At 36.2% G+C, this 119,169-nt stretch overlaps 2 protein-coding genes and 2 pseudogenes across 6 annotated transcripts; 3 read left to right on the top strand and 1 right to left on the bottom strand.

Moving 5' to 3' along the window:
- The first annotated feature begins 2,583 nt into the window (after positions 1–2,583).
- Positions 2,584–41,969, top strand: LOC148623185 (advillin-like). Of its 5 annotated transcripts, none has more exons than XM_088573776.1 (28): positions 2,584–2,894; positions 17,844–18,184; positions 19,154–19,231; positions 20,540–20,596; positions 21,932–22,009; positions 23,145–23,197; positions 23,469–23,568; positions 24,262–24,372; positions 24,573–24,639; positions 25,932–26,061; positions 26,609–26,687; positions 28,607–28,708; positions 29,210–29,366; positions 32,880–32,977; positions 33,214–33,351; positions 33,683–33,769; positions 33,957–34,022; positions 34,298–34,387; positions 36,425–36,508; positions 36,733–36,794; positions 37,424–37,523; positions 37,783–37,869; positions 38,000–38,044; positions 38,198–38,263; positions 38,497–38,622; positions 39,384–39,455; positions 40,401–40,496; positions 41,466–41,969. In XM_088573776.1, the coding sequence occupies exons 1-28, from the start codon at positions 2,765–2,767 to the stop codon at positions 41,625–41,627; spliced, it is 2,862 nt and encodes a 953-aa protein (XP_088429902.1). In that variant the 5' UTR covers positions 2,584–2,764; the 3' UTR covers positions 41,628–41,969. The 5 variants fall into 5 exon arrangements, with proteins under 5 accessions (XP_088429902.1, XP_088429904.1, XP_088429906.1 ...); XM_088573778.1 differs by lacking the exon at positions 2,584–2,894 and adding an exon at positions 7,839–8,074; XM_088573780.1 differs by lacking the exon at positions 2,584–2,894 and adding an exon at positions 9,052–9,211.
- Positions 41,970–69,141: 27,172 nt separating this feature from the next.
- Positions 69,142–71,551, top strand: LOC148623184 (uncharacterized; annotated as a pseudogene).
- Positions 71,552–74,963: 3,412 nt separating this feature from the next.
- Positions 74,964–77,875, top strand: LOC148623183 (uncharacterized; annotated as a pseudogene).
- A 3,099-nt stretch (positions 77,876–80,974) lies between these two features.
- On the bottom strand, positions 80,975–81,487 carry LOC148623182 (uncharacterized). The gene has a single exon (XM_088574166.1). The coding sequence runs from the start codon at positions 81,485–81,487 to the stop codon at positions 80,975–80,977; it is 513 nt and encodes a 170-aa protein (XP_088430292.1).
- Positions 81,488–119,169: the final 37,682 nt, after the last annotated feature.

Genomic DNA, 119,169 nt, shown 5'->3' with positions numbered 1-119,169 from the left:
TGATCACATTTAATAAACTGGACAGTTTTCTATTCGTGTTTGAAAATGGACGAATTTTATGTTGGCCAGACACAGAACAAGTCACAGTAGTTATGATGTCTGGTGTCAAAGTCGATGCAAATTCTTGACCAGATGTTTCAAAGATTTGTAATAAAATCATGGACGAAAATGTGAATATCACACCTGTTGAAAAGTACGAACTACTTTAGTGCTTACACATGGAATGTTCTAAAAAAATTTAGTTTTTAAAAAGAAGAACCAGTGTGAATGGACATGTTTCACATGTAAGGCCGGAAATTGCCTGACCAAGACTCACTAGCTTGTGACTGCTGTCTGGAATGGCAGCGTTATGAGTTAAAATGTGCCAGACAGAATCATGTACCGAAATAATCTTTCTGGATGTGCAAACTTCGGGCTGACATTTTCATCTTTTCTCGTTGTATTTGTTTTAAATTTTCCTTCAAGTTCGTTGAATGTGTATTTTGTCTTAATTCTGAATGATTTTAAATCGATATTTGTTACATCAGATACGATTTAATAACTTTTATTGTATTGTATTATTTTGTATTTATATAAACCTGCTTTAGTGGTCACTGATAAAGAAGGCAAATTGTTGGTTGAAATGTATCCTTTTTACGCGGGGTACATTGGAACGTTGTTCTTTTATTTCTTTTTTAAAACATTATTATTATTTTTTTATTTTTTTTACTTTTTCTCCAAATAATATTTACATAAACAAAAACATGATTATTTAGGCACCCTGCACAGGCAACTACGAACTCCCACAAGAAATGGGAGTGACATCAGATGCTCCAGAAGGATAACCACTTCCTGTTCCCCAGCGGCACCCAGCTCATTTCGAGTGAGTTAAATCTAAAATCTAGCTCCATAATATGTTGACAACCGTACAACTTCTGTAGTGCTGATATAAAGAGAGGCTGAACATACCCCTTACTTGTATGATTATTTGACAGTATCCTGGCTCTACAAAGAAAGTCTGTGTATAGTTCACAGCCCCAACAGCAATTTTATCAGAACAACTTTTAATAGCATTGTGTGTGTACGTAAAAATAACATTTTGAGATGGTCCCCAATGATAGCTATCAACCTAACTGGAATACGTTCGGTAGTCAGCAGAAACAGCCTTAAAATGGAAATTCCCTATCAAGAAAATAAGAAATTTACACTCACTGGGACCAACAATCGGAACTACTCGGCCATTTCCGCTACCCTAAAATATAACCTCGGATGCAGAATTTCTTGTAAAATATGCCGGAGTAGGAGAGTTCTTGGTGATGTAATCACTTACCTGTGATTTGGTTTTTGTTGGCAAAAAAATCACTGTCTGGCATGGGCATCAACTTTAAATCATCATAACTTTTTCATTTTTTAAAATAATTGAAAAAAATCTTTTGGTTCCCTACACTGCCAATAAAGCTCTTTTTTATGCATGGAATTTTTAAATAGATATTCAGTAATTAGACTATATGAGCATAAAAGATAGTTTTATATGAAAATGGAGGTTTACATATAAATATCACTTCAATTTATTTTTTAAGTGAAAGAGTTATAAATTCATATACAAAATATGTATTATTTTATCTAAGAACCAAAACTGTATATAAAATCAAGTTATAATGTTTTGAAAATTAGGATTCTAATCATGAAATTGTCAATTGTTTATTTAGTTGTTTATTTGCTTACCAATTTGACACTTAATAATATTCAAATTAGTGAATGTGACATCACTAATGAGATTGGCGAACTCTCCTATTGTAGTCATACGTGAATCAGAGTAGTCGTATCCATCAGGTGGCGACAAAAAATTGGTTGGATATCACTGGAAATAAAGAGCAACAACACTTCCAAGAATTTTGGCGCGAAGCGAGGAGATAAGAAAAAAAGTAATGGTAAAACATTCAACCAGTTTAACTGTATTTCCAGACAGATCCATCCGCCTAGTGCCTCCGAGGTTTTTCTTTTATGTAACTAGAAAGGCTGAGGTGTTCCGATTGCGGGATCAATACACAAAAAAAAGATCAGCATTATTTTTTATTATTGAAAATATTGTCGTTTTAAGTGCATTTCTTTAAATTTTCCTGCTTCATGAAGTAGAACCAAGTGGAACTACTCGGCCGTTTCCGCTGATATTTCTTTAGTGTAACTAGAAACTCTGAGGAGTGCCGATTGGAAATAGAACGAGACTTACAAACCCCGTTGCGACGTCGCAGGTTATGTGTAAAATATTCCCACCATCCGTGGAAAACTTCTATCATTCTTAACTTTATACACATTCTGAATTGGACCCGCTTTATCTTAAAATGATATAGCCGGAGCTGCCACTGCTTGTGAAGTTGAAAGTGAGGGTTTAGAAGTGTTGAATATCTTAGTGCTTGCTTTTATTGCCAATGTGTATGCTTACACCGTATTATAAATATTCCATATGTTTAAAATATTTGTATATTGCCAATTTTTAAAGAAAGGGGGAGTTAAAATTATGTATAAAACATTCCGCGCATAGCTGTCCGATGTGTATGTCAATCTCCACCATCAGAGCAGATGTGACTTCGTCTTCATACTGGATACGTTAGCAACTCTGTTCGTGTTTCTGGTAAACACAGGACACTTACCCTAGTTCAGTTGGGTTTGGATTGCTTGTTAACCAAGAGTTTTTTTGGTGTTACGTTGAACATGGCTCTGCATAGCGCGCTTCAGACTTCTTGCATTTTATATGACGTATACGGGTGAAAGTTTGACGTCATAGATGGCGTCTCCATTTTTTCACTACTTACTGGAAACTAATAAGTTTTTATTGTCATTGAGTGATGAAGATTCGAACAGAAATTGTGGAGCGACCATAGTGTCATTCGCACGTGACACAAAACATGATATCGGTAAGCCAAATGTCAACTTGTTCATTTCGTACGAACAGAAATAATAAATGTGATGTCAATAGACACCTTACAGCCACGTTATAGTGTTGGTTTGTAATGTATCTTCTATATTGCGTTTGCTTGTTCAGGTCTTTCCCTACATGGTAAAGACCTTATTGTTTTATTTTTAACTCATTTAGCACTTTTACAAGATGACCCGGTCAAGAATTGCATTATCCGTTGTAGAAGTTATCTCCCTTTTATTGGCGTTCTTTTTTTTCAACATGGTCCCCCGAACTCATGTTTCAGGATATCATGACAATATATGTCTCTTTAAAACAATTTCTTTCAATCTTTCATATTTTGAAAACCATAATAGATAGAATCAATCTGGAAACGGTTTCATGTACATAAGCAAACGACCTAATATTAATAAACATGAATTTGTATTTTGTTATCAAACTATACGGGAGTTATATCCCTTGAAGTATCATAATATGATGAAGGTGAAACGTTTTAACGCTGCCGAAGAAACAGTAATTACAAACAACTTTAATAATTTTTGTCAGCTCTGATTTGATATATTATACTTATAACCTTCAAGTATGGTAAATTTTGTAATGATATATATTTGTCCTAAAGCATAATACTAATTGTCATGGTCTGATATGTCCATTGGCCGAAATGTCTGGCATTCATAAGGAATTATTGGTTGTCATGGTCCGTAATGTCTTTAGATCGAATTGTCCGGCACTGGTTAACATAATGTTTCTTATAATTTGCGAAACGTCTTAAAAGATTTCTGTTATTGTATTTAGTTTCGCTTCATTCTGTTTGATTATGTATAGTTTAATTATGTTTATATTACGATTTGATTCGTTTCGATTCTTTTTTTTATGGATTATTTTCGTTTCGTTTAGGTTCGTTACCCCGTTTTGCAATTTTTATGACTCGAGAATTATGGGTAATATTGATTACTACAGATATAAGGCCAACCCTGTCTTGGAAAAGCTATGATTCGATTTGTATTTAATTATTGAAACAAGCAAATATTTTCCGAGACTTGGTTGGCTCTCAATCGCACATATACAAGTATACGCAAATGAAGCTGCCATTATGCTGTTTTTCAGCTCCTGAAAATAAAGGTACAAACCGGATATTGATGCCTTTTCTTGCCATAAGTATACAGAACCAAGTTGATAATACAATCATAAACGCCTTCTTCGGAAGCGTACTAAAGTTTAAAAAATTTGTATTTCGAGAACCGTAAGTTGTAGAGACATGGGACCTTTATCAATGATCGTCCATGTGACCTTTCATTTGCACCCAAGGTCAAAGGTCACAGAGTGGTAGTTTTCTCCCCTTCCAACATTTACTTTTGCACGGCCATGTTTCCTTATCCTTCAAGATATCATTACAAAATTTGGACCATCGATAGAGCTCATTTAGGACTTTTACGGGATAACCCTGTAAATAATTTTATCATCCATTGTAGAAGTTATCTCCCGCTTATTAGCGTCTTGTGAACATGGTGCCCCGAACTCATTTTTAGCTCACCTGGCCGAAGGCCATGTGAGCTATTGCCATCACTTGGCGTTCGTCGTCGTCGTTAACAATTTTTCAAAAATCAAAAGAAACTACTCGACCAATTGGAACCAAGCTTGGTATGAATGTTCCTTGGAGTATCTGCATAGAACAGATGTGGGGATTTTTGATCCGTCAAAAAACATGGCTACCGTTACTAAAAATAGAACCTAGAGGTCAGACAGTATTTTTTCGCATAAATTTCCAAAATCGTTAGGTTTAGCTAAATTCTGACAGGTAAAAGTGTTCAGCATGGTGAGATCTATCTTTGGTCAAATTTTCCTTTCAATCCATTAAGCCATTTTGGAGTTATTGCCTTTTTTCAACGTTTTTTGCTTTTTTTAATATTTTCTTTAAAAAATCTTCTCCTCTGACTCTACTTGACCAATTGGAACCAAACTTGGTATGAATATTTTTAGGGTATCCTGCATAGGACTGATTGATTCGTCGGGAAACATGGCCGCCGTTACTAAAAATTGAACCTAGGAGTCAGACAATAGTTTTTTTTTCACATATATTTCCAAAACCATTAGGTTAAGCTAAAATCTGACATAGGGCAATAGTGTTCAGCATGATGAGATCTATCTGTAGTCAAATTTTCGTTCTAATCTGTTAAGCAATGTTGGAGTTATTGCCCTTTTCAACGTCTTTTGCTATTTTTAATGTTATTTCTTTAAAAAATCTACTCTTCTGACATTATTCCACTAATTGGAACCAAACTTTGTATGAATGTTCCTTGGGGTATCCTGCATAGAATTGATGTAGGGATTTTTGATCCGTCAAAAACGTCAACGTTTTTTTTTTTTTTGTTTTTTTTTTTGTTTTGGCTAGTTTTAATGTTATTTCTTTCAAAAATCTTCTCCTCTGACACTACTTGACCTATTGGAACCAAACTTGGTTAGAATGTTTTTTTAGAGTATCCTGCATAGAACTGATGTTGGGATTATTGGTCCGTCAAATAACATGGCTGCCGTTACTAAAAATAGAACATAGGGGTCAGACAGTAGTTTTTCGCATATTTTATCTTCAAAACCGTTTGGTTTAGCCAAATTCTTTCAATTGCTGAAATGATCCTTATTGTAAGGCCTAAAAAGGTCTCCAAGGTTAAAAGTTGTCAGACGACTCCTTGTAAGAGTTATTACCCTTGAATGGTGAAAAATTGACAGGTGAGCGATTGAGGCTCTTGTTCAGGATATCATAATTATGCTTGGTGAGCATGTAAGATTACATCATGTTCTATTAGAAAATGACCCTGCTAAGTATTTCATTATCATCTTTAAGAGTTATGTCCCCTGAAACATTTCTTTTAATCGCTGATATCTTGAAAATCATAATAGATAGAAGCAATCTAAAAACTGTTTCATGTACACAAAAAGAAGTCGTAGTGAATAAACATAAACATGTATTTTATTATCAAACCATACAGGAGTTATATCCCTTGAAATATCATACTTAAGTTTTTTAAATTTATATTTCGAGAACCGGAAGTTGTAGAGACATGGGACCTTCATCAATGATCTTGGCCTATATGACCTTTCATTTGCATCCAAGGTCAAAGGTCATAGACTGCTAGAAAGCCTTCTCACTGCAAACCACAGGCCTTGATATTAAGAAAACGATCAGAGATAAGTGCTTGCATACAACGTACGAAATGATACTCTCGATAAGCCCTACATTTTGAGACCAAATTTACATCTGTCAGACCGTCTGTTCAAAAGTTATGACAATTTAAATGTTTTGCAGAATCCGGTTTGTGACCTTGACATAAATGTATGACCTTGACCTTGTAAGTTTTTTCAAGGTCAAGTAATCCAATGTTACTGCATCAAATTTTAATAATCATTGGGCTCAAAATGAGCTCTGCGATTGCCAAAATTGTTTTGTAATTTTGTTGAATATGTTATGTAAATTATCTTACAGTTTTCAGATTTGAGATATCTTGTCTAGTTTTGGATCTATTGAATTATTAGTTTTTGAAAGTGGGGGTATATATTTTAAAATCCATAACAGACACACAAATGATCATTCCACAGAATGAAAGATCTGCTAAGTACAACTCTTTGACAAAATTGATAAAATTTTCATTTCCTTTGGTTTTGTATATTTCATAGATTTGATATTGCATCTTTTTTTTTTACTTCGTCGAAGGGGGTCATGTGATCATTTTGAAGGTCTAAATGAGCACATTTCAAAAATCAGTTTCAACCTGGATAAGTCGTATGTGTCCGAAGAGTAGGCTCATAAAGTGCAAAAATTCCAAGTTCTTAGAGGATGAGGTTGTTGCATATCAAATGAAAGGTCTTGAAGCGTACATCCGAATTATCGATATTTTGTCCCGATATAAATGAGTTGGATGAGGTCAATGAGTGTAAAATTTAAGTTTTTTTTTTATATAGTAAGGTTGATGCATATCAAATTAAAGGTCATAACGTGTACATCACAAATATCAACTTTGCTTTACGAAAAAAAACGCAGTTGGGATTAATTAGTACAAAATGCTTAAGTTCACAGAAAGTAGGGTTGTTGTATATAAAAAAAGTCAAGTTTACAATACAAAAATCATGATAGAAACATCAACAACTGCATTTGACTGGGCTACCAAGTGCAGAAAAACAAACTTTTGTGGAAGGCAGCATGTTATAAATCAAACCGAATGTCTTTACGTGTACATTACAAAAAAAAATAGTTTTCAAGGGAACTTTTGTTTCAATTGTTTAACAAACAATTGACATACTAGTTTGTCTTTTTTTTTTTGCAGTTTCGTTTTGTTTCGCTTTTTAGTGTTTTCTGATTCAGGCCTATACTTTTAAGTTATCAAATTTTAAATTTATTTTGTGTCATTAGAACTTTAGTAAAGGCGGGGTCTTTACTTCCTTTTTGTGTTCATAACAAACCTGTGAGCCTTTTCATTATATCAAGGGTTGTAAGGAAAGGGGTAAGAAAAACATGTATCGGTGTTTAACATTGACTTTTTAGTAATACAGACTTGATAACGAGGTTATTTGATAATTATAATTGGTTGATGAATGATAACTGTAGACCCTACTCAAAACAAGATATAGAGTTTCTACTCTCCCCTGAAACCAGAAAAATATTCCAACGTTTAATTTTGAAACCGAATGTCGACATCGAACGATTTAATACTCAGAAACACAAACAGGTCTATAATATCCAAAATACTTTAAATTGAATGTTATCTGCAAGTATTGATAGGTTTCTGTGTATAAACGATAAGTAAGTGCCAAAAGTAGTTCTCCATGTTATCTCTAATGCAGTTCAATAGTCCTTCATACCTCATTCTTTGTCTATCATTAAATAAACCTGACCTATGAACTTAAAAAGATTGATTACCCTAATACTGAAATGTATCGTGTTATTTCGATTTCATGTTTTGTTTTTGTTTATTCTATCCTTCATTAAGCAAGTATATGTTCCAATAACGATAAATTTACCCTTTGTTTTTGAATAATTAATGTGTGAACTTATAACAGTAAAGACGAAAAGCCGGATATTTTTTTTTAAATGAGTTAGCATCCAAGATATAGAGCGAGCTCGTAGGATTGTGTGGACTAAGATGACGAGTATGATGAAATTTCTAAATTTGTTGTTGAATGAAGGTAAGTTTTAAAATATTCTTTCTGTGTCTCGTGTTTAATTAAAAAAAAACAGAGGTCCGTAGTGTTATTATGTCTCTTTTAAATTGAAGTACTAGGGGTCAGGATTTAAAAAAAAACTTTTGGGTCCTTTTCGGTATGAGTGATATCCAAACACGCACTCCTAACTGATATGCTAGTCGTAAGTATTGTAAACTTGTCACAGTCCGAAATCTAATGTTGAGCAGTTGCTATAATTTCCCGATATTATCACAAAAGATGAATCGATAACACGGAAATACCAATGAGTAAAGTGACGAGGACAAACATCAAGAGAGACAAAAAACTAAAATACACAAAGACCAGTGGCACGAACCACAGTGTACAACTGGGTTGAACTCAGGTGCTCCGGGCTTTTTGAAATACACAGGCCTATCTGCTGTACGATGAATGTCAAGTCCGATATAAGACGAAGAAAATGTTGAACAAATGTAGTTCATTGGTTATTTTTGAAACCGATGGGTCATGGTAACGGCCTGTCCGAAACCGCATGTTTATCAATTTTAATTTTTATTTGCTCATTATTCTAGATTTACCCCACATTTGTCCTCCTAGGAACATCTTCTACCCACCCGTCCCATGCACTTCCGAATCTTTGCTTTCCTGTAATGCTGTACAACGAAAAGTCAGTATGTTTACATGTCGGATAACAATTATTCTAGTGGAATAGTTTTCACGCTGTGTTGTTGAAACGTGTATACCACACATGCATTGGTTTCATCAGTGCACGACCTTAGTTAACATAAAGGGTCCATTGTTAATTGTATAAAGTGAAGTAAATACTTGTCATTGATCTCTGTTGTCCATTGAAAGATTAAGTGCAGCATGATAAACGCTCGATTAAATTCATACCTGTCAAGACACTTTACATTATGAAAATATTTTAAAAGGGTCTCAAGACCAATCACATCGAGTTATTAAATTAAGAGATCATATACCTATATCTGAATCCGATGTTTTTCACTTGTATTCAATACTGAAAGCTTAACGTATGTCCCCTTACATAGGAGATCCTGTGTGGTTTTATAAGCTAGTTCAGGTCTTAGTATATCTCGTGTCATTGAGGAGATAACGTATGTACCGTGGTTAATACTTTAATGGGTAAGATTTGTTTTATTCATTTTTATGATATTTAAAGTAAATTTATATGATTACTGTTAAGTAATATTTAAATTGTGATGTAAACTGACTGTTTACGGTTTACTGCATGGTTGTTTGTAGTTGTAGTTGTAAAATTCAAACATATTACAAATTTTACACGCACACATACACACGCCTTTTTTGGGATAGTTTGGCATTGACTGTGTACTGGTCAAGTAACTTTCAGATGTTAACTTGCGAGTGTACAGTTTTTCTGCGTCTTTTCTTACTGGTTCATTGAGAATTGTGATGGTGTTGGTCAGGGTTACCATGACCCTTCTGAAACTAGGACCCTTCTAAAACAAGACTTTTCTAAAAAAAAAAAAAAAATAGAATTTTGTTGGTTTTCTTCTTACGGAGAGTAATGTTGTTAGTGTTAAATGAAGACGGGTACACACAAGTTCAGGAATCTTCGTTTAAATTAAACATATCATTTAAAGATGTAAATTACCAATATATCTACCAAAGTATACAGGTATATAGTTAATTTAAACTAAATGCGACTGAGAATTTACTTTCAATTTAATATAGAATGTGAAAATGAAATAAAACTGTAATAAACTGCGGCGTAGCTGACATCTGAGTTACCAATGTGTGAAATTTCTCGTTGATATCACGGAAAGAGTACGACGCGTACCAAATGAACTAGAAATAAAACGTTTGAAAACTTATTCAAAGCTTTTCATAGGAAAAGTTGAAAAATAAGATTTAAAGCCAAGATTTAAATGCAATTTAATTCAGGAAAACCTTTTAATAAGATTTGTGATTCCATGTCATCTCCTTCCATAGAAGTTAAATAAGCCATCTCACTCGCTTGGCCTAGATTTGTACAAACTCTCAGCTGATAATGGAATTGTATAGAACATAAATACAAGTTTAATAATGAAATGACCTTACATGTGGGTTGGGATTAATCGTTCATCTCAAGTCTATTGATACATATATCTATGTACGTGTTGTTGTGGCGAAGTACTTATATTGTTTACTTGTTATTAGTTGACGCACTCTATAACTGAACTAATATCCATTTCAAAATCCTGACATTTGTAAAATAAGTATTTGTGTCTAAACTACAGTCTAGAGTATGTTTACTTTTGTTGAAGAAATTAGAGCTTGCAACAATCTTATTACTATTGTTGACAATTGTTACTATTTTACCGCTGTACATAGAAACACTCCTGAATGCAATTACGGGTATAAGAAGTAAAGCATGCTTTTGTTCATACTTTTTTGCTTTCCAAACTGTTTACACTAATCCTTTGCAACTTAGGCAAATTATCCCTGACTGTAATGGGGATCCACGTTGGTGCCCGCTAACTCAAATTATATGTAGATAAAACAAAACTACCAATTTCTTATCCATTAATTTGTAATGTATTGAATTCTGCTAGCGGTATTTGGTATACTTCAATTCAACTGTAAACAATGAGAATTTTAAGGTTTCATCTTTGTTTTGTTGATGTTATAGGGTGTTTTATATCTACACATCATTACAAACACCTGTGTCTAGACCAGGATATTTGAGAGGACGTATGAAATATAACTTTTATTTGTAATGAATGCTGTATGTCGTTGCCAGGTTTTCTATACAAACTTTTGAACTTAGTACTATTAGGGCGCATCAAAGTATTGACACTGATAATACATAATATTATTTTTAACATTGAAAAGATATATCATTTTTCAAATGTTTAAAGAATATGTAGATTGTAGGCGTTATTAAAATACAAATATAGACTCGTTTTGTTCACTTTACTTTTAATCATTCTTCAATTTGAAACGAATCACCCAGTTAATAAATAATTAGCACATTACTTGGAATAGTATCACCAAATTACCAAACTTATTGAGAACTTACAGTTGTGTCGTGTATTTTATTAGATTCCAGCAAAAATAACATTTAATTTTGTCTAAATATCGCTGGACTTTTGCTTTTAAACAGTACAATACTGACAAATCATGTTGAAATGCTGGATCGTAAACAACAGTACCCCACAAAAAGTATTAGTCTAACGATATTTGTGATATTCGTATAATAATAATTTGGTTTTAAAATCCATTTTTTTTCTTTTTAATTAGCACTGTTTTCATGTGACTTGATTCGCGATACTTACAGCTCGTGTGCCTATTTGGCGGCTAATTACCTGTTCAATGGTATTGTACCTGAAGTCCAAATCCTACTTTATAATTAAAGTGCAACTTATCAAAACTTTTCGTGCAAATGCATTTTAAAACAAACATGGTTGATGAATTCTGAAACGAGTCCTTGATATTAAATTACACATCGTTTAAGTTTTTCTGGTATGATTTTGTCCTAGTCCAACTAAGATCGATTGATTTGTACCTAGAACACATCCGCCATGTAATGACGTCATAGTATCAAAGCCGGGTTATACAAAATAACCTGGTATGCTCAAGGGAACCAACTAGTCAAGAAAACTTGTAATAAATCAAATTGAATTATTTCATAATGGTTGAAGTTTAATGTAAAGAAAATGGATTTGAAAAATGAATGTTTCCGGATTTTCTGCTAATGGAGATCATCCACACGGAATGGGTATATAATCACCGCAAGTTGAATCCGATTAATCTGGAATTGAGACTACCTTTTCTGTCAATCTCAGCCCCAGACCATTAAGATGTATTCCACGTTTAGTGGTAATGAATGTCTTCATTAAACAATGATACGTGGAATCTTAAGAATCATCACTGAGAGTACGATTCGAGTTAATAAAAACCGAGGCTTTATCGAGTCATTACCGATGCTCCATCGAATTATCTACCGAATTTGTTGTTTGATATTTCATCGGTTGTCAGATTTTTTTCTCAAGGGAATGTTACATGACTGGAAAATTTACTGAATTTGCGATTTAACCCTTACGTCATTTTTATCCTTATCCTTCCGCGAATGGAGTAGGCCTACCCCTCATGTCCTTTATCCATTTAGCGAACATCCGTTATGACGTCGTGAAAACGTAAAAAAGGTGATTTATGACGTTTATATCATTCATATATTAATGTTCAGTACTCAATATCATGTATTAGACTATTCGTATTCTTGACCATAAAAGTTTCTTTAATGGTTCTATGAACTTTTTTTAAATTTGATTATGTATGTAATCTTCTTGAATAACATTTCCTTGGACCGGAGTAACTTCGTCTGAACAGACCATTTAAATGTCATTGAATATTCCCCGATTAAGAGTTAAGCCTTCCCTATAGGTAATTTCACAGCCGTTTTTCCGATAGATTTTAACTATCATTTTTGTTTACCTTCTCCTTGATCACAATACAAAGTATTGAATTCTGTTTTTCTGACTGGCGTTCAGTGTGAATTTCCTAAGCAGCATCAAAGTGTTCCTGTGTAATCAGAGGTCAACAATTAACGCCCGGAATACTGTATCACTGTATCGTTACTAGGATAGAAGTTAACAAAAGGACGGGCTGGGATCTATTAAATACCAACGTGCAGAAACAGTGTCATATTTATAGTGGAACATTAATTGAATATGTCGGGGAATTAAATTGGATATCTAACCATGAAATATTCAGTTTTAACGAACACAAACAAACTCCATCAAGGTAAGGGAACATGAGTTGAACCTAGATTTTTAAGGGTTTTCCCTACATGGGAAAGATCTTATTGTTTTCCTAACGTTTTTTTAAGGGCTTTCCCTACATGGGAAAGACTTTATTGTTTTTCTAATGTGTTTTTATTCTTTCGTTATTTGCAAAATTTTCTTTTATTTATTTATTTTTTTTTTTTTTTTGATACAGAAAAAGAATCCAGTTGGGGTTAATAAGTCCAAAATTCTTAAGTTCACAGAAAGTAGGGTTGTATATCTAACGAAAGGTCGTCGTGTTTACTAGTAAAAGGGTATAGGTGTGCGGCCCCCAAAATTTTTCAAAATGCATTTACGTAACCCATTCATATATATGCATGGTGTTTATCAGTATCTACCTATCACAACAGGATGCTGATCAGAACATTTTACATTGTATCGAAAGACATTATCATGTCCGAGCGAATCCAGTTCGCTCGGACATGATAATGTCTTTCGATACAATGTAAAATTCCTGCTTATCAGTCAAGTGTTAATCGTAATTTACTTTGATAATTTTAAGGAAGATTCAGTTGATGTCAAAATCAATTACCTTGTGTAAATATATAGGCTATAATTTGTAAATTTTAACCCCAATCACATATACTGTATCTAAATTTTTACCCTTTCCGTATATAAATAATCATAAAATTAGACTGATATGGGCCGCACATCTGCACCTATCCATTGTACTTAAGTTACCCCCCCCCCTCCATGACAGAGCCCATCTTTCTACTCGGTGATTCTCCCGACAGCGTTAGCCGCTTTGTGATCTATACCCAACATTGCCTGTCTTGGTAATCTTCATGACCCCCTCCTCGGTTACTTGTGTCTTCACGACCCCCTCCTCGGTTATCTGTGTCTTCACGCCCCCCTCCTCGGTTATCTGTCTTTAAGACCCCCTCCTCGGTTATCTGTGTTCTACCCGATGGTTCATGTTAAATTGATTGTTCTTGGTTCTCAGTTTAATTCTATTTGACTTCTGATATTACTTTCTCTAAAAGTTTTTCATGAGAACTAGACGGTTTGAAACGCTTGTTTTCTGGCCTTTTTGGTCAAAATACAAAATCTAATCTTTTTTATATAATATATTGTGAATATCTAATCGGTCTGCTAAATGTATCGACGGCTCATTATCAGCAGAGTATTCATTGATATAAGAGTCTGACAGGTCAAGTGTTTGAAACTTTACCCCCCCCCCCCCAATACACACACAAAACAACAATCACTTAAAGATACAGCAGCTGACATTTTATCCGTTGCTATTTGGTTGGAAGACTTTTACTCTCTTTTAAAATAGACATATGACCTATCTTTAGCGGTAAAAATCGATTACTCGGAACTCGCTTTATATTTTACTTTAAAGAGACTTTTCAACCCACGAAATTTACAGAACACTTTCTTTTAAGTTTGACTATTTATTTAAAACTGTACCTCGTATTCACAAAATATTTAAAGGACAATTGGCACTCCAAAACTCCCTTGCGTCTATTGTTTGCAAACATTTAAAGCTATATTCATACGTATTTGTATAAATGGTTGCTTAAGTGTTTTATTTTTTCTTCAGAATCGAACATTTATGAATACGAAAAGAAACAATTATGAGTATATTAAAAAGAAAGTCCTCAAATAGAATTTACGACTTGTTTAATATTTAGATTTGATCGGGAATCCTCCAAATTGTCACGCACTCTTCAAACGTAGTTGCCAACTGATAATCAAGTGGGTACAAAATGTGCACCTGCAATATTGACTTTAAAAAAACCTCTATAACAGGGATTCTAACGAATGCGTTTCTGTTGAAGATAGATTGATTTATTGTCGTTTCAAAATGCTGCATGGGCAAGTCAACAACGATATTATCTATTATCAAAATAATGGCTTGAATATTTAGTTTCCACGAAGTTTGGTAGAACACGAATATTCCTTAAAAATATATTCAGTACTTCCATTTTATTAGGTTAACACCCAAACTATCTTCGAGATTCCCCTAGATCAACTTAAAACGAATTCGTGCGCCGGATAATCAAGGGAATGTTTAAATCGAAAGGGAACGTAAATCTGCAAAATCCCACTGATCATCACCATACCTATATTTGACAGGACTTCATAATATTTATAATCATAAAGATCATTGTCGAGACCAATCAGCGTAATTGATGAAATTATTGATTTGCCATTTTGATATTTTATGCTTTGTCCGTTTTTTGATATAAATATGGCATCAGGAAACCACAAGCTGAGAGTGAAACGCTCTGGGACGGTAGTCTAGATCGGCAAATCAGTCTCTCCAAACTAACTATAATTTCCCGGGGAGACCTTGTGACATCGTAAGGGTAGCGATCGAAGGACATGAAAATACCATCTTCATATCTAGCTTAATTTCATTGAATTGTTCTTACACTTTTAATGCAAATATTTCTTATTACATTTCCCCAGAAGCATTGACTACAAACAACATCTGTAATCACTCAGAGCTTAAACTTGGATATAGAATAGATTAATTTGTTCTGAGAATCAAAACCTTATCCAAAGTTGACTTCTAGAGAATCTATCAAACAATATCTGTCTTCCAACATAGAGATATATCTCTGTATATGGTTTGTTTCCCTGTATATGGTTTGTTTCTCTGTATATGGTTTATTTAATTTAATGCTGTTTGTTTTGTGAATGTTGGGTGATCAATAAGTTCAAGTCGGTACATAAAAACGGAGTTTAATAATACAGGGTTATATGATACATATTTTGCCTTGTTTACATAACAGATTACTACTTATCATGTTATATCAACAAATATTGTTTGTTGGTAAAGTGAATCGTTATTTTGTCATCGAAATGTAAGTAAATCAGAGTCATTAACTTTGGCCTGCGGGACATTGTTGAACTTACTCAACAACAGATGCACGAATGATGAGATTTACGCTTGATGTTTAGAATACTTTAGAGCTATCGTCCGAAAAAAGATGGCACCTTTTTTTGCTACTGAAACTGATAAAGGGAAGCCGTCCACGTTGGCATGACTAATCAAGATCTACTCCATCGTTAATATCAACATTTTAGCCTTATCTAAGACGATGTGTATTATATTATTTCTTCAAATAATGCTTTATTCACTCTGCAAGAAAATTAAGCATACAAACTTTCATGTCCATTTAAAATACACCTGTATCTAAATATTACATTGAGAATTGAATTTGATTTAAGAACTTAAGAACAAGTTCATTAGATAAATATTTGGACTCCTTCATAAACTCTAGAGTATTGTATACCACTTCATTGGAAACAATTGTGTAATATCTGTTGGTAGGAAACTTTACAATTATTACAATAGACATCATACTATTGAACTATTGGGGAGATAATTCTTGAAGAGCTTGCCTTACATGGCCTTTTGATAAAGTGGGTTTTCTCCCTGTTATGAAGCAGATTCGGTTTTCAGTAGAAGTAAGCAAGGAGGCTGAACTTGAAGGTATGGCATGCTTGTCTATGTTTTCAAATGTCTCCATTCACCCTATCCAATATCGTGAAAACTTATTTAAGCCTTATTATTCCGATATATATATTTGATAATCCACAACAGAGAAATGACGCACATGCACATGCTATAATTTCTACAAAAGACGTTGATGGCATGATAATAATAGTCTAAACGATACTGATGCTATCGTTCAACAAAATATTGAAAGTTCGTTTTCCCTTTTAAAAACACGTACTGACTGAACTTAGTGATAAATATTAAATCCTAAAACAAACTCTATGTTTTAAACAAAGGCAGTCATTCTTATGTAGTCCTTTACAATATGCCTGATATAGTTCTCCTTTGTCTGGAGAACCCATCGATCTAACTTCAAGACATGGCATTGATTCACTAGAAATCAAGGTTTATATTGAAATGATGTCGACACAGTTGTGACTTCAAAGTGCTGACTTAATTAGCAAGGCATTAGGATCGTAACAACAATGCTAAATACAGGTAAGATCCGAAAGATACATAGATATATGTAAATGTTGATATTGATAACTTAGGAAACTAACACCAAGTTTTTATGTGTATGCATCAGGTAAGAGTTTATAATATACTTTATGGGTCGCTGATACATACAATCTTCCGTACTAAAACAAGTAATGCGTGAGCAATATTTTGGATAGCCAGTTGTTTTTCTTTATTTTCGTCACTTTGTAATGTAGATAAATATATATATATAATGCACTAATAGCTAGACTGTATGAATGTTGTATTTTATGTATAGTGTACTTCTTTCTTGTAAGTGAATTCCATCTGTCTTATTTTAGTTACTTGTCCTTACAGCATACTTTATCCCCTGATATAACTGATCTTATATATCTGGTTTATACAATTTAAGATATCTTCGTACTGAGCAGCAATTTTTTTTTTATTTTTTAAATTTTGTTTGGCTGTTTGTAATTGTCGCGGCACCATTGCTTACGTCAAAATAACCAATACCATTTCTGTGTCTGGGTAACATACCATTGTCGTGGACCTCAGAAACTAGTTACTTTTTTTCAATTCTGAAGAAGATCGTACAGCAGGAAACGTTTCTGTTTCTGTGGTTCTACACACTCTCTATTGATTATCTATTACAAATTATTTATTGCTCTTCATTAGTCCAGATCAAATGGTTCCTCCCTTCGTGTTATCAATGTTCTATTACTAAATGAAGTGGAGAAGTGATTTAATTCTGATAGTCCCAGAACAAATCAATTCACACTTTAAGCCTATTACAACATAACAAAAATTGGCATTTAATTGGAAATTCTCTTTATCACGTACTTGGTACTGATTTCTAATGGCCATTCGGGAATCAAGGTCTGTAATATACAATTATAATTTTAAAAATTGTCAGAACTTAATTTTTATGATTTAGTTTTAAACAAAAGTCACCAATAGATCAAACGAGAAGCAACGTTTTGTATCCAATCTGTAACATATAGGACTAGAAACAATATAATGATATATATAACCTTTACAGCAAATCAACCGCCACCTATCAATACTCCGGTCACAGGTCGATCTGAAAGTCGACCAAAAAGTTGTCGGGTTCCGTCGTCGCTAAAGAACCATGAACCAGATGACAGAAAATTGACCAGAAGTCCAACATTTGTCAGTGAGAGGACGTACACAGCATTAGCTAGAGGTACGAGACCATCTACATCCAGAACTCTGACCAGTATTCAGTCAAGTAAAGATGTAAAAGTAAACCATGGTAGCAATCGGTCTGACAAACACACCATACAGCCGATGCCCGCAATGGAACCAGCGTTCCTAGAAATAACCAAACATTCAGCTGGCCAGTATGTATGGAGATTAGAGGTAAATGTATTATGGTTTTATCTTTCTATATGGATTTTCCATTGGCTTTGATGTTAAACCGAGTGCCATTTTATTTTCAATTAAAATGTTCACTCGATCGCATATTTATATGAACAGAATATATCTACTTTATGGTTAATGCATATTTCAACAATAAAAATAGAAACTGCATTTTAATCTTAGCGAAACCTTTTAAACTAATGAAGGATTTAATATTCACAGAAACATTAAAATCTTAGGTATACTGAACATATTATCATTGTAACGATTGTCAGTACAAAATTATCTTTAAAATGTTCACCGAGTATACAATAATTATAAATGTTCACGAAGTACACAATAATTATACATTTTGTTGTTATGACTACTACTGTAAAACGCACTGTTGATTTCAATATAAAGGACATGATTATGTATGCTTTGTGCTGTAGCTGTAAATACATTTTACGACGATTTTTTTGTCCTGAAAATTGCGACCATTATCCCAGAGAGAGTCCAACGACTTTATATATTAATTATTAGGACAGGGGTATGTTGCACATTGAAGTCGCCATTTCAAAAGTTCTATCATCGTCACCTTGACCTGACGGCCAGATATGGAGTGTTCATAATCAAATATTACCAGCAATCTCAAACTGTCATAAAAATCAGCTGTATGTTGGATGAATTTAATAAAATCAAAAAAGTGTAGAACATGTATGATCTTGAAATGGGTACTATATTGGGCAAGTTCATTATCATATGTATACGGTAAGCACACTCACAGCTTCTTTAGATCTATGGACAGGATTTGACATATAATCGCTCTCTTGGCGTCACCATGAACTATGTCCTTTTCGATTATGAAAAGTGACATCCAACTGCTGTGGATGTCATTTATCTTCACCGGAATTGACCTCTCAACGAATAGCACAACTGGTGTCTTGCAAAAAGCGGAAACTGTTGGTAAAACTGTTCTTTTTTTTTCAGGGAAAATCTCGAATAGTTGAGTTAGACGAAAGAAATCATGGTTTCTTTCACGAGGGATCCGTCTACATTGTACTAAATGTAAGCCTCTTTAAACACAACTTCATAATATTGTCTACATCATGTACTTGTACCAAAAATACAAAGAAGCGACTTTATGTATAAATAAAAAAGCCAAACACCATGACCTTCCATGTTCGATCGTTCTATACAGAGTTGATACCTGATTAAACTAAGTTATTGTTTTCTATTAGGTTTAACCCTTTTCATCCTTCTCTTTTTATGAAATAAACAACAAAACAACAAAAAAACAAAAAACAAAAAACAAAAAAACAGGCGCTTGTTCTTTTAGATTGATCCAAATCAATATGGAGATCAAAAGTTGCATGCTATTAAATGGATGAGTAGGGGTATCAAGTTAGTGAGAATTGCTCACAGTTTTTCTTGTTTTATAATTGCTTTGGTCAAATTTCTACAAAAATCTCGATATATAAACTGACCAACTCGATTGTTGCTTGTTAAGAAAGGTGGAGAGGACAGTGCCCCATGCCTAGTTATTTTTTTCAGTCTGAATATTTATTTTAATTATGAATGTTTTATTTTATTGTTTTGACACTGTATTCGCTCTAAAACCTTTGCGTTTAAATATGGCTAAGAAACCATATTTTGTCATTGAATCCTTTATTGTCATTTGTTAATCTTTTTTGTTTATCGTTACTTTGACGAAAGATAATTACGCAGAAGTATTGTATCATGCTAGACTTCTTCCAATTATGCTTCTGGTACAGTGTTATGTTGCTAGAAGATTAAAATCATCACTACAGAAGTTTTACGGTCGTCATCACGAACTAGGGAATCGTTATGGTGTATCCATCTGCATCATGAGAGTCGGTTTGTTAACCGTGTCATAGATTTCCTTTCCCCTTCCGTCTACTTCTGACGTTACAATTTAAAAGCAAATCGGCGGATGTTTTTACATGCTCCCAGTTTTTAGTGGGGCCCGGGTTGCTAATGTAGTACATGTAACTATATATAGGTAATATATCATCTGTCATGCACGTGATGGTTATGTAACATATTTAAAGATGTGTTCCGGTATGTGTCTATTATTGTTTCAATCATGTTTCATATATGTCATTGCCCCTTGTAGGTCTTTAATCGGAAATAAATATTTTGATTTGATTTGCTGATTCAAAATGTTTATTTCTTTGTGCGTGTTATTTCGTGTTCTTTGTTGTGTGTGTCTGTTTTCCCTGTCTAGTCGTTATCCTTTGAATGTATTCTTTTGGTTTTCGCTCTTAGTGTGGTTCCCTTTATAAATCTTACACTTTATACATTATAAATTTTATTATTTTATTAACCATGATATAATATACTTTTGTTTGATAGATCGATGGTGACGAGAACGTACATCTACATTACTGGTTTGGCAAGCATAGTTCGGAGGTAGGGTTTATCTACATGTACGTTACTGGTTCAGGGGAAGGGTCTTTGAACATGAACGTTACTGATTCAGGGGTAGGGTCTTTGTACATGTACGCTACTGGTTAAAGGGAAGAGTATTTGTACTTGAACGTTACTGGTTCAGGGATAAGGTCTTTTTACATATACGTTACTGATTCAGGGATAGGGATTTTGTACATGAACGTAGCTTGTTCAGGGATAGGGATTTTGTACATGTACATTACTGGTTCAGGGGTAGGGATTTTGTACATGTACATTACTGATTCAGGGATACGGATTTTGTACATGTGCATTACTGATTCAGGGGTAGGGATATTGTACATGTACATAACTGATTTAGGGTAAGGGATTTTCAACTTGTACATTACTGGTTCATGGGTATGGATTTTGTACATGTACATTACTGATTCAGAGATACGGATTTGTACATGTACATTACTGATTTAGGGTAAGGGATTTTTTACATGAACGGTGCTGATTCAGAGATAGGGAATTTGTACATATACATTACTGATTTAGGGTTAGGGATTTTGTACATGAACTTTGATGGTTCAAATGTAGGGTATTTGTACACGTAGATTACTGGTTCATGGGTTTGGTTTTGTGATTGTACGGTACTGGTACAGGGGTAGGGTCTTAGTACATGAACGTTACTGGCTAAAGGGAATGGTATTTGTACATATACGTTACTGGTTGAAAGAGTATTTGTACATATACGTAACTGGTCCAGTTTACATATACATATACTTTATTTGTTCAGGGATATGTTCTTTCTACATATACGTTACTGATTCAGGGATATATTCTTTTTACATACACGTTACTGATTTGGAGGTAGGAATTTTGTATGTGTTCGTTACTGATTTTGGCGTAGGGCCTTTGTTCATGTTTGTTACTTATCCAGAGGTGGTACTTTTGTAAATGAACGTTACTGGTTCTGGAGTTAGGGTATTTGTACTTGCACGTTACTAGTTTATGGGTTGGGGCTTTGTACATATACGTTACCGATTCTTGGGTAGGGATTTTGTACATACACGTTACTTGTTCAGGGGTGGTAAATTTATATTTACATTAAATTTTTGGGGTAACGATTACCCAACATTTGAACAATTTCTAAAAACATATTTCGGGGGAAGTGACGAATGCTTATAATAGAAATCACTTGTTCAGTAGAATTTTAGATTAGACCTTTTTAAAATTTTATATCAGAATTCTGATATTTTGTTTGTTTAAAAGTTCATGAAATACTTTAATTTTTTTTTCTGCGTTATAAGATTTTATAACTTATAGAGCAATCAATAAGTTATTCTATTTTAGAATGATAAGAAAGTGGTAGAAGAGAAAGCACACGAATTGGACAGGATCGTTCATCATGCTCACATCTTTACACGGGAGGTATGTAAATATGTATATAGAGGCGCTGGAGGGCACGGAGTCGTTCAACATATGTAGATGTTAAAAGGCAATTCTTTCATGCAGTTGTATATCATATCGCTATATGAGTTATTAACGACTGAATTCAGCGAAGGGAATAACTCCTATAAGGAATGTGATACAATCTCGACTTAATATTGTAGGTTATGGGGATCATTTAATAGTCAAAGGCCCCATTTCTTTCGTAGTAGCCAAAACATGAAACACTTCCAAATTTGACGTTTTAATTCAAATAACTCATACAAAGAGTTGTCATACATCTTCAACCTAACAGAGAATTTGTAGAGCTGTTGAAGATAAACAATTATGGAGTCAATTTTGCTGTATCCAATATAGTTTTTGAAGACATAATATGACATTATTAACTTTACCCTAATGTTTAGCATAATCGACAAAATTTAGAAGAAAGCATACTTTAATGGCATTTGGAATCACATTTGATTACAATCCACTCAGCGGTTTCAGAAAAGAAACCTTCTCAAAGACAGATAAAAAGAGATGGCAATAGTTTTCGTGGACATCCCTCTGGTCCAGGTTAAACAAAACAAAACAAAAAATAATAAAAGGAAATCTGTTTCTAAGGGAAGGAAATCATAAATTGTCTTGTCTTTCCATTAAAAAATTATCCACTTTGGGAAGTATTTTAATTTGTTTAACGAAAGTTACATGTATGACTCAATAGTAAAGTGATCTGTTCTATATCTGGAGAGATGTTATAACGTCTGTAATGTACGAGGACGTAAATTTACCTTCTGTTAATAGAATAATTATGGATTGGGTTAAGTCGAGAATGGTACTCTGTCGTCGCTTTCTGTAAATTACACGCGATAACCAGTGTCAAAACTGACCTTAATCCTTAAGTTTGGTGGTAAAACTCGATGGAGAGAATCAAAAATATTGAATGGTAAGTCTTTTTGTTAGACATTGAGATTCTCTGTTTTGAATAAGATGCTTTAAAAATTTGGTTTCATAATTGTGTTTTGATAGTTTTTTTTTCCAATTAGAACACGACTCGAGAATAATCGAAAGTTCAGTTCGACAAGAAGAATTTTGATATGAAGATCACTATTATTTATTTTTTTTATATTTTTTTCAGACTCAACACCATGAATCAATATGTTTTCTGAGGAATTTCTGTGAAGGCATTATGTAAGTCAACAATTAAAACCATAGACAGTTTTCATATGACATATTTAAATAGTTTAGTTATGAATAAATGTATTGGTATTTAAAGAGCGATAACTTAAATCAGAAATCATACCCTCTATATAAATCACAAATCATACCCTCTACATAAATCAGAAATCAGACCCTCTATATAAATCAGAAATCAGACCCTCTATATAAATAAACTGACTTTTAATACTTTCCACAAAAAAAAAAAAAAAACAAATTCTGATGAACTTTGTTTTTGTTACAGATACATTGAGGGAAAACCTAAAACAGCACTTTCTCGGGCAACTATCTACGCTAAAAGAATGTATATTGTAGCCGGACGCAAATTTGTCAAAGCATCCTGTGTAAGTGATGTGGCTAAAACTTTTTATTCAAATTTTCTTTGTACAGAAATGCTGCAATTAATCAACCAGCTAATTATAGCATTATTCGTACTTCCCTTATAAAAAAAACATCGTCTGTTCATTCTCTGTGGGCTTCTATTCAACGTTTTATGGTAAAACATCATCTGTTCATTCTCTGTGCACTTCGTTCTGACGTTTTATGATACATCATCATCAGTCCATTTTATGTGGGCTTCTTTCTGACGTTTTATAGTAGAACATCATCTGTTCATTTTATGTGGGCTTTCTGACGTCTTGTGGTGAAACTTTGCCTGTTTTTTATGCTCTTCCAACAGATGTTTTATGGTGAAACGTCTGTTCTTTTAACATGCGATTCTAACAGACGTTTTATGGTGAAACATTTTCTGTTTTATTAACGTTTCAATTAAAAAAAAACGTATTTTCTACTCATTCTCTCTGCGCCTCTGAACGTTCACTAAATAATATAAAAGAGTTAAAGTAAAAAATAAAAGAACAGCGAAATCAAAATCCAAGTACACGGCCTTAACATGAAAACAAGAAACAGAAACGAATTATATTCCTAATGTAGCCAACAGAAAAATACTTTTGCTCTTTTCATCTGTTTGTACCAAGAAGGTTACAATATTCAGTTATGTGTTTTTGTCACATGATAAGTTACTATTTATCTTGTAGGTGGAACCTTCTTCTGACATTCTGGATACCGCTACAGCCTGTATACTGGATGGTTTCCCAAGAGTGTATGTCTGGATTGGTCAACAATGTCCTTACTCTACAAGGTTAAAGGTCAGCATTTATTACTATGTAATATTGACAATCACAAGACTTATCCACAGGGAACGACAGTCCCGACCCATCAAATTCTATCAAAGGTGCATGGTAATTATAGTGCTAACTTCGACAACATATTAATAGTATTCGAGAATAGAAAAAAAATCGACATTTTTAATGGTTAAAAAAGTTTTTTTTCTCTTTTATTTCAACAGGCAATTCAACTAGCAAAACGAATACGCAATCTTCAGAGGAAGGGTATCGCTCATATTGTCATCATAGGTAGGTATTTATAATTTCAATTTCACTATAGAAAACAATTATGGGTTTTAAATAATAGGTAATAACAAAATTAACAAACTCCAAGCATTAGTCAAAAATGATATCAAATCAAAACAAACAAAAAACTGATTTCTCGCGGCGAAGTTGTGGCGTTTTTACGAGGTCATCTCTAAACTTGTTTTTGAAAAGAGTCGAATATAGTGTCGATAATAATGTTTAAGAATTGGTTGATCCCAAGAGATCTTTTTAAAGCAGGATGCCATCTGGAAGTATAAAACGTTTGATAACACAATCAAAATTTTCCAGCCTAAGAAGGTTTGGGCGCCACTCGGATCTCCCAAGATTTCCAAAGTTTGATTTATTCTATTCTATTACCGGTATTATGTTTTAAAATATCAACCAAAAAGAAATTAAGTTTTCCAAGTTTAACAAAAAGAGTACTCGTACACCTTTTCTAGATTTAGATAGAAATTAGAAAATGGCAGCCTTCATACAAAACTTTTTGACAAAAGACACGATTTTGATGTCAATTTTCTATTCCTACAGCACATTCCTACAGCACATTCCTAGAGCACATTCTTACGGTATTTACATTTCACAATTGATCCGTGTTGCTTGCATGTGTAATTAAGTGTCAGATTTTTTAAATAATATTTATGAAATTCCTCACAGAAAATCTTTTACACAAGGGTTACCAATTTCACAAACTTCTAAAAACATTTACTGTTTTTTTTTTCACCGTTACCAAAAAATGATACAAAAATATAATGGCTGTCAGTGACTGCGAGCGTTCTTTAAGTGGATACATATTTTTTCTATATGTTGTATGTTGTGGTATGATAGAGAATTGGATATATTTATTACTGAGCGAATTTTATGGTGTGTTTATTTGTTGTAATATTTCTTTTTTACTTTACATTAAAAGGGGTCGTTAAGGCCTTATAAAACATGTTTAACCCCACAGTAGACACGCGCCTGCCCACAGTCCGAAAATGTTGGTCATTGATGTGTTTACGTGTCATTATTTAACTTTTTAGTTTATTTTAAAGTAGTGTCATTGTTCGGATACCATGGATTTTATTACTTTTTGTTGTCGGGGCCTTTCAGAGCTTACTTCTTATAGGTGTGTTTAAACTTGTTGAAGACCTTTTAGGGATCTCTGTAATTATTTACTACTTTCATAAAGTTTATACACTGGTGCATGTTCTGCGTTTCAGCATATCTGATCTTTTTTTTCTTTTACCACCATTAGTAACACATTCTATTGAGATGAACCATGGATCATTTTTCAGATGAAAATGATGACACCATGAATACAGCTTTCCTTAAAAAGTTACACAATGGAGACCACTTACCACCTAAAGAATCTTTGGATGACAAACATCCTCCTCAAATCGACACCAACCACATTATACTGCATAGGTACTCTTAAAACTTTTAATATTATTTTTTTATACTTACACAACCTTATGTATATGTGTACATGAAAAGGATAATTCTAACTATTTGTACTTTGGTATAGGCGTTGACTTTATTTTAGGATGATTAAAATTTGCAAATAATGTTTAACAACATTGTCTTTTACTTAATGAAGTTAAGTCTACAAATATGAGAGAGTTTTCCTTTAACTATTTCAAAAAAAGCTCATCAAAAACATCTGAAGGGTTTTACAGACACCATAATGTCCTGCGAATAAGTTAAAGTAGCCAGGTTTAACTCTGTTACAATAGTCAGTCTTGGATTATGTAAACATTATTCAATTTTTTTGTCAAACGGATCAAAATCAATTCTGCTAAACCTATATTGAATGTTATTAGAAGGAGATCGAAGAAAACATTTTTATTCTGTATCGAATACAAAATTTCTTTGCCCCTACACTTAAATGTTGAAATACTTCATTTTATAAGAGACATGACAAACTAATATACTTGTATATCTATATCTCAAATAAATTCAACCTTATTTTCAGAGTTGCTGGAGAAAGAGTTATGTATGATATGCCAGAAGCATCAAAAAGACCATTAAATCAGTGTTACCTTGTAAAGAGGGTAGGAGAAGTTATCGTTATTGGTTAACTGGAGATCTTTTCGTCGCAAACACTCCTTTGTTCTTTTTGTTCTTTTTAGAATAATTTGTTTCCTCATTCCACATGATCATCTTTTCACTTTTTGAGCTGGGAATATTTTATAAAGTTAAGTGCTTTTTCATATATTGGCCATGCACATATCATAAGAGTTTTTGTCATTTTTAAACATGTCATGGGTTAGACTAAGTGAACGGAAATATGATCGAACACATGCGTTAGATATTTTGGCAAGGGAATTAAATTTTCTACTATATTAAAATATCATGTTTGTTCATTAATGTATTTGTTAAAAAAATGATGAATATCCAGAACAGAAAGTTTAAGTTATTATCTTTGTTCTAGGATAGCTACCTCTTAGATACAGGGCCGCCATGTCCTGTATATGTTTGTCCTAGGATAGCTACCTCTTAGATACAGGACCGTCATGTTCTAGGATAGCTACCTTTTAGATACAGGGCCGTCATGTTCTGGGATAGCTACCTCTTAGATACAGGGCCGTCATGTTCTAGGATAGCTACCTCTTAGATACAGGGCCGTCATGTCCTCTATATGTTTGTTCTAGGATAGCTACCTTTTAGATACAGGGCCGTCATGTCCTCTATATGTTTGTTCTAGGATAGCTACCTTTTAGATACAGGGCCGTCATGTTCTATGATAGCTACCTTTTAGATACAGGGCCGTCATGTCCTCTATATCTTTGTTCTAGGATAGCTACCTTTTAGATACAGGGCCTTCATGTCCCCTTTATCTTTGTTCTAGGATAGCTACCTTCTAGATACAGGGCCGTCATGTTCTAGGATAGCTACCTTTTAGATACAGGGCCGTCATGTTCTATGATAGCTACCTTTTAGATACAGGGCCGTCATGTCCTCTATATCTTTGTTCTAGGATAGCTACCTTTTAGATACAGGGCCTTCATGTCCCCTTTATCTTTGTTCTAGGATAGCTACCTTCTAGATACAGGGCCGTCATGTTCTAGGATAGCTACCTTTTAGATACAGGGCCGTCATGTTCTAGGATAGCTACCTTTTAGATACAGGGCCGTCATGTCCTCTATATCTTTGTTCTAGGATAGCTACCTTTTAGATACAGGGCCTTCATGTCCTCTTTATCTTTGTTCTAGGATAGCTACCTTCTAGATACAGGGCCGTCATGTTCTAGGATAGCTACCTTTTAGATACAGGGCCGTCATGTCCTCTATATCTTTGTTCTAGGATAGCTACCTTTTAGATACAGGGCCTTCATGTCCTCTTTATCTTTGTTCTAGGATAGCTACCTTCTAGATACAGGGCCGTCATGTTCTAGGATAGCTACCTTTTAGATACAGGGCCGTCATGTCCTCTATATCTTTGTTCTAGGATAGCTACCTTTTAGATACAGTTCTGTCATGTCCTCTATATGTTTGTTCTAGGATAGCTACCTTTTAGATACAGGGCCGTCATGTTCTAGGATAGGTACCTTTTAGATACAGTTCTGTCATGTCCTCTATATGTTTGTTCTAGGATAGCTACCTTTTAGATACAGGGCCGTCATGTCCTCTATATCTTTGTTCTAGGATAGCTACCTTTTAGATACAGTTCTGTCATGTCCTCTATATCTTTGTTCTAGGATAGCTACCTTTTAGATACAGGACCGTCATGTTCTAGGATAGCTACCTTTTAGATACAGGGCCGTCATGTCCTCTATATCTTTGTTCTAGGATAGCTACCTTTTAGATACAGGGCCTTCATGTCCTCTTTATCTTTGTTCTAGGATAGCTACCTTCTAGATACAGGGCCGTCATTTTCTATGATAGCTACCTTTTAGATACAGGGCCGTCATGTTCTAGGATAGCTACCTTTTAGATACAGGGCCGTCATGTCCTCTATATCTTTGTTCTAGGATAGCTACCTTTTAGATACAGGGCCGTCATGTCCTCTATATGTTTGGGTTGGATCACTAGCCAATGAGAATGCAGCGATGAATGGTATTAAACGAGGCAAGGTAAAAAAAAACATATAACTAATTTATTCTGTGATGGTATATAAACAAATGAGAATTGTATTAATTAAAACAAGATCAATTGATTTGTATTAAAGTGAAGAATGATTAATGATAAAATTATTGTAATTTTTTGTGTTAAGTGACAAAATATGTTTTATTATTGACAGTTTAATATACTGAAGATTTATCATCATTCAAAAGTTTGAAGGTTGAAATAATTCGCACAAAGTTTCAATATTTAAATGAAGTTAGCATCTTGTTATGTAATACAAATAACTCCGTGCAAAATTTGATTAAAGATTCCTATACTAAATCAACTATTATTCTGTTCACATACAACAAATTAGAATTAGATTATTTCTTATTCAATGATAAGGGGCGAATAAAGAATTTAGTTATTTTGTCAATTCGTCATAGTTACCAGTTTCAGAGTTGAAGGTGGAAACAATGGGTTTGATTTGTTTCGACACATTTCTATATTAGCCTATATTTTTTTCTCAGGCATTCAATAAACATAATGGATACCCTTCTCACCAGTCAATTTGTCGAATTATGGAAGATCATGAACCTATTACATTCAAGAAAATATTTAACGAATGGAGAGAAAAAGATACAAAACACAGACAATTACTAAAGAAGTACAGTATAGGTAACATAGGTAAGTAACTGGAGAAGTACAGTATAGATAACATAGATAAGTTATTGGAGAAGTACAGTATAGGTGACATACACATATAGGTAAGTTACTGAAAAAGTACAGTAAAGGTAACATATGTAAGTTACTGGAGAACTACAGTATAGGTAACAGGTAAATTATTGGAGAAGTACAGTAAATGTAACGTAGGTAAGTTACTGGAGAAATACAATATATGTAACATAGGTAAGACACTAGAGAAGTACAGTATAGGTAACACAGGTAAATTACTGGAGAAATACAGTATAGGTAACATAGGTAAGTGACTGGAGAAGTTCAGTATAGGCAATATAATAGGTAAGTTACTGGTGAAGTAAAATAAGGTAATACAGGTAAATTACTGGAGAAATACAGTATATGTAACATAGATAAGTGACTAGAGAAATACAGTATATGTAACATAGGTAAGATACTAGAGAAGGACAGTATAGGTAACACAGGTAAGTTGTTGGAGAAGTACATTATAGGTAACATAGGTAAATATTTGGAGAAATACAGTATAGGAAGCATAGGTAAGTTACTGGTGAAGTAAAGTATAGGTAACTTAGGTAAATTACTGGAGAAATACAGTATATGTAACATAGGTAAGATACTAGAGAAATACAATATAGCTAACACAGGAGAGTTACTATAGACGTACAATATATGTAACTTAGGTAAATGACTGGAGAAGTGCAGTATAGGTAACATATGAGATTTACTAAAGACGTACGGTATAGGTAACATAGGTAAATTATTATTGACGCACGGTATAGGTAACGTAGGTATATTACTATTGACGTACAGTATAGGTTACATAGGTAACTTACTTTTTTCAGCAATTATAGGGTTTACAATATTTTATTTTGTTTTTGAAATGATAAGGAAAAATGGTTTATTTTTTTTTTTAAATAATTTGTAGGACTATGCAAGAAAATGGATAAAACGAGAACAAGAAGACATTGATACTCTGGCAGACTGGTTAAAGGCCGTGAGGTCTTTAATTTTCAAACGAATGAAAGTTTTAAGTAGGTCAATGAGTGCCAAGGCTACACCAGTTTTCAAAGACCCCGATGTAGCAAAAACATTGTCTACTATGCATGAAAAATATGTTGTCGTACCAGCAGACAAAGCCCAAAACAACATTGTTTTTGTCTGCAAAACGTTTTACATCCAATGTTTATTATCAGAGGTAGACGTAGAAAATAATAGCAGTGATAAGACCTATACTGCTACCACTCTCTCCAAAGAAGTGATTGTGGAAAACCATAAATCTGTGCTATCCTCTTTTGGTCTCTCTACCAAGGACGATGATTGTGATTTACCATCTATGTACTGGATTCCTAAACTCCACAAGAATCCATACAAACAACGTTTCATAGGTGGAACTGCAAAATGTACCACCAAAACAAAAACTTTCAGAACTTTTAACTTCTATACTCACAACTGTCAAAGAGGGTCTGCACTCCTACCACAACGCTTGTTACTCCCGTAATGATATCAATTTAATGTGGAAAGATCTTTTGGAGACAATCAGTTCAAGACTATTATCTGAATATAATAGCATTAAAACCTATGATTTTTCAACAATATATTTTTCTATTCCCCATACTCAGTTACAATCTCGAGTTAAAAACGTTATACATCGTTGTTTTTCCAAAAAAGATGGTACACCTAGATACAAATATATAGTTCTTGGTAGAGATTCCTCATACTTTGTAAGAAATAATTCCCAATCATCTTCCAAATATACAGAGGAAGATGTTAACAAAATGCTTGAATTTTTAATCGACAACATATTTGTCCAGTGTGGTGGACGTGTTTTTCAACAAACGGTCGGCATTCCAATGGGAACAAATTGTGCTCCTTTACTTGCTGACCTATTCCTTCACTCTTATGAGGCTGACTTTATAGCTGATCTGATCAGAAAGAAAGAATATCGTTTGGCTAGATCCTTCAATCTCAGTTTCCGCTATATAGATGACGTATTATCTTTAAACAATCCTAATTTCGGGGATTTGATACATCGCATCTACCCAAAAGAACTTGAGGTAAAGGATACTACCGACACTGTGAAGTCAGCCTCATATCTTGACCTACAATTAGAAATCGATGGTAAAGGAAAACTATTGACCAAACTTTACGACAAACGTGATGACTTTTCATTCAGAATTGTCAACTTTCCTTTTATCTGTGGCAACACCCCTTCGGCACCTGCGTATGGAGTATTCATATCACAACTCATAAATTATGCCAGAGCTTGTCGAAACTACGCAGACTTTTTGTATCGCGCTAAAACTCTAACAAATAGGCTTCTGGAACAGGGTTATTGTGCTGCAAGATTGATGTTTGTTTGTTTGTTTGTTGGGGTTTAACGTCCGAGCAGCAATATTTCAGCTATATTCAGACGATGAACATGAAATTGATGAGGAAATGAACATGAAATGATAATGAAATGAAAAAGGGATGGGACACAAGGACATTGGGGTCGACAAATTTTGATTGCCACTGGAAATAGGGAGAGGTGGGTAGGGTCGGGCAATTTAGCCTCCTGTGGCGGAGCCCTATGGTTCATACTCCGGGAGAATACCACAGTAGGATTCTTTAACGTGCGAGGAACATGGCATCTTTCCCAACACGGTCAACCAGTATGGTTTGCGGTCAGGTTTTCCGTATTATAGCCTGACAACCCCAGCATGTAACACGCCAGGAGTACCCCATTCCACAACCTGGGGCACACATCCCAGTTGCTCTGTGGGCAGAGCACCCTAGCCCCCGGCTAGGGTTCTGAGCACTATTTAGTCGCCTTTTACGACAAGCTTAGCGCTGCTGCAGGCCTATTCTTTTAACACCCGGACCTGCACGGGGCGTTACAAGATTGAAGTCATCACTACAGAAGTTTTATGGTCGTCATCATGAACTCGTGGATCGTTATGGTGTATCCATCAGCACCATGAAAACTTATTCAACGGGTCATAGTTTTCCTTTCCTCGTTTGTCTACCCCGGACTTGACTTTTTATGAGCAACTCGGCGGGTGTTTCTAGAAAAGCAGAGGACGTTTACCCTACCGGTGCACCTGGTCCATGCTCCCAGTTTTTAGTGGAGTTCGAGTTGCTCATTTGCTTTTGTTACTTTATATGTATGATTTTAGTTCCTTTATGTTCTTTGTTGTGTATGTCTGTTTTCCATGTCTGGTCTTTGTCCCTGGATTACATTCTTTTGATTACCGCTATAACCTTGGTTCCCTTGATTGCTCTTACAACCGATCATACAATGTGTTTTGTTTTACATGTTAATTTACAAATGTTATTTGTATTTAATGGATGAGTGGACTATACATTTTACAATCTATGTTTAGATATTTATCATGAATTCAATTTATGTCATAACGATGAAAAACTTTTGGATATTGAAATGAACAATTGTGTTAATTTAATCTTTAGAAACTTCAGATAAATTCATACAACCAAATAAGTTTGATACATTCTTGTTTTCAGAAAGAGCACTGTTCTCTACTAAAGATAACCGAACTGTGGCAAAATTAGACGAACTCTGGTCTGAAGATCTAATGACAGATATCGTTCCTCAAAATGAGGTAAATAACTAGTATGTGAAGATTTTGACGAGTAGAACAAAAATGAGTATTACTCCAACAAATTTAGCAATCAAATACATTTTAACAGGGCGCATCCAGAAATATAGAAAACCGGGGACCCCTGGATCAGTCACTATTCAAGCTTTGTTTATATCAATTTGACTAAGTAAATTTAGCCATTAAAATGTGCAAATCAATCATGTTAACGTAATGTTCAGTGAATACTTTCCATTTAGATATGGCGAGTTGAGACAGACCAACTGTATGAAATACCCTGGAATGAACATGGCATATTTTGTAATGGTAGTTGTTATATCGTTTTGAATGAAGTCAAACGGAAAACGAGAAGTTTATATGTCTTGTATTATTGGGTGGTAAGTAGATGATTTTTACATTATCTTTTTTCTTCTAGAAACAAATTGATTTCTTTTAAGTTCTGTCGTTTTTTGTAAATTATACAAAAAATAACTTACTATTCAGAATTTACAGTGCATAAAAAAGGTATTACAAAAACGTATTATGTATGAGATATGAGGGTTTCCTTGTCGTTCATTGAAGACACATGTGTGGCCTTGGGCTGACTTTCTTCCCGGTTGAGGGGTTGTTTCTTTGATATATACACCATACCTGTTCTCGATATTTTCTTCTGAAAAGATTGATTTGTCCTAGTATATCTCGGCTGGGTAAAATGTTTTGTTCTTTCAGGGATCAAAATCTTCAAAAGAGGTGCAACAAGAAACAGTAAAACATGTGCTGTCCAAAGATACGGAGTTACATCATCAATGTATTATTGTAAGTCAACCTCCATGTACAAATGTTAGTCATAAACTTTTTTTCTTTGAAGATTCATGTTTTACATATATTTTTTATGACAATTGTTAAAGTTTGGCCAGATAGTTGTTATCATACTTCCATTTGTTTATTTAGTACTATTTCCATCTTCGGGTATTGAATTCATTTTCGCTGGTATATCTAACAGGTGCGGATACTGGACGGAAAAGAACCTACCCACTTCATGAATGTTCTTCAAAACAGTGTCATTGTAGTAAGTCCTGAATTGTCATTAGTATTATCATATTTTTTTTTCCTTTTGTGAGTTTTGTGGGTTTTATTATTGTTGTTAACCAAACCTACAATACAAAAATAATTTCACCATTGACAGTTTCGTTAATACTTCGAATAATAATTCGAAAAAGTCCAACTGCGTATAATTACTTTAAATAAGGTTTTCTGTATGAAATAAAAACTTACAAATTGTTTTAGTTTAATGAAAACAAGTAAAATGAAGCATATATTGACGTTTTAAACTTTCTTTCACAGCATGACCGTGACCTTAAGGATTCTAGTCAGTTTTCTACGCAGATGTTCCGTGTTCGGGAAATTGCAAACGGCAATATGAGAGTTTTACAAGTGAGTTTATGGGATTGGATTGGAAATATACATTGAGAAAAGGTTTATTATTTTTCAATTAACTTACTCCAGTCTGAAGGCGGTTTCTGATTGCTTACGCTTAATTGTTATTTTTGTCCCCCGCCGCTACGGGGAAGGGAACATGGAAATAACGGTGTCCGTCCGGTCACACTTGTGGACGCAACTCCTTGGAAACCGCTTGCATTTGTTCAAATTTTGTAGGATTGTTAGTCGCCATTTGTTGTTGATCACATTGTGCCGCCATTTTTAATTTGACAAATTTTACAGGAGTTAAGGGACTTTTGCACTTCAACTTTTTTTTTGCGACGGCGGGGGGGGCATATGCTTACGAGTTGCTTGTTCTGATATACAAACTAAGGCTTACGTTATGTCACTGTGTTTCCAGTTGTTTTGTCTAATTTGTGTTTCCTTTCTGGTTTCGATGCTTAAGTCTCCTTTTTTGTTTTGTTCCATTCATGGATTTTCGAGATGTTTTTTTAAACTTATGTTTATGTGACAAACCTGTTTTCCATAGGGGGTGATAGAAGTAAACCTTATGTTTATGTCACAACCCTGTTTTCCATAGGGGGTGATAGAAGTAAACTAATTCTAGGATTCCATATGCTTGATCGCCATGTAAATGTTAATGCCTTGTAAAATACAGTTTAATATAATACACAGTAGCATCTTGCAAATCAAGATAACATTAAAAATCAACCATATGCGTGAATGTATTTTTAGTACATTTACCTATCATAGGGAAAATATAACCTTTGAGTAAATTTAATATACGGCTTCATCAATCTGTTTGTGAAGTATAAACCTACTAGCTTAATATATAGTTTGTCTCAGGGGTTTTTACTCCATATTCAAATGTAGCAAATTATAAGAAAACGGTAAATTATCAAATCAAACATATTGGATAGCAGGACAACAGCGTTCGAGGATAGGCGATTGTGTATATACAATAAGCGTAAAAATAGCAAAGCAAATACATATGCAAAGTAAAAAGTCAAGAATACAAAGCACTTATTTTACTTCACATATCATGCAAGAGACACATTTATAAATGGCTTGTGACAGGAATAGTTCCCAGTCTTACTATATTGTACCTGAAGTATCAAAAATCACTTATTGTATTTATAGTTTAAAACAATTACTTTATGACCACAGTATGTGATCGATTTGAATGTTAACACATACTCTCGAGCGGTCCACTCGAATTGTCAAATGAATCAACCATTAATCTCTATTATTTAAGTATAGTCAAATATCCTTACAGTTGTATGCGTTTAGGCAAATGTTCATATAAGTTACACAATCAATCAATCATTCATATCGGACTTTCATACGAGGTAAAAATGATTATTTCTGGACCATTAACATGCACAATTAATCTAGAAATGTTAAAAAAAACTAACTTGAGTAATAGTGAAGTTGAAATCAGATATGAAAATAGTTGAGTTGAAAAGAATACTAATTGTAGATTCGGATGAACATAAAAACCAACATGTCAGTTCAGATATTTAGGTAAAAGTGTTCAAATCAAAAAAGAATAACCCGCGACAATTACCAACCAATCGATGACAAGAAAAGGAATTAACCTGAGGCAATCACCAACCAATGGACATCAAGAAAAGGAATTAACCCGCGACAATAAAAAATCAATGGATGACAAGAGAAGGAATTAATCCGCGACAATTACCAACCAATAGATGACAAGAAAAGAAGTGCGTACTAATCAAGCATGAAAAAGAATATACATTTTTGTAGAAGATTACGACTAGATTGCAATACAATCACCAGTTTTCGAAAGCTCGTCTGTCAATCGGTCCAAGTCAAATAGTAAAACATAATACACATTCATACAAGTCAAATATTTTATTACACAATACATAAAATATTCATATAAAACAATATTGCAGACTATTACGTTTATATATCAAACCATCTACATGTAATATGTTTATTTATTTAATCATCATAAAGTTCCAAGTAATGTTTGACTTAAAGATATTGTTTTTATCTTTTATATAGGTTGTGCCTCGTAGACGTTCATTAAACTCATCAGCGTCATACCTTATAATGACAGATGTTGAATGCTTCCTCTGGTATGGAAAGGTAGGGATGACACAAGCAGTCTTGAGTCTTCAATTAAGATACGATTTCATTCATTTGATTATGAAGTAACACTTAATTTCTTCAAACAACAATGGATAACCATTAAAACTTTTCAATAAAAGATTACAACATTATACTTTTAAATACATACGATTTCATATCCTATTTTATACTATTGTTAACTAATACATCATTTAAATTTTTTCATGTTTTTTTTAACTTAGAAGTCCGGTGGACCCGAAAGAGAATATACAAAGAGTATGTTGGAATTTCTAAATCCTTCAAAGTAAGTTTTAATTATGTCATGTTAAGGGGGTTTATAGAAAGTAAACAACAAAGAGCTAAAGGCAATGAGATGGTTGAAGTAGCACAAAATACTCAAACTTAGACGAACCATTATGTTAAAGAAGTTATATATGATTCTTTATAGATTTTGAATGGACTGCTTAATTTAGGTACTTGAAAATGATCTATTGAAATTCTATACCTGCACATGCAAATTACAAAAAAAAAGATTCCTTCATCTAAAAGTCGATGGTAAGAATTTGATTTAAACACTTGATAGATTTCTTCCATCGGATGATGATTATTGTATTGTGTTGATAATTTATTCAACATTCAGTGCTAGAATGATACAAATATATTGTTGCAAAGACATTCCCATGACGATTGTGTGTACAAAGTTATAGAAAGAACGGTGTAGACATCATTTTACCATCGTAAGATACCGTACTGGTTGTGGAATGATCTCGACAAATGTTTGTCAACAACCTTGTTCATTAATCATTTATTATTATGGAAGTTGAACCAACAAAATTACTTGGAAGACAGGATAGAAATTCATTCTTAACTCCTTTTTAAAAAAAATAAACTGGTTTTATCAGTAATTGAAATCAAATGTATGTTTTATTTTAGAATGTTTAACTTCGAGATAGTACTGGAAGGAAGAGAAAACGACAGACTACAAAATGTACTGGGCTCTGATAGTGATTATCCAGAGGAATTCCCTAAACCGGTGAACACCTTTAATAATATACTCGTACATGTATATAAACATCTATATACATATATATTGCTTTATTCAAAGTTTGAAATTGCTCATGTTCTTATCAAATTTGAAATCGTAAAAATTTCGAGTTAAACAAATCGTAATCGTTTTTACTGAAGCATTCATGTTTTAAATTGGATAACAAGTTAGTTTTGTTTATTAACTTGAATTTGATTGTTTATCATAATACACTAATGTCGTATATTGTATAGATTATTTGTTGCAGAAATTAGAGCGACGTCCACCAAACTTAGTACTATGTCATCATACCAATATTGTCAGCTTTGAAGACATTGTCAACTTTGAAAAAGAGGTAAGTTAGTCAACTTGGGGTGGTTTTAGATAGCAAATATCTCATTAGTTAACAGATATTTATTAATGTCTCATTAGTTAACAGATATTTATTAATGTCTTATTTAGAAACATAAAACTTTATATTTCAGGACCTAACAGATGGTGATATTTCCTTCCTGGACACATGTGATCAGGTAAGAAACTTGTAGATTACAACAAAAAAGAATCCTATGTAAGAACTTATTCCCACATACCAAACAATATTGTATGATTGGCTTACTATTGTCATATTTTTTCCGTCCTGCTACTGTCAAATATAAAGTTAACAGAACGTTTTTATTCCGTAGATTTTTATTTGGATTGGTGATGCTGTTGAAGAGGATGTTCGAGGAAGGTTACTGTCTTTACAGCAGGTTAATGTTTTTTTTTTTAAATATTCATTTGTAAACAGTTGAATTATTTTCTTTATGAAACTTAGCCAACATTTCTCCCTCAACCAACAGTTGTAATGAATACATTGTAAATGTATGAAGTGTAGTAAGACAAAGTGTATTTTATTAGATGAAGCCAATAAATAACATTTCATATGACTGTATGAACTATGAAAAACATCTCTATGTTTTCATGATTTATCATTGATTTGTAGCAATATATAGAACAAGATTCTGCTGCTAGGTGTTTGGATGATGTCAGTATTTGGATTGTATCACAGAATCATGAACCAGAAACATTTATTAAGCATTTCAGGGACTGGTGCAATACCTCTTATGGTGTAAGTATCAACAAATCAATATTAATGTAATCATATTAAACCCATCCTTGATTGTTAACCTAGTTTTTTTTATAGAAATATAATATATAAAACACATTCTTTCAAACAAAACTCCTGTGGTTTTAGCAACTGCCCGTAATAGAAATTTTTCGTAAAGGATACGATGCTCAAATTATTTTCTATTTTTTTTTAACCTTTCTTTCACAAATACAGTTATTTGACCCGTGTGTAGTTTTGATGGTATTATCATTCTTTAGTATATTCTGAGCTAACTTTCAGTAATTGCGAGCGTTCTTTAAGTGGATATCTGATTTTGTCTATATGGTGTATGTTGAGGTATTGGATGTATAATTAAATGGATTTTATGGGATATTTGTTTGTTGTTTTTTCTCCTCTTTTGATAAAAAAGATGTTAATAAGGCCTTATTTAACCCGACCACAGATTGCATTCAGTCAGGAGGCATTAGAGTTTCTTTGTGTCTTCATATATTATTTTTTTGTTTGATTTTGAAGAAGTGTCACCTTTCTGTTACAGCGGGTTTTATTAATTTTATTGCCGGGCCTTCAGAGCTTACATAAACGTGTGTTTTACGTAAGGTTTACAGACGTTTTGGTAATTTATGAAAGTACTTACTATTTTTGATTTAGGTCATACGCTGGTACATTTGTATCGTTCTTTTTTCATGAAAGGTTCATACAGGGATAACAATAGTACAATAACAATTCTAGCCTATTATTATCCAAAGTTATTTTTATTCCAGGGAGACGAGGTCTACAATGCGACTAGAAAAAGAATTCGTCAAGAGAATGCTAAAATTGATGTCGATCAAGAGGCAAGTTCCTATGCCACGTAATTACCTGCTGAGTTAGTGACGTCCTAGATGTAGGGAATCTGAACATGAATGTGCATGGATATGAAATAACACACTCATAATTCAAAATAATTGCAAACTCCACGGCTATGATTGAAGTAAAATAAGCTGTTTCAGAAGGATGTCTCGCACCCCAAATGGGCAATCGCGATCGGAGATCGGCGAAATGTAATGACTGATAATAAACCCAAAAATCTTTTTTTTTTCAATTTCTTATAATATTTCATTGTAAAGTGTCAACCTCTGGTATAGTATTTATGGTCAAGTATCAATTATGAATATTTATCATTGATATAAATTGACAATGTAATAATGTGGTTGGACACCCAGTTGCATGTCTCGGGTCCAACTTTATAATCAACCAAAGACACTCAACTTTGATAACCCGGCATCTAACACAATTTACTATTACTTGTTATAAATTTATTGAAATCAATGTATAATTCATCAACATGAGAATAAATATTTATCCACATTAGGTCCCAATATGTCGTTCAAAAGCTTACCAGAGCTTATGTTTCTTATTCTGTTTTATATGTCGACTCTAAATAAAACTTATTTGTTTATTTATATTTTTTATATGAATAATTGAAATATTCACTTGTTGATAAATTTTATTCACAAATTGATAAATATTTCATCGCACATGTACAGTGACTATCCTGCTAAGAGGTTTGTTAATTCCTTTTTTTGTTCTAGAGTTTTACTATTTATTGTCGATAAGGACTATACAACATACCCAGTAAGTACGACAATCAATTCTTGACAGTCACAAATTTTAAATGGATTCGCTATATTTTATGATCGCCAGTCTCCTCAATTATTCGTGTTATAAATTCAATAATTTTTGTTAAAAAGTTACACATTTTTCTGCTGGATAGATATTATGTAAATTGTATTTTTTAGATTATCGACAGAACCTTCCAAAAATATCCTAAATACGCATACCGAGAACTTATAAGAAAGGATCCCTGTGATGAGATTGATCGATGTCATAAAGAGGTAACAAGTCACATTGCCACCCTGTCATAATGATCATAATGACTGCATTAGTTGTGTCATTTTATGGTGTTATTATTACAGGACGTATTATCAGTCAAAACACAGTGTAATGTATATAAATTGACATAATCACTACACAACTACTGTCATGACAAAGTTGTCTTCCCCAGAAAAACATCAGCTGGTCTCACTGCAGCTAACATGTCCATGGTAATGTCAAACAGCGAACTCACAATTGGTTGATTGATTGATTGTTGGGGTTTAACGCCCGAGCAGCAAAATTTCAGCTATATTCAGGCGTTAAACCCCAAATGAAATGAAGATGAAATGCAAAATAAATATGGGACACAAGGATAATGGGGTCGACAAATTTTGATTGCCACTGGAAATAGGGAGAACAGAATAGGGTCGGGCAATTTAGCCTCCTGTGGCGGAGCCCTATGGTTCCTACTCCGGGAGAATACCACAGTCGGGGTCTTTAACGTGCGAGGAACGTGGCATCTTTCCCAAGACGGTGCACCACTATGGTTTGCGGTCAGGTTTTCCGTATTATAGCCTGACAACCCCAGCATGTAACACGCCAGGGGGTACCCCATTCTACCACCTGGGGCACACATCCCAATTGCTCTGTGGGCAGAGCGCCCTAGCCCCCAGCTAGGGTTCTGAGCACTATTTAGTCGCCTTTTACGACAAGGTTAGCACTGCTGCAGGCCTATTCTTTTGACACCCGGACCTGCACGGGGCCAACTCACAAATGGAGTTGATTCTCATGATACAAATAAATCTTACGAAAGATATTTTTTTTATATTTCTAGTGACTAAACTTTTCTTCCAATTGACTGTTCCACTTCTACGATTGTTTCTTCATAGCAATAAAATGCAGTTCACAATTTTAAAAGTTTTTTTTTTTTGCGAAACAGGAAAGAAATACCATAACCTAAAATAACTTATGAATTTATTCATTTGCAGTTTCACTTAACAGAAAGACATTTTAAGGAAGTTATGAAAATGACCAGATCAGATTTTTATCACTTGCCGTTGTGGAAGCAGGAACAGTGTATAAAATCAGCCAGACTTGGTCATTATCACACAGAAACACCACTTCTAATTCGGTGTCCATCTCCTGAATAATACCCCACATTTGAGTTTAATGATTTTGTGATTTCAAATTTGTTGAATTAGAGTAGAACTTTTGAAAGCGTGTATTTGAAGGGCAAAAAGTCTAGGGTTCAATCGAGTGCATGATTGAAGCGAAAGGGGAAGTGTAAGGTCGGACAGAAACGGACGAGGGTCGAGGAATACACAAACTGAATGGTGCTTCCAGAACTACACATTTACTGTTGATTTATTGGTATAGAAGTGATACAGCTTTCCAAATACATGAACTGAGTAGTGAAGTTTATCATGATTTAGTCTGTAAAAATCACCTTGTACCAAGATTCTTTTGTAATTTAATAAATATCTTCGAAAGCATTTTCATGATTTATGTTTTAATAAAGCACATTTATTCAAATCATCAATATACAAATTAAATTTCAATTTGTATTAAATAACCGTCACTGAAGGTATGAAATACAGTCACATGAACTGCGACTTAATAAACATGACAATGTCTCATTAAAGCTTGAAATTCATCCATGTTTGAAAGGTGATTAATGTCAGTTATACCATCAAAGTGTCAATCAGAGACAACTTTCACCTTTTTGTTATTACTGGGAAAGGACGGAGATGATTGTACAAAGCAATTATATCTTTAAATACCAAATGTATGTTATCAACTGCTAATATATTCGGTGTTGTTTATTATTATATTGTGTGACTTTTGATGGACCGTAGGATATGTTAAAGTTATCAGATAACAAGGGGATATTATAATCATTTTAAGTAGCGACTATTATTTTAGATTTGTTGGGTTTATAGATAGAACAACATTATATCAAAGTGCAACCTACATAACATATTGACAGGTGTACTAGGTTTATGATGCCCTGTTTGAATAATAATATATTACTAGAAATCACGTGGAAATTCCAGGATGAGTTGGTTTTAGAAACACAAAGGACAGGATGAATAATTTATAGTTCACTCAGATCACACATGGCAGAATGACCCCACCTTCTCCTTATTAAATCTAGATAGCTGCTCCCTTAGAATAAAGGGTATGAACAAGATCAACACTGCTTAACTGTAGGCAATAGTCAAAGGGTAAGTTCATATAACAAATGGCAACATAAAGGCAAAAATACGTCGTAAACAAGTCCAATGGTCCTGGCTTGGTACAGCAATGTCTGATGTAAATGACGCGTTCAACCAGGTTTTATAACGCTAAATCTTCCGGTTAATTGGTTTTCTTTCCCGTATTTTGTAATACTAACAGGCAGCACAAAACTGTTAACGAACAAATTTAGTAGACAGCACAGAAGATATTTATGATATGAAAATACACCATCTATTACCTTTTTGTCAGAAAAAGAATATTCTCAATAAGATGTGGATATCGAAAATATATTTTTCAGGCAGCGCATGAGACGTATTTCGTACAACCTTGACCCAAAGGCTCGCATCACAGGCAGCGACGGCACAGTAAATAATGGCTACTAGCTCATACAGGCACTTATCCATAATTTAATCTTGACAGAACATACTCAGAAAACGAAACTTTACATGTGTTGTACTTATTTTATACCTTTCCCTGAAAATATTACTGTCGTTTAGGTTTTAATTATGTCGTCTGTCATGCTTAGGTGCCCTTTTTTTTTCGCCTCATGAAAGTTGGTACAAATGTACATTAGATATGAATATTTTAGAATTGATGGGTTCTGAAAGATTATTTCTTTGGTTGTATTTGGAGCTCTGGTCTCATACATATGATTAGTAGCTGGTTATTTTATGTTAAAAATAAGTCAAAACAAATCATTCATTACAAAAATAACTCTTATGGAGTATAACACACTTTACAAGTTGTCAACACACTACAATATATTGTCCTTGTTATATTATACCCGCTATGTACAGGCGCGACTTACAAGTTCGTCTGCATTAACGCATTGCGTCTAGATCACTTTTACGATAGTCGATAAAGTACGTCAAAACACATCCGTCTGCTATTTTGTACATTGAAGTGAAAAGTGTTTTCATCTGTTGCACAAAGATGTTTTAGCACTGAAATAATCTATATTCCGCATTCGTTACTAATTCATAATAAATGACTTCACTATTGTATGAGAGTTGGCAAGCTAATTTATATACACCATCTTCTGCAATTAGCTCAATTGCCTAAATAAAGCATGTAATATTTAGTAACTCGTTTCTATTTCGACTGAATTTTTTTTCATGTTCCAAGTCTTTGGTAAATAGAAAATGCAATAACACTGACCAAAAACATCGTAATGAAAATAGCTGTTACCAGAAAGTTTTTCAAGCTGTCATCTGCAACCATGTTTTCAATCTCTATAGACATTCTTCGGAACTTTCCCATGTCTCCATTCGGAAGATTGTGGCTTTCGACCATTTCACGATACTCCATAAATTCAGGTTCTTTACAAATAGATGGTCTTCTGGCAGCAGCGGGGTGAACTTTACTTCCACTTGGTCCTAGATAAACCGACGATCGACGACGTCGCTCCATGTCGTTTCTAAATGCAGCAACGTCGTTTGCAACTATACTAGAACGTCGGCGGCTTCCATCAAAGTTTTCTTCAGTGATATCACTGAGAGCAACACTCGACCGTCTTCTCTGTAGAATGTAATTCCTCATCGTTCACACAGAAGTCACTGAAGAATATCTCTGTAAAGAAAATTCTGTTTAAAGTCAACAATCTAATTCCAGGCAGGAAATAATGTAAACATGAGCTCCATAATGAAATGCCATTTGTCAAGACTATGCAGAAGAAATTTCCTGAGTTGATGTAATCTCAGTAATCACTGGAGAATTAGTGATTTCTACAGCTTCACAGATTCTATAGAACATCCTTTTGTTTTAGTACTAGCAGTTTGAAATGCAGATTGGAGTCTATATTTACGCTGTTTTATTTCCTTGTATGGCAATAAAACTTTGCAGAATGTCGATCAGGGACAATTAAATCTTAGAACATAAGTACATGTCTCCACCACTGAGTGACAACCGAACACTAATTGTTCATTAAAGGTCGTTCCGCTTCATTGTTCTCTCTTAAACAATACTGTCGCCTGTGAAAGAGTCAACAATTAAATGATTATTAAAACTGTTAAATTCGAATGAACTGACTAATTGGTGTGCAGCGTTATTTGATTCAGCTTTTTTTAAATACCAACAAACATGCTATTGGTCACTCCGTGTATATCGATATCTCAAAAAAAGTTCACATCTCAGTGTTCCTACTTCTTCTATTTAGTAGAGATATTTAGTGATGAACAGACTGATTTCGTTTTAAATGTATTGACATTCCACAGAGAGACTGACACTAATAGTCGAGATAGCAATTGTAATTTTGAATTGATTTATAGTCGTTTTGTTGATAACCAATGTGTCGTTATGTTACGGTTACCAAGTATATTCGTTCCTGCTACGTCACACCTTTATCAACACATTCAAATATGAGTGGCCGTTCATTTCACAATTGTGTTTTTTTTTTTATTTCCGATACTTTTGATTTGCATTTTAATATATTTCTAAATCAATTTGTTTCATTTTAATGTCTTGGTTCGTCCGAACTATATGTCTGTAAATGGCTCGTCCGAACTATGATTGATTGATTGATTTTCTTTATTTCCACCAAAAGATGACGATTCATAAAACAAGAAAAAAAAATCACAAATATAATACAAAAATCACTTGACAAAATAGAAAACTACACACACATATATACACAAACTGATGCAATACCTTTTATACCATGTAAACAATACTGCATTAAAAAAGAGTAGATAATACACAATTTTAGGTAGCATATATTGAGTATGATACACTTACATGTACAAATGTAATTGAATGTTAAATACTAGTATTGAATCATAACTCAAAAATAACTTTCCTGAAGTTAGTGTACAATTTATTTATGTGACCTGCGATGCATAGCATTAGCTGGTACCATATGTCAGAGTCTAGTTCATTAGCAAATTCGGAAATGCCACCATGGAATGTTATAAGAATGTTATCATCCTTTTGGTTAAATAATTTAACTGAATCGTGTACTGGAGTAAGTCTACAATGCCGTAAAACATTGAGTTTCTATCATTCATAAGCGATTCACAATGAAGTATGGGATATTTGACTATGTCGTCAGTAAATCGGTCACAAACAGCATTGTCCACTTATAATAGGTAGCGACCCTAGATAAGTTAATACCATAAGTTCATTGCGTTTGCAATGGTGCTTGCGACAAAGTCTAATCAATCTGTGTTCTCTTAAAGAATGGTGGATTTTGAAATATCGCCAAAAGGTCAGGTCGTTGTTGTACCAATAATTTCCACTTGTTTTCTTCATAAATAGTTATTATTTGACTTACGACTTTTGACCCAAGTCTCTTGTCCGGAATGAAAGTTTCTTCAATGAAGTGCTCAAGGAATGCTGACATATCATATTTCAATCAAGTTCGAATGAGATCGTAAGTCAAAGATGATTTGTCAGGTTTGCCAGAAATTACATCTGCAAGCCTAAGGTTAAATAACTGTTTATGAGTTGTCGTTACCGACGCTCTACACAACCGACCAAAGAATAACGTTTTAAATTTGTCTATCAACCCCTCTATAGACCACAGTCCTAAGTTATTTACTGAAGAAGCACTTGGTGAACGTTTGTCAAAACACAATATAAAACGAGTAAAGTATCTTTGAGTCTGTTCCAACATAGATGTTTCAGTTTTGTTCAAATGACCCCAATGTTCACATCCGAAAAGAGCTGTAGGTAAAATTACACGTTTCCATACAACGGTATTTGCCACCTGTCACATGCCATTCGAGTTTACACCTACGGTGTGTAGTGAGTGCAAGTTACGTTTCAGTTTTTTACACGCATTATCAGTTCTATCAAACGTTCGGGCATGACAGTCTATGAGAGTTATAGGACGAAGTATCCGATATATAGTTGAATGGAGTCTGTATAACCATGTGATTGTGACTAGGCTTTCTCCAGCCAACTTATGTGGCTTTCTATTGTCAAGAGTGGGTCTCTCTTTTGTCTTTTAGAACAAATAATCTTCATGGTGCCTTTTTTTTTATTATAAAAAGCCAGCCAAATCTGAGCTAACATCTTACTCTTAAACAGGAGCATGGACCAATCGATAGGAAAGCACCCTCTGCGTCTTATAGAAACACCAACCAAATCCCTGTTGATTTCATGTCAGATGAAAATGAAAAAAAAGGCATTTATGATAACAGAAATAGATTTATCCAAATCTAAAAGAAATTCTTTACGGTAATGAAGTAACCAGTTTCACAATACTAAACGGGGCCAAATCAATCGTTTTGTGCTTAACTAATTAATCTACAGTAGAAATTACAGCAGCAGGACCACAGAGGTGGATTCATTACCACAGCGGGACAAAAAAGAAGGATTCATTACCAGAGCAAGGCCACATCGGGACCACAGTGATGTATACAGTACCACAACGAAGCCACAGAGATGGCTTCATTACTGAAATGGATTCATTACCACGACGAGACCACAGAGATAAATTCATAACCACAGCGAGGCTACAGAGATGGATTCATCACTAGAGTGGGCCACAGAGATGGATTCATTACTACAGCGGGGCCACAGAGATGGATTCATTACTACAGCGGGTCACAGTCTGAGATCGATTCATTATCACAGCGGGGCCACAGAGATGGCTTCATTACTGAAATGGATTCATTACCACGACGAGACCACAGAGATAAATTCATAACCACAGCGAGGCTACAGAGATGGATTCATCACTAGAGTGGGGCCACAGAGATGGATTCATTACTACAGCGGGACCACAGAGATGGATTCATTACTACAGCGGGGCCACAGAGATGGATTCATTACTACAGCGGGTCACAGTCTGAGATCGATTCATTATCACAGTGGGGCCTCAGAGATGGCTTCACTACCACAGCGGGGCCACAGAGATGGTTTCATTACCACGGCGGGACTACAGAGATGGATTCATTACAACAGCGGGCCTCAGAAATGGATGCAAAACTACAGAGGGCCACAGAGATTGATTCAATCTCAGTGATATATAAAACATATTCATAAAATGTTAAACACTCAAAAAGCAATGCCTGATTCATATGCAACTAATATGATGATAACAACATAGACATCAAAATATGGAATATCCGTGACGTCCGCGCGGCATGCACAACAAAATAGGAAATATCCCAAGCTCCAGGCAGCGGCAGTCGTCAGTTTCCTTTTGGAATTCTCAGACATTATTAACGTCGTTTGACAATCGAATAACGCCGCCTAAAATCGTTCACTTTATCCTGACTTTGCAATATTCTTGCATTTTCTGAGAGGGCTTGCTGCAACGTCTAGAGTGTTTTGAACGTCAGACGCTATTTCGGAGCTTGGTTTTATCCTCGACGTTATGACAAACACATAAAAAAAGGAAGTATCCTCGACTTACGGAAGTGTCAATAGCAATGATAACTAATTTTATAAACAAAAAATATCATTACTAGAAATTTTGTTTCCGTTTCATCGTTTTGTGTTTCCTTTTTCCGGCCTCTTTTGTTTTTTTTCATTCACATATAAACATTCTTTAAAAAAGTTAAAAATTCTTAGTTTTTGCGTGCTATTAAATCTGGTTTAAGTACCATTTCAACCGGAAATACCTAACCAAGTCAGAACCATTACGGGTGGTTTTTTTTTTTTGCCTTCATAATGCCATTCTATGGACCTTCATTCTTTTGACTATTGCCCAGAATTTGCCTATCAATTCGGTAATTTGTTATTACCCTTCAATGGTAATGTGACTGCTTAGATGAAATTGAGACTGGATGGTGAAATGTGTCCGGGGTACACTGGTCCGTGGGTGAGGGTGATGCTTGACCTTAAAGGAACATATGTCTTCTTTTTAATTGGATACAAGTTGAATCAATATGTTATACTGATTACAGGCAGCGAAATACCGGAAATAATTGGGCATTACCAAATGCTTGATTTTGAGGCGTATTTTTTATTTTGGTTTTATAGATATGGTTTGCTTTTTCGTTTTTGGGTTTTGTATGTTTATTAAAAACTTCTTGTGTATGTCTGATCGTGGTCCTATTAATTGCACTCAGTTTTAAAATCAAACCAATTACAGCCACAGTTTTCAATAATAAAAAGGTATTGCACGAACTCTAACAATGACGTTAAGCCCAGACCACCTTAATGTGTCTGTTCCTCTTCGCCATTCAATTATAGTCCTGCTGGACATGTCTTCACTGGTGATCTAAGTACTGTTGATAATTATTCATTGCAAGATAAACTTGCAAAGGGTCTAAAATAACCACTCCCCCACATAAATGTATCATCCGGAAACAAAACAGCAAAATTGTAATGGACACAGTTGTGGAATATTCCTAAAATGGGCTAAAAGAGAATGAGAAGAAGTCACGACACTGTTTATAATTATTAAAGACTTTTTGGTGATCTGGTAGTATTTACTATTTTTATAAAGGTTATACAGCGGTGCATTTATTGTGTTACACCATGTCTTTTTCTACTTTCTAATTGAATAACGCCTATAAAATTGAAAATGACGCCTTGGAAAACCATGTATATGGTATAAAACCCGTCCTAAGGTTTAATAGATGTCAAATCGCCATGACAAATTCGTCGTCGCACCGGCAGACAAAGCTCTTAACAACATAGTATTTGTGTGCAAACGAAAATAAATTGACAGCTTTATTAAGGAAATGGGTCTTGACAACCCAAAATATTCGTTTAGCAATATGGAGGACATATTTAACAATTACGTTCTTTTGAATTTCTTTTGACATGGCTGTCGTTTCCATTTGTTGGATTACCAGAACTTCAAAAGTGTCGTTACAAACAGGATATATTGCTGGGCACAACTAAACCCCTTTTCAAAGCTTCTACAGACACTGTGAAGTCAGCCTCATATCTTGACCTACACTTAGAGATCGATGGTAAAGGAAAACTATTGACCAAACTTTACGACAAACGTGATCACTTTTCATTCAGAATTGTCAACTTTCCTTTCATCTATGGCAACATCCCTTCAGCACCTGCGTATGGAGTTTTCATATCACAACTCGTTATGCCAGAGCTTGTCGTAACTACGCAGACTTTTTGTATCGCGCTAGACTTCTTACAATTTGGCTTCTGGAACAGGGTAATGTCACTACAAGATTGAAGTCATCACTACAAAAGTTTTATGGTCGTCATCAAGAACTCGTGGATCGTTACGATGTATCCATCTGCGCCATGAAAACTGATTTACTCAACAGCGGGTGTTTCTAGAAAAGCAGAGGACGCTTACCCTACCGGTGCAACTCGTCCATACTCCCAGTTTTTCGTGGAGTCCGAGTTGTTCATTTCCTTTTGTTACTTTGTATGTATTTTTTTAGTTATTTTATATTCTTTGTTTTGTTTGTCTGTTTTCCATGTCTGGTCTTTGTCCCTGGATTAAATTATTTTGATTTCCGCTAGAATTTTGGTTCCGTTGATTACTCTTTCTAACTAATTTACTCATACGCCATAACAGGGAAGGGTGAATTGTAAGAGATACCGTCGAAAAGCCAACTCTACAAGTGGCGTGAATTATGTATGGGTTCTCAAAATTTCAAAATACTTTAGCACATTAAGGAGCATCTCTCGTGTGATAGAATTACCATTTGTAATAGTACAGAAACTTATATTTCAAAATTGTAGACTACACTTCCACAAGACGGCTAAAAGTACTTATTTACCAATGTTTCTTAAAAAAAAGGGAACTAGAAGATATCAAGTATTAGGTAGAGGAAATTAAAGGCTCATAGTGTGAAAAAAAAACTGCAATGATTCTCACTAGAAGCAATCAAGGTCTGTAGTTGCTAAAATGTTCTGATCAACAATACTTAGTCAAGTTGAGAGGAAATGTGTTCCAATTGACCATTGGAAAACCTCTGGGAAAAAACTGTGCACCAAATTCGTATGAAACTGAGTTTTATGATACTACAGAAAAGAAGTGATACGAATTGCCTAATCATTTAATATTCGTTTCCATTACATTGATGATGTATTATCTCTGAGTAAACTTCAAGGATTACTTACATTTGATATACTCGAATAAACTCGAAATTATGAGACAACTAACACTTTCAACTGCTTCACACCTAGATCTTAGCATATACATGCACATTGACGACATCGATAGTTAGAAATCAAAATTATGACAAAAGCGATGTTTTGACATTCCAGTTGTTCATTTGCCCTTCCTTACTGGCAATATACCAAACATCTCCAGCCAATGGAGTATGCATTTCACAGTTGAAGTGTTACTGTCGTGTTTCCTTGAATAACAAATATACTGTTGAATAAGCCTCTAAGAAAGGGTTATGTTCAATCTTGCGACTATCATCATTACTACATAAGTTTTATTGTTGCCATTATAATTTGGTTCGTTTTCACGTCTTACCGGATTGACTACCCACCGAACTTGACGCTCATCGGATATAACTCACTTGCAATGTGAGGGGTGCCGTTAGCCGAGGAGGACATGTATACCCATTCGGGGCACCTGATGTCACTTCCGTTTTTTAAAGGTTCATTATGCCAGGAATTTAGCTTTTGCGTGCTGTCTTTTTGTCGTTTTGCTTTTAATTCTGATGTCTCTAAATTTTTCTTCTGTTTTGAGGCTCTTGCCAGTATTTAACAAAAGATTAATGTATAATTAAGTTGTTATGTCAACGAGGTTTTAAGAAAACGACCATGACTCTCGAGTAGAATTTACAAATAATTTACTCTCAGCTACGCTAAAGCACATGACATTTCTGTTTCCTTCTTTCAGGATTTAAAGTTCATAACTCAAAAATAAATAACACGAAGAAACAACATTTTCATCTCTCATGATGACAAAAATAGTACCAACTAAAATCCGTAAAAAAAATTCGTAAATTTTAAAATGTACAATGTGTGGACGCACTGACGGACAATAGTAAACCACAATCATATTACTGTCGATATAAACAACCTTTCGTTTTGTTTCGGCGGCAATATAAATTATGTGCCTAAATGTCGGTGACATTCTTTATATTTATATCGAAACAATCCAATAGGTACACCACGTGATCTATAAACATCGGTAGAAGCTCCGACGGGATTCTCATATGACAATTTAAACCAAAACAATTAATTTAAAATAAAATAAGTTGAAGAAAAATACAGTTGATAATTCAGTGGTTACCAGATTGGTTTTTGAATCACATTATAGAGCGAATAAAATACAGCTGAAACACTCACAACACAAACAAACAATGTTAAAATTATTAGTTTAGTTAAATGGTCACCAGTTATCGAAGTGTCAAATTTCATAGTTCTCCTCTTCGCTTCGGTTTCCTCTTCCTCATCTAAAAGGCTACTCCTATCTTCCTCAAAAATAACTTCCCCTACATGGACGGACTGTCTGTGTAAAGTGGGCACAAACGGTAAAGAAAACCGACGACCATTTTTAGAGAGATACGATTGGGAACAATCGGAACTGATATTCGCCGCCAACGAAAACCGTCGACGTTTCGTTAGTTTGGAATCACTCGTTCCTGCCTTTGAAAAAGCATGCCAAGAATGTCTCCTCTGAAGAAGAAAACCTCTCATTGTGATGATTTAGTGGATTCTATTTCAATATAAACACTCTGCTTTCACTCGATATTTGTATTTTACTCCACGCGAATTTTAATTTTCAACAAAAAATACCGCGAAGTTGTTTACATGCATTTAAACACGGATGAGATTGTTACTGTAACAGGATTGTTATTAAAGTAATAGCATCCGATTTAACTTTATCTATAGATCAACAGTGATATATCCAACAGAATGTTAACAGTTTATTATATAGTAAACAAAAGTTAGAAACATTCTCTCATAAAACGATTACAAACAGATGATATTTTCCATAAAACGTGTCTGGATTGTTTTATTAGAGGTTTAAAGATCTAGTAATTGAGGATATATAATAAATCTCTATTTGTAGATTCATGATATGTATATTTAAGTACATTAATATATAGATGTTTGGTCAACAATAAAGGATGTTAATATCTTAATAACTGCAGGTGCGAAGAATAAATATGGACTTATTACTAATTTTGAGGTCCGGGCCAAAATATTTCTCAACCGGACAAAAGTTACCCACGAAAGAAGTCAAGTGCAAGGTAATGACAAAATACCGTACTGATAAAAAGTCCGTAAAACAGGAAAAAAAACAGAATGATACACCACCATAATGAACTTGACTTGGTACAGGCATTTCAAAAGTGAAAGGTGGATTAAACCAGGTTATTTTAGCGCTATATATACTGTATATAAACCTTCCGTTTCTATTGCGAATAATTATTTCCGTTATATTTTAACACAATTGGGCAGCATAAAGTTACCACCGGTCAAAATCGGTAAATACAATAAAAAAAAAGTAAATCCAAGCCACGAGCTTCAATATAAGTCTTGAACTTCCTGGGGAAGATACATTTGTACGTAAAATTCAAGATGAAATAATAATACGATTATTAAAAATTTCAGAAAGTTAATCAATGGTAGACATTAAGAAAATACATCATCTCTAATCCGTTTGTCAGAAACAGAATATTTTTCAATAAGATATGGATATCGGAAATAGGTGAGTGTATCTAATTATTATGCCGGGTCTAGAAGTCATTGTTCGCGGCTCACGTTTTTGAGAAACCGCGTTCTAATTGCATCAACTTGAAGGAGGTGTCGCACAATATTGATGCGCGGCCCGAAATATTTTTCAAGCATCCTATATATCATTATGAACTTTTTAAGAAACTTGACTATAAAGAGATGTACATGTACTAAGGATTTTGATAAAAAAAAATCCATTGCTCATTATGAGATCAGGCAAACACTGAGTGGAAGAGTAACCGAGCGGGAAAAAGAATGGATACCAAGAATGAAGACCAGACAGGAAAAACAAACGCAACATAAATCGGTTCTGTGATGAAGATTGGCAAACCGGAACGATCCTGGAGTTCATGATGACGACCATAAAACGTCTGTAGTGATGTCTTCAATCTTGTAGCTACATACACCTGTTCCAGAAGCCTAATTTTAAAAAGTTTTTTACGGTACAAAAAGTAGTTACGGCAAGCTCAACGTATGAGATGTGATACGATAACTTCATACGCAGGTACTGAAGGGAACTTCCCACAGATGAAGGAAAAGTTGACAATATAGAATGAAAGGTCATCACGAATGTCGTATAGTTTGGTCAGTTCTTTTCCTTTTCCTTCAATCTCTAAGTTAGGTCAAGATATGAGGCTGACTTCACTTTGTCTGTAGTATTATATATCTCAAGTTTTTTGGGCTAGATGCGATGTATAAAATCCCCGAAACTAGGACTGTTTAACGATAATACGTCATCTATAAAACGGAAACTGAGCTAAAGGGTCTCCCTTCCTTTGGATCTGATCAGCTATAAAGTCAGCCTCATAAGAGTTGGGGAATTGGTCAGAGAATACAGGAGCGCAATAGAGGCGGAATTTTGTTCGTGATGACATTATGTTAACTAGCCGAAATTAGTTGCATCTATACTTTTGTTGACAAACGGTTTAGTAGAAGAAATTATCGTTTTTCTTCAACTTGACCTTTAACACAAACTGGTTTAATGATGAAGTCCTAGATGTTTTTTGTGTGAAAGGAAGATGACCATCTATTGAGACATCGTGCATCTTATGCGATATACATTGGTGATGGCCATGACTCCTTATCCATCTTGGATTTTTGTCATCACATTTAAATTATTGTTTTATTGGCTTGAAAGGTTTCCTATATATTTTTTGAGAGGATTGAATGATCATGTTAGAGAAATTGCCAAATTAAATATTAACAACATAAGAAAACTAATCATCCGTCGCTCCGTATTTGGAGACCAGTCTTCTATTGAATTAGGAAGTTGTACATGCGTACTGATAGTTTTCACAAGTGTTAAGCCGGTTTGAGTTGTTGCGCCTCAAAGTAGTAGTTGTAGACGCATTTTGTGTATATGTTACAGGGCAAATTGGAATACAGTAGGATCCGGAATCTTCATAGGGCAAATTGGAGTTCTAATTTTTCTTCTATGACAAATTGGAATTCCAATTTGCCCTGGATTTTAACCAGAGCAAGTAAGAATTCTAATTTGTCCTAGTTCTGGATTCTACTGGCTTAAATTTTGAAAATATCAAAGATAAATATAACAAGCATTCTGAGAGTATTGCAAAGCAATACATAGTCCCCTACCGGCTGTTAATATCACTGACCCAAATACTGACCTTGGATCATCAAGTATAAATGACAAACCGAGGAAATGACCTTGATTTTGAACAGAAGAAGGGATTGGACAAAGACAAGAAATATGTTCAAATCCATTGAATAGATGCAGATTTGCAAAGTTTTATGCACGAATAATTGGACAGATTAGGTTTCAAATAACGGTTGAGACTGATTTGTAAAAAAAAAAACAAAAAAAACAAAAAAACAAAAAAAAAAATAACTCAATATCTTAAATCTATAAAAAAAGAAAAAAAAGCGCGTAAAACTAAAATTTTGGCATAGCGCGTAAAACTGAAAGTTGGTAACTTTGGAAAAAAATCAGCAAAGCGGTTACGAAATATAAACTTGATCTGTAACTCATCAAGGTAGACTCGCATACCAAACTCAATATCTGCAAGCGTTTAGAAGAAAGGTGCGGAAAAATAAAATTTCGGTATTTTTTTTCAAAGTTCAAGGGCATAACTTGGACAAAAATAAGCGAAGAAGAACGAAACGTTTATATTGACCTGTAACTCATCAAGGTTGACTCACATACCAAAAACCAGATCAATATTTTCAAGCATTTAGGAAAAACTGCGGAAAACTTAAATTTCGGTAATTTTTTAAAAGTTCAAGGACCATAACTTGGACAAAAATCAGCGAAACTGAACGGAACGTTTACTTAGACCTGCAACTCATCAAGATTGTCTCACATACCAAAAATCAACTCAATATCTGCAAGCTTGCAGAAAAAAGTGCGGAAAACTTTTTTTTTTCAAAGTTCAAGGGTTATAACATGGACAAAATCAGCGGAGCGGAACGAAACCAAAACTTGATCTGTAACTCATAAGGGTAGACTTACATACCAAAAATCAGCTCAATATTTTCAAGCATTTGAAAAAAAAAGAGGAAAACTTGAATTTCGGTAAATTTCTCGAAGTTCAAGGACCATAATTTGGACAAAAATAAGTGAAGCAGAACGAAACGCTTACCTTGACCTGTAACTCATCAAGGTTGACTCACATACCAAAAATCAGCTCAATATGTACAAGCATTCAGAAAAAAGTGCGGAAAACTTAAATTTTGGTTAATTCAAGGGCCATAACTGGGACAAAAATTAGCGGAGCGGAACGAAACCTTATATTTGACCTGTAACTCATCAAGGTTGACTCACATACCAAAAATCAGCTCAATATCTGCAAGCGTTTAGAAAAATAGTGCGGAAAACTTAAATTTCGGTAATTTTTTCGAAGTTCAAGGACCATAACTCGGACAAATATCAGCGACGCAGATCGAAACGCAAACTTGATCTGTAACTCATCAAGGTTGACGCATATACCAAAAATCAACTCATTGTATGCAAGCGTTATGAAAAAAATGATGCGGAAAACTTCAACTTTTTTTCCGGACTGACAGACGGACGGAAAGGCGCATGTCTGCGCTGGATTAGACTTACTTCTCTGAATTATAACCCGCAAACAAATTTTAGAAATCACCCCGTCTTTCTGTCAGTCCGTCCGTCCTAAACCGCTCAATGTGTTTTGATCAAATTTTATAGAAAGGCTGGGTATCATATGTAGAAATAAATATAATTACTGTCGGAGAACCCCAAAGCAAGACAATCCAAATTAAGTGTTTTACATCAGCTTGTTTAAACCTTGTAAGTGCAATTACCCCTTAACCTCTCCATGGATTTAATTAAATATGTATAGAAAGGTTGGGCATCACATGTAGAGGTATATAAAAGGATATGACTCAAGAGATGTCCAAATTAAGGGTTTATCATGTTTAAACACCTTAAGCGCAACTCCTTCCTAACCACTGAAGAGAAATTTTAAAGGAAGGCTTGGTATCATATTTAAATGCGCATGAAGGAATACAATTACTGTCGGAAGACCCCAATGGGTGATAATCCAAATAAGACGTTGTACATGTTAAAACATCATAAGTGCAATTCCTCCTTAATAGCTCAAAGGATTTTAGTTAAATTTTATAGGAAGGTTGGGCATCATATGTAGATGTGCATAAAGGAATATAATTACTGTTGGATGAATCCAAAGGGAGATAATTCATTTGTGGCTCGTCTGTGTAAACTCTTGTCCATAATTCTGATGGACACTTCCAGCATGCTCATTGTTACGGTCTTTCTGACGATGTTTGATTGTTCATCTTTGGCACTGAGTAACGGAACTGTTGTCTGAATGGCTACACTGTCCTCCTTCTCTGCACATAGGTTATCATTCATTTTAAAATCTATAGGTTTAACATGCTTAGGTAGATGTTCTTGCTGTTTTCTTTGCAATGCTCTTGTTTCTAGAGTGAAGCTGGATCTTTTGAGTCAACCTGAGGATAGTTGCGTAGAGTGCTGATTGTACTCCATTTGGCAGCTCTGGAACTAGGTCATTCATACAGAGTATGAAGAGAGTTGGTAGCAATACTCCCCCCAGTGGTACACCCTGTTTTAGATGTATTTTTCGGCCATGTTCCCCATTTACGAGTACTCTTGCCCTTCTATAGTACAGATATGAGTTGGTCCATTTGTACATTCTTCCACTTACTCCAAATGTATGAACCCGCAAACAAATTTTAGAAATCACCCCGTCTTTCTGTCAGTCCGTCCGTCCTAAACCGCTCAATGGGTTTTGATCAAATTTTACAGGAAGGCTGGGTATCATATGTAGATGTGCATGAATAAATATAATTACTGTCGGAGAACCTCAAAGCAAGACAATCCAAATTAAGTGTTTTACATCAGCTTGTTTAAACCTTGTAAGTGCAATTACTCCTTAACCTCTCCATGGATTTAATTAAATATGTATAGAAAGGTTGGGCATCACATGTAGAGGTACATAAAAGGATATGACTCAAGAGATGTCCAAATTAAGGGTTTATCATGTTTAAACACCTTAAGCGCAACTCCTTCCTAACCACTGAAGAGAAATTTTAAAGGAAGGCTTGGTATCATATTTAAATGCGCATGAAGGAATACAATTACTGTCGGAAGACCCCAATGGGTGATAATCCAAATAAGACGTTGTACATGTTAAAACATCATAAGTGCAATTCCTCCTTAATAGCTCAAAGGATTTTAGTTAAATTTTATAGGAAGGTTGGGCATCATATGTAGATGTGCATAAAGGAATATAATTACTGTTGGATGAATCCAAAGGGAGATAATTCAAAATGCATCTACATCAAAGAACTTGAGATAAAGGATACTACAGACACTGTAAGGTCAGCCTCATATCATGACCTACACTTAGAAATTGATGGTAAAGGAAAACTATTGACCAAACTTTACGACAAACGTGAAAACACTTTTCATTCAGAATTGTCAATTTTCCTTTCATCTGTGGAAACATCCCTTCAGCACTTGCGTATGGAGTGTTCATATCACAACTCATACGTTATGCCAGAGCATGCCGAAACTACGCAAACTTTTTGTATCGCGCTAGAACTCTAACAAACAGGCTTTTGGAACAGGGTTATGTTGCTACAAGATTGAAGTCACCACTACAGAAGTTTCATGGTCGTCATCATGAACTCGTGAATCGTTATGGTGTATCCATCTGCACCATGAAAATAGATTTATCCAACGGTTCATAGTTTTCCTTTCCTCGTTTGTCTACCCCGGACTTGACTTTTATTAGCAACTCGGCGGGTATTTCTAGAAAAACAGATGACACTTACCCTACGGGTGCATCTTGTCCATGCTCCCAGTTTTTAGTGTCCGAGTCCGAGTTGCTCATTTGCTTTTGTTACTTTGTATGTATGATTTTAGTCACTTTATGTTCTTTGTTGTGTATGTCTGTTTTCCATGTCTGGTCTTTGTCCCTGGATTGCATTCTTTTGATTACCGCTATAACATTGGTTCCCTTGATGAAGGTATCCACTGTATGGCAGTTTTAAGGTTCTTGATGGAATAAATATATCTTTCAAGATGTGGTAGTTTGTTGTTGGTCAGTGCTTGTATTACGGAGAGGTCATCTGTCAGGAATGAATACTACTTGCATATTTTTTGCGTTTTCCTTGATGTAATTTGCCGCATGGATGAGTGCTTCTTCTTCAGCCTTGTAGTTGGAGCAATGTAATCCTGTTGGTTTTGCCATTGACTGTTGTTCTCCATTTGGGTATTCTATGTAGATACCGGCACTCCTTTTGTTGTCGCATTTGTGGCTCGTCTGTGTAAACTCTTGCCCATAATTCTGATGGACACTTCCAGCATGCTCATTGGTACGGTCTTTCTAATGATGTTTGATTGTTCATCTTTGGCACTGAGTAACGGAACTGTTGTCTGAATGGCTACATTGTCCTCCTTCTCTGCACATAGGTTGTCATTCATTTTAAAATCTATAGGTTTAACATGCTTAGGTAGATGATCTTGATGTTTTCTTTGCAATGCTCTTGTTTCTAGAGTGAAGCTGGATCTTTTGAGTCAGCCTGAGGATAGTTGCGTAGAGTGCTGATTGTATTCCATTTGGTAGCTCTGGAACTAGGTCATTCATACAGAGTATGAAGAGAGTTGGTAACAATACTCCTCCCAGTGGTATTTTTCGGCCATGTTCCCCATTTACGAGTACTCTTGCCCTTCTATAGTAGATATGAGTTGGTCCATTTGTACATTCTTCCACTTACTCCAAATCTAAGAAGTTTCACAAGAAGGCCATCTTTCCAAACTTTGTCAAATGCTCTCTGAAGATCTACGAAGACAGCCAGCGTTACTTTCTTTGATTGAAGTGCATCCTCGACTACTTGAGATAGATGTGTTGTCTGATCTTTTGCGCTCTTACACTGTCTAAAACCAGCTTGTTCATGACCAAGATTGTTCTCCGATTCCAAGTATGTCTGTAGGCGCTTGTTGATTATACGCTCCATTAATTTCTCTCCACCCTTTACTTTGACATTCAATCTTTGTTCTTAGATGGTTGGCCTAGCACTTTTGGAGTTTGTTGTTAATTTCCTGACTTGGATTTAGTTCTGCATCATCCCTTGCCCTTGTGAATGCCTCTTGTGTTGTCTGTATCTCACTGGACCAGTATGGCTTGTAGTCCTTTCTAACACCTTTTGGTATACTTTTCTTTGCTGCCTTTAATACAGCAGTGTTGAACGCGTTCACCACATTGTTAATATACTTTCGCTCTATTGCTATGTCCCTTGTAAGTTTATCTGTTCTAGCTTGAAACATACTTCAATTTGCCTTCTTGTAATTCCATCGTGGTAGCTGAGCATGATCACTGCCTCCTAGCTGGTCACATACCTTTCTACTGATTTTTTGGTGTATATCTTCAGTACAGAAGATCTGGTGTGGTGGTTGTATGCCATCGACGAGAATAAAAAGTAGGCGCGTCAGTGGCGTCGTTGACAAGGATAAGGTGGTTTTCATCCTGCCAGTCTTCTATGGTCTCCTCTCTTTTGTGCATGGTATTATATCCCCAACTTTGTTTGTTTGTTTGTTTGTTTGTTGGGGTTTAACGTCCGAGCAGCGATATTTCAGCTATATTCAGACGATGAACATGAAATTGATGACAAAATGAACATGAAATGATGACAGAAAAAGGGATGGGACACAAGGACAATGGGTTCGACAAATTTTGGTTGCCACTGGAAATAGGGAGAGGTGGGTAGGGTCGGGCAGTTTAGCCTCATGTGGCGGAGCCCTATGGTTCATACTCCGGGAGAATACCACAGTAAGGTTCTTTAACGTGCGAGGAAGGTAGCATCTTTCCCAACACGGTGCACCACTATGGTTTGCGGTCAGATTTTCCGTATTATAGCCTGACAACCCCAGCATGTAATACGCCAGGGGTACCCCATTCAACCACCTGGGGCACACATCCCAGTTGCTCTGTGGGCAGAGCGCCCTAGCCCCCGGCTAGGGTTCTGAGTACTATTTAGTCGCCTTTTACGACAAGCTTAGCGCTGCTGCAGGCCTATTCTTTTAACACCCGGACCTACACGGGGCCCCAACTTTGTGAATGGCTGTTGAAATCTACTATGAGGAATGAACTGTCTGGTATTTGTAGGGTGTCTAGTGACAGTCTCTTATCATTGGGACAATAAAAGTTAACAATGTTATACGAGCTTTTCCCAATAGTTGCATAAACTTTTTTGTCTCTAAGGCAATAATGTTATTTTTTACAAGAGTCATTACACCACCTTTTTTTCTTTCCTCTCTATCACTCCTCAAAACTTGGTATCCTCTGATCTTAAAAGGTTTGTCCTCTTGCAGATGTGTTTCTTAAATATAGCAGATGTTCACATTGTTTTTTTGATGAAGAAAGTGTTGAAGTTCTTCTCTCTTGTTTGATACCCCTTCTGCATTCCACTGCACGATGTTAATATGTGGTTGCTCTTTTCTTTTCGGTTTGATCTTTCTATGATCAGTATCTCTCCTTGTTTGTTCCCTGACTCCACAAGACGAAAATAAGGTACCTACAGTAGCATTGCTTGGACTCCTTTGAAACAGAGAGCCCGGCACTGCACCTGCCTGGTAAGTCCTCACAGGGCGAGCACCAAATCGTGTGTTCATGGTTTTAAGTGTCATTTTGGCTGTTTGTGCGTGGTGTTGTGGTCTGTTCAACTGCGCTGTATCGCCCAACACCTCCGTCTTCAGCACTCTAGGTTTTTTGTCGGGGTTACCTCACCCTTAGCTTCTGAACAAAAGTTCTAATCCTTGAAGTACAGAAAGGAAGTAACAGATTCGTAGTTCTGGATTTTCCTCGAGGTTGTCTGAAGCCTTTCCCTGTCGAAGGGTGTAGCCGCAAGGCAGCGGAGGTTTTAGATCAGAGTTTTCCTTCTCCTAGATGGGCTACCCTCCGATTTACGAGCCCCATCTGCCCAAGGCTATCTGGTTTTAAGGCGCCAGTGACTCGTCTTCGCCCATTCTCCAGTCAGTCGTAACAGCCGGACCAGGTCCACCAGTTGGTAAACCCGTCGTGAAGGACTTTAGTTGTCAGAGGCTGTTTGAGACGCACGCCGAAAGAAGCATTTAAAATGATATTGAGAACCCATTCCCAACACCATCCCTTGGCTTTGACAACCTTCCGCAACCATTTGAAACGGGGTTATTCTCTTTGTGAGCTTGCTCAAAGTATTTCTAATTATTATTTACTATCCCCCTTAACGCAAGGCTAAAATGAACTGAAACAACTAACAAACACACAATAAAATTCACACAATTTTACATCGAATATCTCGACGTGCAGCAATATCTAAGGCGTGTTTGTGCACTCTGAACTGGAGAGAAGTGGGTCACTGTCCTTGTTGAGTTTGCAAAATTTAATGTTAATGTAAATTATAAAAAGGTGCCACGAACAATAAGGTAAATGTTCTGTCCTGGTATATCTGTGTATGTACTTGTTCCACAAAGATATTTTTCAACCAAAAGTCACTTCTGTTGAGTAGGAATGCTGGCGTAGTTGAAATAACAAATGCAAGTAGACTTAGTCATAGTATATTTATATCATATTTCTGAATCCAAAATAAAATATTGTTTTTGAATATTTTTTCCTGGTTATAGACAATGAGACCATAAGATCTGCGAAATAAACTTTCGCACGTCTATATCCAAAATATCACAAAGTTTCGCATGTCCATCCAATATGTTATATAGACCAATGTGTTGTAAAAGGTTTTCCAATGCTGATTATAAATATTATTTTCGTAAACTTTTTTAAAATTAAATTTGTCACAAGATATGAAACGTTAAGAAATTTTACTCAATCGGAACACTTCATCCTTTCTAGTTACACAAAAGAAAAACCTCGGAGGCACTAAGTGGATGGAGACTACAAACCACTAATTCAGATTCCCATTACTCTCTATGTTAATTTGCTCATTTTCAGGGGATCCTCATTAGTTTACCTTAAGTTTAACCAAACCAAAACCATATATCACCTGAAACATGCACATGTACTGTTATGTTACTCAAAATTTCACAAAGGCTTTACTGCCTTGCAGTGCAGCACTGACACTCGGAACTCATCTACCCTAAAAATAGCCTGGGGAATCCTAAAAATTCTTTATTTAGACCATCTTTATTTATAGTTCCTCCATATTAGTTTATTTAAGTTTGAGGCAGCATACTTTGGGCTCAAAATTATCAGAATAAAATTCCCTTTTTGAATTCATTTAAAAAATATTGTCAACTTTCTTTTTATAATGGCATGCTAAAGGGACTACTTTTTACCTTGGTGTAGGACTTTTTTTGCGTTCCAAATTGATGATGCAACTGGTGGTCAGTAACCAAATGGATCTGTCTGGAATTTGACCGATCCGATTCTAAAATTATAGTTAAACTGGTTGAATTTTATACTATTACTTTTTTTTTCGTAACTCCTAGCTACGCGCTAAAATTCATGGAGGAGTTGTTGTTCTTTATTTCTAGTGATATCCAACTAAATTTTTTAGCGCCACCTGGTGGATTGAACAACTTTGATTCGTGTATGACTACACAATTCCGGCAAATTTTTCAGGAAGAAATTCTCCTTTCTGCATCCGAGGTTATTTTTTAGTGTAGTGGAAATGGCCGTGTACCTCCGATTGAAATTTTACTTTTTCAAGGCAACGTGTCACAAGACCGATGTCTAGCGTTAAAAGCAAGTCGTCAATTGGCGCGGGTAACGCTTATATTCTTATAAAGTTAAAGATATAAAAATACTAAACCATAAAATAGGAAGAGTTATACGGCGAGACATAACTGCCAGTAGCCCTGAGCTTAATTTTATAGCTTATGCTTTGTTTGTTATGTTCCAAATATTTTATCGGACTCCGACCTCATTTGAATTTAACTAATCTTGTGTTATCATATCATACTAGCTGCTAGAGATGGGAGTCCATATCAAATTACTTCAACTGCAACCAAGTCAGGAATCTCTAGTCTTTGTCCTATTTATTGATTTTAAATTTTGGTAGGGGTATTGGGTAGGGGAATTGAAAGACCAATGACGTTAAGTTGGTATCACTAAAATAGGCTGAACTGTTGCTGGTTATGATTATGTGGGGTTGTTATAGGCAATATAGATATCAATATTTTCCAAACAAAAATTGTAGTTATATCTTTGTTGTTTCTTAACATCTTTTGATTATTTATTTTTTAAGGCCATTTTTACTGCACATTACTTATATATACTGAAAACCTCCAATTCACGAATTAAAGAATCCACAAACTTCCTGAATCCACGAAAATTGGTATCCACGAATTTAAATACTTTCACAGTATTTTTTTTCACTTTTCTGTGGGCAACAAAAGTTTGTAGATTTAAAGGAAAAAGGCTTGACATGTGAGATAATACCAACAGGAACTATATCAACTATATTGACAATTTATTACATATCCACAATGAAATTTTATATGAAATGTTTAATCAGTCTTGGTGTTAAAATCATTTTGTCTGTATTCCAAATATGTCACAAATTGAATTTCATCGACGCACAGAAAGTGCGACAGCCATTCGTAAATATTGGTTCTCAGTCGGATGTCTAATTTTTTTATCAGCACTTCCCGAGGAGCTGCGGATTAGAAGACAGTTTTCTCTTTTCAATGATTTGAATCAAGAAACCACCAAAAGTCATGAGAAAGAAAAGAAAATAAGAGGTGCATTACGGCACAGAAAGTGCGACAGCTATTCGTATATATTTTACAGGGCAAATTATAATCCAGTAGGATCCAGAATCCTCCTAAGAAAAATTGGAATTCTAATTTCTCCTATGACAATTCCAATTTGCCCTGGATTTTAACCAGTGTAAATTGGAATTCTAATTTTTCCTATTACATATTGGGATATCCCGATTTGCCCTCCGATGATTCCGGATCCTACTAAATTTTAGTAGAATATGGAATCAAACTATATCGAATAGTCAGGGGTATCCGTATAATACTAGTCCGGGGTATCCGGATAATACTGAACATTTTGAAATTAAATATACTTATGATCTATGAAAATGTCGAACGTTGTTGGACAAATTATATTCCATGAACAATATTTTGAACATATTTCATTAAATGAACTACAGTTTATTACATTTATTACATCAAACTACAATTATTTTTTATTATGAAAAAAAAATATGCCAACATTGACATCTCATTTATTGGAGTATCTTTTGATGCTTTGTTTGTGATATTTTGTGGAGCAAGATTTTTTTTCCGTTAGATAATTTCCATTACGCAGGCTTGTTAGATATTTTCCGTTACGCAGGCTGGCAATCTTGGGGTACGGACCAATTTTTCTGACATGCTTGGAAGTCCACATTGTGTAAAAATCATCATCAGCTTTTCTGCTACACCAGCTGCTATTTTCTAAAGGATAAGCCCAAGAAAATTTGCTGAAATGATATAAGAAATAATTGGTTTTCCTGTAACTGTCAATGGCTTTCTGGCTGAGCATGTTAGAACAAGTCTCTATAAACAGACGAAAAAGTGGATAACATATTCTAGTACAACTAGTTTTAACTTCATGCCATGTTTTGTTTCGGCCAGAACGGCCTGTTCTCAGATGACATTTCTGGATAACATTAAACAACCTCTTCCTTAGCAGCAAGTGGGCAGTCCGTTTAACATTTTAATATAGAAATGTACTTTATTCCAAAGAGAAAAAACGTTTCTCTGTCATATTTTTGTGGCAGGTGACTTCCATATTCCAATAATTTTTCCGTAGAACTAATTTTTGTGTTCATCCATGTCAAGTTATACTTTTGTTGTGATGTAAGGTTAATATGTGAGCAGCACTGTTGATCTGTGTTCAAAGGATTAAGCCCAAGCGTCAATCCAATTACACACCTGCCACAGATAACTTACAATAAGAGATAAAACTATTAGATAATGAAACACACAAAAATTTCGCGGGTGTATTAAGAAGAAATATCATAAATTGTCATATTTTCATCAACGAAAACGAGCTACTTTTAAACTCATCTTAAATTAACACGTTAAATTTCGCCGATGTTCATATTTTAAGTATACAAGTTCATAAAATAGAACTTCCCAAACACAAAAAAATAAAAAAAATGTCAAAATGTGCAATAATCTTCAGTCACGTGATCGGTTAATTACTAGGTTTTAATAGAAATAAGATACAACAAAAATATTTATTTTGTCCGAAAAAGAATAACTTACATGTACAAGATATCACATAAGGACAAAACAGAAATACACGTATATATGCAAGTATATACGACAAATTACCTGGCGGGCCACATAATAAAAAAATCCACCAAACAAGCAATAAATAAATATAGTAAATAACAACAAGAATAATATCAAACTGAGGAAGGACAAATCCAAAGATGAGACACTCCCTGGAAAATTAGTCTCCAATCAGGAAGAATTGAACACTTCTTCAACTGCCTCAACTACCCAGGAAATGAGGCGCAAAAACTTTCCTAAAAGTAGTGACCCTAAAACAGCCACCAAATAGAACCCAAGGGATGAAACATTCCCTTGAAAGTTCTACAAACCTAAGGAATTGAACTCTTCCTTAAAGGTTTATGATCAAATAAATAAATAGATAAGACAAAATGAAAAGAAAAGGTAATAATTAAACATAATATAATACATAACAAAAACATATATCTACATATGATTGATGACATGTTGAAAACATCTACGAAGCTCTTACTGGCCAGATTCATTATGGTTGAGCCCTTGATAGCAAATAAGGACCTGATAGGAATACCCTTGTAAAAAATCTCTTATAAGAACGAACGAAATGAACACTACGAATTACAAATTTTACGTAACTGTAAAATAATAGTTTTGTATTTCGCACCAGTAGAAGAAAAATAGACTGGTCTAGGTAAAATAGACGAAAAGAAGATACGAATACTATCTGAGGAGGATTTAATCAATAAAATTTATTCTCGAAAATAAATAGATTGAAAATCTGCTAAAATCTTATCAACAGAATTATTAACAACATCATTAATGCCAAAGTGAACAATGACATGAGAATAATTGGATAAAGAAATCTCTCTATTCTTAATCATATGCTTCGTAGTGTTTATCTTAGCTCCCCTGATAGCAAGTAGATCCATGTAAAAAATGTTCAAATATTTGCCCATGGAGTCTGTAAAAACCAAAACTCTCTTACATGCAGGATTAAAAAGATCTGAAACGAAATTAAATCGAATTTGACATATTTTTAACTACCGAAATATTATCTTCCATTGAAAATTCTAAATAAATTTTGTTGGCATCGCTAGCCCAATCTCCGTGTAACTGAATGAGTTCACTAGGCACACTAGCTTGGAAGGCGAAGGTTGCACCCCCTCTTCTAAAACTATGACAGGAATATAACTTGGAATTTAACCCAATTTTACCAATTAGATTCTTCAGCTTGTACTGAAATTGACAGTATGTAACAGGAACCAACTTGGACTGCCTGCGAAGAACAAAAGGCAGGGGAATTATCCGGTGCAGGAATAATGTTACACATAATGAAACTGGACAAAGAATAGAACCAGGTATCCTAACTAACGGGATTTTAAGTGTTCTATTACCTAATTGGATTGTTTTAGTCCATTCAAATACAACTATAGCAATATCATGCTCCAAGAACACTTTACCTCTGTTTTCTTTCATCAAATGAATGAATGGAATCAGGTACTAGATTAGATGTCCTTGACATAAGGAAAAAGGCAAATAAAAATTAACACCAAAAAATGCAATCAGAACTGTCATTTAAATTAAAAAATGAAGCCATCTTTAAGTACAAATTAGGAGTGATGGCAGTGCGTGGCGTGGAAGATGCTGCTTAACTCTGTAGAGACCTTTTATAAGAATTTTAAAAGCAAAATGATCAAAATGCGGAAATGGATAATCCAAGTATTGGTGCATAACTTTCATTCCATGAATTTAATTTTTAACCGAGTCGACCGATTTAAAAGAACGACTTAAAAACTGCTCATAGCAGCAAATAGTACTCAAACTAACAGGAACAAACTTTAAGTTGAAATATAAACAAAACAATAAAAACGCTCTCATCTGAACTAAAAGGTTTTTCCTAGATCCTGAAGCATAAGGCTGCTCTAGACGATGCTCTTACATCTTTACTTAACTGTCTATATTCAGAGTCTGAAATTATTACAATTAAAGAATAATGAAATGACAACGACTTTAAAAGCACTGGCTAATGAGAAACTAAAAAACCATAGCATCTACACTGCACTCTTGTAGCTCTACTAAAACTGCGTCATAAAATAACTTTGAAAATTCATCTGATAAATGCCATCTAGACAAATAGTCCGCCAAACTGTTCTCAGAACCAGCTAAATAAACAGCACGTACTTCAAATTCATGAATCGTGGCAATGTAAAATAATTCTCGCAAACAGTGCTAAGAAATTCGACTCTAGACTTCCCAGTGTTAATAACAGAAACAGATACTTGATTATCACACAAAATTCTTATTCTTTTTCCCTTAAAAAAATTAGCCCACAATTTTACATAAACTATAATTGAAAGGAGTTCTAGACAGTTGATATGTAACTCAGATTCCATAACAGAATTAAGAAAAACTTGATGAAAAAAATTCCCATTAAACCATCCGCCACAACCGGAAGCACAAGCATCAGACGAAAATATTTCGTCAGGCTTTGACCATTCCTCTTGAATCATCATTGAGATCCCATTATAAGATCGAAGAAAATTTAACCACCACCTAATATCTTTCTGAATAATAACAGGGACAACAATATAACCGACCTGATCATACACTGATCTAAGCCAGTTTAATAATCGCGACATAAAAATGCGACCTGGTGTAACACATACTGCTAAAAAATTTAGCTTTCCCACTAACGATTGAATATCGCGTAATTTAGCGGATTGCTTGTTTGACAACGAAAGCAGAATCCCACAAATATCTTTTAATTTATCATCAGGAATTTGTAAAATAAGTTTATTTGTGTCACATACGATTCCTAAAAATTCAATTCTTGTAGACGGAGCTTTGTGAGAAGACTCCTCCCGGAAGAAATCAAAAGATGCTTTAACTCATCAAAAAACCTTAAAGGTTCGATCAGGTGAATCCACACCCGCGAAGTCATCAAGATACTCTATACATAAATACAATTTAACGCGCGCCGATCACACTTGTTTTAAAATGCTCGCGTAATAGACCAGTAAAAATGCGATAAAACGAATTAACCTGTTGTAATCTATTGAATTATAGGTGTTATCTCCCCTTGTTAATGGCAGGATGTTTACATCGGCTCAACAAAAAAATGTGATTTACAAATATTAATGAACTTTATTCATTGGGAAAGTGATGATTTTGAGTTAAATGAAGGTAGATGGCGTCACCAGAAGAAGCTACAACCGAAGAAGAAAAAGCGGACAAAAAGTAAAAAGGAAGAGCAAGGTCAGGCAGGTGTGTTCGATTGGTCCGCCATTACTGTACCGGCTATGAATTTAAATATGAACGGTCAACCTTACATGAACAACATGTCAGTGCCAATGGCAGTTACCTCACCAACCCAGCAAATGCAATTTGGGGGTTCTTTTATGCCCTACCCTTCAGCCACGCAGCCAACCCCCACGGCCACACCAATGTGGGTTAATGAACTTATGTCAAAATTTGAGGCCATATCTGTAAAAATTAACACTATTGATGAAATTAAATCATCTGTAAACAGTATTGACACAAAAATGACCGCGATGAGACGTGATTTAAACACGCTTACAACCCGAGTTAATGAAGTAGAAACAAGTCAATCATTCATCTCAAAAACATTCGATGACCATTTAAAAATACAAAGAAGACTAATAAAACGATTGAATCCGAGATGAAAAAATTAAAGCCAGAATGTGTCGCGTTACTTACTGAAATTGCGTCAATGAAAGCAGAGACAAAAATCATAACAGAGTCGAAAAAGGAAATTACAAAAATAGTGAAAGCGAACGAAAAGCTAAATAGCGATATTGAAGTTATTCAGAGACAATTTACTTTTTTATGGAATAAAAGAATCAACCGATGAAGATTGTGTTGCGATTGTAAAAGAAATTTGTCAGTCAAAGCTTGAGATTGAGGATGACTTTAACATCAAAACGGCATTTCGTCTCGGTAAAGTTAAACGCTCTGAAAATGAAGATACGGTCCAAAACAAAGAACTAAGCAGGCCAATTCTTGTGAAATTTAGTAATAGGCAGAAACGTGATTCGGTTCGTAGAAAAAGTTTCAGGTTGAAGGGTTCCGATATCTCAATAATTGATCATTTCCCAAAAACGGTGGTGGATAAAAGGCGTTCATTAATTCCGTTTCTGAAGCAAGCTCGTGATGCGGAGGTTAAAGCTGTTCTAATACGTGATAAGTTGTTCATTGGAGGTGTAGTATATTCTGGTGGTTCAATCGAGGACGCGATTAAAGAAGTCACAAGTCAAAAAATGAAAATTGTTGATAAAAATAAAAATAAATCCCATGAAAAAAACGCAAGTGATGCTAGTGGGGCCACGGGCGGTCCTGACAATGACGCGATGACATAGGATTCGTCGGAATTATATGTTACAAATCTTAAGTGTTACGCCTGGAATATAAATGGTGGTTTTGAAAATAAAATAAAAGATATCAGATTTAAAAATTTCTTAAGCACTTATGATATTGTATTTCTCTCCGAGTGTTGGATTAATGATACTTGTGATGTAGAAGTTAATGGGTATAAATGTAAATCAATCCCATCAGCCAGAAAAAAGTATAAACAAGGATGTGGTTTATTTGTTATGATTAGAAATTCACTTGACAAATTTGTTATTATACTTGATATTTTTTTATGAAACTATAGTATGGTTAAAAGTATCCAAGGAACTCACAGGCAATGAACACGACTATTTGTTATCTTGTGTGTATGTCCCACCACAGAGATCTTCATTCTATAAGATACACGATATAGATTTGTTTTATGAACTAGAGGCCCAGGTTGCAAGATACTCTGATGTTAGCCCAAACATTTTTATTATAGGTGATTGTAATTCTAGAACTGGTAATTTATGTGATTTTGTTTGTAATGATGTAGTACATGATAATGTTTTAGATAGAATATGTGATTGTTTTACTTACGTTGCTGACGAGACTCTGCCTGACAGGAGTAATCCTGATTCTGCGACCAATGACTATGGTATACAGCTTATAAACTTATGTAAGGGCAGTGGTTTACGAATCTTGAACAGTCGTCATGTCGATGGTATGGCAAATGACATTACGTACAGTGGTCCTAGAGGTATGAGTATGATTGACTATGTGCTATCAAAACCGAGTAACTTCAAGTTTGTATCACAATTTATAACTAGTAACTTCACAACATTTAGTGATCACGTACCTTTACATATTCAATTAGAAATAAACTTTTGTACAGAAAGTGTTAATAACGAACATAGTACTAACCCAGGGAATGAAGCTGTGATTTTCAAATGGAATGGTGATTTTAAGGACCCGTGCTTTAATGCACTGTTAGTTAATTCTGATATATTGAATGCAACAATTAATCATTTTGAATTTACTTCCCAGGAACAATTGGACTATAGTATAAATCATTTTTCAGAGACCTTTGTAAATGTTATGTCTCCATTCTTCAGACAAAACAAAAGACAGAATCGTAAACCTGATACAATCCATGAAGATAAACCGTGGTTCGATCGAAGGTGTAAAGAACTTTATTAAAGCTATCATTCAGCGCTATTTATATTTAACAGAGGCAAAACCCGTCTCAATCATAACGCTTTAAACAATGCTAAAAAAGAATACAAAGTCTATGAACGTAAATGTAACCGTCTTTATAAGCGACAGCAAGGTGATATGCTCAATAAACTTAGGATTAATAATCCAAAGCTGTTTCATGCAAAATTTAGGGAAAAAAATACTAGGAACTGTGATTTGAATGCAACTGATTTTTTTTAATATTTCAAAATCTAGTTTCTGATGTATCAGATGGTGATGTTGATCTGGAGATGCCCGACAATGAATGTATTTTCGAAGTCTTGGACTCGCATATTTCTTCTGATGAGATCGTCAGCGCCATTAGTCAGTTGAAACGTGAGAAAAGGCATGGCCCTGATTGTTTCTTAAACGAATTTTTCATCGAATACAAGAACATTATGTTACCATATTTATGCACTATTTTTAACGCAGTGCTTGATTCTGGTTATTTTCCGTCATCGTGGACTGATGCTATTCTTGTTCCTGTTTTTAAATCTGGTGATGCCAACGATCCAGGAAACTATCGTGGTATTCGTCTTGTCAGTAACCTAGGTAAATTGTTTACTACAATATTGAATCTTAGATTGCTAAAATGGGCATCGATTAACGATATATTAACTGATGCACAATTTGGTTTTCGTAGTGGTTATAGTACTGCAGATGCAATATTTTGTGTATATTCTGCTATAGAAAATGTATTGTGCAAAGGAACTAGATTATATTGTTTTGTAGATTATAAGAAGGCGTTCGATTCAATAGATCGCACGTGTTTATGGTATAAAATTGCTAAATTGCGAATTAGAGGAAAATTACTTACAGTTCTGAAATCCATGTATAATAATGTTAGAACATGTATTCGCTATAATGGGTTTAATTCTGATTGTTTCACCAATAGTTTAGGTGTCATGCAAGGTGAAGTTCTTTCACCTATTTTATTTTCATTTTATGTTAATGATTTTGAGCTCGAGTTTATCTCAGAAGGTATCACACCACTAGAATTTCAAAATATTACACTTTTCTTATTAATGTATGCTGATGATATGATTTTAATGTCTGAATCAATTAATGGGTTGCAAAATATGCTTAACACTTTGTCGAACTATACAGAAAAATGGGGTCTTACTGTTAACATAAGGAAAACTTAGATAGTTATATTTCGTAGAGGTGGAGCTGTTAGAGCTCAAGAGGAATGGTTTTATAATGGTAATAGATTGGATATTGTAGACAAATTCTGTTATTTGGGTGTATTGTTGCATTACAATTGTAAATTTCTTATAACACAAAGGCATTGTGCTGAACAGGGTAGAAAAGCCATGTTTGGCTTACGAAAAACTACATCATCTTTATTTTTGAATGTTTTTACTATGCTGAATCTATTTGACACTTACGTAGTTAGTGTATTATTGTATGGTTGTGAAATATGGGGTGCACATAAAGCCCCAATGGTTGAACAAGTACATTTAGATTATTGTAAGATGATACTTGGAGTGAAAAGGACAACATGTAACGTCATGATTTATTATGAACTTGGAAGATATCCTTTACAATATGAACGTTATTTTAGAATGATAAAATTGTGATATAAAATTTTGAAAAGTGATAACTGTATTTTGCAGTCTTGCTACAAAGAATTGGTAGATAATTGTGCCAATCATAACAACTGGGCACGATGTATTAAGCATTATATCGTATAGGTTTATATTACCTGTGGGACAATCAATTTGATATTACTTTAGATAAGTTTTGTTTATATGATATCAAAAAACGTTTGTTTGTTCATGCTCAACAAGATCTTTACTCTGTATTAGATGCTACTTCAAAAGGTAGAATTTATAAATACGTAGTTTCTAATGTTGAACTTTTTTATTTTTTTTAATTTTATTTGAAAAAATGTGTTATCCCTGTTGTTTATCGTAAATATTTCACTAAAATCAGATTGTCTGCGCACAATCTGCTTATTGAAACAGGGCGGTATTATAATAGTAGTAGAGATACTAGGCTTTGTAATATGTGTCAAATGAATGTAACTGAGGATGAGTTTCACTTCATTTTACAATGTAATTGTTATATTGATTTACGTAAAAGATTTATAAAAAAAGTATTATTGGTCTAGGCCTTCCGCCTTTAAACTTGTTCTACTACTAGCTGTTGAAAACACAAAAGAGTTATGCAACTTAGGCAAATATTTATGTCATGCATTTACAATAAGAAACGCATCTATTTAATATTGTAACAATAATTTCTGACGTCTATATGTCATTATATATTTTTTTGTTCACCTTATACTGATAAACTGTAAAGTTTAAAGTTAATAAAGAATTGAATTGAATTGAATTATAAATTATTCTTAAGGACAAATGTCAGAATAAAGCGCCGTAGTCATATATAGTCATTCCTAAATATGTTGAAAACCGTAGTTTTTCAGCTGTCGCAGGTAACATTTTTAGTCCCATGAATAAATTCAAAATGACATAAAAAATGTGTTTTTTGAAATAAAACGAAAAATATTTTTGGGGAAAAATTGGCAAATTTCTACCTTTTTGTACGTTGTTTATTTTGACGTCACAGTGACGTAATTCCCCGGCAATTGTTGAGAAAGACCAAGAACAAAACTGTCCCACAGAACACAACAGAACATGTACACTAATTCAAACAAAGAAACGGAGTATCAAATATGGATAGAGGTACATTCTATTTACATTAGTAAAGTACATAAGTAATGTTATTTCACTTAAAATCATATATTACAACATATTTTAAAAGTAAAGCAGAGTTTTACGAAATACGGCAACTTTTATTGAGTCTTACAATATGTCGCACAAAATATTTGCATACATGTATCGCAATCCCATATAGGCCTATAAAAACCTTTTTTTCTACCCGCACAGTTTTTTGGTGATAACGTTAATACACAGATTCGTTGAAAAAACAACTATCATGATAACGAAAGGATATGGAGAAATATTATAAATACACAGCACATCAACCATGGCAACAATATTCATCATTTAATGTTATTTGTTTTTCGGATTAAAAAAAAACATATAAAACGCTCTCGATCTAAAAAAAAAAAAAAAGGGTCGACATGATTAAGACTAATCAGTATTTTTTTTTGTGTGTGTGTTTCCTGCCAAGAAAAACTTTCAACAGCAGAAAGAATAAAACAATGGAAATTAAAAAAAAAGGAAAGGAGGAGACAATCAAACAAAAATATTACAACCAAAATAAAATGAATGAGTGAACCGCATAATCCATCTAAAAAAATGCCGCAGTAAGACAAAATGAAAAAGACAAGCGAGAAAGAGAAAGTAAAGAAAACGTGCATACAGGCAAAAAATAAAAGAAAACAGTTATGTAACAATTAATGATTTAAGAGACTTTTTCTAATAAAATGGAAAAATCGCGCGCCGTTCAGAAGTTAAAGAAAGCTCTTCCTGGTACGCCTAAACGTTGGACCGCTGTACTGCCCTGGTATCTTAACAACAAAAAGTCCCCTACTGTCGTAAATCTTGAACATCTTAATATAGTAGTAACTCCGGAAGGCAAAGCTGTAATTGAAGACTTGCGTGAAGTTGTAGGTCAGACCAAGTGTCTTCGTTCTGATGGTGCGCGAACTGCAGTAAAGCATATTCACTGCTTCTGCCAGAAGTGACGCGTTATTAAATGATACAAAGAAACTTGTTCATGATTTCTGGTTAGACCCAAACAATTCTCGTTTGAATACAAGATTGAAGTCATCACTAAAGAAGTTTCATGGTCGTCACAATGAACTCGTGGATCGTTATGGTGTATCCATCAGCACCATGAAAACTGATTTATTCAACGGGTCATAGTTTTCTTTTCCTCTTTTGTCACCCCGGACTTGACTTTTTATGAGCAACTCGGCGGGTGTTTCTAGAAAAGCAGAGGACGCTTACTCTACCGGTGCACCTGGTCCATGCTCCCAGTTTTTAGTGGAGTCCGAGTTGCTCATTTACTTTCGTTACTTTGTATGAATGATTTTAGTTACTTAATGTTCTTTGTTGTGTATGTCTGTTTTCCATGTCTGGTCTTTGTTCCTGGGTTACATTCTTTTGATTACCGCTATAACCTTGGTTCCCTTGATTACTCTCTCACCCAATAAAAATGACATAAAGAGAGTCCGTCTGGCACCAGAGCAATTTTCAAAGCACAGTGTTTATATACTAGATAAAACTCAGACAGAAATTTATAATGACTTTAAAGTAAAATATCCTGATATAAGTATGAATCAGAGAACCTTCGAACGACTTAAGCCGTTTTTTTTGTCAGAGCAGCAACACCTAAAGACAGTGCAACATGCTGCTGTCGCTGCCACATGGAAGCAACATCTCTGTTCAAATCATGCATGGACTTCAGGAAAAAATGTGTTATCCCGGATCTAACCGACGATAAAGTTGAAAATTACCCGGTATATGAACATCTCACTGATATAGCAACTGCTACACTGTGTGCTAAAGATCCGTCTAATGAGTGCTTTACTACAGCATGTCTCAACAGAAAATGTTCAAGTTGTGGTGTTCCTTTGGTGCAGTTCTCCGAAAAAGAGTTGACTGATTATCCCGATAGTCCTACCGTGCAATGGGAGTGCTATGAATATATTACAAGTAAAAATAAAAAGAAACTTACTCTAGTTAGAAAAAACACAAAACCTTTTGAAATGTTCAATTACTTCAGAAAAGTCCTTGAAAGTTTTGCAGGCCATCAGTTCCGTGCACTTTGGCAAACCTCGCAACTTAAGAATCTGAAGGAGAATTTATCTCCGAATCATTGCATTGTTATTCATGACTACTCTGAGAATTACAGGTGTAAGGAAAAAACTACAGCAAACGTACTTCCAACGCACGGAAGTCACCATTCACGTTTCGGTCATTCATAGTCACGCAATTTTAGAGATGGCAGGGGTTGAAAGCTTACCTGAAGACCCTTTTATTGTTACGGAACACGTGATAAGTCCGGATGAAAAACATGATCAATATGATCATGATCATGATTATAGTAATACACGAATACAGTACACCGACGGTTGTCCCGTACAGTACCAGAGCCGTAATTGTTTCCGTATATTAAGCCATATATGTGCCGATCATCATTATGACATTTTCATCCGCAACTTCTTTGAAACAAATCACGCTAAAGGGCCACAAGATTCCACCCGGGGTTTCCTGAAAAATCAAGTTGATAAAGCAGTTCTGTGGGAAGCTACGATTGTTCAGAATGCACTTTACTTCTATAATAAGTGCGAAAAAAATTTGAAGGACAAGAAATCTAACGTTTGGAAAACACGTATTTTCAAATATGTAGAAACAATAAACCGTGATTCTGACGAAACCTATCAACCTATTCCGGGAATAAAATCCTTACACCAGATTTGTGCATCCGAATCAAAACCGTCAAAAAAACTTGAAATGAGATATCTTCCTTGTTATTCATGTAACAGTTTTGCAGTAAGTAATTACGCTTCTTGTTCAAATAATGCAATCGGTGATAAAGAATCGGTCTCGATAAAACGTGTTGGGAACAGCTCGGATGATGTCGAATCAGAAGATAAAGCGTAATCAAGGGAACCAATGTTATAGCGATAATCAAAAGAATGTAATCCATGGACAAAGACCAGACATGGAAAACAGACATACACAACAAATAACATAATGTAACTTAAATCATACTTACAAAGGAACAAAAGCAAATAAGCAACTCGGACTCCACTAAAAACTGGGAGCATGGACCAGGTGCACCGGTTGGGTAAGCGTGATCTGCTTTTCAAGAAACACCCGCCGAGTTGCTCATAAAAAAGTCAAGTCCGGGGTAGACAAACGAGGAAAGGAAAACTATGACCCATTGAATAAATCAATATTCAATGACTGACTAAATTCATGATGGTACTTCGTTAGCTTTATATACAGATGACGAAAATTCTGACTACTTTTTCACACGTCTTCCTGCCCGGAAAGTTTAGCTAAGAGTGAAATCGATGATTGGGGTACATCTTTTGACAAAAATTCAAATGTAATCCGAGGACTATACTTCGAACCACTTAAAACGAAATCTGGGCTATCGTATAAACTTTTGAAAGACAAACGTGCTATTGTTCCTTCTGCGTCAGTGATACACATCTCTCCGCAGCTCCCTTGTGATTGTCAATATCGTCTGGGAACTCAACCGCTCCCTTGTGATTATCAATATCGTCTGGGAACTCAACCGCTCCCTTGTGATTGTCAATATCGTCTGGGAACTCCACCGCTCCGTTGTCATTGTCAATATCAGTAGTAGGATAATGACAATTCTGCCGCACACCCCCTTTTCAACCAGGATAAATCCTGCATAGGACCCCCAATTTCGGGCTCCGGGGTGCAAACGGATCGTGAGCGAATCAAGGATGCTGAAAAGTGCTGGGAGGCAAGGCATGTGGGGCGTCCTACCAAAATAGATTTTAAAAAATGGATACCCGATAAATCATGGATTTTGAATCTCAAAAGATGGACCAGCACGTCCGATTGCTGGGTTCCTGGAGGGCAGAGAGCGATGAGGAGGTGCGAAAGAGAGCACAGGCTCAAAGGAAAGCCAGACGCGAGCCGATTCTGAGGTGGCGCGATCTGCCTTGGTAAATGTTCCAAGTGGTAGACGTCCAGGAGACGAAAAGTCAGTATTGTGAGAGCATGATTCTGACGCTGGAGAGGAAAGGAGTAAAGACCAAGGTCTTGGCGTGCAGTAGGATGATCCGGGAGATGAATCGAATACCGCGGGAAAAGTGGCACATGCTCAAGATCGATAACTATGGGATGAAGAAGGCAAAGAAGAGTGGTCATGACTACTTCGACTTTGAGGGGTGTGGTAGAATCCTTTCTGATTAGGAGACCCATCGGAAAAGAATATTTGAAGGTTGGGGAATCAGCGAGGACCTTCAGAATGATTGGCTAGATCTTCGCTGAAAGGGGGCGAGGGCTGGCGCAACCGATCCTTTCCATCGTAGTAATTCTTCAGACAGATTGCAGGGGTACCATCTTCACCCGGGAGCTGAGACTGATAGGACCTGGCCAAGCGGAGAGTATCACGGTGCTTCTTCTTTTTGGCGATTCGCTTGGCGATCAGTGAGAGCACCAGTATGGTCGTAGCACTCAGGCAAGCGAGGGATTCAAGGGGGAGGGACGCCGCGGCACCTACCCCAGTCAAAGCAGATCCCATTGTGACGCTGGTAAGCACCATACTGCAGATGGAGGCCGCAGCCAGGGCAATGGAGACCACCTAATCCAGTCGCTTATAGATGCGCAGTATGCGAGAGTATTTACGGATCTCGCCTTCCAGGAAATCCTCAATTCTAGCATCGACTTCATCGGTCATTTATTTATGACCTAGAGAAGCATGCCAATGATGGGGACGTTCTTGAACGGGCTATTGGGGCCTAAGATCAATCCAGCTTTTGTAGAATTGCTGACCATGCTTTAGGTACAGACCATCACCATAAGTTGGTGGGAGATTGGCAGGGCGTAGGGAAAGACCCTTACCGTGAGGTTTGACGCAACACACGCGGCCACCCTTCATGAGGTAGAGTCCAGACCCCAAGGCTTTATTTACGGCGACGCCACCTAGACCGCTCAAGGCGCCTACCCCCAAAGCTGGAAGGACGGTCTTGGCTTACATGGGGAGGGCTCTCATCTCCAGACAGGCGAGCATGGGGAGGAACCCACCCTCTATCTGCATATTTTGCTTCAGCTGGATGGTGCTCATCTCCAAGATCATACCCCCTTTGCCGGCCCTCTTGAGCTTCTCGATCTTCTGGATCGGCCGATTCGTGTGCAGCACGGTATCGTTGCCCGAGAGATTCTCGTGCGAGAAGGCGGATGCTCACGGGGCACGGCTTGCGCTTGGCTGCGAGTCTGAGCTTATCCCTCTGGCTTGAGCTCAGGTTCAAACCATACTCGTTATACGTCATTTATAGGTAGATCAGATTCTTGGGGTTCTGGAGGATTTTCATGCCTGGGGAGACGTTGGGGAAGAAGCTATAGATGACGGGCTGCTAGACGCCGTCGACGTAGCTTCCACTGATGATATCCTATTCACCAGGATGCTATTGACGTAGATGATATTGACGATGCTCTCGCTCTCGTTGTATCCCAGCGTGGCGGAGTCGTAGGCGTAGGTCCGTCTGTCGAATCCCAAGACGCTGCCGATGCTATTGGCGACGTCAAAATTTACTTGATAGTGCTCCCGCAGTCGGAGGACGGCTCTCAGCGTCGCGCGGTTGGCTCCGATGGTGATCTTGGCGCCGTGGTTGTTGTGACGCATCTGGCGTTGGATCTCGTTGTTGATGTCTTCGATGTCGTAGGATCCGACTTCCAGGGCAATGGAGTACCAATGCGCTCCGTCGTCCGGGGAATATGAGAATACTTGGTTTCTCTGGTGAATATTCGGGAAGGAGTAGTGAGTCTCCAGGTTGACCAGAGCCATTTCGTAATCCTTGTAGGGATTCAGTCGGATGGGCTGATGGAAGCGCGTCGAGATCCGGTCGCTCTTCCGGAGACGATGAAGGAGAACCCGTGTTTGGGGGCTGTATTCCTGACGATCTGCTGGAGTTCGGTCATTTATATATGCCTCAGTAGACGACGCTCATCTTTCGGCCGTCCGATTCTAACTGCAGGATGCGGTCGGATGCGAAGGATGCGAAGGCTTGGGTATCGGCGGCCACGTTTCGGTCGAACTGAGCTCTGATGTATACGTCGATGGAGGAGTCTTTGAGCCGTTCACTCTGCTTGGAGACGTCGAAGACGAAGAGGGGATGAAGATCAGTGAAATCGGCGGGGGTGATGCCGGGATTGCTCACCATGTTATCCATGTTGAAGAATTTCCATCTGAAATCGGCGGCCTCCTTGTAGAGCCTGGAGATCTTCTGGTTGGTGAAGGATGCATCGTAATCCGGCGCTGGATATCTCTGGGAATTCAGGGTGACGTAGATATTGCGAAGCCGGCAGTGATCGAAGAGGTCGGGGGCGGCTTCTTGATCGTTGCTCTTAGCGGTCTTGAAGGCGACGATCACCCAGCGGGGTTTCTCCGGACTGCTCTTGGTGGAAAGGTGCCAGGTGAAGTTGGCACTTTCGGGGACGGCGATCGAATCGCACTGCCTCATGCGGAATCCGATATCTAGCTTCACCTTGCTTTCGATGGTCTTGTAGAGACGCAGTTTTTGCTCGTCCGAGGGCATCACGTGGGAGACGAACCAAGACAGTTTGCTCAGGACGATCTTACCGGCATCGTTGATATTCGCGGCGTCTCTGAAGATGGCACTGTGGTCCGAATCGCGCACGAGAGTCAGTCCGTGCTTGAATCCGTAGACCAGCTTCTCGTAGTCTTGGGAAAATTCGAAGATATGCTTCAGGGGATGGTGAAGGAGAAGGATCCCTTATTGGCGGGCTTGGCGATGATATATGCTTTACGCGTGGCAAATCCAAGGTTTTCGACGGCGGCGGCATCCGACGTATCTTTAACCCATAGCTGGTCGAGGCCCTGGGACTTGGAGAAATCGTCGGGATAAGGGAGGAGACCTAGCATGGTGGTGGCGACCCCGGGGTCGTTCAGGTGCTCGATCGTCTCACCGGATAACCTGTAGCTGATGGATTTGAAGAGATACATCATTGCATTGTTGATGAGGGAGATGAGGTTGGCATTGGCAAAGGCCGTCTCATCGTTCTTCTGGAATCGACCCTCCAGCAAGAGGTAGCTCTCGGCTGGATGGAGGAAGAGATCCTGCGTCTCGATGTTGAGTCGAATCTCGGCGCCGGAACTGTTCAGCTGCGTGCCGGTGATGGGTTCGTACTCGTGATATTCATACTCCTGGATACTTTCGCCGAAGACTAGGTCTTCACGGAGATTCTTGATCTCGGCCATTTATCTATAGAAGCGCACGTGAGCGATGCCTGCGCCTGCGATGAGATTGTGGATATTCCCCTTGTGCTTCGCTAGGGTAGCGAGCTAGCAGTCCGAAGACGTGATCAGCCTGATTGGTCATGCTCAGCTGCAGATAGTGCTGCGCACGCGGTCCGAGGATGGTATCGGTAGTCAGAGGGATGGGCAGTGGTGGATCGGCAAACTGGGGAGGTAGTGGGGTAAAAGGGCTGGAGGCGCAAGAGGAATATCGTCGATCTTTCTAGTGATCTGGGTGGCGGCCTTCTCCTGCGCTTCCACCACGGGCTTGAAAAATTTGGTGAGGTCACGTGTGATCCTCTGCTTCTCAAGGCGGTCTCTCATGCTATTTGCCTTGATATTCTGCCTGAGAGCGTGCATCTCCTTGGCCAGAGCATCGCGCTGCTCCTTGATCGTGATCTTGATGACGCTCATTTTTATAGGGATGCGTACGACTTTTCGAATCCCCAGGAGCATCCGAAAAGGCAGACGACTTTACCACCATCGGTCGTACTTGGCTGCCCACGCGATACGCTCTGAGCGTGAGAGAGCGTAGGCGTCCGGGGAAGCGTTTGAGGGAGAGTTTGCGTTTTCCGGGGCGTTCTGGGGAGCGTTCGAGCGTACATGCCGGCGGCAAGCGATAGCTCCTTGGGGGCAATTCTTCAGGCAGATCTTTCCGGTCTTGAGCATTCGCTGGCAGCGTGCCTTCTGAGAGAGGTTGAAGTGCTTCTGGCATACGTCTTTACCTCCCCCACAGGGAAGCGGGCATGGATGCCCTCTCGTCGTCATTTGACCGCATGGGGTGGGGTGGGGGACGAGGTCTGCTATTATACTTTCCCAGTGTTTCGACGTCATCCTGGGCAAAGCTATACCCGAGCCACACCACGCCGCATTTTGGGCACGCCTCATCTTCCACCTCATGTCTGCACGCACACTCGCATTCACCACACTCCATCAGATCGGCTTGCAGACGTTGGGAGATAGGTTGGTGGAGCGACTTGCCAAAGACGTACAGGCGATCGTAGTCCAACCACCCCGAGCGTAGGAGAAGGTTATTCAGCAGCGTCATCTTGCCGCAGTCCGACTTGCCGACGATCAGATCTCGAATCGATCGCTATTGGAGAAGGAAGTGATTGCTCCTGGCGGACGCAGAAGCATGGTAATAAAGGTCGTCAACGTCCATTTACATAAATGACGATATATTGCCTGAAGTGAAAGAAACCCACCGAGACGCTCAGTCGCTTCGAGGTCGTCACCAGCAATGGACGGAAACGGAGGGGTGGACTTTGCGCCGTGAGTGGATCGAGGAAATCTCAGTTCGTCGCCTCCAAGGGCACCGGGATCATGAATACGCTCATCAACCGACTGCCGGTCGAAATGCATCTGCCCGGCCACAATTTCACCGGTCCAGGCACCAACCTCCAGAAGCGTCTGAATGCAGACGGCACCCCCAAACCCTGGTCGATTCCCATCAATCGAGTCGATCGGGCCGCCTATCACCACAATCTCTGCTATGCCAAGCACAAGGACACGGCTTCGCAAAATTCTGTCTGCGATAAGGCCATGCTCAACCAGCTTGACGGCATCACCGACCCCACGGCACTAGAGAGGATGGATTGAAAAATCGTCCGACCCCTGATCGGCGCTAAGACGCGGTTCGGAATGGGCGTTAAAAAAAGAAGCAAGTGCGCTGGTCGGACCAACTAGCAGAAGAGCTGCACAAACCGTCGTAAACTTCAGAAGAGGCGCGTGATCGTCGGCGGAGTGGACGATACCTGGGCCGCCGACCTCGTGGATATGAACGCCTTATCCCACGACAACAAAGGCCATCGCTTCATCCTGAGCATCATCGACTTCTTCTCCAAGTACGGTTGGCTGGTGTCGCTCAAGGATAAGAAGGGAGCCAACGGTGCGAGATGCCTTCAGAGCATTCAACGGAGTTGCTCCGGAAGCATGGCGTCGAGAGCTCTACTCCACGAGGAGAAATCGAGCGCCGCCGAGCGCTGGAATCGCACCATGAAGAAGAAGATGTTCAAATATTTCTCGGCCAATTCAACGCGCACCTACCTCCCCATCCTGGATGATCTCGTCCGGCAGTATAGTACCACCAAGCATCGATCCATCAAGATGACCCCCACCGTCGCCAACATGAAAGAGCACCATGCAAAAGTCTATTGGAATCTCTACGGAGACCTTCCGCCCATGCAGACGCCACGATTCAGCGTCGGAGATAAGGTCCGGATCACCAAGAAGAAAGGCATTTTCGAGAAGGGATATACGCCCCGCTGGACGGAAGAAGTCTTCACCGTCTCGAATCAGTTGAATACTCACCCACCGACCTATCGCCTCAAGGACTTCAACCAGGAAGAGATCCAGGGATCCTTCTACGAGCCCGAGCTCCAGCGCACCGACCAAGACGTCTATCGCATCGAAAAGATCTTGCGACGACGCACCAAGAATGGGTTCAAAGAGATCTACGTCAAATGGCGGGGCTACCCTGCATCGTTCAACTCATGGGTCAAGCAATCGGACGTAGAGTAAAGGGGAGACTTTTTTCGGATGCCCTTTATGAGCATCCAAAAAGGCGATCTTCTTACGCTTGCTTCAGCTCAACGAATACCCTCAGGGCGTCCAGTTCATTCTTTAGCTGATCGTAAAGGACTTTGGTGACGGGATCGTTGTCGGTCTGGGGGAGTGGGAGGTTGATGAGAGGATATTTTCGCATATCTAGCACCGTATCCACCAGCCCTCCGTTGGTGTTGAGGCAGTCTGATTTATTCGCCTTCTTATCCATTTTCCCCCTGAGCGCTCTGAAGTCCATCGATTGGGGCTTGGGCGGCAAGTCGTCGCGCATGAAGACGCCTCTGAAGTGTGGAATGTGCAGCTTCCTAACGGCTCGCTCGAGCTCGAGATTGGTAAGGGGCTTGTTGGGGAGGATCACGTCGTGCATGCGTATGCTGCTCGTTTATCTATGGATGGGCAGCCGCACCCGTCAGACCCTGCCAAGTGCCGAAGAGGAGGAATGGACATCCGCACCCGTCAGAGCCTGCAAAGTGCAGATAGGGCGGCGGAGCGGGTAGATTTTACCGAGACCCATGGACCTCGAGAAATTCTGGGTGGAGGGGATGGGGTTTGGGGGTGGCCACCTCAGTCGCGGGAGATTCGGTAGTGGCCATGCGCGAGGATGTTGATGCCGTCTGGTAGGATGTGGCGCTTATCGTCATTGGAGGAGAGGGATTTCTTGCAGGTCTCTAGGGTAAGAACCTGGTGGAGCCGGCTGCGGATGATATTCATCGAGCGGTATTTCTCCTTGCTCGTGTCAAGGCATTCCTTATAGTCGGCGAAGGTCAGATCAGTCTCGACAACGCTTTTCATCACGCCCTTAGCCCTCTTGCACTCTTTGCGATCCATCTTGAAGGCGTATGCTTTCGGTCGGAGTCCCACGTACTCGGTCATCGGCTGGCCGGCGCACTCATCCTTGCATTTGCCTATCACCTTCTTATTCACTCCTGTCTGGATCCCGGAGACATGGTCTGGGGCATAGTTGGACGTATCGAAGCTCTGCTGCACGCTCTCCGCCATATCCTTATATACGTCCGCCGTCTGGATATCGCAGATCAAGCTATCCGTATCCGTGTAGCAGATGCTGAGTCGGTCGCCATACCGGGACTTGAGATGATCGTAGACGAAGTCGGCCATCAGAGTCTTCGATAGATCAAGGATGGAGAAGCCTAGGTAGATCGGTTTATCGAAGACCAGCTTGGTGCGATACATGTGAACGGCAACCAGATCCTCGCTGAAGACCGTCCTGCGTTTGAAGTTGGGCTTGGCCACCAGCTTCCCAGCGACTTTCTCGCTATTGACCAGCCGCACGTCCACCCTATTGCGGATATTCTCCATGGTCTTCCCGAATACTGAGAAGACCATGAGCTTGAAGAAGTCCTTCTCGAAGGTGGTGGATGCCGCCGCCCTACAAGCCGTATTTTTCTCAACCATGGGCTCTGGGTAAATCGGATGGCGCGATGGATCTTCTTCAGCTTCAGACCCGGGCAAGGTATTTCTTCAGATTTACGTAGTGGACCACGTATTTCTGCTTATCGTGGAGGTTGGCCACCAGCTTCCTGACTCCATTGATCACCATGTATTCCGGCGCCAGGGGATAGTCGTTGTGGCGATCGTGGAGCTCCCTGTTGTATTCGAGATCCGTTTTCAAGATATACCCTTGCTCATCATCCTCGCCGAGCGTGCTGAGGTCTGGGACTTCCGAGGGGTCGATCCACTCGAATCCTCCGGTCGGCAGGGGCCGACTCATGGCGTCCAGATACATCAGATAGTTGGTCGGCTTGCTAAGGTCGAAGTCTTGCACGTAGGGATTATTCGCCCGGGCATATCTCTGGGAAGCCATGGTCAACCCCCACGCAGTAGGGATATCGTATCCTTCATCCATCTCCTTGACCGTGACGGTGATATCAGCCCCGATGGCTTCCTTCACCCTCTGGGAGCAGCCTTGGAGAATCTCGGGCAGCCTGGTGCGCGGAACCCCCTTATGAATCATCAGCCCATCGAATACGAGCGCCCCATCTCAATTTCCTGCTCGGTCAGGTAGTCGAAGGCTGCCGTCAGAGCCTTATTTTCCAGGGAGAACATGACGTAATTCACGGTTGTACCCTCGATATTGTAGTCCGCCCCCCTCTTCTCCTTGGATTCGCAGGCAAGCTTATGCAAGTCAGGATTCAGCTTGATCACTTCCTCCACGATCTGCCTCATTCCCCCATCATAGTCCCTGAGCCAGGTCCGTGCTTCATGCTTGAGTCTGACGATCTTCCCATTGATGATGGCGAGCAGGTAGGTTTTTGCATCATCCCGATCTATTCCCTAGTAGGCCATCAGGTCCGCGATAAGCTTCTCTCGGTCCGCGATGTATGCGTCGAGCCCCGTGCACTCGATACCATTTTCGTGGCAATACCATGAGAGCAGAGTCAGATGCGCATTCTTCATATCGATATCGATCATATGATCTGCGCAGAGAGTATGCCGGATGCGGCGGCTTATATTCTGGAGACCGATCTTCTCGTCGGACCAGTACCTCCCAAAGCCATGGCGCTGGTAATATCGCATCGGGCACTCACCCAGGGCATTGGTGCGGGCCAAGTAATCCTGCAAGAGCGTCAGCTGAGCATCCTGATCGACCTTCCCCTTGATATATCGCCTCCCAAGCTCGTAGTCTTCCGGGTGCGTGACGATATGCTTCAGCTTTTCCCGGCCGATCACTTCGCGCAAGGTGATGCCTCTCCCATTCTCCGTGCTTCTGAAGGACTTTGGTATGTGAATTGGAGGGCTCGCCCCTTTCTACCTTCTGGAAGGTAGTCTTCATCATGCACACCAGCAGTTACACGATTCCGTCTACGCCAGCCTTCGCCGGTTCAGGCTCAATCTTTGTGGTGAAGTACTCGAAGTTGGCGTATATATTCTCACCGGTCACCGGGGTGATCTTTACCATCTCACGTGGATGATTGTCTCCATCTTCAACCCCGCCAGCCCCTCGGAAATCTTGCTTCGGATGGTCCCCCAGCTCACCTTGATGAAATTCTCCACGTCCTGTTGCATCTTGGGCTTGATGATCACTATGCCAAATACCCCACCCAAGGCCTCCCTCTTGTCCAGCACCTCGATCTGGTCCGCGACGTCTTCAAGCCCCTGAATCACCTTCTCAACCAGCTCATCTTTCCTCAGCCGGGAGATGTTGGTGATCCCTCTCCGACGCGCCATCTCTTTGAGCTGCTTCTTGGTACATACTTCCCGGCGAGTGAATTTCCGGTTTGTGGTCGACTCGATCAGCCTCACCAAGTCGACCTTATTTTTCCTGCTATATCCCACCACCCCTTCCTCCTTAGTAATTTTCCTAAGTTCCCCCATGGTCTCAACCACCCGAAATTTCCCCCCGATCGGCTGGTCGGCATCGTCTTGCCGGGGGGAGTAAAGTCCATCATTCCCGGGTTTGCCCTTGCAAAGTTGCCCCATCTTCCTTTTCAGTGGGGTATTGCAGAATTGCTGATTTTTGGGGGATGAGGTTGGTCTGCTATCTTCGCAGATTTGATTCTTGGATGGCATTTTTTTATTTATACCATTCAATTTTTAAATGCTGGAATGGTGATATTTCTTGATCACCAAGATTGTGCACTGTATTACTAGTTAAATTTTCGAGCGGTATTTATACTACCCTATTCCAGTAATTGCTTCGGAAAGGTGTGGGAAAATTTGCATATCACCTAAAATAATTTGCAAATTTTCCCCTGCATGTCTTCGGACCCCGGCAAAAATTATTGAAATTCATCAGAATTTGCCCCATCTTCCTTTTCAGTGGGGTATTGCAGAATTGCTGATTTTTGGGGGATGAGGTTGGTCTGCTATCTTCGCAGATTTGATTCTTGGATGGCATTTTTTTATTTATACCATTCAATTTTTAAATGCTGGAATGGTGATATTTCTTGATCACCAAGATTGTGCACTGTATTACTAGTTAAATTTTCGAGCGGTATTTATACTACCCTATTCCAGTAATTGCTTCGGAAAGGTGTGGGAAAATTTGCATATCACCTAAAATAATTTGCAAATTTTCCCCTGCATGTCTTCGGACCCCGGCAAAAATTATTGAAATTCATCAGAAGCATATTTTTTGTAATCTGGCCGATTCTTTCTCCTTTCCGTAGTCTATGGCGCGAACAAATTGAAAAAATTCTATTTTTGATTCAAATTCAGGGGAGATAATTTACTAAGAATGACGCAAGAAAATAATCTTTTCCGACGAGATATCCCCCCATCGGAAAAGACCCTCCACGCCCCATATGCCTTGCCTCCCAGCACTTTTCAGCATCCTTGACTCGCTCACGATCCGTTTGCACCCCGGAGCCCGAAATTGGGGGTCCTATGCAGGATTTCTGCTTGAAAAGGGGGTGTGTTGCAGAATTGTGATTATCCTACCACTAATATCGTCTGGGAACTCAACCGCTCCCTTGTGATTGTGAAATCGTCTGGGAACTCAACCGCTCCCTTGTGATTGTCAATATCGTCTGGGAACTCAACAGCTCCCTTGTAATTGTCAATATCGTCTGAGTACTCAACCGCTCCCTTGTGATTGTCAATATCGTCGGGGAACTCAACCGCTCCCTTGTCATTGTGAAAAGAACAGAATAATTTTTTTTCTGAATTTTCATCGGAAAACCATATTCTAAAGAAGTGCACACATCATAATCATCATACCCTGTCAACATAAATTTGAAAAAATCGATATTTAAACGCGATAAAACAGGAATTCGTAATTGTACTTTTTAGAAAGCATAATACGTTCATGATCTGCAAAAAAAATATCTAAACAATTAAACCAGCCTTTGTCCAACTCGTTAATCTCATGACAAACTTTACAATCTGAACCAATAGGCTTGTCAGAACCCAACTTAAGATTGTTACTCGTGACGGAAGAATCTGATGTAAGAGTAACCCACTTTAGATATGCGGGTAAAAAATTTCGGCCTCCGGGTTCATAGCAGAAAACGATTTCGGTGCTAGTCATCCCGATTTAGGAAAATTAGGACAAAAACTGTCGCATTCGAGATGAAACAATTTGTTTTTATCTTTTTTAAAGCAGACTGCACAGATATGCTGCACTAATCTTTGCTGACCTTTCATAAAAGTCTTGTGGGCCCCTTTTTGCGTACAACGATTCCCATTAAATAAAGTACAAAACCAAACTTTATTACTCTCTGCTGGTTTAGAAAAAGGAACAGACATCTTTGATTTAGGAAGCACATACTGTGTAAGAATTAAGACTTCTATAGAAGACGGATCGTCATCCCAAGACTTCTGACCCAACTCAATTTTTCTCAACCATGCCGCGTAAAAAGACAGCAAACCTTTCCATACATATATATTGCTGTAATATGTAATCTTTTTAGCAAGTTTAAACGCCCATTCCGCTCATTCTCAGAAAAGCACTTACTGGTGATTATTTCCAATTCACCGAATTGCTTCACGTCCAAGTCGTTGAACGACACAGACTGGTTTACAAATGCATACTGGAGAGCAGACTGGGGCCAGAGCAACTGTGTTTTGACTTTGTCGGAAGCCTTAGCTATTATACCCGATTTTGTTCTCTTCTTCTTTTTCTTAGATCTTAAATCATCACTGTCAGAGCTAGAATCCGTACTAGCAAAAATTTCAAATCTACCAAACTTCTTTTTACTTCTTATTGCCCCTTTGTGAGAGTCATCACTTGACGATGACGAACTGGAATTAATATCCTGATCCAGAATACCAAATTTAGACAATTTTTTATCTACCAAAGCATTCAATCACTCGAACTGTCTTAAATCATTCAAAGAAATATCTTTAGAATCTGTCTTAAACGAATTCTTTGACTTAACACATTTCTCATTCTCACCTTGCTCTTCTGTAACTCTAACTGCTTCTTCTGAGCTCTTCTCTAAGTTCCGTTTTTCTTTTTCTAACCTCTGTAGCCTTCAAGGCTAACTTCAACTGTACCGACTCTTCATCACTACCGTCATCTTCATTGAAAGATCGATCTAAGCTGATAGCCTGATCTAGCTTTTTCCTAATGCTACTTGGGTTTTTTTTTTTTATCTCCGATGTCTCCAAATTTACATGTTACCTCCTCTTTTTCAGCCGACTTCAAACTGGAAGCATCTGGAAAACCATATTCTGAAAAACTCTTATAGTTAATTCCAGGGATATTTCGCCGAGGTCTATCAGCAGCCATAATCAAACGATAGTCGAAAAGATTTCAAACGATTCTAACTGAAAAAAATTTTCGTCAAACCACTCCAACAATTTCTAACATAATCACGAAAGTATCGGAGTGAGTAGTATTCGACTGTAGTGATCTTAGGTTTAGGTTGACCCAAATCCTGGTCAATCTGGGGAATCCCCAAGATGATGACACTGGTTTCCCCCTAATTAGGTACAAATCTTCTAGCTCCAGACACTGACCAGACAAGACATGACAATTTACAAGTTCCTGCAATAATAGATACTGGAGCCCTAGAAGCACCCAAAGTAACTGACAAGTAGTACCAGTTACTTCATGAACTGTAGCGATATATAACATATCAGGTCTAAGGGGAATAATTAGAAAAAACCAAGCAGACAAAAATTGCGCTGCGTAATTGATTAAAAATGAACCAATCAAGCCATGGTCGGACCACAAAAATGTCGAAAGTGCAGTGGGAAGATGACAAAATTGTACATCCAAATTTTAATGGTAGTTATATGAAAATGTATATTTTTCATTAAGTGCTACGGGAAGTCTGAAAAATCTACATGGCTCGTAACTTGCTTGACATGAGGTATTTTTGCGTTTCCTCGTATTTCAACGAATATTAAAACAAAACGCTACCGACAGATAACTTCCCGCAGCAGTTTTCAGGTAAAATGATGTATGCTCTTTGAAATGAAGTATAAATGAAGTAAATCGACATCGCGCATGCCATCGCACTTTCGCATTTTCTAAACCATATAATTTTTTCACGTAGCGGCGACATTGAAACAAGCGCACTGGCGACCTCAGAAACGTTGACATGTGATGGATACGTGTGAATAACGATTTAGTTGGGATAGCAGACTACGCTTTGAATTTCTTATTTTTCTAAAAAAAAATAAAAATGTTTTTCATTGTATATTGTAGTTATTTATAATATAATTTGAAGAAAAGTTAATGACTTGTGTAAAAGATGTCTTCCTTTTCTGCTGAACAAAACATGATTACTCCTCCACTTTTGTATGGTATCTTAGAAAATATTCCATAAACAACGATTTCTTGGCAATATTCCTTTCATAAAAAAATATGACCGGTCATTCTCGGAAATCTGCATAAATGACTACAGAAAGTTCTTAAGATAACTTGGTATGAAGCAGCTTAGCATTTGGTGTAAATGTGATATGTTTAAGACATTTATGTCAAGCCAAAAAGGACAAAAATGAGTATTTTCTAAGTTTAAAAAATGATTTTTTTAATATTACAAATTCATTTTCTAATATTGCAAATTAGATTTCTTATATCACAAAACACTTTTTTTAATATTACTGATTAAGATTACTGCTATAACCTTGGTTCCCTTGATTACTCTTTCAACATTTTATTTTCAAAATAAATATGTATACACAACAATATTAAGTGTGAGCACAATAATAAAAAGTTGTGTTAATCACATTGATCACTGTACCTGTCCTATAGGGTATGATTCCATTAACACCTCGATCCAGTCATTGGAATGCAGCTAAAACAGAATTTGCCACAAAACTTCTTTTTTTCAAATGCACTTTCCATTGAATACATATAACTACTTGTATTTCACTAATACATCCAATTTCAATGTACCTGTATAATATACACATGAATTATGGCAAGAAAATACTTCCTTTTGTTAACTTTGCAAACAGTTCTTGAAATCAAAATTGAATCCTACATCTAAGTTCCAGGGAATATTTATTCACAAAAAAAAGTCGAATTTCTGATCACTTTCAGTTGAAACTGTTGAAGTTCGGTAATATTCTATACTCGAAATTCCACACTGTCACCAAAGTGATAGAAATATCTACCATAAGTAAAAGTTAGCCCTGCTTTCCATGGTTTTGAAGCTTGGAGTTGGGAAATATCTCTGTAAAGACAGTAAAATTCAAATTAGCATAACTTTCATGCAATTAAATCACAGGTCAGTCATTTTAAAGTCACGGCGTACGGCCAGACAGGCTGAAATGAATTAAATAATCAATTACACATATTACAACAAGTTAACATGTCACTGAATATTATTGAAAAGAAAACAATATTTGCAGGCCTGGTTTGTGTTTGTTTAAAAGAAGTACTTTACAATTTGATTAAAACTATTCAAAGATTACATCATAAACAGACATTTACTAGTATCAATTTACATATTTACGATCAGGTTGTAATATATTTATTATTTCAATACACATTTAAGCAGATAAAGATTTTTGAAACTCTGATCGTGACAATGCACGATGTATGTTAGTAAGTCAGTGGTGAATGGACCCCGGTCCAGCCGGTCCCGCACATAGTTACAAACGTCTTTTACCCAAACAAAAAAAATTAAGATTCAACTTGCCCAAACTTGGAGAATTGTTATACTAGTAACATGTATGATTCCTGAATTCGTCGATAATTGAAGTGTAATGTCTCGGTAAATGCTAACATGACGTCTTATTTGTTTACAACAGGTGCTCCTGAAGATGACGTTTCAAGCGTCTCTGTGATGTCATTTTGTTACGTTGTGTTTCTTCATAAAGATGAGGGTTTATTCAATCTTTATTTTTTATAGATTTAAAGAATTAAGGACTACATTTAATACTAAAAATATTCTTATGTGTTATTTACAAAGATTTTGGTTACTTTCGGAAAAAATTCTCCAGTGCTTGGATGACAGCAGCTACGTCTCACCATCAGACTCCAGATAAAGTCCAGAATCAGGCACTCCGCATCATCACAGGAGCCATGAAATCAACACCTATTGCTACTATGGAGGAAATTACAAACATACAACCATTAAGTAAGAGAAGAGAATGTAAAGCTATGATACAGGTCACCAAATATCAATGCTTACCAAACCATCCAATGAATGAGAGACTGAAACAACTATCCTCAGGCAGACCCAAAAGATCCAGCTTCACTCTAGAAACAAGAGCATTGCAAAGAAAGCACCAAGAACATCTACCTAAGCATGTCAATCCGATAGATTTTAAAATGAATAATCTATGTGCAGAGAAGGAGGACAATGTAACCATTCAGACAACAGTTTCGTTACTCAGTGCCAAAGATGAACAATCAAACATCGTCAGAAAGACCGTGACAATGAGCATGTTGGAAGAAGAGTATCCATCAGAATTGTGGGCAAGAGTTTACACAGACGGTTTAGCCACAAATGCGACAACAAAAGGAGGGGCCGGTATCTACATAGAATATCCAAATGGAGTCAGGAGATGTTGGTCATTAATCAATCGCAACTACTTTGCCATTTCGGCCACCCTAAAAAATAACGTTGTTGGTAAAACATTATTTTGCCAGTTTTTTGCATGAACTTAACAATTGATAATACAATCAGATTTTAGGATTCTTTGTTCATTCCACATTAAGTTGTAATTACATTTATACAGAGTACTCTTGATATATAATAACCATTTAGAATGATAAACATTTCTTTTACTAAGCTTATTTAGAATACAGGGAATATGATATTTTATTTCGATTACCACACATAATGTGTTGTCAGAAACTAACCATTCTATCTTTTACAAGAACATTCTAAGGTACGCTCCCAATTCGCCATATACCATACAGTGAGGAGTATATTTTAACCTTCAAAATAGTTTTACAAAATTACATATGAAAGTTTTCTACAATTTTTTTATAGTACAATTTTCAAAACCCCATATCTCTGCACAATATAATAATTTGTATCAAACAATTCAACTTTCTAGCTTTTCTTGAAACTACAAACGTTTCTTTCCTTGCTTGTTGTACAAGATATGTTTTTGCATCATTAATAGTACCTTTACATGAACATAATGCCAAGCTATTGAAACTTAGTAACAGTTCTTCTCATTATATTTAAAGCTCATATCATTTGCATATCTGGAGAATCTTAGATATATTAACTTGTATTTTAGAAGAAACTCCCACAACTATACATCAGAGTAATCAAGGGAACCAAGGTTATAGCGGTAATTGAAAGAATGCAACCCAGAGACAAAGACCAGACATGGAAAACAGACATACACAACAAAGAACATAAAGTAACTGAAATTATACATACAAAGTAACAAAAGCAAATGAGCAACTCGGACTCCTCTAAAAACTGGAAGCATGGACCAGGTGCACCGGTAGGGTAAGCGTCCTCTGCTTTTCTAGAAATACCCGCCGAGTTGCTCATAAAAAGTCAAGTCCGGGAAAGGAAAACTATGACCCGTTGAATAAATCATAGTTATCTTTCTTATCCCATTCCAATATTACACATACCAGACTTATTTGATAACATAATGTAAGAAAATTACTGACTTGACAAATTAGGGAGCTGACTGATGTGGAAACGTTAGAGGGCTGACTGATAAAGAAATCATTAGGGAACTGACTGGTCTTGAATAATTAATGAGCAGACTGATTTGGAAACGCATGGGAGGTAGCTGGCTGATGTTAAAGATTACTGATAGGGAATCGTTCTATGGAGCGCTGACTGGTGTGGAAACTTGAGGCAGCTGACTGGTGTGAAATCATACGGAGTTGGTTATTGTGGAACTGGCAGCAGAAATTGTTTTGTTTTGTTTTATATGGCCTCGTATTTTTTTTACTTTATATGGTTTATTTATTTATATTTGTATTTAATGTATACATGCGGAAAAATATCCATATATCTATGAAGACTGTATTCATGTTAAACGAACTGAATATTTTCTATTGTTATTTACACAAGAGAATAAAAAAAAAACTTATGTTTGAAATAAACTTATCTGAAATGATAAGTGGAAGGAAAATGAGAAATCATCAAAATCTAATTGAAGCCTGTTTGTTCCCTCTTACAATCGTAATTTCGGAACTATCACACTGTGCCCTTTTCATTACATTCTATGATAAAAATTGCACATCATTATCTGCTTTTTGAAACTCAGTCATAGTTTATATGCATAGGTTCATGGAAACACAATTTTGAAAACAATACGAAATCAAAATTTCCTTATCTCAGGAGAATAATTCTAATTTCCATAACAAAAACGGAACTGGAGATGAAATGCGATGAGAATGATTGGTTTGATGCACCATGTCATATGATTGGTTATTCATCTATATCCATGGATATCTGAAATTACTTTTCCTTGTTGGTCGCCCGTTATTGACGACCTGTCAGAAAGATGAAATATTATGATGACAGAGAAATACTACCCTCCAATCCATTTCTAATTTGATCTTAGCCAGTGCCCCATTACTGTTCTGTGATCAATCTCTCGTTGTTTCAGCTCTATTTATTGTACCATTTAAAGTTACTTCTATGAACGTATATGCCTGATTTGTTTAAACTAATGCCACCATCCTGACCTGACTGATCCACAAACGATCTCCATCTATCCTAATGTCTGTAAATACTCTTATTATCCCTAATTCATTCATCGTATGCGTCCTTCAGCGGACAGCATGATGGGTGTGAAAACAGGAACTACACAGTATCTCTTCCGGAGCAGTCGACCCCTATATATCAGATAACTTCATATGGATAGCACGAGTGCAATATTTGCTGTTATAACACACGATTTCGTAATATTAACAAAAACAATCCCGACCCAAAGCGAATTTGCCTAAGTTCAATGTGTTATGGAGCTTCTACCTTATATTTAACCTGAAGAAGACTATATGTCACCTAGAAGTGTATGTTTACAATAATAACCCTGAAAATATCATGTGCATCGGCTCCTAGAAGACAATGATCTAAAATAGAATGGGAATTCCCCTACATTTCACAAAAGGGGGTCTTCATGCAGAACTCATAAAAATATTTAATTCAGTAAGTTACAGTGACCATTTTATGTAGATGTTTGTTTGTTTGTTGGGGTTTAAAGTCCGAGCAGCAATATTTCAGCTATATTCAGACGAGTTTTTTCGTAGAAAGAAAATATGATACTCTGCCAAAAACAAGCTCACTTGAGCAGATTTTATGTGCATTTTTTTCATAGCACCAGAACACAATTGCACTGCCCATTGGTTGAATTAATGGTATAACACCTATCAATCCTCGTACAAGGAAGCTTAATAAAAGTTCGATCGAAACAACAACCAATTCCCAAATAAAGCATTTTGTTGTAATGCATTTCGTTGGCACCATCAAGTCTTATAGTTAAAATATTAAACGTGATTGATTATAACGCTGACTGTCAATATTTCTATAATGAAGATTTCTGGTAGAACAGTGAGCACTGACGAGTCTTCAATAGACATTTACAACTTGTTTTCTAATTTAAGTTCAATTAAAATCAAATTGAAGTGAATTGTAAATTTCGACAATCAAATGTGTACATAAGCACGCACAATTCTAAACAAATTTTCTTTCACACGGAAAACGGTTTCCTGAAACCTTCCGGGATTACAGTGAGTCGATGCTTAAAACAACCCAATCCAATAAAATAAACAAAGATAGATGTTGTGAAATAAACAGTTCCAACCAACCGTAAGGCCCGATAATAGACGTCTGCGATTAGTATCAAGATTTGAATATTAAGTTAGTGTTACGTAAAATTTGCTATTCGTGACTCACCTATATTTTTAAAACCATCTTTTTCACGACGACTAACGCCGCTAGATGTATGATTCACATGCACCTAGGAGATTGCAGGATTAACATTGCGACACCGAACATTTCTCCAATCGAGATAGTCGAATGACGTTATTTAAATTTTATTAATTATCGACTACCCTTTTTAAAAAGAAAAACCACAATTTAAATTTCGTGATTGGAGACAATGTAAGGCTATGACTTTTTTATCCTTAAAAGGGGGTGGGCGCTGGAATTTGATGTGGATAAGAAATTTTTTTCGTGCAAGCACAACATTTTTATTGATATTTCAGCGGCATCTGAAATCAATATTTTTTTTATTTGAAAATATGCCTTCTTAAGTAATAGGGAAAATATAGAATCATTATTTTTATTTATTCAATGGATGAGTAAAACTATTTTCCCAAAAAATTGAAACATTTTTTTTTCTTTCAAGAAGCCCCCACCCTTGCAAATAAAGTGGTCAAGACCTTCAAGTTCATTTTATATCAATCTTAGTGCGTCATAAAACAATGCAATGTTTTGATGACCCAGAAAGAAGAACATTTGTTAACACCGGTCATGAGATGTTATTAGATCTACATTGAATTCAGGTCTGTGATGACATTATTTGCGATCAGCCTATACATGAATGAATACGGAGATGTAATTTTTTTTTCAAATGATTCTTTACATAAACATTTTCGTTCTCGAAAATGATCGTTCATATTTGAAATTGGTACATGGTTGTATTACCAACATGGTTCTGTATATATATATATATATATATATATATATATATATATATATATATATATATATATAATATTCACTAGTTTCGTTGATTAAATACAAATCGAATCATAGCTATATTAGTCTGCAGTATTGCGCCCAGATGTTTACGAAAATGACGTAATCAATATTACCCATAATTCTCGGGTCATAAAAATTGCAAAACGAAAATGAAAACTAACGAAACGAAAATAATCGATAAAAGAAAGAGTAATCAAGGGAACCAAGGTTATAGCGGTACTCAAGAGTATGTAATCCAGGGACAAAGACCAGACATACACAGCAAAGAACATAAAGTAACAAAAATCATACATACAAAGTAACGAAAGCAAATTAGCAACTCGGATTCCACTAAAACTGGGAGCCTGGATCAGGTGCACCGGTAGGGTAAGCGCCCTCTGCTTTCTAGAAACACCCGCCGAGTTGCTCATAAAAAGTCAAGTCCGTGGTAGACAAACGAGGAAAGGAAAACTATGACCCGTTGAATAAATCAGTTTTCATGGTGGAGACGGATACACCACAACGACCCACGAGTTCATGATGACGACCATAAAACTTCTGTAGTGATGACTTCAATCTTGTAGCAACATAACCATGTTCCAGAACCTATTTGTTAGAGTTCTAGCGCGATACAAAAAGTCTGCGTAGTTTCGGCAAGCTCTGGCATACGCAGGTGCTGAAGGGATGTTGCCACAGATGAAAGGAAAGTTGACAATTCTGAAAGAAAAGTCATCGAAACGAGAGAATTCGACTAAATGAATCAAATTGTAATAAAAACATAATTAAACGATACAAATCGAAACAGAATGAAGCGAAACTAAATTGAATAAAAGAAATCTTTTCGCAAAGACGTTTCGCAAATTATAAGAAACATAATTTAGGTATAATACCACTATTAAGGGGAACCAGTCACCTGAACATACCAGTAAGTAGTCCGTAAAAAACAAAGTAGTTTCTCGGATGCATTGTATATTTTTTTGTGATTTAGCCAGTATATGCAAACTGGGAATTATCTGAAAGCTTATGCCAGGTACACACTGAATACAACAGTTTTGAATGGAGTAGTGGAGAATAATTTGTCAGAGTCTAGATCTTAAACCCATTGATTAGTCAAATTTCCAAAAGGAAAGTAGTATTTTATGTACTTGTCTACTTTCACCGTTCTTTCTAGAATCCATTAAAGATATGCTGCAAATTGTATGAGAGAGCCTTTAAGGCTTCCCCATTATGATAAAACCTGTTAAACTTCATTTTAACAAAATTTAAAAAAGATCGGGACCTTGAAAATTGCTAAATTCAACACAGAAAGTAATGGAACTTTTAATAGTGGTTTTACACCTTTACCAGTGCCGGACAATTCGACCCTAAGACATTTCGGATCAGAACAACCACCAATTCCTTAGGAATGCCGGACATTTCGGCCAATAGACATATCAGAACAAGAAAATTAATATAATGCTTCAATACATATACAAATTTACCGTATTTGAAGGTTATAAATATAATTTATCAAATCAGAGCTGACAAAAATGATCAAAGTTGTTTTTAATTAATGTTTCTTCGGGAACGTCAAAAGGTTTCACCTTCATCATATTAGTAGGTTAATGCGAACTGGGTTAACCATTTTTAAATTAAGATAGTTAAATCTATGAACAAACCAGCATGGCTATTTTATTTTTTGGACTCAAAGCCTGCAATATTTTATTACCGCTCGATGTCGTTTATATAAGTATATAAAAAGACCGTATATTGTAATTGTTAACACATTAAGTACTAAATGCTGAGTAACTATCAATCAAGCATACAAGTTTTAAGCGTCGTAAAATTTTAAGCTTTCAGATTGAATTTATCCAAGTTCTTTAATCATATTTTATGTAACTACTTGTCAAAACTTGCCATATTCCGTTAGCATCCCACCGACTTTTGATGTTGGCTAATTTGATAAGTTTGATAAAGTAATTGCATAATGTCATTTTCGATCAAGTACAAAAGATGACGCTTTAATTTGTATTGTCATTCGGAATCTGATCGCTTTACTCCATAAATAACGTTATCCTGTCATTGTTACGTTTTCATTAACAGGGTTTTATGGGATTGATTTATAGATCATGCTAATTTGCTGTTGTCTCGTACGATGACAGATACGGGTATAGAGATTTCCGGAAGGAATCTGATGTTAGATTTGTAAACTGTAACTTTTTATAGCACTATCGAATACATTTCTTTACGTTGATATCCTTGTTAGATACTAGAGTGAATGTACTGAAATACAATAAAAAGACTGAAAAATTGCGAAGTTTTAAGACGATAGGTTTTAAGGTTTTAGACTATAGGTTTTAGTTTTAAGACGATAGGTTTCAGTTTTAAGACTATATGTTTTACTTTACGACGGTAGATTTTAGACACCAAATATTTACACTTTAGAGTTGGTAAATTATGTTTTTTTTTCAAAATGAAAGTTGAATACTATAGGTACGTATACCATTGACTGAAGTTGATATTGATGTCAAGTTTGAAATGATCACAAATATGAATTTCTCCCATTTGGATTCAGTACTTAAATGGTTGAGTGATTTGACAAGTTTAATTTCAAATTTATGGTCTAATCAATTTCAAAGAAATGTTTACAATAGTTGACAATATACGGCAGCCCATTAGTGCCAGATGTTTAAACGACTTAGTATTTCGTTTAAACGACTAAGTATCTCGTTTAAAAGATTTAGCGAACTCGTTTAAACGACTTAGCATCTCGTTTAAACGACTGAGAATCTCGTTATAACGACAAAGCTAACTTGTTTAAATGACTTTGTAAACTCGTTTAAACGACATAGCTAACTCGTTTAAACGGCTAGTATCTCTTTATAACGACATAGCTAACTCGTTTAATCGACTTAGTATCTCGTTTTAACGACATAGCTAACAACGCCAGTTATGTCGTTATAACGAGATATTAAAGTCGTTTAAACGAGATGCTAAGTCGTTTAAACGAGATGTTAAGTCGTTTAAACAAGTTAGATATGTTGTTAAAACGAGATACTATGTCGCTTAAAGCAGATACTAAGTCATTTTTAAACGAGTTCGCTAAGTCGTTTAAACGAGACACTAAGTCGTTATAACGACTTAAAAATACGTGAACACCTGGCACTAATGGGCTTCAGTAACAATATAACAAAATTATCAGAATTGTAGTTATATGTATTTGCAAATATAAAAGATCGAGTAAGATACATTGTTCTCAAATTCTTTGTCAGAATCCCGAATTCAACATAGTGACATCATTACAACGACTATTTACATTTATAAAATTTATTCAAACAAATAGAAGCACATCTATTTGGCAATGATAACCAACGTTTTATAATACCGTTTAAGCTGTTAAGGACATATCTAAATCATGATTAATGTGGCAAATCAGACGACAAAAAAGCCACTGGCGATAGAGAATATGATAAAAAAAAATACCCGAAGCCAAATTCAATGTAAAAGTGATCTAAGTCTGCAGAATACAGACGATCACCGAAACAAGTATTGATCTTTCTAGTTAACGTTTGGGTAACTTTAGTTTGCTTGTCAAATTTAATTGCAGCCTGCCTGGGTGATCGCCAAGGAATCAAATTAGACAGTGTCTTTATTTAGATAGGAAGTATTTTGTAACAAATGATTTCTTGTTTTGTAAACGAATATTGGCTTTTTTCAATTGGTAATTTATCAGAGAGTTGATAACAACGTCTCAATCCACGCAAAGTTTCTTTATCGCTTCAGTTTGGCCTAAGCCGAGTTAATGGTTATTTAGAAGCCTACATTTACTAAGTCTGAGAATTTTGCATATAGTCAGCACTTTTTGTGGATGAAAGCAATTATATTTGTATTGGGCAGAATTTTTTAATAAATTAAATTTACTCCTTTAAAGATTTCTACAAATTACATCTTCTAAGAGATTGACATATTTGCTTCAATAGTAAATATAAACAGGCGTCAGGAGATAAAATTCCAATGCTACACGCAAATAAACCGTAAACTGTTTCTAAGAAATAAGGTATATGGAGCGACGATAGGATATTCAAGCGGGGAATTAACTTCTCCAAAGGACAAATAAACTGTCTGTATTCGACTCCAATATCAATAAATGAAATGTTACGGTAAATATCATGCACTTTACAACATCTAAGTGTTATTTAAGTTTCAGCTTTAGTTACAAAGTTCACTAGTACGACTTCATATATTCTCGACAGGATTTGTAACGCTACCAGAACACAGTATCGATTGTTACTCATCATTTACTGCGTTTTTTTAAAATGTGCTTTGATTGGTTTTGAAGCTTCCTGAATCAGTTTCTACTCTGTATAGGATAAACCAGCTTAATGCACGTAACTTAGTCATTTAAAGATGTTTGAGTCACAACTGCTGAATCACGATGTCGGCCAGACTGGTGTACTGTGATGCTTATAGACAGGTCAATAGAAACTACATATATGGAAATATGCATAAACGAATAAAAACAAACAAACAAACCACAAGAGTACATCGAGTAGAGATACAGACCAGAACGAGGGCTGAAAAAGATACGTATATACCTGGTGATATTTTAATCAAAGCATAAGCAAGTCCAACATAAATTGCATTTTATATTGAATCTGTATTTGAAAGGACAAATTCAATAAGTATCAACACAGCTTAGTGATTTCTTGGGCTAACTTGCTTCCGCGTTCAATAGACCGCTGATCTTTATAATATTGGATGATATGACAAAACGCACAATGTATGCATTTATCAACATATATACATCTAATCGCAGTCTTAAGAACATGAAATTGCCGTTTTGTTGGTATACAGACGTCCTAAGGGTAATCATAATTGGCATTTTTTTTCTGTAAGGATGTGTTAAATCATAGAACCAATTAAAATAAATATCAATGAAATAATGAAGAAATAAACCAGATATGCTTACTGCTGTACCTGTCACAGCTTTAGTGACTTTCCATTTCTGAACAAATCTCAGCTCACGTTCAAACGAAATAAAAACCTACATTGAGCAATAATTTACCAGGGAGGAGCAAAAAATGAATTTACTTTATGTCACGCAAATCTAATAAGAACAATGTACTTCCGTTTAAGGAATCACAGCGAAATTAGAAATTGTAACAAGGTTATGACAGCCTTAACTATCAGTAGATTGTTATGTTTACCTCCCAGACAAAATAAAAAACAAATATCTGAATTCAGAGAACATTAAATTTTATAAAATATATGAACGTCTGGAATAAAGCCAAGGGGCCCATTGGGCTAGTACCGATTTTGGTCCTCATCAAACACAATTATAAAATCATGCCATGTCTGTCATCAGAATAGGGTTAATAGTGACAGTAAAATAGCATTCCAGTGCATCTTTGTCAGATATATCAATTATGAAAGCAGTTCAGTGTTACGAATATATGCGATACCATTAGGCCTGGTTATATTTTAGGACTAAGCTGTACTTAATATCAGCCTTATTTGGACTGGGAATACAAAGACTGATTTTCATGCTCCTTCTACGTGTGTATTATCATCACTGCCCACTGTCGTTCCTAAAACAAACTGTTCTCCTGACTTTTTATATCATTTTTTTTTCTCGTATGTAAGTGCGCCCAACTAAGTAACTGATTCAAGTCCGCTGTTTTTTTTTTTTTTTTGTTTTTTTTTCACACAATAAAACCTAAGGTAATTCACCCTCCAGGACTTTTTTTCCACAAAGTTACAAATATTGAGATGATATAATTTTCGCACTTTAATCTGTTAATATTGTACACTTGACCAAAATGTAAAATTAACTATCTAAATTGTGAAGCGTCAACGGCACTGATATGCTCACAAATCTGGCTTTTAAGATTTGGTCCTGTATTTATTGGGATGATTGTGTTGTATAGACAAACTACATATCTACCATTCGCTATGCAATTAAAGACTTCAATATTTAAATGAAATATACTATACTGCTCTGCGTCTGACTATACTGCCCTGTGTCTGACTATACTACCCTATGTCTGACTATACTGCCCTGTGTCTGAACTAGTAGTAAATAACCTATTATATATTATATATGGAGAAAACTTTCTATGACATTGATATTACGTCTTCATAAAAAATCTATAATAAGTGTAGTTATTTATCACTTATCGTTTGAAATGCCTGTATCAAGTCAGGACCATTGCGGTACCAGCTGCTCCGGTTGTGTAATATCTATTTTACCAGATTTATTTTGGACTTGACTTGATTATGAATCGGATTAGTGTTCGGTAGTTTGTTGTTACCCTTATTTATCTTATGCTTTATTCCGTGAAGTTTAACCAGAATTAAGTAAACTCTTATTAATTACAATTATCTAGCCAGATTTTTTATTCCGATAAAATGCATTTATATGGACAGAACAAAAACTTGATAAAAAAAACAACAAAACAGCAAAGTTTTACATAAATTCTTATTTTTTTTTTCAAAACCTGTTTAAAACTAATTTATTATTTCCTGTGGCCTGTTTCCTATCAGTAAACTATGAAGAACGTCTAAATAAAGGCCAAGCAAGTAGAAACACTTGATATAAATGAAGCCGGTAAAATAACGCTGAATGTACTACCATTTCGACGGGCCCGGTAAAATAGCGCTGAATTTGACCAAGCCCGTAAGATAGTCACGTTTAAATGTAAAACGGTTGTTTTTTTTTATAGTATTTTATATGTTATCAAAAAGCATATGTATTGGAGAATTTAGTACTAAAATTTTTGTTACCAGAAGTAGTTTTGTAATATTTTTAAAGAATTACACAATAAACTAATGATTTGTTTGACATTTGTAAAAGCAATGGTATAAACCAATACAAAAATACAACACTAAACCACGGAGCACGGAAAATAGGTTTAACGTTTTACTTCCTGGTTACTGAATATTTGTTCTCTTATTGTACATAGTTAATTAACAAACCTGCGACGGCCAACTCATACTGTACACCTTAGTCAAAACACGAGAAACTCAAGAAACTGCCAGGCTTAGCCTAGATCAGACTAACCCATTTAATACTTTGATAATTAATGGAGGTAGGTCCATGAATATCCACAACGCAAAATTCAGTTCTGTGACTGCCGACTTGAATCGATCTAATTTAAAACAAAATCTCTCTTACGAATGTACGGAAACTCATGTGAGATGAACAGAAAATGTATTGTGAATATTAGGAGTGTTCACTTTTTAAGGAACTAGTAATTGCTTAATTTTGATTTATTTCATTAAAGCAGGTGTTGAAAATTCAACCCATGATAATGAAACATTCATATCAACTGCAATGTACAATCATCTGCAATGTACAATCATTCATATAGAAAACAATCAGTAATACATGTTACTAGTGTCTGATTACGTTGAGGAACAGGATACCTATGTTACTAGTGTCTGATTACGTTGAGGAACATGATACCTATAACCCAGGGACAGAGACAAAACAATAACACCGTGTCTATATATAACACAAATTAACTTAAAATATACCCAGAAACAAAAGATTAATGCAGCAGAAATATATTTCTGTCCGAATAGAATTCATGTCTGGTCTCTTTTAACACCACGTCACACTGTCAAGCGAGAGAAATGAACGTGAACAGATCGATAAGTAAAATTCTACAGCCAAGGATCGTGAATTTTTGTTATTTTTCGACAATTACATCAAAACTGCAACATTTACAAACAAAACAAGGGATGATCATAATTTACAAGAGATATGAAATAACGTTTCTTTGATTTAGATCAACAGTTTGTCAGAAAATGCAACACTTCGCCGTACATGTATGCATTTATCATGGAAGTGAAAACATTTCATTAAGATTGCTACAATTTTTCCTCAATATTGCTATCTTTTTTTTTTTAATTCAGGAATAACATTTTTGAAAGATGCTGTATCTAAAATCTGTCTTAAAACTTACATCACATTGCAATATATCATTATACACATGAAATTCAACAACGAAACCATTTTCAAATCACGGAGCCGTCTTTTTTACATTCATTTGAAAAATGTAATCAGTCGTGGGTGAGTAAAAGGTGTGTTTTTAATACTGAGAAAATGTTTTGTAATTTATTTACGTTCGTATTCACGATCTACAATTTTCTTCCCCTTCTCCTTCACGATCATCAAAGTGTTATTTTGTCTAATTTGGTTTCGAAAAATGTACATTAAGAACTCCTAAGATTGTTTTGGCTGTTGGAACACATAGGGGTGCCACATGCCTTTAGTGAATATGTGAAAACTGTACGGTTTCGGACGTTGTCTATTTTGGGGGAAATAAAGTGCATATAACATAAATTTATTTTTTCAAGAATAATAACTTAAAATAAGATATTAGTAATATATGACCCATCATCAGTGTGACCAATCGATTTAGTTGTTTTTCACGATTCTTAATATTCTCCATTCAGGTAGGTACTATTTCTCATTATTGTTGGTTGGCCTTTTGTCTATCCTACTTAATATATATATCATAACTAATACTTTTAGTAGATAGGTTTTCCTATTGTTTTTTAAGGTAACCTTGAACGAACGTACTGTAAAATTTTAAGATAAAAACATAGGTCGCCGAAATTAATTTCGAGATAATTGAGCCTAAATACAGGCGATTTTTTACAACATTTTATATACTAGATTTTGTAGGGAATTTTCACTGTCAATCACTATTAAAAACTGGTATATAAAACTTCTTACACAATTGTATAAAGAACATTTATCGGACATTATTTCAAACTGCAAAAAGAAAACTGGGGGTCAACTTACCTTTATTTTGTAAAATTAAAACAGTTCATTTCTATAGAATATTTACCCGCCAATTATCCCCCTTGAAAAAAGGTTCTGTAATTTTACCATATACAAGTTCATGCAAAGATTCTTTTTAAGTCGCTAATATCGTTACTGCACTAATTTCAGTACGTAGTATTTGCATTGATTTGCAAATATAGTCATACGCTTCATACGAGATAGAAATGTACCTCTTAAGTATCATCAACCGTGCAGGTCCGGGTGTTAAAAGAATAGGCCTGCAGCAGCGCTAAGCTTGTCGTAAAAGGCGACTAAATAGTGCTCAGAACCCTAGCCGGGGGCTAGGGCGCTCTGCCCACACAGAAACTGGGATGTGTGCCCCAGGTGGTTGAATGGGGTACCCCTGGCGTGTTACATGCTGGGGTTGTCAGGCTATAATAGAAAACCTGACCGCAAACCATAGTGGTGCACCGTTTTGGGAAAGATGCCACGTTCCTCGCACGCTAAAGAACCCTACTGTGGTATTCTCCCGGAGTAGGAACCATAGGGCTCCGCCACAGGAGGCTAAATTGCCCGACCCTACCAACCTCTCCCTATTTCCAGTGGCAATCAAAATTTGTCGACCCCATTGTCCTTGTGTCCCATCCCTTTTTCATTTCATCATGATTTCATGTTCATTTTATCATCAATTTCATGTTCATCGTCTGAATATAGCTGAAATATTGCTGCTCGGACATTAAACCCCAACAAACAAACAAACAAACTTAAGTATCATACACGTGTGTTCTACGTGTGTTTCTTGCTTGTATGAGAACGGGAAGTTTACATGAAATGATCGGTTAGCATTAAACATTATCCAGTTTCCCATTCAGGCACAGGAGCTCGTTACAAGAATATATACATTATACATTATACATTAGCACGACCCCGATATTTATGAATATTCATTGCCAGTTGCTTAACCTGGTACCTAATCTGGTTCCCTAGTCAATATCAAGAGCGACCCAAAGATCGCTACAAGCCAAGTCTTTTAAGACATATTATACACATGTCCATGCATGTGTGTGTGTGTGTGTGTGTGTGTGTGTGTGTACTCTCACGGTCACGAGAGAGTACGCAATCATATCAAGGGAACCAAGGTTTTAGCAGAAGTCACCCGATTTTAGAGCATATCGCATTCGTGCCATTTCGGATGTTGAAAGTAAACCAAAATCAGTGACAGAGAATATTTGACGATTAACGACTTTGAAGACTTCAGTCTTTGATTTAATAATTTAATGACATTTTTTGTGCTTCATCTTAAACACAATTTACACATTGAAAATACATACTTCTATATTTAAAAAAAAAGATTTAACCCACCATTCCATTTGAAATGCCTCAAGCAAGTCAGGACCATTGCGATACCAGCTTCTCCGGTAACATCTATAAATCTGTCAGAATTATTTTGGACTTGATTATTGATCAGGTTAGTGTTCGGTAATTTTGGACTTGATTATTTATCGGGTTAGTGTTCGGTAATTTTGTTGTTGGCCTTATTTACAAAATGACAGTAAAGTATGATCCTCGTAATAAGTTTGATATACCTTAAGTCAATACTTCCGGACACTGTGATTAAACAAAATGTGTTGATATTCAATTTTCTATTCATTCCAGACTTCTTGTCAGCTTGTAAAAACATACATTTTATTTTTGAAAACCATTTTATATAATTTTTATGATTTAAAAAAAAATTGTGTGCCATTAGCAGAAAACAGCAGGAACTTTGACCCCAAACACCATCTGCTCCAAATAGAAAAAAAATTTAATGGTTAATGCTATGAGTATGCTCACATTTTTAGTTAGGAAGATGATAAAATAACTGGAAAGTTTCACTATTGTCACCTATATGGAAAAAAAATAATACTGTTTTACCTTCACGATCAAGCTGCAATACTTGATTTATATCATCGATCTGTTCACGTTCGTTTGTCTCGCTTGACAGTGTGACGGGGGGTCCAATAGAAAATATTCATGGTATTTATTGTGTTGTAGTGCAAAACGTATAAACGTAAAAGTTATTGTTTTTACGCTTTTAAATTAATTGCGAATGGCGTACAAGAAAACATCATTGCAAAGCAAACGTAGCGAGTTGTAATTCTTGCTTGCATTGCCGTTATTCCGAAACAATGCTTTTATGAGCTAACATGAGCGTTTTTTTCTTCTTCATTTATTGGCAATGTTTTGCGTTTACGTGTAACAAGTATTTGTTTTATTTTATCATAAGGATGTTTGCTGCTCCGGGTCAACCTGCTTTGTCTGACTCCATTGGTCTGCTCCGGGTCAACTTTCTTTGTCTGATTTTCAGACTCCATTGGTCTGCTCCGGGTCAATCTTCTTTGTATAACTTGTATTTAACGCCACAGAACATCCATTTAGTGTTAAATGCTTGTATATTTATTCATATAGTCACTTATTCAAGATTTATGATAGTTTGAAGCGCATGCAATGTATGAAATAAATTGATTTACGATTTACTTATTAATTCAGTTGCTGACATTATATCTTATGGTCACTAATTGAACGTAATGACCGATCAAGAAGATGATGAGAGGCTGCGATCGGTTGCCAGTTCCAGATACAAACAAACAGAAAATTTGAGGAGAATAATAAGATGTTTACCATTACATGTAAGATCACGTTGGGCAGATGAAGCAGACTTTTAGAGAAGCTCATTTAGTGACCTAGCAAAATTTATTGAAGATAAAGCCAGGGAGTCATGTTCAATATTTGGAACAGATTTAAATGTTGAAAACAAAGGGTACAAGTCTGATGTTAAATCTGTTGTACAAGTCAAGAATGATAGGATACCCACATAGACTACTCAAAGTGAAAGTCGCATACATGTTTCAAAGAGTATATACACATGGAAATGTTGTTTTGGTAAATGAACAGAGTTAACATCTTATGATGTATTTAAATCATATAGCCTAGATCAAAGATATAACTTGTTACTTTAGGTTTATTTTATAACTGTTTTAAGTGCAATCATTATTCTTGCAAATGTATAGCTAAAACATGTGATGCTGTTGATCATTTATTATTGCACAATTGGATAAATTCTGAGAATGATTACATAGTAGTCTTCAGTTTATAGTGCTACAGTTAGAGGTTCTGTTTTGAAGAACTGTTTGGGGATTGTTCCATTTGTTGTTACAATTGGGAACGGTAACTTGTGTCGCACATATGCACTGATAGATTATGGAGCAGACAAGACCCTCTGTGACGACAGCCTGTTGAAAGCCTTAAACGAACTGGGGAAATCCACCACATACCAAATTTCGACCGCTAGTCACTCGTCGACAATAGTATATGGGAAAGAAGTAGATCTAAATGTTAAAGCCACGAATACTACAGACGACAATGCTGATAGAATATTCGTTCGAAAGGTTTGTTCGGTGAAGTAAGTTCCGATATCGACCCGGACAGCCACAAATAACGTGTTCCCTACCTCTCCGATATAACCATTTCTGAAATCGACTCAACAGAAGTGATGACTCACCTGCTGCTCATATACCACTAGAAGTTAGATCCGGAGATGTCATACGTCAGCAAAATCTAGAAAGGTTGTGGACTTTCAACGGATCGTCGAGCGGAAGATGCAGTGTGTCGATCGAGGATCACATGGCACTGGAAAACCTGCTTAGATGACCGTGGCCGCTCGGTCGAGTTACTAGCACAAAAATGGGAAGGGATGGGTTAGCACGCAGCTGCGTGATCAGTTCTCAAGAATAAAAGATGATTAGACCTGTAACTAGGCTTTGTATATTTGAGAGTTCTGCATAGAACTTCCTTGTATTTATATTATATTTTTTTTATATTTCTGACAATGAAATAGCGGAATTTCATGGTGGTGTGTGTAAGAACTGTATAGGTTCTTAAATGTTGTCATTCTTATTTGATTTCTCATTCCGTGGTACGTCCTTTTAAATTTTAATTCTTTTACCGGGAAACGACGTTGACATTTTCTCGTTTTCATGTATCTTATTGTAACGTAAAATGTTCCAGGACGTGATCTTGTATGGGCGTTTTCAGTATGGAAGCCATGAATTTTGTTTATTGAGGATTTAGTTTTTATAAGAGACCAAAGTTGGTAAGAATTTTATTTATTATTTACTTTGAGATTAAATACAAGATTTTAACGTATATTCAACGCCACAGAACATTCATTTAGCGTTAAATGCTTGTATATATATTCATATAGTCACTTGTTGAAGATTTATGATAGTTTGAAGAGCTTATAACATGTGAAATTTATTGATTTACGATTTACTTAATAATTTATTTGCTGACATTATATCTTATGGTCAGTAATTGTATTTTACAGAGAATCGCTATTGATGTTATGAAATCCACATGAATTTGAATAAAAGTTTGAACACTTAGTGCATACTCATTTACGTTTGAAGTACAAATCCTCAACACCTTAAACTGTTATTTGAAAAGTTTTTTTTATGAAATTCTTGTATTCTTAAGCATTACAGCGAACATCTTTAAATGACCAGAGTAATTTTCGATATCATGTAAAATATAAAATAATTAATTAGTAAGATCAAGTGGTATTGTTGTTGTTATTTGTCTTGTTATTGATAAAAGTTGTCGATGGAAGAAATCAGGGACACATTAATTGTAACTATAGTACTCGGGTCAAATAAATCAGACAGGAAGCGTTTATAGGCAGAATGTAATGTTCGCTACAGCACTAGTTCATTTCTGAAAGTTTGTATCTCATAAGTCCAGCCTTATAAATAATAATTGGCAGGAAAGATCCCTTTTTACATGCGATACCTATTATACAAACAAAGACGTCTGCCCATTAGAGAAAAGCCGTTTTTATCCCATTACACATGCATCATTTTATGCGCCTGTCTGAGTCTAATGCTTTGTAACAGACATCCTAGATAACAACCAATATGAAAAATTTGTTCTGTAGGGAAAATTGCCTTTTGTTACAGATATCCCCTCTGTAGATCTTATCCTTCAGCGTTCGAAGTTCAAATAACCTTCCAGTGCATATGTTAACGCAAAAAGAATATCACACACAATCCTGTCTGTCGCTTCTGGAACATCATATTTAAGTAAAGAAATCCTTTCATCTCCGAAGACAATGAAAGGGAACGGCAAAAAGTCAGTGAATCTCGGGAGACACTGAAAGAGAACGGCAAAAGTTCAGTGAATCTCCGAAGACAATGAAAGAGAACGGCAAGAGCTCAGTGAATCTCCGGAGACAATGAAAGAAAACGACAGGAGTTCAGTGAATCTCCGGAGACGCTAAAAGAGAACGGCAAAAGTTCAGTGAATTTCCGAAGACAATGAAAGAGAACGGCAAGAGCTCAGTGAATTTCCGAAGACAATGAAAGAAAACGACAGGAGTTCAGTGAATCTCCGGAGACGCTAAAAGAGAACGGCAAAAGTTCAGTGAAACTCCAAAGACGCTGAAAACGCTGAATGAGAACGGCAAGAGTTCAGTTAATCTCCTAAGACAATGAAAAGAAGGCAAATATTCAGTGAATCTGAATCTCCAAAGACGCTGAAAGAGAACGGCAAAATCAAAAAGACAATGAAAGGCAAAATAACGAAGTCATTTTAGTCATGCGTATCGCAACAAATGCAGATACACAAAAATTAAATGGATAATGAAACATAAACCATCTATAATTTGAAAAGGAATATCCTATTCAAGGATAAAGACATCTGACCCTGGGTAATCTTTTGTATGTAATACAATGTCTTCATCCCAGATATACCGATGTATTCCAGGATAAAATCACAGCCTCAGACGTCGGATATTATGATGTACAATGTATGATGTTCCAGTTAGTAGCTCTTACCTTAGATATCTGTATACATGTACATTGTAGCACGTTTGAACTTCATCATTTCTTAAACGAACATAAGTGCTAAATTCTAAAACCGTCCTTGGTTTGTCAAATGATCAAATAAGATTTAGTTTCTGATACTAAAATTTAAGTCTCTTATGCTATCTGATTTTCAATTATTTCTGTACTCTTTAATTTAGAATTTGATTGAAACTAAAATAATTTGTTTATATTGCTAACTCTGTGATTGACATCTGATTAAAAAATCTTATTAGAGACTACAACTTACTGAGAAGATTGCAATCCTGGATTGCCTGCATTCCCATAGTATGTTTTTATTAGTTATTTTTTTTTTATATAATTATGCTATGTAAAAGAACTATATGTGCATTTATGACGTCTGTAATCAAAGACGCTCCAAGCATGACGCTCACAGTATTTGTTCGACTTGGGTTTAGTTCTATTGATACAATTCTTGAAATATAAAACATACCAACACTACATAGCATTGATGTATTTATAAAAGAAAGGCCGAAGTCAACACTACACAGCCTTGATGTATGAAAGTAAGGACGTAGTCACTACACAGCCTTCATGTATGAAAGAAAGGACGTAGTCACTACACAGCCTTCATGTATGAAAGAAAGGACGTAGTCACTACACAGCCTTCATGTATGAAAGTAAGGACGTAGTCACTACACAGCCTTGATGTACGAAAGTAAGGACGTAGTCAACACTAAACAGCCTTAGTCAACACTACACAGCCTTGACGTCAACACTACACAGCCTTAGTCATCACTACACACCCTTAGTCAACACTGCACAGCCTAAGTCAACACTAAAAGCACAAAGAACGTAGTCTTTATTTAAAAATTGCGAAGCCAATAGAAAAAAGACATAATGATGTAAGCAGAGCCTAGTGAAAGTCAAAGTTCGAGAAAGAGAGACAAAAATAACACGGTATCGATATATCTGTGATTAAAAAAAGCCAAGATACTGTGCATCAGCAAAAAAACAAAACAAAAGGCTATAATTAAGGGGGAAGAATAAATTATTAAAGTTATTGGTAATAAACTTGTTTTAAATAACACCATTGATATAGAGAGGAGGCATAAAGACAGGTTTCTATAGTGCCATAAAGTTTCATTAATACTCCACTAAAAGACATTTTAATTGCATGAAATTGCATATCCTTGCTATCAATGTTATTGATTATTCATGTGTTTAAAGCAGCAAAACAGTTCTGGTATGGAATTAGAACGATAAAGATTTCGCTTTTTTTAAATGAAATATTGTAGTTCTTAATCGAAAATATGTTTTGCAATAAATTAATATACACGTGCATTTATGACTTGATGAATAAATTAGAAATTCAGAAGTTTTAGTGGGCAACACAGATTTTCAACAAATTGAAGTGAGTCCTCACAGGTTTCAATTTCATTTTATTCGTTGCACAATGAAATTAACCTCCGACAGAAATCAACAGGGGTCAACAAAGAATAATTTCGACTAATGTCCACAAAGAATACTTTAGGCAGAGGTCAACACCATAAAATCGCTGTTTGACAAGTACCCACGGTAACAAATACAGTTCACTCGTTATTATTATGTTATTAACTAAGAAAGCAACCACTTGACTTAATGACTTAATGAGGGGGGAGCTAGGATTAAATTTGAAAGAAAGGCAGGATCTGTCAGACGAGTTGTAACGGGTCCATAATAACATCTATGTAGAGGATCTGTCAGGCGAATTCTTACTAGAGTCCAGAGTAACATATATGTAGCAAGAACTGCCAGGCGAGTTGTTACCGGGGTCAAGAGTAACATCTATAGATATCTTTACTGTATGTAGCAGGATCTGCCAGGCGAGTTGTTACTGGAGTCCATAGTAGCATCTATATCTTTACTGTTTGTAGCAGGATTTTAGGCGAGTTCTAACTGAAGTCCATAGTAACATCTATGTAGCAGAATCTGGCAAGCGAGTTGTAACTGGAGTCCATAGTAACATCTGTGTAGCAGGATCTGCCACGCGAGTTCTAACTGGAGTCCAGAGTAACATCTACGTAGCAGAATCTGTGGAGCGGGTTCTACCTGGAGTCCAGAGTAACATCTATGTAGCAAGATCTGCCAGGCGGGTTGTAACTGGAGTCCAGAGTAACATCTATGTAGCAGGATCTGTCAGGCGAACGATTACTGGCGACCTAGGAAAGACCCACCATGAATACTCCGGAGCTAGGTCAGACGGAAAGTTTCCAGACTGCATAGCTGCATTCAAGAAAAAATGAGCACAACCAATTCTATATAGGAATCTAATGAGTATAATCAATTAACACATTTCTTTCTGATTCTTTAAGTTGTTCAACAGCATAGAAATAATGCACCAATGATTAAATAATATTTGTATCATCTTTTTTGTTTTGTTTTTGTCTTGTTCGTTTATATTTTTTCTTTGTTCAGCTTTGCATGAATAAATTGAGATTTATTGCACCGTTAGATCTAAAACTACCGACTCGAGAACGATTTTAGAGAACGTGATTGTGTTACAATAACAGCCACTGGAAACTCAATGGTTTTAAAAGCTTTTCACAAGTTAAAGGTTTGATAACAAATCTGAAAATTGCACTTGGAATCTATTTGTTACAAAACAAGTCCCAACGGACAAACACAATGAAAAATAGATTGCTCTAAACGGATCAAAATCGTCAATATAGATGAACGAGTTACGGAGTTCTAAATTATTTTTCTCTCTTTTAAAATGTTCAATATGCAACGTTTTTTTTTACCTTTGTGTTGTATTTTAAAAGTATTTCAGTAAAATTTACCTTTGTACGTTGCAATTGTACAATGCTCATCTTCAACGCCAAAACAAGGTAAGTAGTCACTCAACTAAATAGGTTTAAATAGTAAAGGTATTTGTCTTAAATCTAATCAAATTTTATATGACAACTAATGTTCTGGGCAGCGACGAGTAAGACAGATAAAACATTGGTTAGTTTTCAGTCCATGATATGATTAGTATAGTACAGATACACCTGTCCGATACTCGTGTCAGTTTTCAGGTCATGATGTGGTTAGTATAGTACTGATACTTGTGTCAGTTTTCAGGTCATGATGTGGTTAGTATAGTACTGATACTCGTGTCAGTTTTCAGGTCACGATGTGGTTAGTATAGTACTGATACTCGTGTCAGTTTTCAAGCCATGATTTAGTTAGTATAATACTGATACTTCTGTCAGTTTTCAGGCCATGATATTTTAAGTATAAAACTGATCCTCTTGTCAGTTTTCAGGCAATGCTATGGTTAGTTTAGTACTGATACTGATCTCGCCTCGTTTATTATTGTTACTGTTACTGTTTCCTTCAGTCTATTTTACTACACATCTTTAACGCACAAGACAAAAAGTTTATCCGAGAATCAACTCGATAACGAGGCCTACAAAAAGAACTTTATCCGTACGCCGACTATCTGTATTCTTTCAAAAAACAATGTAAAGAAACTCTTTTTATATAGTTTGTTCTATCTATTTGAAAACGATTATTAATAAAATCTCAAGTTGGACACTTGTGTCCCCAAGACGCAGATATATGTGCCTAAACTGTTTCGCTTTCCAATGTTCTCCTTATAGCAAAGCTTTTTCTTGGAGTACTTTTTTATACATCAGAGAAGACGCTGATACATGTACCCTAATAAGTTATCCATTTATTTAAACAAAAAATTACATTCGTCAATAACATTGGTAAATCAATTGTGCACGGTATTCCAAGTATAATAGCTTGATAATCTTTATTTATTGGCAGTATCTATCATAGTCTTTCGTTGAACTTATTATGATATATTTTAACATATTAGGTCAACAATCCTTGATTAGGTACATACTCGTACAAAATGATTTATTTGAAGAAAATTTTAAGTTTTTGTTTTTGAACATCAACTTTTTGTCAGAAGCTACCTTGTAAGTATAATGTCTCACAGTTTAATTTCTGGTATTTCAGTTTCTCAGCTTTACCATTTATTTTCGGGGTTTAGTTTAACAGCTAAGTACTAACAAAGACCTGTAATTAAAAGTTTTGCATATGGCGCTGCGGAGACATGCCACTAAAATGCCAAAAAAGGAATACCCCTAGAATCGGCTCACAGAAATAACATGCGAATCAAAATAACATGAATGTAAAGTTCGATTAAGTTTGCCAATCTGTAACGATTAAATCAGAAAGATTTTGTGTGTGTGTGTGTTTTTTTTTTTTGTTTTTGTGTGTGTGTGTGTTTTGTTTTTGTTTGTGTGTGTGTGTGTGTGCGTGTGGTTTTTTTTTGTTTTTTTTGTTTTTGTTTTTGTTTTTTTTTAAACGCCCAAAAGAATTACCTCATTTTTTTTAAGAAGCTTATCTTGTCTACTTTATCTTGTACTGCTCAATGTCATACAACAGGAGTCAATCAACCACATTATCTTGGAACCTCTACCCCGTTATCTGGGAAATGACAAATAATTTCTCAAGACATAATTTGATGTATGGATTATCAATGGAAACATAAAGGGTACCCGCATCTTAATCAAGGTAATTCTTGTGATCATTGAAGAAATTAATTAAGCTTCATTCAGCGTATCAACTTCAATCAGGAATCGATCGCAAAGTGTCTTTGAAACAATCTCCTCTTACGACATAAAAAGTTATACATTTTTCTAAACAACTGATATTAGAGAACTCCGACCGACCAGACATAACAGCCGACAGTGTATCTTGTTGACTATTGAATGAGTAATAAAGGGAACCAAGTTTATAGCGGTAATCAAAAGAATGCAATCCAGGGACAAAGACCAGACATGGAAAACATACATAACAAAGAACATACAGTAACTAAAATCATACATACAAAGTAACAAAAGCAAATGAGCAACTCGGACTCCACTAAAAACTGGGAGCATGGACCAGGTGCACCGGTAGGGTAAGCGTCCTCTGCTTTTCTAGAAACTCCCGCCGAGTTGCTCATAATATATCGTACAATTTTCCGGTCACAAGTCACTACATTTCCAATAAAAAAAACTTAGTAAGGTATATAGTGCCGCATTCTTATTATAGAAGACGAAGTCCTGTAAGAATTTAATCTTAAATCTACTGACGGTCTGATGAATGCCGCGCAAAATGGGTCTAAAACATGGGACAACTTGACCAACAGACGTTCAAATTCTACTAGTCTGACCTATAGCGGTACCATAAGGCTTTTCTAGCGTCTAACATATATCAATTTGTAACAACCTAGTTTTAACATGCAACATATCAGTGCCACATGTGAAAGAGTAATCAAGGGAACCAAGGTTATAGCGGTAATCAAAAGAATGTAATCCAGGGACAAAGACCAGACGTGGACAACAGACAAATACAACAAAGAACAAAAAGTATCTAAAATAATACATACAAAGTAACAAAAGTAAATGAGCTACTAAAAAAAACTGGGAGCATGGACCAGGTGCACCGGTATGGTGAATGGGTTTGCATTGTCTAGAAAACTCCTCCATTTATTGATACCAATAATTGAATTATGCACATGTTGATAAATATCCATTTACATATGTTACTAAATATCTACTGATATCAATAAATGGGGAACAAATTCCACAATGGCTTACCATAACCATAAGACAAGTCATATACATATTACAATGCTTCTTTCTTAAGGTGCACTTACATGGATGTGTTGAACTTGCTATGTCATGTTAAGGGTTGACCATTGCAGTTTGTGTAGGTTAGCTTGGTAAAATTCTGGACTCTCAGTTTTTTTAGATTAACAGAAACCAACAGTCTTAAAATGGTAAGGGCATAAACTCAAAATTAAATAAAAGCATTCCTTTAGTAGTTAGTAAAATCAAATCGAAATTTCATAACAATTGATCAACAATAACTATAAAGTCATCGCACGAAAACCAAGTGAATATGGACGACGACGACAATGACACCGCCGACGATGACGCCGTTGTCACTTTTGTACATGTATAAAACATACTTGATTTAACAAATGTAGACTAGACGGACCCGTCGTACTTGTGCAGATCATAAACTATTAACACAATAACATGTACATTAAATCATTATGTGATGGTTTCCTATAAATCGGAAATTAAACAAAAAATGGTAAGTAAACTTTAAGTATTATAAAGGATTTCCTAGGTAAACATTTTAAAAAAGAGTAATATTTACAAGTACAATTCTTAAGTAAGAAGGTGACTAAAATTATATTTTTTATGTACATGTACAAATTTACTTTATTGGCACGAAGTCATAAACACAAAATGGGTATATTAAAAATCATATTAAAAGTTGTCAGTTCATCGAGTCTGACATATACATATATAGCAAAACTAAAAATCGTTGGAGCTGCTCGGGAATGTACTTACATGTACACTGTATCTTTATGTGTGCATATCCTCTGTATGTATAATGTAGAGAGCCCGAAACTTCATGTTACAGTAATGGGCAGCTAATTGAACTACCCCATCTTAACAGTATCCTCAATGCCATGTGTTTTGAAACAAAACGTCGAAAAGTTCATTTACATGATAACATGATATACGCATACGTGTATGGAACATAAACTCCTGAAAGATATGTAAAAGGTAAGTCCCATTTAACCTCGGACCCCAAATTTTTCCTCCAGCAAAATGTGAAGAAATATGGACCATATTCAACTTGTGTTCTTAATGAAACGCAATTTAAATAATGTACCTACCTCCGGGACTGCTTTATGCGATTTTCAATTGAAAAAAATATTTAACATTTTGAAAAATATCGACTTCAGAACCGCTTTTGAAAACACAAAATGCAAACCTCATATTATGTGTGTGTGTGTGTGTGTGTATATATATATAACGTCTCAGAATGTGACGACTCTATTCGCTACACTGCTCCATCGGATCAAATTGATACAGG

This window comes from Perna viridis, chromosome 3 (assembly GCF_037379345.1).
Source record: "Perna viridis isolate PV_CMFRI_1.1 ecotype Kerala chromosome 3, ASM3737934v1, whole genome shotgun sequence".
NCBI classification, from domain to species: domain Eukaryota; kingdom Metazoa; phylum Mollusca; class Bivalvia; order Mytilida; family Mytilidae; genus Perna; species Perna viridis.
The sequence above is the reverse complement of the archived record's forward strand: the minus strand, read 5'-3'. Positions and strand labels throughout refer to the sequence as shown.

Coding starts and splice junctions, on each gene's coding strand:
- LOC148623185 (XM_088573776.1), top strand. CDS start 2,765: ATGGCGTCTCCATTTTTTCACTACTTACTGGAAACTAATAAGTTTTTA. Junction 24,373..24,572: donor CTTACTCTACAAGGTTAAAG/GTCAGCATTTAT, acceptor TTATTTCAACAG/GCAATTCAACTAGCAAAACG. Junction 37,870..37,999: donor TTGTCAACTTTGAAAAAGAG/GTAAGTTAGTCA, acceptor TTTATATTTCAG/GACCTAACAGATGGTGATAT.
- LOC148623182 (XM_088574166.1), bottom strand. CDS start 81,487: ATGGCCGAGATCAAGAATCTCCGTGAAGACCTAGTCTTCGGCGAAAGT.